Source organism: Polypterus senegalus, chromosome 1, assembly GCF_016835505.1.
Source record: "Polypterus senegalus isolate Bchr_013 chromosome 1, ASM1683550v1, whole genome shotgun sequence".
NCBI classification, from domain to species: Eukaryota; Metazoa; Chordata; class Cladistia; order Polypteriformes; family Polypteridae; genus Polypterus; species Polypterus senegalus.
This window is the reverse complement of record NC_053154.1, coordinates 199,641,738-199,773,969: the sequence shown is the minus strand read 5'-3', so window position 1 is coordinate 199,773,969 and position 132,232 is coordinate 199,641,738. Positions and strand designations below refer to the sequence as shown.

General features: G+C 38.7%; 3 protein-coding genes across 4 annotated transcripts in view; 2 read left to right on the top strand and 1 right to left on the bottom strand.

Annotated features, from left to right (window-relative positions):
- LOC120537723 (transmembrane protein 79-like) overlaps window positions 1-1,338 on the bottom strand; it is a 3,278-nt gene extending 1,940 nt beyond the window's left edge. The window contains exons 1-2 of one of the 2 annotated variants that reach the window (XM_039766883.1): window positions 1,179-1,338; window positions 1-462 (exon numbers count right to left, since the gene is read on the bottom strand). The exon at window positions 1-462 is cut by the window's left edge and continues 333 nt beyond it. In XM_039766883.1, coding sequence (XP_039622817.1) covers window positions 1-412 — 412 coding nt within the window. In that variant the 5' untranslated portion in view covers window positions 413-462; window positions 1,179-1,338. Of the gene's footprint in view, window positions 463-767; window positions 790-1,178 lie in introns of those variants that run through there. The other variant, XM_039766890.1, reaches the window with a different exon arrangement.
- A 14,717-nt stretch (window positions 1,339-16,055) lies between these two features.
- Window positions 16,056-102,102, top strand: msto1 (misato mitochondrial distribution and morphology regulator 1). Its single transcript, XM_039766871.1, has 14 exons — window positions 16,056-16,626; window positions 29,372-29,507; window positions 34,192-34,261; window positions 44,719-44,794; window positions 62,909-62,963; window positions 73,276-73,417; window positions 73,500-73,617; window positions 91,988-92,122; window positions 94,317-94,469; window positions 95,107-95,238; window positions 95,378-95,562; window positions 99,714-99,818; window positions 100,287-100,402; window positions 101,498-102,102. Exons 1-14 carry the CDS (start codon window positions 16,543-16,545, stop codon window positions 101,731-101,733), a joined length of 1,743 nt encoding a protein of 580 aa, XP_039622805.1. The 5' UTR covers window positions 16,056-16,542; the 3' UTR covers window positions 101,734-102,102.
- A 25,753-nt stretch (window positions 102,103-127,855) lies between these two features.
- Window positions 127,856-132,232, top strand: part of LOC120537714 (annexin A2-like) — a 34,298-nt gene continuing 29,921 nt past the window's right edge. Inside the window, exon 1 of the mRNA XM_039766858.1 lies at window positions 127,856-128,039. Coding sequence (XP_039622792.1) covers window positions 128,032-128,039 — 8 coding nt within the window. The 5' untranslated portion in view covers window positions 127,856-128,031. The remainder of the gene's footprint in view (window positions 128,040-132,232) is intronic.

The following is a 132,232-nucleotide window of genomic DNA, read 5'->3' as shown; positions in this document are numbered from 1 at the left end:
TTTTTCTTAGACTCGAATCTGTTGACAGCACAAGCACGCTTGGGTGGAAAACTTGGGCTGCTAATTCTGGCATAATGTTGTGTCCTTCTTGATCACATTCTTCGTCTTCTTCTGCAGGCTCCTCCTCTGCTGGTGATGATGGAGAAAATTCCACAAAGTCGTTATCATGATGGTCGAACGTTTCCAGTTTGATGTTGTTGCACTTTAATTTGGCATCATCACTTAATGCAGCGTCATATTCTGTGTCCTTATCAACGGGCCACTGCAGCGTTGGAGTATGATGAAGAGGTGAACGGTCACTTTCATCCTCAGCTTCATACGGTAGCATCCCATCGTTTAAATTGTGCATTTCAGTAGAATTTAACACAGCATGTACCGCACCGTCAGTCTGTTGAACTGGCAGCATTTCCATTTTTTCAGCAGAGGTCTTCAACAAATTGCGTTATTCTCTCCCGTGTTTACCTGACAGAGAAATAAAAGATAAATTACACTAGATTCCACACTACTAAATCTCATCGATCAAACATCTTGCCACGAAAATATTCCTTTAAAGTTTATTTTAGTAAAGCTGCCTTTTGATCACAAAAAAAGACAAGGTTCTCCGTTCAGCTGTTACATTTCCAAAACTCGGTTACAGAATACGAATATACGGATAAACTGCGCCAACATCAATACCACTTTCTACATAAATCACGGCGCATTGCCATCAAAGTTAGAACTGTGCGTTATTAATAAAGCACTCCTTTACATTACATTCCTAAACTTACAGCAAAGAAAACATTCCACCCTTTCCTGGTGAGCTGCTTTCTAATTGGCTGAAAGGTAACAATTCCTTGCCTTGATTGTCGTGATAAGCTGTCAATCAGAAACGGGCGTGGCCGATTGGGAAACAGGTGTAGTGCCTTTCCGGCCATGGATACCTGGCAGTGGGTCTGTGTATAAAATGGCCGAGGAAGCATACTTTAACACGTTGTCGCAACCTATGCAACTCTCAGTTTTTTTTCCCCCACTGGCGGTACGTTGGCAGTGTAAATTAATTAAAAAAAAAAAAAACTATAAATAAAATAACAAACGCATACGAATCGATTGCTACTCGTAAACGAGACAATCGAAATCTTACTAACGCGGTATCCAAAGTTCTTTTTTTTTGGTTAAATAATAAACTGGTTGGTACTCACCTTCCAGGAAATAGTGTAAGTTTACTTAAAAAGAAGGCGCAAACTTTAAAATTGTGAATACGAACTTTTTCCACACTTTTCCGTCTCGTTGGGCTAAGCGGAGAGGTGGCGTTTCAAGTTTCTGTTTGTGGTGCTGCGCCGAGGTGGGGCCAGGTGGTTTAAAGGGGAAGACGCGAATTAAAGCGACCCTCGAGTATACCACGGAAAGAGGTGGCTGTCAAAACACGCACATTTTACGTATCAAACCAAATAACGTAACCACTTGTTGCACTACCTTTCATAATACATTTTCAAAGGCCAGGTTATAACATTCCAACCCCTACCAGAACAAGTTATTGAAAATTTAGACGTGGTCAAATATTTTGGAAGGACATATTAACCAAAAATTTTAGAAGTTGCAGTTTACAGTAGCCAAGAAAGTTAACCAAGAGACCACCAAAAAACTGTAAAACTAAGTATTACTTCAGTCTTTGTCAACAACCTATCAGCTGATACTTGATCGATTCATTATGAAAATTCCTTTATTAATCCATCTACCCACCTGAACTTGTTTTTCAGTTGCAGATTTGTGCAAGTTGTATGCCTCCACCATTGCACAAAAGACACCAGCCTACTCCATGGCACCCATTCTTTGGTAGACTTTATTAACCCAGAGGGACATTTGCTTGCAGTAAAAAATTACAAAGCATCAGGCATTACACAGATAAAATAAGCAAAGAAAAAACTTAAAAACTAGTGCTATTATAAGTACTCGCACTCAAGATTAGTAAACAGAAGGATAATTACCTTAAAGAGAACAAAAATAATAATTCAGAATTTAACAGCATTCAAAATGCCTTCAGCTCTAGGAATAAAAGAATTCTTAAATCTGTTGCTCTTTTCCCTTGGGAACTTAATTCTGCATCCTGATGGCAACAGCTGAAATAAAAGAATAACAAAATAAAAAAAGGATAGCTGTTGTCTAACAGAATTGTGTTGGCCTGGTTTCTAACCTTTTTGTAATACAGTTCAGTGACAAGAGTTCTGCAGCAAACCAATAGTTTTATTGCTAATTTTTACAATGTTGTAACCAACATATAGAAGGAAGTGTAACCATAGATTCAATAAAGCATTATGTTTTTTTTTTCTATTTTAAAACAATTCAGTTTCCATAGAAATGTGTTTACCCCATCTTACAAATTTGTTTGGTGTTAAGATTAAAGGTTAGCCAGCTATCAATGATTATTTTTAGATATTTGTTGTGTGCAGCTTCAACTACTGTGCCTCCAATAAATATTTGTGGATAAGGTGGAGGAGGGGAGCACCTAAGTTCTACAACCATGTCATTTGTCTTAGACATATTTAGCTGTAAAAAGCCTGAATTACTGTAAGGCACCCTATTTCAAAAGAATTCTACTAAAAATGTAATACGAAATATAATGGTTTACCTCATGAGGGAAAAGTACATAATTAACAAGAATAGGTCCATCAGATATTTGAAATAATAAAATGTGTGCCTCAATTTAAATATTTAAAGGGCAAATATTCTTAATTGTAATACATATCTGTCATTTTTTTCACCCTCTGATAGAGGACCACAGAGGGCTAGATTTATGATAAAGAATCAAAAATCAGAAATAACATATTTGTAATCACTGACCTTGAAAGAGTCTAAAATGATAGCCTACATGCTTAATTTTGAAATTTCTCATTTGCTAATCTTCTAGGAGTGTCTTTTAGAGTGCTAGGAACACCTGTAAAGAATAAAATAGCAAAAATATTGTCATATTTGTGATCAGCAACCTTAAAATAGCATAAAATAACACTCCTCGTGACTACATTAACAATCCTCATTCTTTAAAAGTTTTGTGAAGATGAGTATCTTTGAACCATTGTTTCACATTAGGGGGTAAACCTCTAGGGTAAGATGATGTGGCTTTCACAACTTCAAGACCTTTGGATTATTTTTGCAGAAGACACATACTGATTTACCGTATATACTCACGTATAAGTCTGGTCTTGAAATCTGAAAAATTGATCATAAAATCAGACCCAGACTTATACATCTTCTTGCCTCCTCCAATCTCGCATCAGTTTTTTTTTAGACACATCAAATTTTGTTGCAGAAGAGCAGTTACCAGTTTCTTTCGTTACTTCGACATTTAATATAAAACCATCGTAGATAAGGGATGCTCTTACTATAAAGGTATATGATGGTGTGAGATACAAAAAACACAAATCAATGCAAATGGTGCTTCAAAATAGTTCAGGTATTATTTTTGTGGTCATGTAAGCACTCCGTGGTTACTCTCTCAGATGGGCATTAGCATATCGTAATCTCTTGGACCAATAGCACGAGTTTTCGGTATTCGACTTATACGACCGACATTATGAAATATCAGAAATTATACAGTAAAATCAAGTCCCGACTTATCCACGGGAGAACTTATCTGTGAATATATATATGGTAGTCTTTATCATAAGGATGTAATTTCCTACATAAAAATATTGTCCAAAATGACCTAAAATTGTTTTTTCCAGTGTAGAATATCAAAAATGTTGTTTTGCATAACTACTCATCAAGACGAGTCAAACAGTGTGTCATATATTTTCAATGCGGTGAGTCAGATGGTTCTGGACAAAAAAAGCTGAAGTGATTTCAAAGTATTTATGAGCACAAAAAGGAACTATCACACTATTAAACAATCTCATCAAAAACAGGTCCATGGCTGTCCTTATCTTGTAGAAGACTCATAATGTCAGAGTCATCTTTAAATTTGAAGAAATGTTTGTTCATAAGTGAACTCCTGCAGTCATTTGAGTACAAGATAAACAGAATAGGAGATAGACAGTGAATGAGTTAAAACTATCAGAAAAACAGTCATTAACACTCTTTGTGTCCTGTTAGTTAAAATGTACAGAATCCACCCACCAAGTTAGGATCTAAACAAGTTTGTAAATTGGTTTGTGAACTGAAATGTGACCCTGGATTGTATTACAATCTGACAAGAAATCAATAAAAGCAATCTTGCATGTTTTTTTGAACTTTAAACAAGGTTAGTTTAGAATTACCAGCAAACTTTGTATTTTTGGAATTTTGGAGCAAAACAGTAATGGTATATGGAGAACATCAAGCTCCATAAAGAATTCAACCCAATTCTTTGGAGATGTGCTAACTATTGTGTCACCCTACTACCCTAACATAATTACCAGTCTTTAACAAATTAAAATGAGATTTTTAATATCTCCTCCACATTTCAGTCAGCTTACATTAAATAAAAGTCATAATTTTAAATTATATACTAGCTGCAATACTGATTAGTTCAGAATTTAGGAAAAGGCAGTGGTATTAGACATCATCTGAATTAAAGTACAGAATGCATACTGTTTCACAATGTTATGCAGCAACATTTATTTCTTTTGCACATTTTCATACAAATGATGTACTGTAGTTCAAAGTGCTTTAAAAGATATCAAAGATGTAATTGCATGCAAAGAAAAACAAACTAAAATGAAATAACAGTTATAATGCTTAAATAGTAAATGCAATCTTACATAAGATAGATATACAGTGGTGTGAAAAACTATTTGCCCCCTTCTTGATTTCTTATTCTTTTGCATGTTTGTCACACAAAATGTTTCTGATCATCAAACACATTTAACCATTAGTCAAATATAACACAAGTAAACACAAAATGCAGTTTTTAAATGATGGTTTTTATTATTTAGGGAGAAAAAAAATCCAAACCTACATGGCCCTGTGTGAAAAAGTAATGGCCCCCTTGTTAAAAAATAACCTAACTGTGGTGTATCACACCTGAGTTCAATTTCCGTAGCCACCCCCAGGCCTGATTACTGCCACACCTGTTTCAATCAAGAAATCACTTAAAGGAGCTGCCTGCCACAGAGAAGTAGACCAAAAGCACCTCAAAAGCTAGATATCATGCCAAGATCCAAAGAAATTCAGGAACAAATGAGAACAGAAGTAATTGAGATCTATCAGTCTGGTAAAGGTTATAAAGCCATTTCTAAAGCTTTGGGACTCCAACGAACCACAGTGAGAGCCATTATCCACAAATGGCAAAAACATGGAACAGTGGTGAACCTTCCCAGGAGTGGCCGGCCGGCCAACCAAAATTACCCCAAGAGCGCAGAGACGACTCATCCGAGAGGTCACAAAAGACTCCAGGACAACGTCTAAAGAACTGCAGGCCTCACTTGCCTCAATTAAGGTCAGTGTTCACGACTCCACCATAAGAAAGAGACTGGGCAAAAACGGCCTGCATGGCAGATTTCCAAGACGCAAACCACTGTTAAGCAAAAAGAACATTAGGGCTCATCTCAATTTTGCTAAGAAACATCTCAATGATTGCCAAGACTTTTGGGAAAATACCTTGTGGACTGATGAGACAAAAGTTGAACTTTTGGAAGGCAAATGTCCCGTTACATCTGGCGTAAAAGGAACACAGCATTTCAGAAAAAGAACATCATACCAACAGTAAAATATGGTGGTGGTAGTGTGATGGTCTGGGGTTGTTTTGCTGCTTCAGGACCTGGAAGGCTTGCTGTGATAGATGGAACCATGAATTCTACTGTCTACCAAAAATCCTGAAGGAGAATGTCCGGCCATCTGTTCGTCAACTCAAGCTGAAGCGATCTTGGGTGCTGCAACAGGACAATGACCCAAAACACACCAGCAAATCCACCTCTGAATGGCTGAAGAAAAACAAAATGAAGACTTTGGAGTGGCCTAGTCAAAGTCCTGACCTGAATCCAATTGAGATGCTATGGCATGACCTTAAAAAGGCGGTTCATGCTAGAAAACCCTCAAATAAAGCTGAATTACAACAATTCTGCAAAGATGAGTGGGCCAAAATTCCTCCAGAGCGCTGTAAAAGACTCATTGCTAGTTATCAGAAACGCTTGATTGCAGTTATTGCTGCTACGGGTGGCCCAACCAGTTATTAGGTTCAGGGGGCAATTACTTTTTCACACAGGGCCATGTAGGTTTGGATTTTTTTTCTCCCTAAATAATAAAAAACCATCATTTAAAAACTGCATTTTGTGTTTACTTGTGTTATATTTGACTAATGGTTAAATGTGTTTGATGATCAGAAACATTTTGTGTGACAAACATGAAAAAGAATACGAAATCAGGAAGGGGGCAAATAGTTTTTCACACCACTGTATAATTAAGAGAAATAAAATCCATAATTATAGAATTGTTTTTTAAGTCTCTAAATAACAGTCAGTCAGTTAGGTCAGTTAGCCTGGGTTGACAGAAAATATTTAAAAAAAAAAAAAAAAAAACAGTTTAGCTGGAGAAAAAACAAAATATGTAGGGGTTCCAAGCCACTACATTTAAGTAGCTCTGTGTTGTTTTTTGTTGGTTTTTTTTTTTTGTTTGTTTGTTTGTTTGTTTTGGTTTTTTTTTAAGCTGACCAGGGTATCCGTTTTCATTCAGACACCACAGGCGATTGCACATGACTTTGATCACCACCACAGAAGAATCAGAAAAGAACGCAGAGAAAAGTAAAGGTTAATAAGGATTGCAGGTTGATTGAAGAGTATGATAATTTTAAGTCTAATTCTGTAGTTTATTAAGGTTTGAACTAAAATTTATCCACAAAAAAGACAAATTTAAAAGGTTAGTTTTTTGGAGTTTTTCTTAAATGATCATCAGTGTTAGCTTGGTGCATCTTTATTGGTAAAGTATTGTAGAGTTTTGGTGCATAACTGGAAAAGGTCCCTTTACCACTTATTTTATGCTGGCTCTTGGAATAATAAGCAGACAGATCTAAGGTTATGACTAGGAATTTAGGGGGTTAGGCATGCCAAAATAAAGGAAGGAGCATGTCAATTCTAAAAAATGTATTTAACCAATTTAACAATGCTAAAATTGGTGAGATATGCTCAGATTTTCTTTTTCTGGCTAAGATTTTGGCTGCTACATTCTGGAGTAACTGCAACTGATTTATTTCTTTCTCAGTTAGGAGTGTGTTACAGTAATTTAGCCAACTAAAAACAAAAGTGTTAGTTAACACTAGAATTCCAAAAGCCTACGAAAAAAGTCGTAATGCTGGGCCACCTTAAATTCCTTCTCACTTCTTCATCAGCGTCTTTATTTTGCAAATGTGTCAGTCAGCTCAAGCAGTAAGCAGCCTGATATCCCATCCCCCACCGAGGCAGCTGAATTGAAGTCAGACGCAAAATTCTCAGAGCTCAACTCTGTTTATTTGGGTGTGGGGTGTCTGGAATTGTATAGGGTAAATAGTATATTGTTACTTGAAATACATACATTTCATGTGTGTTCCATGTCTACAACGATCTGGGTAAATGTAAGATGACAGGAAATACAAGGCAAGAAATGTCAAACACATAACTAAAACAGAAACTTTTTTAATGTTATAGTAATAACTAGCAAAATACCTGCTCTTCGCAGCGGCGAAGTGCTGCCTTAAAATTTTTATTAAGAAGAAAATTAAACCTTTTTAAACTGAGGGAAAATATACCAATAATTATTTGTTAAGGATCTCTTTGTATATCACATTGTGAGTTCGGCCCTCCGGTTGTAATATGACCAAGCTGTGCGCTGAGCTTACTCTTGAGCATGCAATGTACAGTTGGCCATGTGAACAGTAATCTTGTTTCAAATCTCACAGCTTGGATTGCTGCTGTCATAATCGGTTTGAGTTTCATGGTTTGTTTCAATTACGACAGTATTTGTAGGACTTGTGTTGAAAAGACATTCGGCATCTGTCAAGCGTTGTAAGCATACAACCGGTTTTATCGATAACTTCACATCCAGCTTTTGAGAGTTTAAACATTCATAAACATCAAAGTGTCCACTACTGAAATCGTCACCTGTGAATCTAAGATGAGGCATTGGCGGTTTCGAAAGGTGTAAAATATTTGGCCATTTCGGTACACTTGAAAGTGACAACTGAACAATTCAGCGGCAGCCATCAACTCACATGCAGAACCATAGGTTAAGGGCTTAAGCATTTCACTCTTATAGTGTTCCTGTGTAGTATAATTATCTCCTGTACCGTCATCAGTCCACACCTTGAACCTGTCCCAGTCATTCAATACATAAGAAAGAATGTTCCTCCGGATATCAAGAGTGAGCCTGATATGGCCGTGCAATTTGTAACAAAGAGAATGGAAAAAGGTAGGTGCCATCTCGATAAGTGACAGTTCTTTGATCGATAGTGATCATCTCGATAGACATGGTAATGGGGGTTGGAATGATAAAAGAAATGGGTACCTGAGCAATGTAAAGTAAGTCTAAAATACCTACACAATAACTATAATCGTAATAAAGAAAAAATAAAACAGCGGAGAAGCCATGGATTAAATAAGAAGGCTGTAGTTATCAGCAGGGAGACGTGAATCCCGTGGCAAAGCAAGGAAGGGAATGTAGAGACTGGAGTGACGGACAGCCTTATATAAGCAGGCAGCCAACAACGTGGTAGGCATTGGGATGGGGGACCCAATGCTGCCTCACACAGTGACCGAGCTGCAGGCTATGGACGTATATATGTACGTAAGTAGGATTCAGTTAGAGTTGGGCACCCGCGTACCAAATTTCTTGAAGATGGGCCCATATGTAACAAAGACCGTTGAAAAGTTCAATATGGCGGCCAACAGTGGCATCATACCACAGAAATAAGTACCAAATTTCAGCCTTCTACCTACATGGGAAGTTGTAGAGTTAGTGATGTTAGAAAGTTCAATATGGCGGCTGACAGTGGCGTCATACCACCGAAATAAGTACGTACATTGGTTTCGGTTAGCGCAGGGAAGCCGCCTACCAAATTTCGTGAAGATGAGGCCATGAATAAGAAAGTTCAACATGGCGGATGTTGTTGACCGTTATGACCGTTACACATAGAATTTCGAAATGAAACCTGCTTAACTTTTGTAAGTAAGCTGTAAGGAATGAGCCTGCCAAATTTCAGCCTTCTACCTACACGGGAAGTTGGAGAATTAGTGACGTTGGAAAGTTCAATATGGCGGCCGACAGTGGCGTCATACCATCGAAATAAGTACGTACATCGGTTTCGGTTAGCGCAGAGAAGCCGCCTACCAAATTTCGTGAAGATGGGGCCATAAATAAGAAAGTTCAACATGGCGGACGTTGTCGACCGTTATGACCGTTACGTGTAGAATTTCGAAATGAAACCTGCTTAACTTTCGTAAGTAAGCTGTAAGGAATAAGCCTGCCAAATTTCAGCCTTCTACCTACACGGTAAGTTGGAGAATTAGTGACGTTGGAAAGTTCAATATGGCGGCTGACAGTGGCGTAATACCACCGAAATAAGTACAGTACGTACATTGGTTTCGGTTAGCGCAGGGAAGCCACCTACCAAATTTCGTGAAGATGGGGCCATGAATAAGAAAGTTCAACATGGCGGACGTTGTTGACCGTTATGACCGTTACGCGTAGAATTTTGAAATGAAACCTGCTTAACTTTTGTAAGAAAGCTGTAAGGAATGAGCCTGCCAAATTTCAGCCTTCTACCTACACGGGAAGTTGGAGAATTAGTGACGTTGGAAAGTTCAATATGGCGGCCGACAGTGGCGTCATACCATCGAAATAAGTACGTACATCGGTTTCGGTTAGCGCAGGGAAGCCGCCTTCCAAATTTCGTGAAGCTGGGGCCATAAATAAGAAAGTTCAACATGGCGGACGTTGTTGACCGCTTTCGACCGTTATGACCGTTACGTGTAGAATTTCGAAATGAAACCTGCTTAACTTTTGTAAGTAAGCTGTAAGGAATAAGCCTGACAAATTTCAGCCTTCTACCTACACGGGAAGTTGGAGAATTAGTGATGAGTCAGTCAGTGAGTCAGTCAGTGAGTGAGTCAGTCAGTCAGTCAGTCAGTCAGTCAGTCAGTGAGGGCTTTGCCTTTTATTAGTATAGATAACAAAATGCAAGGTTATAAGAGGTCTAACTTTTCCAATGTTTCTTAAATGGAAAAATGCAGTCTTAGTAATACAGTTAATATGTGATTTAAAGTTTAGATTTGCTTCCATGATTAGACCTAAATTCTTTCATTTCACCTTCACTTTTATTGTAAATTTTATTTATAAAACCTTTTATTGTTTCCATTTTTACTAATGAATGAGATTTTAGTTTTTACCTTATTTAGGCTGAGTAATTCACTACTCATTCATGTAGAAATACAAGACATACGTTGGGTTAGAGTGCACAGAGCGTCAGAGCTATTGTTATAGATAAGTAAAGATGTGTGTCAGCTGCAAAGCTGTGGTAGTTCACCTTGTGTTCTGGGATACTCTGACCTAATGAGAGCATACAGATTGAAAATAACATCAGACCCTGAATTGTGGTACACTATATACAAAATCATGGATCCCTGAACAACAATCATCACAACTAACAAAGTATTTACCACCTGTTAGATAAAACTGAATCCAATTGAAGATACTATCCAAGTGGCCCACCCATTGACTAAGGTAATTTTTTTAGAATAATGTGGTCTACTGCAGTTATACTACTATCCAATTAAATAACAAATTTAGATTTAACTATAAGAAACACTTTTGCATGCACTCTCTGGTCACATCGAGTCAAAAAAAGAAAGTTTGATTTAAATAATTTTTTTTTTAAATCTGATCACATTGTTAGAATTATAAATTCTGCCGAAATTGTGCTTTGCCAATTATAATGGAATTCTGTAATTATTATAGACTTATATAAAGTTACATTTTTAAAAGGGCATACACATGTAATCACAACGTAAACCTTGGATTTAAATAGAGGGTGTTACGTGAAGCAACAGATGACAGTAAAAAAAACATTTTGAAAAATAAAACTGAAAAAAATGCAATGTGTTGACTTCTGAGTGATCTACCCAAAATGCTGTGTTTCTGAATTTCTTCTTATTCCTATACTGAATCTATTGTAACTTTCACCTTTTTTGCCATCATACATATTTCAGAGAGTATACCATGTAACTGATTTGTTCCTTATGAGAACCCAAATAATGACATTTGCAGTAGTGAAAAACCCTGTGAATCCAAACTTAATACATGACATTTTTTTACAATCATAAGAACTATTCCTTCTTCAAATCTATCCTCTTAACAAGACTGCCATGAACTCATTTAAAATACTACACATCCACAGCAAACAATCTGTTTATCCTATTCAGGGTTGAACAAATAATCTTTATTGTATGTGGAATATTTCATGGTAAGTACTGTCTCATAGCTTTTTAAAAGTTCAGCACAACATATGTAGGATGCATTTTTTGTAAATGAAGCACAAGTCAGGAAGAGTGGCTTACTCGGGATCACATAGACTGCAAAATGTGAACAGAGAACGAGCAAGCAGAATTTTTGCAAAAAGACTTAATTTGTCTCATCTTTCATAAACATCCATTGGTCTGCATGTCTGACAGTGAGAAGATGTTTTTAAAGGCAGTGTAATAAAGTTTAAGGAAACATTCAGTAGGGCATTACTTTCTTGTTAAAAACTTTAATTTCTCATATTGCATTTATCATCTAACAGTAATTTGGCACTTACATTTTATATGTCAGTCCTTTTATTCATACCCATCCTGTGTATGACGTTAAACTGCATCCGGCCCTGCAAGCGGTCCTCTAACTTGCAGGGAAACCATGGGGGTTGGTGGCAGGATTGGCACTCCAGCCACTGTAAAAAAAACTTCACACAGCTGTGAGACGAAAGAAAGGACTCCTTTTTGCTCTCCGTGGGAGTAGCTCTGCTGTGCTGCTTGCATCATGAAGGGGATGGGGGAAAGCCCTCGGTAGCCCCATCCCCGCAAAAGTCGAAACAATCGGAGAGCCAATGGGGTCAGGCCTGTTGGGGATCAGAACTGGTGTGATGCTGAGGTGTTTCCCACTGCACAGCAGCACTCAGGTCCCAATTTGAGGCGGAACATCTGGGTAGGTGCGTGGAATGTCTTGTCTCTCCGGCATGATGATCATCTTCCTCTGCTGTCGGAGGAGCTGTGCCAACTCTGCATTTCAGTGACATCACTCTCTGAGATGTGCAGACCTGGGACTGGCCAGATCTCTTTAGGTGGATACACCTTTTATTGGTCTGGTTGCTCTGATGGCCATCATACTGTAGCTGTGGTTGTAGTGGATCAGCTTCTTCCGATGGTGTTTGATGTCACTCTTTTCAACAAGCATATTATGAGACTCGGATATGGCACTCCCTGGGAGCCTTGTCTGTTGTCTCGGTGTTTGCTCCAACCGCGGTGAGTGATGTCTCAGTGAGGGAGACATTTAATTTGCAGCTTTGCACGGTGGTTGATGGGTGCCCACGAGGTGACACTCCTCTGGTCGTGGGTGACTTCAGTGCAAGCACTGGCACTGACAGGGCTGGCTATGAAGATTATCTCAGTCTCTATAGGTCTGGTGACTGTGGCGAAAGTGGCTTCATGTTCCTTGACTTTGCAAAAGGTCAGGGGCTGCAAATCGCTGGATCCTGGTTCCAGCATCCTGAGCCGCATCGTTCTACTTGGTACTCCGATACTGGTGGTGCAGTGAAGGAGATCGATCACATCCTCGTCGGCTGACACTGGAGGCTCTTGCAAAACTGCAGGGTCTATAAAGTGCCAGGTTTGTGAATTCTGACCACAGGCTTCTTGTTGCTACTTTGGAGATCCAGCTTAGGACCAGAAGGCTACCACCCACTAGGAAAATGAGACTGGGCTTAGCCAGACTCCAAGATCAGGCTGTTTCTAATGAATCTGCACGCAGTTTGTGTGAGGAACTTGCAAATTTGGGTGTGACTGCTGATCCTCATAGCGCACAGCTTGATGACAACTCTGGTCTGTACCAGGAACTGAGAAGGACGGTTTGCGAGAGCTCTGAGGGCAGATAAGAAGATGTTTGTTAGAGGAATCTGTGAGCAAGTGACAGACCATCTGTGGTCTAGGGACCCACATCCTGCTTACAGAGACGCTATCCAGTGACCTGAGACGAAGACTGGACTCCTTTGGTACTGTGTCTCTTCAGAGACTCCTTGGTATCGCTAGTTTGACTTTATGTCGAATGAGCAGTTGCTTATGATGTCCCAAAGGCACATTACCTGCATTGTGAGGGAGCATCAGTTGCAGCACTACAGTAATGTGGTGTGATTCCACAAGGGTGATCCAGCTTGCAGGATCCTCATTGTTGAGGACCCAAGTGGCTGGACCAAGCCAAGGGGATGCCCACATAACACCTGGCTGCGGCATATAGAGGGGCATTTCCAGAGTGTGGGACTGGACTGCATGTCTACCTGAGGGGTTGCAAACCAGAGTCCCGAGCTGTTTTGTTGTGTGGTGGGTGCGGCAATGCTCTGTACCAGTGCATGCTCCCCAGCCTGACCTGATCTGACCTTTTGTTCAGGACAGCATGAGGATCCAGAGTACATTACATGTAGATTGCAAAATCAACTTCCAGCCTGCCTCGTATGACTTTATTGTACTGCACTTGTTGAATTATTTCAATTGGCTTTATTAGGTAAAAGCACACAGCACATATATGCATTAAAACTCAATAAAACAGTGAATGGCACTTGTTGAGAAATCAATTTCCCTGTGGACTCAGATTTATGATTTTGTGCTGATTTGCACAACTGGAGAGCAGACAAATGGATAAATAGAAAAAGAGCATTTTTGACCTGGAGGCTACAGTCACCATTCTGCACTATACAGTTGTAATGTCACAGCATGTCTCACTGCAACAGATATATTTCTAATGTTACAATATGAATTATCTAATTTGTTTGTAATTGGTGTTTTTCCTGCACCCAGTACTCCTGGGACCAGTGATTCTACCGAGGAATAAGGCACAGAATTATTGATGATTGCAAACCACAATGACAATAATGATTGTAAAGCTTCATGACAATCTTTTTTTTTTGGTCTCATTAATGAGGAACAAAGCAATTACAGTTGGAGTTAAAACTGAGTGGAAGTAAATATTTACTAAAGTACAAAGCAGTAAAATTATACAGACAGATGTTGAATTATCAAGTTACTTAAACTGTTTTATATAGCGCCATTTATACTGAATATCATCCTGAAGTTCATTATATGCTCATTTTCATCATTTACATATAAACTGTGAAAAGTGCGACAGGTAACAACCAATATGTTACTGTTTTTACCTTTACTATGCTATAGTACTATAGTATATTGCGGGTTAGATAAGTAGGAGTATTGCAGAGGATAGACAGTCTGCCATTATCAAATTACATTCTGTGCTCTGCGAAGTCTGCAGAGAAACCTGCAGAGTGTCACTAAGGGGAGCTCCTCAAAGGTACCTGCAGACGTCTGAACGTAGGCCTTGTAATCCAGAAACATTTGTAAAGGCTTACCCAGAAGGATTTCCTGATCCAGGCTTAAAAGGCCCCTGTAGTCAGTATACTCGGGGACATGTTGGGAAGATGTCATAGCTAAGTGGCTAGACAAGTAAGGAGGATAGATGTGAACTAGCAAGTGAGAGGTAAATAGGAGTGCCAGAAGGTTTAGGTTTTTTGATATCTTTAAGCTCCCTGTGTGTTTATGGGATAATTGTTTTCACTGTTACTACTATACTATAGTTTGGTAATAAAACCCTTTTGTTTTGATATGTTTGTTGTGTTTGGTCCTCATTTGGATTCAGAGACAAAGCATGAGCACCCTCTACAGTCCTCTCTCAACCAGAATGGAAAATAAACCCTTGATCATTGAGCTGTGAAGCAGCAGCAATTGTTGCTTAGTCCATATGCTACATAGAACTTTACATAAAGGGGGAAAATGGGGTTCATCTGTTATGTATAAATGGCTTGTCATGCCTAAAAACCAAGAAACACAAGCAGCACAATTAAAAAAAAACATTTTTCAGGGCAGAAAAAAAAAACCCAATTCACTCAGTGGGTCTTCCATCCCATTGTTTGCAGGATTTGAGTGTACTCGGCTCTGGGTATTCTGATGACTCAGTTGCAGTCAGAGGATTATTTTAGAAAGAACATTAAATGTAAATAACTAAATATAAAATTCTGATAGCTCAAGTATATCCTATGTTGAAATGTTGAATATATAAGATGAGAATCTCTGCCCTTCTCCCATTCTCAAGGCACGATCAATGGTTTGAACAACATGAAAGCAAAGTAAACCATATACAGCGACCATTGGAATCAGGAGCTCTCAGCCCTTATAACTACTTATGGGGAATTTTTTAACTGCATCGCAAACAGTATTTTTCTCTGCCATCATCAGCACACAACCCAGAGGAAATCTCCTACTGGGCAAAGTGTCTGCATTGTTGATTTAATGGCAGGGTGCATATGATGGCGGTTTTATGCAAGATGTTTTTCATTGTTTTAACAATTGCCTGTCATATTTCTGGCATTCTGTTGTATTAAAATGTTTAGCCATTTATACACAAATATATAGCGTATCCTGATTAGATTGTAAACTATATGTATAACTAAAGGCAGCATGGTGGTACAGCGGTTAGTGTGGTATCCTATCAGTTTCTTATGATAGGTTTTGCATCCTGATCCGGCGCTTTCACGTCTGGTTTTATTACAGTGTAAAACTGATGTTTTTTACAATAACTTGGGGCAGCTCTACAGAAGGACTGCAAGTCAGGGTTAATGTAGTTTATGCGATGAATACTAGCCATCGTCCAGCACCCTGTGTTGCAGTCTCCGTAAACACATTGTAAATTAATTATGCTAGTTTGAAAATGGGTGTTGATGTGTAACCCTAAAGGAAATATGAGGAAAAAAACACCTGTCCGTCTTCATAACCAATGTGTCGTGATGCGGCGTGACGAGTGCTAAAAACTTCATTTCCCAGGTACCTTTGCAGGAACGTTTGGGACGGACTATATTTTCTTCTGCTTGTTTAATCTGTTTTCTTTACTACCAACAACAATTTTCAGCATCGAAGTTTCCTTTCTTGGACTGTTTTCTTCATTGGTCTTTTGCCACTTTTACTTTATAAAGGAAAATATTATTTGAATGTTGTATCCGCGTGGAACTGAAAACATGAAATATCTGTTTCCTCACGAAAACAGTGGAAGAAACGGCAAACAAACGTTTAACTTTGATATTTTTAACTTTCTGAAATCCCATTTCTTTTAAATATTTGGGTACAATTTTTCATCTAACAGCAGTACCCAGAAGCGAATGCACCTAAACAAAATACTGCTATAAGTTTACAGGCCAGTGAAACTCAGCCTGCTGCGGAAACGGAAGTCATAGTGAGAGCGCACGCTTGGATTTAACTGTGGAAACAGTAGCAGAAGCATGTAGTTCATGCTGTCAGTGTAAATATTCAGTTTTCAGTCCTCAATAATGACTTTTGTGCCTAAATCGACTAGGATATTAAGCAACACGTGTATGTAAAAATGAGTAATCCTTGCCGGGAAGTAATTACCTTGCAGCTCGGACATTACGCCAACTTCGTGGGATCTCACTGGTGGAATTTACAGGTAAGAGACAGCAAATATCGAATTATGATGTCTTACATATGACAGGAATCATTCCACGACTGAACTGTTGCTGGTTTGTACCTAACATGTGCCATCAAGTATTCTTGGTGATAGTTTAGCGAGTTATAATGTTTAGTACACTTGAACTGTAGATACATTTATACAATTTGCACAGAATCCGGTGGTTGTATATTTATAAGTATGGAGAAATGGGTGATACACCTGTGTACATTTTTAAAGCTTATTCATATTTCACAAGTCACTTAAAGAGTTATGTTCTTTCACCTCTTTTGTACATTTTGTACACATATAATTGTTAAAGTAAATTTAAAAATAGGTTCGTCTTACATTTTCTGATGACTATGTGATTGTACGTTCAATGAGATTGAAACCAGTGCTGATCCAATGACAGACGCTTTTCTTAACTGGTGTGACCAGTCGTTTATACAACACTAGCAAAATACCCGCGCTTCGCAGCGGAGAAGTAGTGTGTTAAAGAAGTTATGAAAAAGAAAAGGAAACATTTTAAAAATAACGTAACATGATTGTTAATGTAATAGTTTTGTCACTGTTATAAGTGTTGCTGTCATATATATATAAACATACACATCTACATATACATATATACATATACACATCTACATATATATGGAGATATATAAATATACAAATATTAACATATATATACATATACATGCACACACATATACATATATACATATACACATACATACATACAGACACATATCTACATATATATACATATATCTACATATATACACATCTATATACATATCTAAATATCTATATACACATACATACATATATATACATATCTACATATATATAAACATAGCAAAATCCGGCATTTCGCAGCGGCGAAGTACTGCTTTTAAATTTTTATTAAGAAGAAAAGAAAACCTTTTTAAACTGAGGGAAATTATACCAATAAATATTTGTTAAGAATCTCTTTGTATACCACATTGTGAGTTCGGCCCTCCGGTTGTAATATGACCAAGCTGTGCACTGAGCTTACTCTTGAGCATGCAACGTACAGCTGGCCATGTGAACAGTAATCTTGTTTCACATCTCACAGCTTGGATTGCTGCTGTCATACAGTGGGATGCAAAAGTTTGGGCAACCTTGTTAATAGTCATTATTTTCCTGTATAAATCGTTGGTTGTTACGATAAAAAATGTCAGTTAAATATATCATACACTGTGTGCACAATTATTAGGCAAGTTGTATTTTTGAGGATTAATTTTAATATGGAACAAACACAGTGCTATCAGTCAATCCAAAATGTTAATAAACCTGAAACCTGAATGTTTCACAATGGAAATGTGAGTGTGAACATCATCAGGGGAATACATATGTGCGCACAATTATTAGGCAACTATTAGTGTGCAGATTTATTATGCAACTAAAGGAAAAATGAAAATTTTCCCATCTCACTTGTTTATTTTCATCTGTTATAGTGAGAATAATAAACAAACACCTCAAAATTTACAAATAAACATCTCTGACATTTCAAAAAAAATAAATCAATCAATCAATGACCAATATAGCCACCCTTCTTTCCAATAACAGTCATAAGCCTTTCCATTCATGGAGTCTGTCAGTTTCTTGATCTGTTGACGATCAGCTTTTTGTGGAGCAGTGACTACAGCCTCCCAGACACTCTTCAGAGAGGTGTATTGTTTTTCTCCCCCGTAAATCTAGCGTTTAAGAAGTGCCCACAAGTTCTCGATAGGGTTTAGGTCAGATGAGGAAGGGGGGCCATGTCATTATTCCTTCATCTTTAAGGCCTTTACTGGCTGGCCACGCAGTGGAGAACTTCGATGCAAGTGATGGAGCATTGGCCTGCATAAAAATCATGGTCTTCTTCCTGTATCACTGTTTGAAGAAAGTGTCTTGAAAAACTGGCAGTAGGTTTGGGAGTTGATTTTGAGTTCATCTTCAATGCAAAAGGTCCAACTAGCTCATCTTTAAAAATACCAGCTCATACCAGTACCCCACCTCCACGTTGGAGTGGAGCTCTGTGCCCATTACTGATCCACAGGTCCATCCATCTGGTCCATCAAGAGTCACTCTCATCTCATCGGTCCATAAAACCTTTGAAAAAATCTGTCTTCAGATATTTCTTGGCCCAGTTTTGACGTTTCAACTTATGTTTCTTGTTCAGTGGTGGTTGGGTTTCAGCCCTCCTTACCTTGGCCATGTCTTTGAGCACTGAACACCTTGTACTTCTGGGCACTCCAGGTAGGTTGCAGCTCTGGAATATGAAAGTACTGGAGGATAATGGGTTCCTGGTAGCTTCACGTTTGATTCTTCTCAAATCTTTGGCAGCTAATTTGCGTCTTTTGTTCTCAACACGTTTCTTGCGACCCTGTTGACTATTTGCAACAAAATGTTTGATGGTTCTGTGATCACACACCAATATCTTAGCAATTCCAAAAGTGCTGCATCCCTCTGAAAGACTTTTTACAATTTTTGACTTTTCAGAGTCAGTTAAATCTCTTTTTTGGCCCATTTTGCCTGAGGAAAACTAGCTGCCTAATAATTCTGCACACCTTGATATAGGGTGTTGATCTCCTTAGGCCACACCCTCCCTCATTACACAAATACACATCACCTGACGTGCTTAAATCCAATAAGCATTCAAGTTAATACAGCTTGGAGTTGGAATATACGCATTAAAAATGATGATATGGTCAAAATACTCACTTGCCTAATAATTGTGCACACAGTGTATAGGAGACACACACAGTGATATTTGAGAAGTGAAATTAAGTTCAGTGGATTTACAGAAAGTGTACAATAATTGTTCAAACAAAATCAGGCAGGTGCATAAATTTGGGCACCACAAAAAAGAAATGAAATCAATATTTAGTAGATCCGCCTTTTGCAGAAATTACAGCCTCTAAACGCTTCCTGTAGGTTCCAATGAGAGTCTGAATTGTGGTTGAAGGTATTTTGGACCATTCCTCTTTACAAAACATCTCTAGTTCATTCAGGTTTGATGGCTTCCGAGCATGGACAGCTCTCTTTAACTCACACCACAGATTTTCAATTATATTCAGGTCTGGGGACTGAGATGGCCATTCCAGAACGTTGTACTTGTTCCTCTGCATGAATGCCTTAGTGGATTTTGAGCAGTGTTTCGGGTCATTGTCTTGTTGAAAGATCCAGCCCGGCGCAGCTTCAGCTTTGTCACTGATTCCTGGACATTGGTCTCCAGAATCTGCTGATACTGAGTGGAATCCATGCGTCCCTCAACTTTGACAAGATTCCCAGTCCCTGCACTGGCCACACAGCCTCACAGCATGATGGAACCACCACCATATTTTACTGTAGGTAGCAGGTGTTTTTCTTGGAATGCTGTGTTCTTTTTCCTTCATGCATAACGCCCCTTGTTATGCCCAAATAACTCAATTTTAGTTTCATCAGTCCACAGCACCTTATTCCAAAATGAAGCTGGCTTGTCCAAATGTGCTTGAGCATACCTCAAGCGGCTCTGTTTGTGCTGTGGGCGGAGAAAAGGCTTCCTCTGCATCACTCTCGCATACAGCATCTCCTTGTGTAAAGTGCGCGAATGGTTGAACGATGCACAGTGACTCCATCTGCTGCAAGATGATGTTGTAGGTCTTTGGTGCTGGTCTGTGGGTTGACTCTGACTGTTCTCACCATTCGTCGCTTCTGTCTATCTGAAATCTTTCTTGGTCTGCCACTTCGAGCCTTAACTTGAACTGAACCTGTGGTCTTCCATTTCCTCAATATGTTCCTAACTGTGGAAACAGAGAGCTTAAATCTCTGGGACAGCTTTCTGTATCCTTCCCCTAAACCATGATGGTGAACAATCTTTGTCTTCAGGTCATTTGAGAGTTGTTTTGTGACCCCCATGTTGCTACTCTTCAGAGAAAATTAAAGGAGGAGGGAAACTTACAATTTACCCCCTTAAATACTCTTTCTCATTATAGGATTCACCTGTGTATGTAGGTCGGGGTCACTGAGCTTACCAAGCCAATTTGAGTTCCAATAATTAGTTCTAAAAGTTTTGGAATCAATAAAATGACAACGGTGCCCAAATTTATGCACCTGCCTGATTTTGTTTGAACAATTATTGCACACTTTCTGTAAATCCAATAAACTTCATTTCACTTCTCAAATATCACTGTGTGTGTCTCCTATATGATATATTTAACTGACATTTTTTATCGTAACAACCAACGATTTATACAGGAAAATAATGACTATTAACAAGGTTGCCCAAACTTTTGCATCCCACTGTAATCGGTTTGAGTTTCATGGTTTGTTTCAATTACGACAGTATTTGTAGGACTTGTGTTAAAGAGACATTCGGCATCTGTCAAGCGTTGTAAGTATACAACCGGTTTCATCGATAACTTCACATCCAGCTTTTGAGAGTTTAAACATTTATAAACATCAAAGTGTCCACTACTGAAATCATCACCTGTGAATCTAAGATGTTTAAGAGGCATAGGCGGTTGTCGTAAGGTGTAAAATATTTGGCCATTTCGGTACACTTGAAAGCGACAACCGAACAATTCAGCGGCAGCCATCAACTCACATGCAGATCCATAGGTGAAGGGCTTAAGCATTTCACTCTTATAGTGCCCCTGTGTAGCCTGTACCGTCATCAGTCCACACCTTGAACCTGTCCCAGTCATTCAATACATAAGACACAATCTTCCACCGGATATCAAGAGTGAGCCTGATATGGCCGTGCAATATTTAACAAAGAGAATGGAAAAGGTAGGTGCCATCTCCGGGCATGGAAACCACTCGGTAAGTGACAGTTCTTTGATCGATGGTGATCACCTTGATAGACATGTTAATGGGGGTACGGTTGGAATGATAAAGGAAATGGGTACCTGAACAATGTAAAGTAGTCTAAAATACCTACACAATAACAGTAATCGTAATAAATGAATAATAAAACAGCGGAGAAGTCGTGGATTAAATAAAAAGGCTGTAGCTATCAGCAGGGAGATGCGAATCCCGTGACGAATCAAGGAAGGGAATGTAGAGACTGGAGCGATGGACGGCCTTATATAGGCAGGCAGCCATCCCAACGCCGCCACACACGGTGACCGAGCTGCAGGCTATGGATGTGTATATGTACGTAAGTAGAATTTAGTTAGCGTTGGGAACCCGAGTACCAAATTTCTTGAAGATAGACCCATAAGTAACAAAGACCATTAAAAAGTTCAATATGGCGGCCGACAGTGGCATCATACCACTGAAATAAGTACTTACATTGGTTTCGGTTAGCACAGGGAAGCCGCCTACCAAATTTCGAGAAGATGGGGCCGTAAATAAGAAAGGTTAACATGGCGGATGTTGTCGACCGTTATGACCGTTACGTGTAGAATTTTGAAATGAAAACTGCTTAACTTTTGTAAGTAAGCTGTAAGGAATAAGCCTGCCAAATTTCAGCCTTCTACCTACACGGGAAGTTGGAGAATTAGTGATGAGTGAGTCAGTGAGGGCTTTGCCTTTTATTAGTATAGATAGATTACAAATACAAAGAAAGTACTAATCGATTTTAGAAGAAACATCCTTCCACGGGAAAGAATAATCAAAGACCATGCAGTGGAGATTATTGACAGTTATAAATATTGAGCACAATGACAGACTGCACCATTTTTTTTTTATGTATTTTGTAATGCAGGTAGTAATAAAACGCATTACATTTTTTATTCCAAATGATGGCGCATCACAAACAGTAGCACTGCATTTATAAATCGCATGCCAAATGGCATATAAAATTGACATAGCAACTGGACGAATCACACAGATAAACAGACACTTGTCCTTTTATTATTAAGGTAGATTAGCTGGTTTTTGTTTGTCCTCCATTTACACTTTATTGGACACACTCAATGATAATGTTTGTAGTTCACTATCTATTGGAATGTACTTTGTAATGCATTTTTCATTCCAATAAAACACACAAAACAAGAATTAGCACTGCTTTTATAAATCTCGTACCAAATGGCATATAACAGAGCCATAGCAACCACAAGGCTACACAAACACACACAGACACTTGTACAAAGTTGATTCACTCATCAGCAAAAACATTGTCCTGTTTAGTTAAAAAAGCTTACATTTGGCAGTATGGCATAAATCTGTATCCACTAAGAAAGAACATTTTGCTATATCAGTATTTAAAGGGGGTAATCCCACTTGAAAAACTAAATATCCCAAAATCTCCAACATGCCTCAACAGATTGGATTGAAATATGATGATGTTGTATAAAAAAGAAGATGATCCAACACATTTTTTTGGCAACAGATTTTTTATTTATCAATATTGATTAGTATAATGCTAATTTATAAGCTCTGTGATGTGCTTAGAAACGTGCCTTTTGCAAATGAAGGATGCAGCAGAAATGGTTCATGGGCCACGTGAATATTGCTGCTGATATATAGAGTGGATGTAGAACTGAGGACAGGACAGTGTCCTGGGGCCTCATGTATAAACGGTACGTACACACATAAATGTTGTGTACGCCCGTTTCCGTGCTTACATCGTTGCGATGTATAAAAACTAAACTTGGTGTAAAGCCACCCACATTCTCCACCTCAAACCATAGCATACACAATTTTTCGGCTCGGTTGTGCAAACTGGCGGCACCCAGCGTCAAAACAGTGCTACTGTTCCCGTGTGGCTTCCCTTTATTTTTTAGATTCACATCCCTGACACGGCTTTATCAAATACACTGACATTAACCGAAAAATTGTTTTTTAGTTTTAAGGCATCTGATTGTAATCAACCCATAACCATATAATGGTTCACAGAATGGCCAAACAATTCCAAATACCATAGCTGCTTTAGTGTTGTTACTCTCAATGCACCACTGAGTATTTAACCCACTGCAGCTGAGTGCAAAATCACAGCAGCTGATCGGAAAGCTCTACCGCAGATTGTGTCAAGAGTGGAGAGAATTATCGGGGTACGGCTTCTAGCACACACTGCCTCAGCCATGCGCACAGTTTATTTGAACGTCTCCCATTCAGCAAACACTTTAGAGCCTTTCCTGCATGAACATCGCGTTTCAGAAATAATTTCATCCTAAGCTATAAACGCACTCAATCAGTCCAGCAAGTGCTTCCAGTAGAACTGTTTGTACTTATAAGTACAATTACCTCACTGTAAACTTGCATTACAGCTGTAATATTGCACAACCTGAGGCACTTATGCTTTCATATTGCACATTTTTCATATTTTTATTGCATTATTATTATTATTATTGGGTTTTTTTTTGTTATTTTACCATTTTATAGGAAATAAGTTTTTGGAGGATTTGCATATTGAATCTTATTGTACCATGCAATAACAATAAAGGAATTCAATTCAGTAGAAGAGAGCACATATTTACAGATGATGATGACTGGCTTCTAAGTCTATTTAGATTTCCAAGTGCTATATTCTTTGTGCTCTTGATATTATTTTTCGGATGAAATGCAGTAAAGTAAATATATATTACATTATACAGATACATTTTTAACTTCATTTAAATAATGTATACTGTTATTAAATGTGTGGACAGTGGTAATGATGAAGAACTGGTGCCTTTTTCAGGGATTGTTCTTTCCTCGTGCAGTATGTTTGCTGGGAATGGTGCGACCCTGTATGGTGTGACAGATAGGGGGCGCTGTCGTCCCCTTGAACCCTCAGACCACATGCCAGACACCAGGTAAAAAGTCCAATAATGACTTTATTTATTATAATAATGTGCACAAGCACTTCCACCTCCACTATACTCAAATAATCCTCAATAATAACAATAATAAATCAATAATCAACAATACTCCAATTCACCCAGCAGCTCAGTCACCCTTCCTCCCAACTCGGTTCTCTGCTTTGATCTCCCACAGTCCTTTTAAAGTCTTTGACCCGGAAGTGTTTCTGTCCCTCAGTCCATCTGGGGTGAAAACTCATTTTCTTCAGCCCAGAAGTACTTTGTTCTTTCCATCCCCTCGACTGGGAAGTACTTCCGGGCTATAAGGAAAATACATGTCCCTGGGCCTCTCTGCAGCATCCCCTGGCGGCCCCCACGTTATCCAGCAGGGCTGTGATGAAAGACTCCAAGTTCCATGATGCCCTGCTGGAATTCGGGGCCCCATCATGTTGCAGGGATGGCTCCATCTGGCGGCTTGAGGGTATTGGCTGGGATAAGCTGCCGGCCATATTCCACAATGGATAGATGGAGAGAATAATTAAACATGTACTATGGAGATTTTCATTGTTCTTTAAATGTTTTGAAGAATTGCCATTCTAAGCTTACAGATGGCTTGACATTTATTAACAAGCTGATTGTGTGGCGAATGGTTACTTGGAGAAAGAAAAGGAAGGACAGGAATTGGGGGTTTGTATGTTTGAAGGAGACAGTACTTCTGCAATAAATGATTTCAGCGAGGGTCGCACATAGTGCATCAAGCATCTTTCAGGAAGCAGGAACAACCTCTGGATGGGGTGCCAGCTCGTTGCTGCCTTTGCATCACTGTGGCCCCATGTTTAATACCTACTTTAATTCATTTCATCATGAAAATTATATCAAGTATACATCGTAGTATTTAAATTGTTCAGAGAGCTGTAATATCATGAATGCAGTGCTTTCTGTGTTCTGTCGGCATAAGAGAAAGCCCATTTAAGAAACAAGTAGTGATTCACACACACAGTATATATAAGAACACACAGAACAAGACGCATTTAATGTGGTACTTTAGTTACGGTGGGATTTGAGAAACTAGTAAATTAAAAGATTTTAAGATTAAGTTTATAATGTTCTACTTTAATGACAAAATAAACTACATGTTTAAAGTGGAAATTTCAAGATTAAAGTTGACATTTCAATCTTTTTTTTCCCCACATTGTCCCTATTTTTTTTTTCTTTTCTCTATACCCTAATAAGCTTCCATATGACACACAGATGGTGGGCTACAACTCAACTTTTCACAACGACTTTGATATCTGACATAATCTTTGGACACTTTCTGAAGTGCGACTTTCTGAACTTGAACTTTCGATTAACTTCCTTTTGTTGTTTGTATAACTGTTTAAACCAACAAATAGTACGTTTTTCCTTGCCTCTACTTGGCAATTGCTGATATTCTTATTTTTTCCTCATGCTTTTGCCATTGTCTTTTCACAGAACGCTGAACTTAAGGGAATGTTTATATTAATTTGCATATTCAAAGAGACGTAATTCTGGGAGGAGTCTGAGTGGGGCAACAGGCACGTGCATGAGCGTTACATTTTACACAGACTGGGATTAATGTAGCTGAAGTATGTGAAAGTTGGCTTACTCATGGTTTTCTGCATCTAATTTTTTTTGTGTGTGTGCACATTTCGACTTTTGTCTGTACGCGGTTTTTAGTGTAAATTGTATGGCATGGCATTATGCAGAAACCCTGGACAGTAAAAAAAAAAAAAAAGAGACATGATTACATTATGAAACAGAAAGAGAAAGTTCAGCATAGCTCAAGGAAGATACAAAGTTCAATGGTTTGCAGGAGTTTTTTTTTTGTTGACGTTGACTACTGGCACTCTTGGATGCATTCCAACTCTTCTCAGTTATACTCTGTTGACCTCCAAGTCTGAAGTATCAAGCACCACAAAGCAGTCTTACATGACTAAGCAGAACCCAATAAATTGTAGTGTGCCACTAAGCACTCTCACATGAACACAAGCAGAATGGAGGGGGGGATGTTTATGAAGAACCAAATCGTACAGTTGAAGTCAGAAGTTCATATACGTGTAGGGTGAATTCTTTAAAACTCTCTTAATAACCCCTCCAAAGATTTAATACTAACAAACTATGAATTTGGCATATTGTTTAAGACATCTGCTTTGTGCACACAATTTGGAAGAACCATTTGTGGCTGTGCTTCAGGTTCCCTTCTGAGCTCTTGAGATGTTTGTGCAGTCTACATATCTATGCATATCTACATAATTTTCCTTCCTTATGGTATTATCTATTTTGTGAAGTTCACCGATTTTGTGAAACTCAAACCGATTATGACAGCACCAATCCAAGCTGTGAGATTTGAAACAAGATTACTGTTCACATGGCCAACTGTACATTGCATGCCCAAGAGTAAGCTCAGCGCACAGCTTGGTCATATTACAACCGGAGGGCCGAACTCACAATGTGGTATACAAAGAGATCCTTAACAAATAATTATTGGTATATTTTAAAAAGGTTTAATTTTCTTCTTAATAAAACTTTTAAGGCAGTACTTTGCCGCTGTGAAGCGGGGCTATTTTGCTATATATACTGCTCAAAAGAATTAAAGGAATACTTTTTAATCAGAGTATAGCATAAATTCAATGAAACTTATGGGATATTAATCTGGTCAGTTAAGTAGCAGAGGGGGTTGTTAATCAGTTTCAGCTGCTGTGGTGTTAATGAAATTAACAACAGATGCACTAGAGGGGCAACAATGAGATGACCCCCAAAACAGGAATGGTTTAACAGGTGGAGGCCACTGACATTTTTCCCTCCTCATCTTTTCTGACTGTTTCTTCACTAGTTTTGCATTTGGCTACAGTCAGTGTCACTACTGGTAGCATGAGGCGATACCTGGACCCTACAGGGGTTGCACAGGTAGTCCAACTTCTCCAGGATGGCACATCAATACGTGTCATTGCCAGAAGGTTTGCTGTGTCTCCCTGCACAGTCTCAAGGGCATGGAGGAGATTCTAGGAGACAAGCAGTTACTCTAGGAGAGCTGGAGAGGGCCATAGAAGGTCCATAACCCATCAGCAGGACCAGTATCTGCTCCTTTGGGCAAGGAGGAACAGGATGAGCACTGCCAGAGCCCTACAAAATGACCTCCAGCAGGCCACTGGTGTGAATGTCTCTGACCAAACAACCAGAAAAACTTCATGAGGGTGACCCAAGGGCCCCATGTCCTCTAATGGGCCCTGAGCTCACTGCCCAGCAGCATGCAGCTCGATTGGCATTCGCCATAGAATACCAGAATTGGCAGATGCACCACTGGTGCCCTGTGCTTTACAGATGAGAGCAGGTTCACCCTGAGCACGTGACAGAAGTGAAAGGGTCTGGAGAAGCCATGGAGAACATTATGCTGCCTGTAACATCATTCAGCATGAGCAGTTTGGTGGTGGGTTAATGATTGTCTGGGGAGGCATATCCATGGAGGGTCACACAGACCGCTAAAGGCTTGACAAAGGCACCTTGGCTGCCATTAAATCCATGAAATCCTTGGACCCATTGTCAGACCCTATGCTGGTACAGTGGCTCCTGGTGCACGACAATTCCTGGCCTCATGTGGTGAGAGTATGCAGGCAGTTCCTGGAGGATGAAGGAATTGATACCATTGACTGGCCACCACACTTTCCTGACCTAAATCCAATAGAACACCTCTGGGACATTATGTTTTGGTCCATCCAATGCCACCAGGTTGCACCTCAGACTGTCCAGGAGCTAAGTGATGCCCTGGTCCAGATCTGGGAGGAGATCCCCCACAACACCATCTGTCATCTCATTAGAAGCATGCACCGATGTTGTCAGGCATGTATACAAGAACACAGGGGCCATACAAAGTGCTGCGTACAATTTTGAGTTGCTGCAATTAAATTTTGGCAAAATGGACTAGCCTGCCACATAATTTTTTCACTCTGATTTTTGGGCGTCTTTGAATTCAGGGCTCTGTAGGTTGATCATTTTCATTTCCATCAAACGATGTGGCATCCTTTCGTTCCTAACACATTACCCAGTCTATATCAGTATAGATATCCAGGAGGATTTCTTTTTCCCATTGAGATCTGATGTGTTTTCAAAGTGTTCCTTTAATTTTTTTAAATATATATATATATACACAGTGGGTGCGGAAAGTATTCAGACCCCCTTCAATTTTTCACTCTTTGTTATATTGCAGCCATTTGCTAAAATCATTTAAATTAATTTTTTTCTTCATTAATGTACACACAGCACCCCATATTGACAGACAAAAAAAAAAAAATTTTTGAAATTGTTGCAGATTTATTAAAAAAAAAAAATTGAAATATCACATGGTCCTAAGTATTCAGACCCTTTGCTCAGTATTTAGTAGAAGCACCCTTTTGAGCTAATACAGCCATGAGTCTTCTTGGGAAAGATGCAACAAGTTTTTCACACCTGGATTTGGGGATCCTCTGCCATTCCTCCTTGCAGATCCTCTCTTTTTAGGTCTCTCCAGAGATGCTCAATTGGGTTTAAGTCAGGGCTCTGGCTGGGCCATTCAAGAACATTCACAGAGATTGTAATAGATTTGATCTATTTTTTTTTTTTTTACCTTGTGTGCACTGCTTTATTACATTTATTTGTACTAAATTTATTGCTTTTTTTTTTTTAAGGTGTTCTTAATGTTATGTCTTAGTCTCTTTGTAAAATCACCTGACAAATCTAATTTCCCTCTTGGGACAATTGAATTGAATTATCTTAATGTAGTATTATTTTTTATTAATGTAAGGAAATTAATAAATAGATTTTTTTTAACATTTGTATGTTTTAATTAGACGCTTTTTGTTCAAAACCACGTATGTTGTTTGTAGAAGGGATAAATATACATCACCTCTTAAAAAATTATTATTTTGCATTGCAGCCCACAGTTAACATTACTGTTTGCTTCATGATCTTCATATTCAAAGTATAATCAACATTTTTATAAATTGTTTATATTACTGAATTGTCTGTTTGCTGTCTAGGATGCTTCACTTTGCTATGATGCAAGCCCAGAGGAGACACCCAGTGAAATCTTCAGTGATGTTCTCTTCCGAGTGGGACAGACGCACTCCGGCCAAACTACTTACACTCCACGGCTCATTGCATTTGATCTTAAAGGTTGGACTTAATGATTTTTGTTTGTGTTATATGAGAAAACTATTGATTACACCCTATTAATGATATTTCAGCTTTTGTTGGCAAAGGGCTTTTTAAATTCTGTAAGTGCTTGTACTTTTTTTTTGTATCTAAGAACTGGAAGGACATAGCAAACTAGATGCTTTTTGTATTTAGGTGAAAACATAAATTATTTTCATATAACATTTTCATCCTGTTTAATTCATTATTCTTTACAGTTTGGAGTTTACCATCGCTGTATTAGGTATAGTATAAGACAGACATGGGCAGGGTACCAGTCTATTGCAATGCCTACATAACCACTCGCAGCCAATTTACACTCCAATTCCCGTTGCTCTGTTACACATATCTTTGGGAATGTGTGAGAGAAACAGAGTCACAAGGATAATGAGGAAACTTCACACAAACAGTGACTGGTTGTGGCATTTAAGACCAAGAATCTATTATTCACATTCAAGATCTAGAATCCATAATGGAACAGTGTCAGCTATTGTTCTGGTCTGATTATTGTTTGGAAAAAAAAAATGATTTAAAAAAATTGTTACTTTGCACACTTAACTGCAATCACCCTTTATAAGGGATTTTTTGTAAGATGATTCACATTTTACCAATCATGTTACTAATTATGTTCAATGGCAGTTCATCACCTGACATCAAATAGCAAAATTCTGATTATCATTATACTACTCAAACAGTTGGTTACCCATCAGTGTTATTTTCTTTGGGTAATAGGAAACATTTAGTCAACTGAAATTGTTTTAGCTTTTTATAGATTACTTATGATACAGTTCCAATAGGAAAAAATGGTCTTATGGTCATATAGAAAGAAAGCTGTAATCTCCAAATGGCAATGTAAAAGCCTAGTCATGCAGAAAGGTTAACCATTATGTTAAAGATGGTGTCATTAGGAGACAGATTTTTTTATTTTTATTTTTAATAGCATCTATTCCAGTTTAGGCTTATGTCACCAGTTCATAGTATAGTGAAATTCATACTTGCATGTTTAACCAGTGTTCAACATGTTGCCACTCTCCAGTGCCATAATTGACATGTATTATTAGTCATATATGGACCTTACCTTTCAAATGGTATTCTTGCAAAAAAAAAAATAAAAGAAAATTCCTGAAATAGTCCTAACTGTTTATACATCATCAACTGCAAGAAAAATACTTCAGTTTACATCACCTTGTCCCATATTTTCTGAATGAATTTATCCATTTTCTGTAGTTATTTTTAGGGTCACATGGAGCAGGTATACATCTCAGCAGCAGTTGGTGCATGACAGGAGCAAATCCGAGATGAGCCATTTCATTTCAAAGCTAAAAGCAGTCCTCTTTAACAGTGCCCATTGTCACTCATTAATGCAGCTTAGTTAGGTGTGCATGTGCATTATGCAATTTTAGCGTTACCATACCGCAGCTCCATACTGGTTTTTCATATTGCCACAAAACTGTTAGAAAGTCATTGAAGGTCACAAAGATGCAATTCACAAGTAATGAAATATATTCTGACATAATCTATGATGCATTAAGGACTTTTGTACACTATTTCATTTTGTTTCACACTTAAGGACTAATTTGTACTAATAGCTGATTGGAACCAAGCATATACAATGCAATTTTATGGGATCACTAATGGTTGGAAGCATTTTGTACAATCTCACATGATTGCACAGTGAGACTGTACCTCTGCAATTTGATGCTACAAAGAATGATAGAATATTTCACTGTAGTTCAATTTTTACAATGGGCTAACTATGCTTTTTTTAGTTAATTAGCCTTAAAGGATGAGTTTTAATCTGTTCAATACTCTGTGTTGTTTACAGTGATTGTCCAAATAAAAAAAGTTTTAATGTGTTGTTTTCATGGAGAACAGAGTTAACAAAGTTCCTGATACAATGAGCTTCAACAGGGACTACCACTGCAGCAAAACAGTATCAAAATGTCCATGAAAAAGTCTCATGTTACCTGTGTTGTATAATCAACATATCAGGTATCCATTTGTATTCTTTCAATGTCCAAAACACAGGCATGTTTGCTAAAATATTGTTAAATAAACCATTTCTAAAAAAATACGTCTGTTTTGAGAGTGGAGGCATACTCACACAAGAGCAAGCTTTTTGAATTGAGAAATAATGAAAACAACTGACAATATCTTATTATTAAGGGCACAAGGACAAGTAGGTCCACCCTTTTTTCTTTATCCCAATACAAGTCTTAAGTATATGTAGTAGGATAATGCAGCATTCTTCAAGAAAAAAAGCTTTTAGTTATTTCAGGGATGAAGGAGGCTATGACATACTTCACATTAGGTGCTTTTCCACTGCAAGAACTTTTTTCAGGAAACATGGATTTTTAGAAACTCAGTATTTTTTGTATCATTCCCATTGCATGAACTCAGGCAATTTGTAGACTGTGGTACTTCTTTTAGTTACTACTCCAGCATATGTTCTTTTCATTCAATGAGGAACTAATGTGGGTGGGGGTCAGGCAATGAACTGTGCTGATTGGTTGACCAGAAACAATGGCTGCATCTTATAGATCTGTTAATAGTATGAACTTTGGAGAGTTATCAGTGAAGACAGAGCACCAGAACTCACACCTCATCATTCTTGCACTCATGCACTGCATTGAAGCAATAGTCTCTCCTGTGAAGTTTCGATCGCTTTCAAAGCAGTAAGGTGGTGGGAGACCCCAGTGAACTCTTGAACGAACCTTATTCTGTATCATTCTTCATAGCTGCCCCCTTGGTGCGCCACACCATACACTTCATTGAGTTGGGGGCATTTTGTGCAGGTACAGTATGTCCACCGTGAAGTCCAGTGCATATCAAAGCAATAAAGGGATGATTGGGGTTGTGCTCTTCTGAACATCCCAAACTTTGCACCTCTTTTTTGCATAACAACAACAACAACATTTATTTATATATTTATCATTTTATACATTTTCATACCAAAAGTATACAAAAAGTGCATAAAGTTAATAATTCATGTTGTGCAGTGTTGGGAATGCAACACACAAAATTTGTCAGGGACCACAAGTGACCCAGGGTCTACTTTGTACATGAATTCATTGGTTCCTTAAAGCAAAGTTCCTGTGATGGAAAGTGCTTATTGTATGTTCCAGACCTTCCCATAAAATTTTGATGATGTTTAGTTTTAATAAGTTGGAGGCCATGAAAGGCATTCCAATTCATTCTGGTGTTTGGGAAACCACTCTTGAATTTTAAGAATATGTTTGGGCGTATTATCCTGGAGTTCTGGACTTCATGAGAGAATATTGTTTGTACCGTAACAGTGTATCTAGTCCTGAAAAAGTATCCTTATATTTTTTGGATGTTATATGACTATGCAAAACAGTTATTGGACCTACTGACACAGTCCACATGATTATGGATCCTCAATCATGTTTAACAGCTTCCAATAGACAATGTAGTTTGTAGACGTCCTTGGGTTTCCAAAAAAGCATGCAGATACTTTTAAGTGTTTTGGATGTTTTTTTCCTCCTTATTTCAACACTTTTTATAAAGCAACATTATTTACTCTTAATGTATTGTATGCGCTTATTAGCTTTTTTTTTTAAATAAATGGGAAAGGCTGCATTTATGCTACCATTCTGATATGTCATTTTAGGAGTAAACAATGAATTTTCAAGTGTTTACTTCCTGTAAATTTGTACTATTACTAATTTTCATATGGAAAGAGTGTTCTTGAAGCTACAGGGCAGATCGCATGCTGCAGGATGATATTCACTTTAAAAACTTTCATACTTGTCTAGAAACACATGCTAATATTTTTAACTACAGTACTGAAAATAATTGTACAAATGTATGTGTATGTTTATGTCTGTATGTGTGTGTATATATATATATATATATATATATATATATATATATATATATATATATATTGTGAACCCGGCCCGGACACAGACAGGCGGACATCTTGTCAAAACACCACCACACGTTTATTTACACTATATTTACAATTCTGGTCACAAAGACCCTCAGTTCAAAGGTCACTCAGACCCCAGTCACGTACACAAACACCCCAAACACAGTCCTGGCCTCACAATGCCTTGTCTTCGGGCCGCCTCCACACCTCCTCTGTGCTTCGTCCTTACTCCTCCCGACTCCAGCCTCAAATGAATGGAGACGGCCCCTTTTATATGGTACACGGATGAGCACCAGGTGTTTCCGGCGTTCCTCCTCTGGCCACGCCCCAGTGTGGCGGAAGTGCCGGCTGTCCTCCGGCTGCTCTCCGGGCCGTCATAAATCTTCCCCAGCACTTCCTGGTGTGGCGGAAGTGCTGGGGTAACAGGTCCCCAAGGCATTGGGGCGCCTCCTGGCGGTGTCCACGGGCCCCTACAGGGTGGAGCTTCCATGCCCTGTACCCGTGGTCTCCAAAGCAACCCGGAAGGCAACCCCCACGTGATCCAGGGTGGGTGCAGACCCACATCTGGTCCTTCCCATCGTCCCGGCCGGGTCATGGCCCCTGGCATCCCTGACACTATATATAAAATTTTATTTAAATGCTCTGAAGTTTAATATAAGTAGGAGCATATACTGTAAGTTAAAATGAATCGGGGTCTTGAAACAACTTGCTTCAAATTTCTGAGCTGTGAAAACTACATTTGTAATCAAGGGTTTTTTTTTTAAATAATATCAGGGAGTCTGAATACTCTGAGACAGGAAGGCTGCCTCTATGAGACCTCATCTGAGAGCAACTCATTGGCATGGTGAGTAACTTTATATTATTATCTCATTTAGGAATGAAATTGATTATGACATTTTTAAAATATCTAATTAATTTGCTTTGCATTTGAAGCAATATACAGTATACATTTCTTAAACTTCAACAGTCCTGTTTAGTATTAACAGGTTGAAACGAAATGCAAAACAACTAAACTAATTTTTACACTTTTAAGTCCAACAGCCCATGAAAGCATATCTCTTCATCCCTATTATGTTCCAATACTTGTTTTTAACATACACTTTGGCATTTTTGCATGAAAGGTTTTAAACATTTATAAGTACAGTACACATCTACCTTTATTCTTTTGACAAATAATATAAAAATAACACTAGTTCATTGAAATAAGACTGCAATTCTTTTCATGATCTATATATCCAGACAGTAACTATGAAGAAAAACAAAGTAACAAGCCTTTATTTTAACGTAAGGAACCCCAGATGCCTTATCTTGCATCCCTTTGTTCCTCAAAATAGTACAAAGAATGTAAAATATCCTACCATTATGATTTTCACTTTCCACTTCTCTCCCTTCTTTTACTTTAGAGAGCGCTAAAAGGATGCGTTCTGCACAATCTGTTAACTTTTACTCATGTATACAAATCTTTAGGAGTAGCTTTTTTTCTCACAGCTCTGTGGTATGATTGAAGATTATGTCTTCAGAGAAGTAAATTACTTGAGAAAATGCTTTCTTTTTTTGATTTTTTTTTTTAAGTAAAAATTTACCTGCAGTTGCCTGGGTTTTGTGCTATGTGGTGTGTGTTGTATGTCTGTAAAATATATTTTCTTGTCTTCTATGAATTCTATTACTGATTGAGGAAGCCACATTAAACTTTGAATGAAACCCAGTATTTTTAATGTAGACATTTTGTACACTATGCATATTTTCTATTCAGTCTGTTGGCCAGCAAGGATGTCTATTGCCTGTTCTCCTTTTTAGCCAATTTTGTGCAAGTTTATAGAGCAGAATTTATTTCAATGACTATTAGGTCATTATTAGGATATATAAGTTTGAGGGTTTACGTGTATCTCTGTATATGTAGTAGTTCAAATAGTACTGAGTGTATATTTAAACTGGACACTCTTGTGCTGTATTAATTTCTGTTTCTAAAATACAAACAACTTTCTTTATTCTGTATGTCATCATCCTTTACATTTTATGGCTCTGAGGCAGTGCTCTGTGATTTGGTGGTTGTTACCAGTGGCCTAAGAAAGTTTACAAATACAAACAGTGGTATTAAGAACTGAAACATATTTTGAGCCTATTTAATGGAGAAATGGATGTTAGTAAGAGGAACAACAGAGAGTGGAGGATTGAACATTTGCACTAAGCCGATTATAAAATCAGTACGTATCGCCTTATATCCAGTCATGCACTAAGGTTTAAATCCAATGACATGAGCAAAACATCTTTTGTATGTGTCAAAAGCAAGGCTGTTGTAGAAATGAAAATTGGATTTCCTTCTGTATTGTGCAGCAGTCTCCTGTCTTTGAAGGCTAAATGGAATTGTTACTTACTTGTAATTACCAATAGGGATCTTTAATTTCTGTAAACCTGGGGGTCTGTGTTGAATTTTAAAAGCTGAGTAATTGCTGCCTTGTAAACAAAGGAGAGAGTTTGAACTCCTAAATAGCAGAATAAAGAGTTTTGTGATAATGAGTCAGCTAAGTTACCCCGGTAAACTTTTGATAGCAGGTAATCCAGTTTTTTTAAGTTGGGGATGGGGGGACTTACAGTAAGTAATTGCAGTTTATTAGATCTTGTCACCCAGCAGTTATTGTATCATTATTAGTTAAACATGGAAAGTCAAGCTGTGAGAAAGTACTTTTTTCAGCCTTGTCATAGCATGGCAAAAATAAATTAGTCTAAAATTCTACAGTTTCTTCTTCTTCTTTCAGCTTCTCCCATTTAAGGGTTGACACAGTGAATCATCCGTCTCTATCTATCCCTGTCTTTTATGTCATTTTCTGCCACTCCGACTACCTTCATATCCTCCCTCACCACATCCATAAACCTTTTCTTTGGCCTTCCTCTTTTTCTCTTGCCTGGCAGTTCTATCCTCAACATTCTTTTCTTGATGTACCACTCATCTCTGCTCTGCACGTAGCCAAACCATCTAAATTTAGCCCCTCTCACTTGGTCTCCAGACTCTCATTCCTGTTTTGTTCCTCTAATATACTCATTTCTAATCCGGTCTACCCTTGTCACTTTGAGCGAAAATCGTAGCATCAGTGCCAACATCTCCAAACTATATGACATAGCTGGTTGCTGTACCATTTTATAGACCTTCCTTTTCATTCTTTCAGTTACTCTTCTATTACAAATCACTCATGTCACTCTTCTCCACGCAGTCCACCCTGCCTGTACTCTCCATGGCTTTGGATTGTTGAACCCAAGTATTTAAGTTTGTCTACCTTCACCACCTCTGCTCCTTGCAATCACACCCTTCCACCACCTTCCCTCTCATTTACACAAATGTACTCTGTCTTACTGATACTGATTCTCATTCCCCTTCTCTCCAGTGCATACCTCCACCTTTCCAGGTTCACTTCAATCTGCTGTCTACTCTCAATACAGATCACAGTCTCATTAGCAAACATCATAGTCCACAGAGACACCTACCTGACCTTGTATGTGAACCTTACAATCACCATTGCAAACAGGAAAGGGCTCAGAGCTGATCCTTGATGTAATCCCACTCTCACCATGAAGCAGGCTGTCATTCTAACTGCACACCTCACTGCAGTCACAATGTCCCCATACATATCCTGTATGATCCTTCTGACTTGCTCATTCAGTACCATTACTCCTCTGTTGGCACCCTGTCATACGCTTTGTCCACAAACACGGAATGCAATTCACATTCTCTGTACTTCTCCATCGACACTTGTAAAGTAAACATTGCATCTATATTACTCTTTCCTGCTAAAAACCATATTGCTGCTCACAGATTGCTACCTCTTCTCTTTCCCATGTCTTCATTGTGTGGCTGATCAATTTTGTACCCCTGTAATTACTGCAGCTATGCACATCTCTCTTATTCTTGAAAATCTGTTGTGGACGTGGCCCGGACACAGACATGTTGTAAAGTCACCACCACACGTTTATTTACAACTATTTACAAAAGTCAGTGCACACAAACCCCCCAAAGTCCTGGCCACACAACACCTTTCTTCAGGCCACCTACACACTCTCCTCTGCTTGCTTTGTCCTTCTTCCTCCCAACTCCAGCCTTGAATGAAGGGAGGCGGCCCCTTTTATTAGCACCCGGATGTGCTCCAGGTGGATTCCGGCAAAGAAGTGCCGGCTGTACTCCCGGAAGCTCTCCGGGTGTCCCTGCTGCTCTTCCCCCCAGCACTTCCTGGTGTGGTGGAAGTGCTGAGGTTCTGGGTTCCCAAGGCATTGGGGCGCCCCCTGGCGGTGACCACGGGCCCCTACAGGGTTGGGCTTCCAAGCCCTCTACCTGTGGCAACCAAAGCAACCAGGGTGGCGGCCCCCACGTGATCCAGGGTGGGCGTAGACCCTCTTCCGGTCCTTCAGGGCATCCCGGCCGGGTCGTCGCCCCTGGCATCCCTGACACTGTACTAATCTACTTCTTCTCCACTCCTCAGGCATCTTCACGCTTTTTAAGATTTTGCTAGAGGGTGCTCCTGCTGCCCAAACCTGGCACAGACAAATGCAGGACACAAGTTCAAGACCCATGTGTTTATTTTTTTCCTTTTCCCCCATGGGAAACACCTTCCCCCGTTTCCCAACTTTACAGCACAGTTCACAGCAAATACACAGTTCATTCTTTTCTTTCTTTCTTTCTTTCTTTCTTTCTTTCTTTCTTTCTTTCTTTCTTTCTTTCTTTCTTTCTTTCTTTCTCTCAATCCGTCTCCCCTCTTCTCGGCAAGCTTTGTCCACCTCCTCCCGACTCTCGCTTTCCAAGTTGTGGTGGCTGGCTCCTTTTATAGGGCACCTAGAAGTGCTCCAGGTGTTCCCTGACCACCTTCTGGCAGCACTACCGGGTGTGGTGGAAGTGCCACAACCAAGGGCTCAGCAGTCGTCCAGACGCCCACTGTTGCTGTCCACAGGCCCCAGCAGGGTTGAGCTTCCATGCTTCAAACCCATGACCCCACTGGAAGCCTGGGGCTGCCCTCTAGTGTTCCGGGGAGATAATGTCCTGGATAAGTTCTCTCCCCTGGTCCTTCCAGTATGGAGGCAACCCGGCCAGGCAAGGACCACAGCCGTACACCACACTAGTTAGAAACTCTATTGCTATCTCACCTAAACATCTCCATGCCTCCACTGGTATATTGTCCTGCTTTTCCAGTTTTCATCCTCTTCACAACTTCCTTCACTTTAGCCTTGCTGATCCTTTGTGATTTACTATCTCCACTTCATCCAACCTACACACTCTCTCATTTCCTATATTCATAAGTCTTTCAAAGTACTCCTTCCACCTTTTCAACATACTTTCCCCACTTGTTAACAAGTTTCCATCTGTGCTTTTCTATCACCCTGACCTGCAGCACATCCTTCCCTGCTCAGGCCCCTCTGTTTAGCTAATTGGCACAAGTGCTTTTCTCCTACATTTGTGTCCCACTTCTAATATAGCTCAGCATATGCCTTTTCCTTAGCCTTCACCACCTCTCTATTCACCTTTTGGTGCATCTCCTTGTACACCTGTCTACTTTCATCATCTCTCTGGCTATCCCAATTCATTTTCTCTAACCTTTATGCTTTCCTGTACTTCCTCATTCCACCATCATGTCTTTTTGTCTTCCTTCCTCTGTCCAGATGTCACACCAAGCACATTCCTAACTCTCTCCCTTACGACTTCAGCTGTAGTGTTCCAGTTATCTATCATGTCTTCAGCACCACCCAGCATCTGTCTCACTTTCTCTCTGAATTTCTCACAATATCCTTGACTCCATTCTTACTCTCTTCGTCTTTTTTACCTTGAAATTCATCCTTCATACCACCAATTGATGCTGTCTGGCTACACTATCCAATGTCTCACCCATACAGTCTCTAATCTCTTTCACATTGCATCTCTTACATAGGACATACAGTAGACCCCCGCGAAGACGCTGTTCAGGGTTCTCGGCCTCAGTCGTTTGCGGATTTTTCCTTAGAACCTAACTAATAATTGTTAGTGGAAACCACAAATATCCTCTGCAATTTTTTATGGCTTTTTTCGTGGCAATACTACACCGTAGAGAGAACAGGAAGCAACCGCAGAGGAAAACGCGGCTTGGGATGGTGAAAGTAGCCAGTCCGAGAGCGTACTCTACTAGAATTTGAAACTATAACTCCCAGCAGCCCCTGCAGTGGCTCCGATTGGTCTTCTGCTAAGGGTGCAGGGGCTCTTGGGGTCAAAGGACGTCAGCGCGGCTTTTAAAAAGGGGGCCGGTAACCAAAAAAAAGTTTTTTTAATTTATGTTTCAAGTTCCTGTCTCTCTGCCTGCCTTCTGTTGGGTTACCTGTACTTATTCGTTTTGCCCTGGATCGTTTCGTGGTTGGGGTCTGGATTGTCTGCCATCTGCCTGTGTACATGAGGACTGTAGTGGATTTATTGCTATCCTGTGAAAAAAGGAGCGCTCCTGAACCCGTCCACCCGTCTTCACCATTTCAGAAACTACTGGTAGGACTATCTTTACATTTCCATTAAACTTGCGGAACTCTGGACTATCTATCTTCATTATTACATTTCATCCGTTGCCATTTTTCATGGACTTTACTGTATGTGTATTGTTGGTGCTTTATTGTGTTTAATGTATATTCACTGTAAGGGGAACAGGGGTGGTATCGTTTTCATTTGTTTTCATTACATTCTTTATTTTCTGTTTGATTACCGGTTTGCTTTGTTTTTGTCTCTGTTTGTGAGTGTGTGCGGGTCGAGTCAAGGCTGGGTGCGTCCCTGGAATCTCCACCATAAAAATAAATAAATCACCGTCTTCTCGACAATATGAATCTTAGCAGCACTTGACCGCTACAGCGTTATTCATTTCTCCTTGCTGCTGATTGACTGCTACCTTGTGACGCATCTCTAGCTGAGTGTTCTTGTGTTTTCTGTTTTGTTCTTCTTAATCCTTAAACTGCCGCAACCAACTATAGTCGTTTCCCAGTGCCATTTGCCAGCACATAGGAGCCGAGTATATTCGGCGACATACATTCATTGAACTCCGCAACCGGCTATCGTCAGTTCCAAGCGCAGTTTACCAGCATGCCGGAACTGATCAGTCAATGCCGTACATTCATTGAGCAGCCAGCTCATGACCATTGCCGGCTCCCGCAGCACTGCAGCCTCACTGTCTCTGGGATTGAACCGCTGCACTAGACTAGCCTGTCAGCATCAGCATTTACCTCTGTGTGCTTGCGTGCAGCCAGTTCAAGTGCAGTTGGCTCGGTGATTTACTGAATTTCATCAATAGCGTCTGTTGCATCTTGTACATATTGTTCCAGTAGTTTTTTCAAATAGTTTTTACAATTCATTGGCAATGTGTAAAATGATCAGTGTTGCAGTAATTGTGATGCTCTTTGCATGAAAAAAAATGTGTTCCATTAAAATTTCACTTTTTCTTTGTGAATTGTGATGTTTACTTAAAGTGCAGCAAAAAAGTATTTGGCATCCAGGGATGCATTAATCCCCAAATATGTGGCAGTTTAAGGGTTAAAGCCCCAAGATGCTGTTGATACGCCCTGCACCTTCTAATGCTTCTGGCAATGAAAACGCGCTTGCATGAATTGCAGTACATATACAGTAGCGGTAACATCGGTATTTTACATTCTAGCACTGCGGGTGACATATCAGTACAGTACTGTACAGTATACGGGTTTACCTTTAAATTCTTTTTTTTTAGGTAATGTATTAAGCTGAGGTTGAAATGAAATTAAAGTGTTTTGGGGGCATATTTAAACTATAAAAATAGGTATTTTTTTTAACCACATCCATAATTTGCGGTTTTTCATAATTCTCAGGTGCTCTAGGAACGTAACCCCCACGAATTTCAAAGGTGTACTGTAGTCCACCTGTGTGCACCTTCCTCCACTCTTATACATCGCCCTTTGTTCCTTCTTCTTCTTAAAATATGTATTCACCACCACCATGTCCATCCTTTTTGTAAAGTTAACCGCCATCTGCCCTTTAATGTTTCTCTCCTTAATATCATACTAACCCATAACCTCTTCATCACCACTGTTCCCTTTGCCAATGTGCCCATTCAGATCCACTCTGATCACCACTCTTTCTTTTTGGGATATACTCTCCGCCATTTCGTCTAACTCGCTCCAAAAATCTTCTTTCACCCCCATCTCACATCCAACTTGTGGAGCATATGCACTAATAACATTTAACATTACCCATCTGATTTCCAACTTTATTCTCATTACTCTCTCAGACATTCTCTTAACCTCCAAAACACTCCCAATATACTCTTCCTTTACAGTTACTCCTACCCCATTTTTCTTCCTGTCCACACCACCACACCACCGCCGATGCTTCTGGCCTTTGTCTCTTTCCACTTAGTCTCCTGTACACACAGTACATCTACCTTTCTCAGCTGTATCATATCAGGCAGCTGTGTGTCTTTACCAATCATTGTGCCAGCATTCAAAGTTCTGACTCTGAACTCCACACTCTTTCACTTCTTCCTCTCCCATGCCAGTATAAATAAATACATAAATTGGTTGGTTGGTTGCAAAACATCTGAAAACAAAAAACAGCTTAATAAAAAGGAAGGAGGCCTCCTTTTAATACAAACAAAGTGTGGACAGCCACACTGCTGGCAGATGAAGGCCTCAACTTTCTCTGCTTAACAGGAATCCCTTGCTGTTGTGCCCACTCCTCTGCCTCCTGTCTGTTGCGGTTCTGCCAGGCAGTCGTGCATGACACAGAAGGGAGGGTGGGTGGTAATGGTGGTGGTGATGGCGGTGGATGAGGCAGAGGTATGACAGTGCCTGCTTGTGGGGGGAGAAGCCTGGGTGGCAAAGTCCTGCGCAAGCTATCCTGTTGGGGGGGAGGGAGGGAAACTTGTGAGATAATCCATGGCTGTACTCCAACTCCCCAGTCACTCCTCGGAAAAGACTTACCGGCTCATGGCACACCCTGTCAATGGCCTGGTCTTGAGTGGAGGTCCCTTGGTCAGCCAGCCTGGCAGGGTGTGACTGGAATGTCTCCAGATGACAAAGACATCATGGTGGGTCGGGAGGTCGACGGGGCAAAGACCAAACAGGGTATGGTTCAGAGGCTCCTCCTCTACTTCCTTCTCCGGGAAACTTTCATAAACACTTTTCTTCATTGTCAGGAGTGGCTTTGGTCCCATCCGGCAAAGGAGAGACACTCCATGAACAAGGTGTAGAGTTGGTGGTTTTCTATAGTATTGCATCCAGCCGTACCACAAGCTGATTCCACTCGGGAACTTGTCCACCTCCTTGGATTTTCCCCTCAAGGAACATCAGTCACGGTCCACATACGGGACTTGAGATGGGGGCATGCCGGCATCCCTGTAACCCTGCATCAACCCTGTAGCCATGGGGAGCAGGCCCACTTCTGGTGGTGAGTGTGCGGATTAGGATCTGGCCATGCTCATTCGCTATTGTGATGAACCAGGTTGATGTGTTGGTGTCAGTACTGGCAAGTTTCTTAGTCACCTGAGGGAGAGAAGGGCCTTGGTTTCCTCCAGCCACGAGGCCACCTCTCTGGCATAGGCAGACAGCAACCACTTTGCGCCCAGCACTGGGGTCATCAGTGGGGGTGGAGTGGGCTCTGTGGGTGGTGGAATGAACTGTGCCAAGAATTTGGTGCATGTTCACAGGTACTGTGTGGACTATTATGTTCAGGACCTGTTGTGCTCTTCAAGCAGATATCTGTGCCACTTAGTGGCCCTGCCGCCCAGTGTGCGCTTGCTCATCTGCCCAATAAGCTAGTTGTCGCAGGACATCCTGTGTTAGGAAAAAAAAGAGAGAGGGAGGCCTCAGGTTGGCCGTAGCGTGTGGTGATACCCCAGATAGCAGAGACTCACATGCCACCTGCCTTATCTGTATGTTTGGATGGCAGGAAACTGATCCTGGTGGGCAGAGTTAACCTATTCCAAGACATCCTGCGACCAGCCCTCCACCTTCTTATTGCAATTCTGGCACTCGAGGTACTCTGTGACCATGAAGTACCATCCATCCCTGTCCAGAACACTCCAGACAATCCTGTAGAGGCTGGCTCCCATCAACCTGTGGCTGCATGCCTGGCAGGTAAGCTTGTAGGCCCAGAGAAGCAACTCTGCATACTAATTACTGTTATTATCATCATCATCCTGCAAATCAATCTGCACAGAAGAAAAAACCTATTACACCTTATTTCTTTACTAATGTCCAAAAAACAAGACCACTCTATTATTACCATCATCAATCTAAACAATCTCTATTAAATAAATCAACTCTCTTAAATTTTAATTTTTAAATTGTTTTTATTCATTCTTTTTATTATTTGCATCTTTTTTATTCATATCCATTCTTTATTTTTATTTTTATTGTTTTTATTATGTTTTTTATTCTTATTCCCACCGCCATCCTTTACAGAATTTACATGAAATAATGAAAGGTAATGCTGCATCATCTTATCTTCACCATCCAATTCTCCAGGGTACAATTCTGTATTCTTCTTCTTCTATTTCTTCACACCAGAAAAAAATGTTGTGAAATAAAACTTTTGTTTTTACTAAAATAATATGTTCCATTGTACTATTCTGTACATTTCTTAGTTCATTAAATTATGATTGTTATTGAGTCAGGACCATTCATTCATTTTCATCTTATAAACATTGCAAACAGCTTATGGCACGGGGAGGTGCGTGAAACTCTGAGCAAATGAAACAACCACCAATCAAACCTTGCAAGAACTGAGAAAAAAATGAAACCACAGCCATTTGGAAAAACGCCTTTGCACAGCAGCCAATCACAGCCCAGTGGAAAATGATACAAGTTGAAACAAATTGCACGCAAACACTGGGACTCCTCAAGCAGACAATGATATTGTAACATAGTTCCGTTATAGGATAGTAGTTTACCAATGAGCATAATATTAGGTAGCAAAGACAATGATATTGTAACATAGTTCCATTATAGAATAGTAGTTTATCAATGAGCATATTTTCAGGTAGCCTGTCTAGATGGCAGCTAAAATGAGAGTATGACTCTTTGGACTATAATTATTATTATTTTGGGCACGTTTTATCTACTTTGTAATGTATTTTATGGTCAGTGATGTGGCAATGCTTTCTGAAGGCAAACTCTGATAGTCTCACTTGTGCATGTGTGCATGTATAGTGAGCATATGGTGACTTGACATTCTTAGCTAAAATGTACTCTCTTTTCCTTGAAATATGGTAGAAATTGGCTCTTTAGACACTTTTAAGTTTACAAAATTACATTTTTCCTACCAGCAAATGTCTCCTTGTGTTTTAGGGAGGGAGCAGTGATGACACACATGGAAGAACCAGCACAAAAGAACGAGTTTCTTCAAGACCTGGAACTGCTGGATGTAAGTATTACCTTTAATCCAGAATATTTAATGCTTGTTCAGGAACTGATGATTTATCTTCTTCTCACTTCTTTGGTTTTGTTTTTCTATACCTTTTTTCATTTGCACTTGATGTCATTGAGTGATTTTTTTTTATCTGTCAAGGAAACAGATCCCAGAAATGATCATCAGTAGCTAAACTAAAGAAAGAACTGTTAGTGGTTAACCACTGGAAATGTGGGTTTGATATGTAACATCAGCCACTCACTTGTAGGAAGATATATTGCCATTTAACAGATTTAAAGCAAGTTAATTATCACTTCTGAAAGGACTTGAAAGATCTCTTGTCTGAGTCTGTATTGTGCTGGAGGCAGCTATATCCAGGAAGTGTCATTAAAAGTTTACATAGTAAAATTATGATACAGTTGCAAATTCATAACAGAGCAGGGAAAAGCATGCATCTGCATTTACAGCAGAATCCTAATTATCTGCACCCTTATTAGTTGAGCATCTGTATTATCTTAGGTGAACCTGTAAGTGTAATACACTGCTTTGCTTATAATTCATAAAAGCTTTGCAATGAATACTGTACTGAGAGCTTAAATAATATACATTTAACTTTGGTTCTAGTGAGCAAGTGGTCTAGGAGCTGGTGACTCTGGGTATGTGGGCTTTGACTCACCCCTTCACAACTGCACTGTACCCCTCAGCTATTGCCATTGTGTTGCCAGCATTGATCATGTACACATACTCTGTTGTTTTGTTAACTTAAGATTTTTGTGTTTATAAAAAAATGGGGACTGCACAGAAACTCCTCACAAGATTTCTCACATAGATGGTATAAATGCCATCAAAACAACACTTTTATATATTAAACAGTAGGAAACCACTAGACTTGTTAACATTTTGATGCTAAGGTGACTGTTGAACATGGCAAAGAAAATTAATTCGCTAAGATATGAAAAGAGACTTAAAAGTGATGTTGTATTATATACATAGGCAAATCTTTTAATGTATGTAATTTTTACTCTAAAGTGGCTGTGGCACTGCTTTATCCAAGTTTTTAGTTTTCGGAGGTAGGATCATTCCACATTACCTCAGATAACTGGTTTTCTACTGTACCACCATCTGGCCAAATGATAATTTATTGCACAAAGTGAACTTACAACTCCTTTCCTCAAGCAAAGCAAGAGGAGAAGACACAGAAAAGATAGATTCACAGCAGTTCATTTAGGCAGTGGCTATCTATGTTTCCTCAGGACCTATAATCTATCAAGCAGATATAGATATAAACTAATGCTAAATAGATAGAACTGTTTTTTGTCTCCAAGGGGGAATTTGGCTTTTTACAGAATCTCAGTAATTACATTAAAAAGTGCGTATGTGTAGGATATAACTACCTACATTAACCACTTAAGCACAAGGTATATTTCAAAGTTATTTGTAAATGTAATAAACCCGCAAATTAATCAAAAGCAATAATGGTGTTTTTACACATCCATGGATGTCTTCTTTTAAATAAATCATAGGTTTCCATGGTGTCTGTTCTCAATAATAAAAACGCAAGTTGCACATACAGTATACATGGGGAGTGTCACAGCTGAGTGAATTTACTTTTATTAAAGATCCCACCTATGTCATGACGCATACAATGAAAGACTTACTACCATTGGATAGCTGAGTTTCAGACCTTTTCAATAATGTATAGTTACTGTTGTATGTAAAAGATAAGAAATATATTGCGTATGCAACAACTCATAATTATGCATCAGTATGCTTTCTGTGAGAGTGCATGCAGATGGTTTGGTTGATGTACAGTAAGGCTTGAAGTTTGTACTAGGAAAATATCTTCTATTTGAATAAAGAAAATATAAAGTTGAGGAAGTCCTAGAAAAGTTACAGAATGCTAGTAATACAGTATTTGAAGACCTTGAGTCACAGTTTAGACTCTATTGAGTATGACATACTCTGGGCCCCCTGGGGATAGTCGCAAAGAAGAGGATTAAAACGAACCCTAATATCATTATGAACAATGCCACACATTCTCTTTCTGACACATTAACACTTGAGTACATTCAGCTAAAGAATTGTTCAGAAAAAGTGTGTCAAGAAATGCTACTGTAGCTTGTTTATACCAACATCAATATTCTTGACTCTGACTGCCAAGTCAGAACTTTTCTTCCTTTTAAATTTTTTCTTCCTTTTTAGTCATTCTGGTGTGTGTTTTCAGACCAAAGTGTGTGTGTGTGTGTGTGTGTGTATATGTATGTATGTATGTATGTGTGTATATATGTATATTTATTTATTTAAAGAGGCTCGTTATTAAGCCAAATTTTCTCCTAGGGACAAATGTAGTTCTTTCTATCTAACTGTATTTCTAACTGGATTATGTATTTAGATGTTTTAAGTTGTGCATTGCTACCACTAATCTGTCCTAGGTGACTGCAGATGATAAAAGGATAGGCCAATATCCCACCCCAATAAATTTCCCATATACCCTTTATTCTACACGGTTCAGTCCCTTAATGTTGATCATGTATAGCCCATAAAAAAAACTAATAGTCAGTAGCTATCATCACATAATGAATATATTACATAAAATGAAAGAAGAATACCATCCCTTACACATGCGCCACCCCTCCACCCTAAATAACACTTATATTGTAGTGTCACATATATACAAATACAGTGATCCCTCGCTATATCACTTTCCACCCTATTTTTTCTCAATAACACTTTCTGATTTTATCTAAGTCCTCGATGGCTCCTAAGTCAAGCCTTCTGATATATTACTATCCAAGAAGGTGAAACTTTTGGATATGATTAAAGGTGGCAATACCTACAAAAGCCTCCTCACGCATATGAAAAGACAGTGCCAACAACTGCTTGTCAAGATGTTCTTCAGCCGTGCACCCAGACACCCACTGCCTACTCCTAGTACTTCTTCACTGAAGACAACAATGCACCTGCTGAAGATACTGCACCACCTCTGTAGACTCTCCTACTGATATAGGTTAGTGGTTGTGTGCAATTAAATGTACGTACAATAATCTACTATGTCTTATTGTCCTTCCGTCCGTGAAGTGTATTCCGCTTATGGTGAGTAAATGCAATGCGAGCAGAGTTCTGTTGTCATTTCATGCGCTAGAAAAATCAAAATTATGTCTCTGGAAATAATTAATGTTGATGGAGTACAAATCCTCACATAATAAATATCAGGAGATTGCTTGCTTATTCTCATCTATAATTTAGTGCATGAAACTCCGTCTTTAGCGGTTTAGAACTGGTTTGGACAGGCACTTGAGGGGATAAAAACAGGTTTTGTTATGAATGGGCACTTTGATGTTCTCATTCTCTACACTTACATGCCTAATGTACACATGGGCACAAAATTGAGAATTCGTCGATTAGCCTTATTAATATGATAATAAAGAAGTGTAATGGTGAGTAAAGGGTGTTATTTCATGTCTAGAAGGCTCTAATAATGTTACAAAAACGTATTTAGAAGGTCATTTTCTATACTCTAACTGCGAAAATATTGAGAATCCTACTTTGGATAGAGTCTGGAACGGATTAACCGTGATAAACGAGGGTTCACTGTACTAGCAAAATACCCGCGCATCGCAGCGGAGAAGTAGTGTGCTAAAGAAGTAATGAAAAAGAAAAGGAAACATTTTAATAATAACGTAACATGATTGACAATGTAATTGTTTTGTCATTGTCATGAGTGTTGCTGGCATATATATCTATACTAATTAAAGGCAAAGCCCTCACTGACTCACTCACTCACTAACTGACTGACTCACTCACTCACTGACTCATCACTAATTCTCCAACTTCCCGTGTGGGTGGAAGGCTGAAATTTGGCAGGCTCATTTCTTACAGCTTCCTTACAAAAGTTCGGCAGGTTTCATTTCGAAATTCTACGCGTAATGGTCATAACTGGAAGGTATATTTCTCCATATACTGTAATGGAGTTGAGCTCGAAAGCCGTGGGCGGCGGAGGTTCGTGTGACATCATAACGCCTCCCACATAATCACGTGAACTGACTGTCAACGCAGTACATAGAAAACAAGGAAGAGCTCCAAAAAGCGCTGAAGAAAACATGCATTATATAATTGAGAAGGCAGCGAAACATTAAGAAGCGAGCGAGTGACATATACAACCATATTCATGAGTGCTGCTACTTCGGAAACAAAGCACGGTGTAAACCTAAAGTTTAAATTAAGTTCATAGACAGGCTGCTGCTGGCGTTTGTCATGCCCACGGGTAATGCGAGATACAAGTTTAATGAGAGGACGCAGGATATAAATGAGAGTTTTGATCACTTTGTAACTAAGTTAAAATTGCAGGTGAAGGGCTGTGCTTATGCAAATTCCGAGAGACTGTGTTTGTGGGGGATTGACAGTTAAGGCGGGTGGGGGAGTCGCATCATCATCTCCCCTCCCATTCACCTCATTTCGCTCTGAGCTGAGCTCCGCAGTTAACGTAGTCTAACGGAAGCGACTTTGTGACGCTGCCACCAAATACTCACAGAAAAATCCACAAGTTAATACACACGCTGTCTCTATAGTTTCTCCACTCTGAATCCTCCAGGCACTACTTACAAAAGGTTACATTGACAATCGTGTTACGTTATTTTTAAAATGTTTCCTTTTCTTAGCACAAGCACAGCTGAGAAGCTTCGATGCATGGGCTCCATGACGCGTTAAAAATAATGCATTTAATCACACTTTGCATTCCAAGCAAAGGGGAACTTCTGTCAATGCATGATTTCCTGGTACACCGATTACATTGATCAGCACTTCCCGATTCATTTTACCCTCGCACCCCCTTGGTTTGAGAAGAAGTATGAAAAAATATGAGGTTAACACAGAAAAACAGATCACCAATTAAAGCTTTATGAATAATGGATACTTTATTCGCCATCAATAATTGTTTTGGTAAAGCCATACTCAGTGTAATCCTCCTTCCATTTTATAATTTTTCCGCCACTAGCAATGATTAAGTGAACGGTAAAAAAGTAAGTGTGAAGCAAGGGTGACCTATTCAGGCAGGCAGGCGACAGCTCAATAGCTCGAATTTGGATATAAGTAGGTTCTATTTAGTCGCCAGAAATATCTTTGGTAGGAATTGAAGTTGAATTTAGTCTTTAAATTTCTATGGTGAAGAAAAATGTATGCAATGATGACTAAATTTAACTATATAAACTCAAAACTTGTATATATAAAGTCATTCCCGAATATATAAAGTCAAAACTTGATTATATAAAGTCACTATCAGAATAAATAAAGTCAAAACTTAAATATATAAAGTCAGCGTCGGTATATATTAAGTCAAAACTTGTTTCTGAATATTTAAAGTTAAAACTTGAATATATAAAGTCAGCGTCGGAATATATAAAGTCAAATCTTGAATATATAAAGTAAGCGCTGGAATATATAAAGTGAAATCTTGAATATATAAAGTCCGCGTCGGAATATACAAAGTCAGCGCTGGAATATCCATCCATTTCCCAACCCGTTGAATCCGACCACAGGGTCACGGGGGTCTGCTGGAGCAAATCTTAGCCAACACTGGGCGCAAGGCAAGAACCAGTCCTGGGCAGGGCACATGCATCATTTTCAAAACATTAACTGAACAGTGTTTTTTTTAATTTATTTTTCTGAATACGTTTTTGTTAACTTAGTTCAATTCAGAGTCGTTTCAATCAATATATTTTGACTTTGACTTTATATATTCAGGAATGAGTTTATATACTCCGATGATGACTTTATATAATCAGGAATGACTTTATAAATTCCGACAGTGACTTTATATATTCAAGTTTTGACTTTATATATTCTGACGCCGACTTTATATATCCAGAAAATCAATGTATTTGCCTGTTTGGCACCCCATGGTATATGTGTGTGTGTATATACAGTACAGGCCAAAAGTTTGGACACACCTCCTCATTCAATGTGTTTTCTTTATTTTCATGACCATTTACATTGGTAGATTCTCACTGAAGGCATCAAAACTATGAATGAACACATGACTACCTGTTGAAGCTCATTGAGAGAATGCAAGAGTGTGCAAAGCAGTAATCAGAGCAAAGGGTGGCTATTTTGAAGAAACTAGAATATAAAACATGTTTTCAGTTATTTCACCTTTTTTTGTTAAGTACATAACTCCACATGTGTTCATTCATAGTTTTGATGCCTTCAGTGAAAATCTACCAATGTAAATGGTCAAGAAAATAAAGAAAACACATTGAATGAAGAGGTGTGTCCTGTAAACTTTTGGCCTGTACTGTATGTACATATGTATATATATATATATATATATATATATATATATATATATATATATATATATATATATATATATATATATATATATATACACACATACATACAGTGGAACCTCGGTATACATCCTTCATCCGTTACAGACCCTTTGACTTATACCAAACAAATTTCTCCCATAAGAAATAATGGGAAAATGATTAATCCATTCCCATGGAAAAAAAAAATCCTATTGCTATTGGCATATTATACAGTGGTGTGAAAAACTATTTGCCCCCTTCCTGATTTCTTATTCTTTTGCATGTTTGTCACACAAAATGTTTCTAATCATCAAACACATTTAACCATTAGTCAAATATAACACAAGTAAACACAAAATGCAGTTTTTAAATGATGTTTTTTATTATTTAGGGAGAAAAAAAATCCAAACCTACATGGCTCTGTGTGAAAAATAATTGCCCCCTGAACCTAATAAATGGTTGGGCCACCCTTAGCAGCAATAACTGCAATCAAGCGTTTATGATAACTTGCAATGAGTCTTTTACAGCGCTCTGGAGGAATTTTGTCCCACTCATCTTTGCAGAATTGTTGTAATTCAGCTTTATTTGAGGGTTTTCTAGCATTTTCTAGTGCACTTTGGTGAGAAACGCCCACATCGCTAATCGCCCTGACAACCTTCAGCCACATAACCACCATGCCCCCTCACCAAGCTGCGAGCGCGGTGATTATTTATTTTAAAGCTGGACTTTGACAGGAGCTGTGGACCCGCTATATCACACACGTGAAAGTTCACAGAGAGTTATAGCGTGGGTTGTTCACTGAATGCTACCAACTGGTGCACTAACGCTCGTGGGCAGTCGTGGCTTTGTCTCGAGAGAGGTAAACAAGATTAGCACGCGAGTCGTATTCCAAACAAAGGTCGCATACCAAGCAAAATTTTTTGTGCCCAAGCAGGACGTCTACCAAGTTGGACTTATTCCAAAGCAGACATATACTGTGGTACCACTGTGTGTATATATATATATATATATGTGTGTGTATGTGTATATATATATATATGTGTGTATTATATATATATGTGTGTATATATATATATATATATATATATATATATGTGTGTATATATATATATATATATATATATATATGTATACTAGCAGAATACCAAGCCAAGGCGGAGAAGTAGTGTGTTAAAGAAGGTACGAAAAGAAAAGGAAAAATTTTAAAAATAACGTAACATGGTTGTTAATGTAATTGTTTTGTCATTGATATGAGTGTTGTTCTCATATCTATCTATATATATATATATATATATATATATATCTATGTATAAGTGGAGACCAGAGGCGGAAAGGTTTGGGGCAGCCACCCGTTTATTACGGTTTCCCGGCTGCAAAAGTCGTTGAGGCATTGCAATAGTAGTTTACACAACAGAGTCCAAAACAGAACTGCCTGCCTAAGCCAAGGCAGTGAGCTTTATAGCACAGAGGCGGAAATGATGTCGTCCTCTGGGCGGAACTGAAGTGACATCATCCTTGGGGCGGAACCGGAAGTGACCTCATTCTTGGGGCGGAACCGGAAGTGATGTGTCCTTCCTGGAAATGGCGGTTCCTGGTGGGATTTCCGGGTAAGACCTGCAGAGAACTCAGAAAGAGCGTCAGTGCACCCGCCCCCTGGGCAGATGTATAAACAATATTTCCTAAGCCCTTCAGCTGCTTCCCATGCACACTATATATATATATATATTGTTCTCATATCTATCTATATATATATATCTCTATCTATCTATATATATATATATACCCGCGCTTGGCAGCGGAGAAGTAGTGTGTTAAAGAAGAAAAGAGAAAGAAAAGGAAACATTTTGAAAATAACGTAACATGATTGTCAATGTAATTGTTTTGTCACTGTTATGAGTGTCGCTGTGATATATATATATATAACGCAAAATACCAGCTTCACAGCGATGTCATGTGTTAAAGAAGTTATGAAAAGAAAAGGAAACATTTTAAAAATAATGTAACATGATTGTCAAAGTAATTGTTTTGTGTATTTGGCGTCAGCGTCACGAAGTTGTTTTCGGCAGCTGCATCAGAAAATGTACCACAACGTCTGACACGCCTCCTTTTTACTGTTTTCTCACAGCTTGGATTGCTGCTGTCATATATACACACACACACACACACACACACACACACACACACACACACACATATACAGTGGTGTGAAAAACTATTTGCCCCCTTCCTGATTTCTTATTCTTTTGCATGTTTGTCACACAAAATGTTTCTGATCATCAAACACATTTAACCATTAGTCAAATATAACACAAGTAAACACAAAATGCAGTTTTTAAATGATGGTTTTTATTATTTAGAAGGAAAAAAATCCAAACCTACATGGCCCTGTGTGAAAAGTAATTGCCCCCTGAACCTAATAACTGGTTGGGCCACCCTTAGCAGCAATAACTGCAATCAAGCATTTGCGATAACTTGCAATGAGTCTTTTACAGCGCTCTGGAGGAATTTTGGCCCACTCATCTTTGCAGAATTGTTGTAATTCAGCTTTATTTGAGGGTTTTCTAGCATGAACCGCCTTTTTAAGGTCATGCCATAGCATCTCAATTGGATTCAGGTCAGGACTTTGACTAGGCCACTCCAAAGTCTTCATTTTGTTTTTCTTCAGCCATTCAGAGGTGGATTTGCTGGTGTATTTTGGGTCATTGTCCTGTTGCAGCACCCAAGATCGCTTCAGCTTGAGTTGACGAACAGATGGCCGGACATTCTCCTTCAGGATTTTTTGGTAGACAGTAGAATTCATGGTTCCATCTATCACAGCAAGCCTTCCAGGTCCTGAAGCAGCAAAACAACACCAGACCATCACACTACCACCACCATATTTTACTGTTGGTATGATGTTCTTTTTCTGAAATGCTGTGTTCCTTTTTCGCCAGATGTAACGGGACATTTGCCTTCCAAAAAGTTCAACTTTTGTCTCATCAGTCCACAAGGTATTTTCCCAAAAGTCTTGGCAATCATTGAGGTGTTTCTTAGCAAAATTGAGACGAGCCCTAATGTACTTTTTGCTTAACAGTGGTTTGCGTCTTGGAAATCTGCCATGAAGGCCATTTTTGCCCAGTCTCTTTCTTATGGTGGAGTCGTGAACACTGACCTTAATTGAGGCAAGTGAGGCCTGCAGTTCTTTAGACGTTGTCCTGGGGTCTTTTGTGACCTCTCGGATGAGTCATTTCTGTGCTCTTGGGGTAATTTTGGTCGGCCGCCACTCCTGGGAAGGTTCACCACTGTTCCATGTTTTTGCCATTTGTGGATAATGGCTCACACTGTGGTTCGCTGGAGTCCCAAAGCTTTAGAAATGGCTTTATAACCTTTACCAGACTGATATATCTCAATTACTTCTGTTCTCATTTGTTCCTGAATTTCTTTGGATCTTGGCATGATGTCTAGCTTTTGAGGTGCCTTTGGTCTACTTCTCTGTGTCAGGCAGCTCCTATTTAAGTGATTTCTTGATTGAAACAGGTGTGGCAGTAATCAGGCCTGGGGGTGACTACGGAAATTGAACTCAGGTGTGATACACCACAGTTAGGTTATTTTTTAACAAGGGGCAATTACTTTTTCACACAGGGCCATGTAGGTTTGGATTTTTTCTCCCTAAATAATAAAACCATCATTTAAAAACTGCATTTTGTGTTTACTTGTGTTATATTTGACTAATGGTTAAATGTGTTTGATGATCAGAAACATTTTGTGTGACAAACATGCAAAAGAATAAGAAATCAGGAAGGGGCAAATAGTTTTTCACACCACTGTATATATATATATATATATATATATATATATATATATATATATATATATATATATATATATACACACATACATACCTATCTACATCATATATACACACACATACATACATACACACACACAAATTATATATATGTGTGTATGTATGTATGTATGTATGTATGTATGTGTGTGTGTATATATATATATATATATATATACACATACATATACTTGTGTGTATGTTTGTATGTGTCTATATGTGTGTGTATAGGTTTGGTCACTGAGTGCAAGGGAAAAATAATAAATTATAGTCTATAAGTTATTAAACAGTAAAACATTAACGTTTTAAGAAGTACAGGTACATTGAAATTACATTTTCTATGTGAACGTTCAAATTTGTGCTTTACCGGCATTTAAAGAAAATTAGTTTTGTGTCCTCTGCAGTGTTAAGAGAGAAAGGCTTTGGTTTGGGATAAAAGGAAAAAAGGTGTAAAGAAAGGAAAGTTGCCTTTTTCTTTTATATAGTACTAGTAGAATACCAAGCTTACAGCGGAGAAGTAGTGTGTTAAAGAAGTTAAGAAAAAGAAAAGCAAACATTTTAAAAATAACGTAAGATGATTGTTAATGTAATTGTTTTGTCATTGATATGAGTGTTGTTGTCATATCTATCTATTTATATATATATATATATATATATATATATATATATATAAAATAGCTGCGATTGGCGGAGAAGTAAAAAGAAAAGGAAACATTTTAATAATAACGTAACATGATTGACAATGTAATTGTTTTGTAATTGTCATGAGTGTTTCTGGCATATATATATATATATATATATACACATCTATACACATATATATATACAGTTATATATATATACATATACACACATACATATATATACATATACATATATATACACATACTGTATATATACACACACATATATATACATACTGTATATACAACATATACATATCTACATATATACTGTATATACACATATATATACAAATCTACATATATATATCTACATATATATATTAGGGGTGGGACTCGATTAAAAAAATTAATCCAATTAATTAGAGGCTGTGTAAGAATTAATCTTGATTAATCGTATGTAATCGCACGTAAATTTGCCCCAAATCGCGAATGTTTTTTTTTTATTTAAAACGGTTTTAGTGGGCGACAGAATCAAATAATAGACATGGACATGAATATTGTAAACTGAAGCTGTTTTAATTTCTGAAAAAAAGCTTTTAAACTGCATTTGAATTCAAAACAGAAACAAAAATATCATCCCTGGTTAAAATTGGGCAGACTTAAAAATAAAGTGGTAGTTTAAGTACTTTAAGTACATTTTCAGAATAGTATTGTCTTTAAATAATAATAACCAAAATTTCACCATAAAGTGCAGTTTTTCTTCTTAAAAAAATAAGTCAGAAACATAAAAGGTAATTTGACCAGCTTACTCTTTAAACTCTGAGTAACATTAGCCAAAATTATTTTGTACATTAGGCTAAAACAGTGTGATCATTGAACATTTTGTAATTAGATGTATTTAGAATTACTAACGGTCACGGAAGTCCAATGATCCCCAGTAAGAGCCACAAAGTCCGCTTTCTGTAATGCATCTAATTTTGCTTGCTTTTCAGTGTGCACAAAACCATGCTTTTATCAAGGCTTCGCCGGGTAGTCGAAATGATCAGTCGTAGGAACGCTTTATTCCGACTCTAACATTTTTGTAGCTGTGATGTGTGCATCAGTGTAATGGATGTACCAGGAAATCATGCATTGACAAAAGTTCCCGTTTGCTTGGAATTGAAAGTGTGATTAAATCGTTATTTTTAACGCGTTATGGAGTACATGCATCGAAGCTTCTCAACTGTGCTTGTGCTAAGAAAGGGAAAATTTTAAAAATAACGTAACATGATTCTGCGTTAACCTAATATTTTTCATACGTCCCAAACCAAGGAGATGGGAAGGTAAAATGAATCGGTAGCGCATACATAGTCAGTACATCCCTCTCGAATCGAACCTCGAATGTCGGCGTTAGGCGAAGACTCTACAATTGCGCCACCGCTTGTCTATGCTAAAGTATGTATTGTAGATCGGGCTATAGATATACATTTATATATATACCCGTGTATCGCAGTGGAGAAGTAGAAGTTATGAAAAGAAAAGGGAACATTTTAAAAATAACGTAACATGATTGTCAATATACAGTAATTGTTTTGTGAGTGTTATTGAATGTTGCTGTCATCAAGGATTTGATTATCATTATTTCTTTCAATCAGGCTCGTATTTGTGCGATGTGTTCAAGTTACATTCCGTGTTTGTCAATCGTTGTAAAGATAAGAGGTTTCATTCATCGATTAGTTCCTTACTGCATCAATAAACAGCTCGTCTTCCTTTTTATCTGTGATGTGACAAACTGCATGCACGGGTTTTTTTTTCGCTGTCTTCCTTTAGCGGGACATTGACTTTTCCACCGTGTGCTTTGTTTCCACAGTAGCTGCATTTATGAATATGCTTATCAGGCGCTTCATATTTTTGCTGCCTTTTCAATTGTGTAATTCGGTTTTGTTCAGCTCTTTGGAACTGTTGCTTTTTATCTGTGCACTGCATCAGTTCACGTGAGCCACTCGGTGTACTTGCATCGAAGGTTCCCAGCTGTGCTGGTGCCATCTCGTGCTATGTCCATAGCTTTATTTAATGTTACCTTAGTCCTGGCACTTAAAACTTTCTCTGGCAGTTTCGCTGAGTTTGTGTCAAACACCACCCTGACCATCTCATCTTCCTCTCCATAAGCACAGTCCTTCACCCGTGAATATTTACCCGTGGCAGTTTGCTATTGGATTGCCGCTGACGGATGGCCTTATATGGGCAGGCACTAAATTACAAAACGCCAGCGCAGCCTGTCTATGAACTTAATTTAAAGTGTAGGTTTACATCGTGCTTTGTTTCAGTAGCAGAACTCGCTTCTTATTGTTTCACTGCCTTCTCAATTATATAATGCATGTTTTCTTGGCGCTTTTTGAGGTCTTCCTGGTTTTCTATGTACTGCGTGATTACGTGGGAGGCGATGATGATGTCACAAAACTGCGAAACTCCCACCGGGTTGAAGCTCATCTCCATTACAAATAGGAAAAAGAGGCTACAATTTGCACAAGCTCACCAAAATTGGACAGTTGAAGACTGGAAAAATGTTGCCTGGTCTGATGAGTCTCGATTTCTGTTGAGACATTCAAATAGTAGAGTCAGAATTTGGCGTAAACAGAATGAGAACATGGATCCATCATGCCTTGTTACCACTGTGCAGGCTGGTGGTGGTGGTGTAATGGTGTGGGGGATGTTTTCTTGGCACACTTTAGGCCCCTTAGTGCCAATTGGGCATCATTTACTGTAAATGCCACGGGCTACCTGAGCATTGTTTCTGACTATGTCCATCCCTTCATGACCACCATGTACCCATCCTCTGATGGATGAGCATAGAATAGAGCATCTTTGGGATGTGGTGGAACGGGAGCTTCATGCCCTGGATGTGCATCCCACAAATCTCCATCAACTGCAAGATGCAATCCTATCAATATGGGCCAACATTTCTAAAGAATGCTTTCAGCACCTTGTTGAATCAATGCCACGTAGAATTAAGGCAGTTCTGAAGGCGAAAGGGGGTCAAACACCGTATTAGTATGGTGTTCCTAATAATCCTTTAGGTGAGTGTATATATAGATATGACAACAACACTCATATCAATGACAAAACAATTACATTAACAATCATGTTACGTTATTTTTAAAATGTTTCTTTTTTTTCTTCATAACTTCTTTAACACACTACTTCTCTGCTGCGAAGCGCGGGTATTCTGCTAGTATATATATATATACATACATACACATACATATCTACATATATACCTATCTATCTATCTTAAAAGTTTCTGGCTGCGCTCCGGTTGTAATATGACGAAGCTGCGCGAGCTCACTCTTGAGAATGCAACGTATAGTTGTCCAGGAGAAAAGAGATCTTGCCTGAATTCAATGGCATCGTTTTGTAGGGTCTGTGCCTGAAACTTATTACTTGTCATTGCGCAGCAGAGCCTTACTGGAAATTGGAGGCATCTGAATTGAAATGGGAGATCAAAGGGTATAAAGGGGACGCAAGGAATACATTGAGTGTGGAGAAACTCTAGAGACAGCCTGTGTATTAACTTGTGGATTTTTCTGTGAGTATTTGGTGGCAGCGTGACGAAGTTGCTTCCGCAACACCGCATTAGCCGCGGAGCGCAGCTCAGAGCGAAATGAGGTGAATGGGAGGGGAGATGATGACGTCACTCCCCCACCCGCCTTAACTGTCAATCACCCCACAAACACAGTCTCTCGGAATTTGCATAAGCACAGCCCTTCACCAGCAATTTTAACTTCGTTACAAAGTGATCAAAACTCTCGTTTATATCCTGATTCCTCTCATTAAACTTGTATCCCACATTAGCCGTGGGCATGACAAACGCCAGCGGCAGCCTGTCTATGAACTTAATTTAAACTTTAGGTTTACACCGTGCTTTGTTTCCGAAGTAGCTGCACTCATGAATATGCTTGTATGTGTCACTCGCTCGCTTATTGTTTCGCTGCCTTCTTAATTGTATAATGCATGTTTTCTTCAGCGCTTTTTGGAGCTCTTCCTTGTTTTCTACGTACTGCGTTGACAGTCAGTTCACGTGATTACTTTGGAGGCGTGATGATGTCACATGAAACTCCGCCCCCCACAGCCATCGAGCTCAACTCCATTACAGTATATGGAGAAAAATAGATTCCAGTTATGACCATTACGCGTAGAATTTCGAAATGAAACCTGCCCAACTTTTGTAAGTAAGCTGTAAGGAATGAGCCTGCCAAATTTCAGCCTTCTACCTACACGGGAAGTTGGAGAATTAGTGATGAGTGAGTCAGTCAGTCAGTGAGTGAGTGAGGGCTTTGCCTTTTATTAGTATAGATATACACAATAACAATATTCCTTTCCCCAGTTCCCCTTCCTGAGATGGTAAATTGATCCACAGTTGTCCACACTTCTGCCCCGCTGATGCTGACAGGCAAAATGAGGAGTTCTGACAGTTGCGGATGCCAAGTTGTAATCACATCTTCGTCATAAAAGTAATACAGTCAGTCTTGCGTCATGATACAGTACTATAAGTCCTTTTGAAATAGCTCACCCGAGTCCATAGGAATTAGCGGGACATTCAATTCCCTGATCAAAAGAATCACTTCCACCTTCTGACAGGACTGTAGGAGCTCCTGGACTTCTTACATGGCCCGTGCAGTAGCTGATCTGTTTTCTATTCTCCAATTCTCCTTTTTCCTTTTCCCTCCTCTTCTCCTTTCTCTCTTTAAAACAGCATGCTTTATGCAAATCACTCCTTGAAAGAAAACAGTAAAACCGTATTTTCCACCTCTGGGACACCGCTGTCAATCTCTGAATGAGAGTATCATCCCCACAACACCCGATCGACAGCAGAAAACATATTATATTTATATGGCAGCGCTACAATAGAATGTATTATTTATGAAGTATAAAATAAGTAACTATCTTAACTTTGAGCCCAAATTGATGGAAATGTAGTATTAGCATAATCAAGTTATACTGATTATTGCCTAGTTTTATTGGCTACATTATAGTATAGGCCAATGTAGGCTATAGTAGGTAACATAAAATTAATTAAACAACAACAACATACCATGTCTGATTTGAGAAAGTCTAATTAAGGTATATGGAATCGAACGATTCTGCTCTGTGTCATCTAATCTTTAGCTGCTCAGACATTTGCAGTGCCATTCTGTTTCAGGGTAGATATCTCTCCATAGGTGAATGAAAAAGCAAATTTATTAATTGCCAGGGACAGGGCTGACCCACTGAATTCTTTCTCGCACTTCGATCTACAGTATACCTCAACAACCTCTTATCTATACTAATAAAAGGTAAAGCCCTCACTGACTGACTGACTGACTCATCACTAATTCTCCAACTTCCCGTGTAGGTACAAGGCTGAAATATGGCAGGCTCATTTCTTATAGCTTACTTACAAAAGTTAGGCAGGTTTCATTTTAAAATTCTACGCGTAACGGTCATGACTGGAACCTACTTACGTACATATATACGGCCATAGCCTGCAGCTTGGTCACCTTGTGAGGCGGAGTTGCTTCCCTCATCGTCACTTTGAAGTTTATGAATGTTTAAACTCTCAAAAGCTGGATGCAAAGTTATCGATGAAACCAGTTGTATGCTTACAACGCTTGACAGATGCTGAATGTCACTTAACACAACATAAATCCTGCAAATACTGTCGTAATTTAAACAAACCATGACACTTAAACCGATTATGACAGCAGCATTTCAAGCTGTGAGATTTGAGACAAGATTACTTTTCACATGACCAACTGTATGTTGCATGCTCAAGAGTAAGCTCAGCGCACATCTTGGTCATATTACAACCGGAGGGCCGAACTGACAATGTGGTATACAAAGAGATCCTTAACAAATAATTATTGGTATATTTTCCCTCAGTTTAAAAAGGTTTAATTTTCTTCTTAATAAAAATTTTAAGGCAGTACTTCGCCGCTGTGAATCGCGGGTATTTTGCTAGTTATCCAATAAATGAAAAAGAGAAAAATATCCCAAAAAATATGCGAACAGAGATGCAAAAAAGCAACATTTTAGACTGTAGTGTTAGAGGATGAAGTAATTCATAATATTGTTTTTTGACGAGGCATTATTGTAATTTAATTTTTTGTTTACTTTTTTACCCCTGCTTTTACTTTTTTACTTTTACTTTTTACTATGTTTTATTATTCATTGGCATTTAAAATAGACAGTTGTAGAGAAATACTCAAGTAACTGATTTTCTATCAATAATAACTAGGACCAAACTGTCTTCCTCCCTCTTTAACCAGCACCTGGCTTTGGGGGTTGGCGAGCGAAGCGAGCAGGTGATGGAGCCCCCTAATAATATTCAATAAAGATAATGAGGAGGAAATACTTAAAAGAAAATCTCAATGCAGCCTTTAGCATGTTCAGTGATTTCATTTGTAAAGCATATAAATATTCTTGATGTCTCAGTTTTTTAAATAAGCCTTCTTACTGAACTGAACTAATTAGAAGCCAGTTATTGCCAACAACAGTACATCTTTAATTTTAAGGCTTGTTGGTTTTTTCATTCTTAAAACACTGGATTACTCTTGTAATATAGATTTTTCCTTTCCTTTCTGATTACATCTAAATGATTTGTGACATAGAGCATATTTACAGTTCTCAGTCCTTCTCTTTTTTTGTGGTCCATTTCTTTTAAAATATTGTATTAAACTGATACTTCATGATAAACACACAGATGTAAAAGGGTTCAGGTTAGATGGTAAACTGCTAGTTCTTTTGTCATTTGCATCTCACTGCTAATTGGCAGCTAATTAAGAAAACAAGGAGCAATGGAAAAAAAACTGCATGTGGCTATTTTAGGCTAAAAGAAGCAAACAAGTGTTAAGAATCTTAACAAGTAAGTTAATGAGAATGAAGCACAAAATAGCTGTTTGGCCAGTAATTGGCTCATTAGCAAAAATCAGTGTGCCATTAAGAAACTGGGTGGAATCAAAAACTTAAGTCTATAGGTTAGTTCTACTAGAGTAAAAAAAAAAAATTCCATTGCAGTCCTAATTTCAGCCAGTTTGAAGAGATAAAGTAGAGGAAGTACCTACTGTTGGTTCCAACTAAAGAAAAAAAATCTTGTCTTGAACAACACTTTGAGACGTCTACCTACTCAATGCATCTAGGGAGAAATGCACAGCATTTCAGTCATGTTAGGACTTCAGTCTGGCTGTGGGAATAGGTGTTCATTATGCAACGTGGTTCTAACTGTTGCAAATCGACATCTGAAATGAAGGTCAGTTTTGTCATATTAGTCAAAAATGACAATGTTTACTTGATCTGATCTATACTTTGTTTCCATTGGTGCACTGGTTTTTTATCTTCTGTTTTTGCTTCTCCATAGGGTCAAGGTCTGCCACAGGAAAGATTGCAAATAAAGAACCATAAGGAGTCCAGAGGTTAGATTTTGCTTGTTATTTTTTCAATAAGCAGTTTGCTGTTTGAATTTATTTGTTTTTTCTATGGGAGTTCTGGAGTACTATGCTTAACTGAGAATGAAAAGAGAGTCATTGATTGATTTATTTTTATGGAATTTTTCTGAAATTGACCTACTATACCACAGACAACTCAAGTAGCTATTTTTTCTATGAGAAATTTCTACATTAGAGTGATATATTTATTTTTTGAATACAAGTTTAGTCAGTACAACAATATGACAGTTCTATAGTTTAAGAAGTACTTTTAAGGTGGTCATATTTTTTAAACCTTTGTTAAGAAAATAATAGTATGTTAAGCCTTTATCAGATATTTGTGGTTTGTATTAAATTTCAATTAGATCAGTACTTTAGATAGTGGATAGTTATGTTAGTTCAAAGAAAACACGGCAGAATCTTTTTCCAAAATATGATTACACCCTACAATCAGGCATAGTTTAGTTGTAGTGTATGGTGCTCATCACCTGTGCAGCAAAACTAAAGCCAAGTATATCGTCCACTTGGTGTCTGACGTGCTGGAACTAGAAAGACTTAAATTGTGCTGTGCAAGTTTACTCTTTGTACTTTGTTCTTTTTAAAGGGGGGAGACTGGGGAAGAGTAACTACTAGAAAAATGCCAGGTAGATTGTGTTTATCTTCTATCCACAGTATTAGCTCTATACAAAAACCCAACTGGCAGTAGTTTGTTTCCAAATATGGAGTTGCTTCATGAGGGCTTTCAGGAAATTTAGATGCCACCTTTTGAGTTAATGTTTTTGGCACAAGAAAGGCCCTTGCAAACTCTAGTACTACAGAAAAACTTAAGTACTCATAACACAGAGCACAATGGAGATATTATTTTAAGAATTCTCTTACCTGTTCAGAATTCAAATTATAAATTGTTTTAAAATTTCTGTGATAGTTATGGATTTTAAAGGTTTATCTGAAAAAAATAATTTGTTGAACAAAATATTTTATGTATATCTGTTAATAGAGCACCTCCTGACAAGAGTCAGTAATATCTGTCCCCTCTTTTGAGGTTGCAAGTATAGGATAGTTTAATAAAACAAGACTTGTGATCTGATCATCTTTTGTTGGTAAGTTGGCTCAAATAGCTGGATGGTGTTACCTGGGCAGATATGGGAAATCCAAATAGGTCCATTGATATACTGGAGAAGCCTAACTTACATAATTCCATAATGAGGTAAGCTATCAAGGTAAAGTAGGTTTTAACAGAGATGAAGTCAGTCCTCCACTGGGATAATGTTAGAAAATGATGCAAAATTCAAAGACGTGAATGTTAATACATTGAACCTATTAGCAATTTATGATTAGGTTCCCGCAATCACCAAAAACTGTAATCTTTCAGTACACCACAAAGCAGAGGTGAGATGATAACATTGGTAACCTTCATATCTTTAGCCAGCTGATTGCAGCCAAGAGCTGCTGCCAATGTTCCAACATGAAGCTTTACACTCTAGGGGCACAATTGCTAAACAAAAATTGATTTGTTTTAAGCAAAACAATTAAAATATGGAATAAAGGCCTATCTATAACATCTTTACTCTACAATGGTAGGGTGAACGAGACCAGTGAAGCACCTGGTATGACAGTGATATTTTCATAATGAAAATGAGAACAAGAACTAAAAATATTGTTTTTTGTTTTATAATAACGAGAACTGAAATTAAGGCAAACAAAGAAACTAAAACTAAATAAAAATAAAAATTACTGATTTGTGAACAAACTAAAACGAGAACGAAAATTGAGTAAAAATGAAAAAAACAACAGTAGCATTTTCGTTCAAACCGGTCGTACAGAGGGGTTGTTTGTAGGTCGCCCTGAACGTTCACTTACGTTGCACTCTTCACTATGCGGTGATCTTGTAACTTGGGCTTACATAGTAACATGGCACAACTTCCGTAAAGGACCGTTGTTTGTTTGTTGAGTACATTTAGCTCGTTGGGTTGAAATAGTAATAGTGGTTACTTGTGGTTGACGATAGCGTGTTTTGCACAGATGTTTGCAGGTAGAAAGCGAGAAAGTAACGTGTGCAAATTCTTTAATTACAGTGCAGATGATAATAAAAGCAAATGTAGCATATGAGAAGAAGAAAAGAGTCTTGGAGTTTCAGTGCTGAGCCAGCTGGATTAGTGCTTACTGGAAGTCCAGCACTTCTCTGGCACCATGACTGCACTGCATATGGGAACATGCAGTTTCACCTGTCATCATAAAAAGTAAAAAAAAAATAATAATGATAACATAAAATAAATTTGTCCACTGGTCTGTGCTATAATTTTGTTTCCTCTTTGATTCCAATAATTTTGATAATTCTTATAGTCAAAATCATTGAATTTGTGCATTTTCTGTTCAAATACAGGGGAGAAACGCGATGTGCAACAAGACAAGCCCTTACCTCAGACTGCGCTGTCCCTCACACACGGGGTTAATGCCTGCAATTGGAGCATGCCTGTTGCTGTCTCTCTGTATGTTGCCAATGAAATGTGTGCACACGTGTTTATTATACACCCTGACTTTCCACAGTCTGGCTGATATCTTTAATAAATGGGTGTGACATATCTAGTCTAGCTGATCGGACTTATAAAACCGCAGTGAAAAGGTACAAGGTTGTGAGCCCAACATGTGCTTGTTGCTACTGTTCTTATACGCAGAGGTGCCAATACGTTAGCGATATCAGAAAGTAATGTGCACTGCAGCAGTCCGTTTTATTTTTATTTTTTGTTCCGACTGACTGCCCAAAATGGAAGATTAAGAGTTTTTAAACTAAAGGAAAATAAGGAGGGCTTTTATAAGAAAGTGATGAAGATTTTCATGGAGAAGGGTAGGTGCATGGACTTCATTTACAAATAAAGGTAAGACCATTGTAGGGTACAGCCCGGACACAGACAGGAAGACATGATGGTTTCACCACACACACGTTTATTTACACTATATATACACAAGAAAATGAGCACAACCCAGTGCCGCAGCACCAATCACCCCTTTAAGTCCAGGCTTCTCACAATGCCTTTCTCTTCTGTGGTCCGCCTCCACTCCTCTCCTCCGAGCTCTGTCCTCTTCCACCCGACTCCAGCCGGGAGGGAGGCGGCCCCTTATATCCACATCCGGACAAGCTCCAGGTGTTTCCCGACACTCTTCCGCCAACACTCCCCTGTATGGCGGAAGTGCCAGCTGCGCACCCAGAAGCACTCCGGGTCTCCCCGTTCCTCTTCCCCGCTAGCACTTCCGGGTGTGACGGAAGTGCTGAGGTCCAGGGCTCCGAAGGCAGCGGGGCGCCTCCTGGCGGCGACCACGGGCCCCTACAGGGTTGAGCTTCCAAGCTCCCTACCCATGGTCCCCAAAGCAACCAGGGTGGTCGCCCCCACATGGTCTGGGGAAGGCGCAAGCCCTCCTCCGGTCCTCCTGGGCGTCCCGGCCGGTCTCTGACACCATAAACAGTTTTCAGTTTTATAAAAATAGGATCAGACTAAGAAAAAAAATCCAATATTTAAAATCTAAATTTTGACCTTAAATAAAATATCCGTTTGTTAAACAGTCTGTATTAAAATTGATTAAAACATAAGAATTAAAAGATTTTAAAAACAACTAAATATTTCAATTAAGGTCAAAATTGAAATCCATTTTTTTGTACACCACTTTATATTTTCATTTCTATTGAATGAGTATGAATTGTGAAATTACAACAGCAAATTTAGAACGCATGGAGGGTGCAGAGGAGATGCGCTCTCTCCACTCTTTCTTGCCGCTATAAATGTAACGTTCTTTCTTAGCCAATATGTACCTTACCTATCTGTGTGTAAAGAATGCAGATGATATATGAAACATAACCAGCAGAACCTTTTGGGTTCATATATTTGTAAATCTGACAGTGAAGGAGTCAGTGCCTCACCAGCCATGAACCTCAACGCACGTCACTGCTTCAGTACTGGCAGCAGAAATTGTCAGTGTAGAACGCCGAGGACCTCGTCTGTGCACCTGCATTACAGGCGCTCGTCAAGTGAATATTTTCACTGTGCGGCTATCTGTGCAATGGACATCGTTCCAACATGAACAAATCTCTTGAAATACATGTTTGTTTAAAGCTTAACAGCAATGTGCTTGCACAGACTGGTTTCTTAGGTTGAAACATTTGATCTTGCTGACTATGCTCATTAGGCAATTTCTTCTGTTTGATCATTGATATTCAAGCTGTGTTTAATGGCATTATGACCTGTAAGTGTATTTTCTTGACTAAAGCATAACTTGCATTGAAATATGTGTAGGTCAGCATTTGTTGTCTTGCAACAGAGAAAAACTAAAATTGTATTAATATTATGTAAAAAAGACAGAACTAAATAAAATAAAAGCTAAAATTTTAAACACAGAACTAAATAAAAATAAAAATGATTGACTCCACTGAAAACTAGAATGAAATAAAAATAAAAATTAATTTTATAAAATAAATTAAAAACTAAAACTACAATTAATATCAGAACTGAAATATCACTGACTAGCTGCTCCCCAAACTTGCCCACATCGTGCCTCTCTTTTTTTTTTTTTTCCTCTATATTGCATAGCCCACAAAAGTAAAAATGACATTACTAATAAAGTTGTGTGAAAATTAAATTTGTGATTGTTGAGGATCAGCAGGCTATACTCTAGCCGGGAAAGCTACTGATGTGACAGCGGTTGAAGAAAAGATCTGAATGTAGGAAAAGTTTGATGAAGCCAAGTAAAATGGCTTTTGTGTAATCTTGAAGATCTTCTGATAGCAATTTCATGACTAGGACTCCCCTGGGCTTTTGCTTAATTATTATTTCTTGTTGCGAGAGGGAATGTATATGCAGTACATTGTAGGGGTACTGCAGCACAAAAAATCTTGTTTGGTGGGATCAGTTTTTTTTGCAGAGATGTATTAAATTGATCAAGAAACACTGAAGGCACTGGATATTATATATTTTTAGTGATTAACAAAGTTTACCAATAGAAATGGAGGAGAGTACCTTTGTTTTGATTAACATTTGGAAGTGGTTTGTTTTTTTGGAAAAAAAAAAGAAATTAGTGGAAGTGAATTTAAACAATGGATGCATCAAATTCTACCCCTAGCCAAACTGGGGCTTTAGGCAGAATCTTCTTGGGGTATAAATGTGATGTTGCTCTTTGTTACTTCATATAGCCAACAGTATTACTTGTGACTTAATGCAACAACAAAAGCTATTTTAATACTACTACAACAACCACCACTGGTACTACTGCTACTACTACTACTAATAAGATAAAAATATAAAACACAGCGAGTACTACTGCTAATCTTAATGCAGTAAATACAGGGTCAAATGAAGTTGAATATTTTGATATTTAAAAAATGAAGAAGTTAATATATCATTTACAGTTATGAATTAATCTAAACTTAATTTTGTCTTTCCCGTGACAGCAGATATCAATTAGGCATTAACTAAATCAATAATGTTAGCAGCCAATAAAACTAACCAACAACTGAAGTTCATCTAAGCTGATTGGTCTTTTTGTAACTAGTAAGCCAGTATGGGAAGTATTTTCTGGATGCATCAGTACTACTAGTTGGTTCTTGTATTGTTCTGGTTTTGACCCCAAGGCATTCCATCTTAGGCTTTTTACGAATACCAAATGAGTACTAAACTCAAAGATAGAATCTTTAATACAAAAGCTACAAAAGGAGGTGGACAGAAGTAAATTAATAAGTGACAGGAATATGCATCTCAATACTGAAGTGGCATAAAAATCTTAGAGAAGTGTTTTCTCGCCAGAGAAACAAGGACACACTGGCTGTGCAAAGCAATCCTTGTTAATCACATAGTCCTCACTAGAGCTGGATATTAGCACTGATGTCCCAATTCTATTTGATTCTGATTCACAGTGCCCTGATTTATTCTGATAATGATTTTATCTTAACTGAATTAGCGTGCACTGATATATTTGAAGTGGTGTCTTTTTTTTAGATAACCATGCTTAGAGAACATTAATATAATGTGACAAATTTCAGGAGCACTTTGTTTGAAGGACATCTACATAGTGACTTCATATTATATGCATAAGCATGGAATGACATTTAAGAAGAAATACCTGATTAATGAACAATTGACATCAGTATTTGGAAGATGTGGAACAAAATATCATTGCTGTTTAAAAAATGATTATTTTAATACAATGCAACAGCATCTACCTTATAAAACATCAATGTTATCGAATAATATTATTATAATATCAAATATTGCTAATCTTTTTTTTTTTTTTTTTTGGCTGACGCCATGCTTTTCAAGGTATTGCCTAGAGATTAAAATGCAGTATCTTTGGTTTTCATATATAGATCTAAATTGGGGTATCTTTAATATATTGTTATAGTATACTAGACATTAAGCCCGTTACAATAACGGGCGCTAGAACAGTAGTGATTAAACATTAGTAGGAACAGTCTATATTAAATGGCAAGGGACCCTGACCTCATTCTGTTTCTTGTCTTAATTCTTTTTTTTTGTCAAAAATATTTTTTCAAGAAGCCTAAAGTAAAATAATAATAAAAATAAAATAGAAACGTACATGACAATACAGTAAGTGTAATTAATATTGCCTTAGTGTAAAACTTTGTAACAATCTGTAATATCTGAAGAAGATATTTAGGTAAAATTTTCAACTTTTTTTACCTCATGAAATTTTTCTGTACAATTTCATTATAGACAACATTTCTTGTAAATATTCTGTCTGAATTTGGCAACAGTTTGCCTTGTTCAGGAATCTGTACAACCTTGACAACAACATCTGGAAAACTTCTAACTCTTGATAATGCAACATAAAACTGACCATGGCTGAATACTGGTTCTGGCAAGTAAATGTCAACCTTTTCTAAGGTTTGCTCTTCTGAGTCTTTCTCTTTTAGCGTGTTTCTGACAGTCATTTTCTTTTTCTTCAATCGATCTATTTGCTCATATTTTTCTTTGTCTTTTAGCGTTTCTTTTGTTGATGTTTACTTGTTGAGCTGACCGTTCTTCCAGGAGATGTTGCCTATATAGGATTTGATTGTTTGTGTCTTTTGTCCTACTCGATGTGTCCTTTTTTTGGGTGGCATGTTGTTAGTAGATACGTCCGTAATATTTTCTCCTACAGTAATACTGGCTTGTATGTGGCTGTAATATGCATCAGTGTATTGTGTGCCTTTAATTTTCTCTCGCAGTAATACTGGTTTGTATTTCCGTAAAATGCCTGTAATTTTCTCTGACAGTAATACTGGCTTTGATGTCTGTAATATTACTTTCATTTTTATTTTTTTTACATTATAAAGTTAACACATTGCATAGAACAAAAGTAAAGTATAACAAGCTTCGTACTAAAGTTAGTCCCAAGGCTAGACAAGTAACAGTGGTTTAATAAAATTATTTTTGGTTGAGATGGTTGCAGCTGTATATCCAGGAGGATTTTGGAAGAGTAGTAAAGCTTGACTAGTCCAAGATGTTTTGTAAATTGGTGTGTTTTTAACAGATGCGTGTCATTTTTGTCTGAGAGCCTAAGTGTTGACAGCTAGGGCTGTTCGATATAACGATATATATCGGATGACAATATGAAAACGTCTATCGCTGCACATTACGCTATCGTTTGTTTCGTGGTGTCGCAAAATAAACTATTTACGGCAATATTTTTTTCATTGTTTTGATGGCCACCACGTGGATGCAGACACACTAGCATAGCTGATGAAGACGAGGCAACACCAGGTAGCTCCACACAGAAGGACCTTGTTCCTAAACGAGGGGCTACCTCTGTAGTATGGAGATGGTTTGGATTTGAAGAGTCAGACACGGATCAGAAAACGGTACTGTGCAAATTATGCTGCAAACCGATCGCTACCACAGACTCCAACACGACAAACCTCTTCTACTACCTCCGCAAAAAACACGTGAGCGAGCATGCAGAGAGTTTACAACTGAGAGGCAGGCCACGTAGGATATTACAGTTGTAAAGGTACTATTTAAACGAGCATGTTAAAAGCTTGGAAGATTAATTGTTACCAAAACAATTTTCTTAAGGCATAATTTTCCCTGCAGCGTTTGCTGTCAGCGTTAATCTTGTTAAAATTACGTTGACGCAACAACTGCATTAACGCACAAATCTCCGTTAACGAGTTACGCGGATGCCCGTGCTTGGGGCTGGACGGCATCAACACGCTTAGCGCCGCCCAGTCCCACGCACGGGCGATCAGCTGTAACTCATTAACGGAGATTTGCCACACTACGATGTGCAAATTAACATTTTACTAGAATGTAGCCTAAAAAATGATATATTTAATATTATATATTTAATATATTTTTGTCATAAGCCTTATTACTGCTACAGTTTGAAGTACAATGTTTACATTTGGTTTTGACAGTTAATGTTAGACTTGTATTTATTTTGTTTAAAGGGTTTATTGGCCTTATATAGTTTAGTTGTTAGTGCTTTGATCCTTTTATATTTAATATATGTTGTGAGAGTTATTGCTGCTGTAGGTTCACATTTTGTTTATGTCAGGCATTTTATATAGCAGTATTTTATATTGGGCCTTTAGTAATTTGTTTTTGAAAAGTGTTTTATATTTGATACATTAACATTTTATGTTTACATTCTAAGTCAAACATTTGCTCAAATGTTCTAAATAAAAGAACAGAAATAATTACAAGTTGAGTACTTCTCATTTTTGATTTTTTTAATTTAAATGAAAAAAAAGGAGTGGTGATTATATAAACTATTCACTGAATACAAAGAAAATGTACTATATCGTGATATCGGGATATGAAATGAAATATCGGGATATAAGATTTTGGTCATATCGCACAGCCCTACGCCATCATTCAGGTGACTTCACTTGAACTATAAGGACTTCATACTTTGCAGAACATAGAATTATACCCCATTCATGACCAACTACAGTTCACTCCATATAAAATTCAAATCTAGTTTGAGCAGCAAAGAAGCTCTGCCTACAAAAATGTTAATAAAATAAGTATTAAAGGGAAAAGGGGAGAGGGTGGTATTTTTTACCAGTAGTTAACTGGGTTTTTTGTTAACATGGAAAAGTACAAGTAGATTCCAGAATTAATTTGCTTTTGAATATCCAGTATTTAAACCAATATACACTTATTAGCCACAACGTTAAAACCGTCTGCCAAATATTGTGTAGGTCCCACTTGTGCTGTTTTCAAGGCATGGGCACCACCAGACCACTGAAGGTTTCCTGTGGTATCTAGTGACAAGACTTTAGCAGCAGATCCTTGAAGTCCTGTAAATTGCGAGGTGTGGCCCCCATGGATCATCAGACTTGTATTTCCAGCACTTCTCACAGATGCTCATTTGGGGAATTTTGAACACCTTGAACTTTTGTCATATCCCTCACACCATTTCTGAACAATTTTTACAGTTTGGAAAGGCATGTTATCCTTCTGAAAGAGGCTACTGCCTGACATCCACATGAATTCCAGGACCCAAGGTTTCCCAGCAGAACTTTTTCCAGAGCAACGCATTGCCTTTGCCGGCTTGCCATCTTTTCATAGTGCATCCTGCTGCCATCTGTTCCCCAGGTAAATGACACACACGCACCAGGCCAGCCACATGACGTAAATGAAAGCGTCATTCATCATGCCATCACACCTTCTTCTTTCCATCAGTGGTCCAAATCTGACACTCGCATGCCCATTGTAGGTGTTTTTGATTGGGGTGGGATGACAGGGGTCAGCATGGGAAATCTGACCATTATTAACCACTGCATACCGGGAACACCCCATAAGAACTGCCATTTTGGAGATGGTCTGATCTAGTCATATAGCCATCACAATTTGGCCCTTGTCAAAGTCACTCAGATTCTTACGCTTGCCTATTTTTCCTGCTTCCAACACATCACCTTCAAGAACTGACTTTTCTCTTAATGTCTAGTATATACCACCCTTTGACAGGTGCCATTCTAACAACATGATGAGTGTTTATTCACTTCACCGGACAGTGGTTTTAATGTGACTGATAATTGTATTTAACATGAAATACTCATATCTCAATATTCAAATTAGATCACAACTCTAATACAGAGTACCTTGCAAAGTTTAATTGTGTCTGAATATTTTATCAGGACAATGTGTTTGCATTAATATAATAGAAATGTCTGAAGTATGAACTGTCTTAGATAAACTGCTTCTTTTTGTTCACATAGCCACTTCCTATCCGGTGTATTAGTCAATTTGGCACTGGGGTCTGTTTTAGGTCAGAGGAGGGAAGTACATGTTTCCTAATTCATCTCTTTCAGTCCCTAACACGGTGAATGGTCAACTGGAGCATGGTCGTAAAGCATACAATCTTGAGAGCAGTGTTAGAGTCTGGTCCGATTTTCTGAGAGTTCATCTGCATCCTAAAACCATCTCTATTGTGAACCAGTATAGCTACGAGGGGTAAGAATGGAATTGTTCTCAAACTTTTTTACTGCACTAGTATTTTTTTTCTTTGTTTTCACAATGTATCTCTGTGTTTCAGAGAATGTGATCGTTTGGAAGCCTTTGGCCAAGGTGAATCTCTGTTGAAAGAAAACTCATTCCTTGATGATCTTGAAGACAAATTGCACTTCTTTGTTGAAGAGTGTGACTATCTGCAGGTAAATGCTTAATTTTGTTGTGTATGTCTAAATGTAGATTCTAATTCTGCTAAAACAAAGTCTTCACACAATAGAATTTAAATTATTCAAACTACTTATTTTAATTCAACACTGTTTCTTGCATTGTTAAAACCTTTTTTTTTCTGATTTACTGCATTTCATCTTTCTGTCAATACATTTAAAAAGTGGTTAAAACCCTTTTCAAGTTATTATAATTTAACATCTGTATGCACAGCTGACCTTGGGACCTCAACCCTGATCAAATATCAATAGTAAACAAAAAAGGAATTGGAAAAAACTTCTAATATGACATGGCATACCCTGGTCCAATTACCCACCTGCCCATATTAAGTAACAATAAATGAAAGTAAACAATTCTTTATAAAGATGATCAGTAATTTTGGTCAACCTGAATGGATTCTGGCATACTGTTCTTTGAAGAACTTCTTAAACAGTGAAATGTTTGATGGCTGTCCTGTTTGGTGAGTAAGATACTGTTGTTTCTGATGACATTTTCCCATTCTCATTGATTCAGATGGCATGATAAAAGATGTAATTTTGTTCTGAAGAGCACCTTTTGAACAGTTCTGGATTTAAGAATACCATATTAAATAATTTTAATGATGCTGTGACCTTGCATCACCTTGGCAAGATAAACCCCCATTATAAAAGTTGTGTTCAAAATCTAAGATACTATTTTAAGTTCCTTATTTTCATCTATGTATTGACTTAATTGAAATTTAGTTGTTTTCTTGAAACTGTATGGTAAATGCTGCCCGACTTGACTGATAATTGTGTGGGTTCATCATAGTGCATCTCTTCAGGTACATACTTGCCCACTGCGACACATTTTCTATGCACTATGCAGCAGCAATAGAGTGGAAATGTTTTCTATTTACATAAGCAAATTCATTCTTTGAACGTGCCTTTATAGTGTAGCGATGGCATCGAGCACCACAACGGATCAATTCTCTGCTCTTTACTTTGAGATGACTCGCTATCCTTAAAAGGACTGCTTGCCTTTTGCCTCACTAGTTGGAAAAAGCACCTGCAACTGTGCATAGCTGCTGTTTTTATCAGTTCTCCAGCTATATATGATTTAATGCCAGGTCATTCTTTTGATGATTCATCCGTGGCTGATGTAAGTTGTCCTGCACTGTTGCAATAGCAATGTGCATGCAGCTGACCGCTCCAATTACATTTAGAAAACCAGATGTTGCTGCGAATTGCTCTTTTATGATTTCCAGTTCAACCACAGTATAAGGAAATCTTATCTATCGGGATGATAAGTAGATAATACTATCCTATACAGCTAACATCTCGAGACCCTATGATGTTTGTGAAATACCCAATCATTGGTAAGTTCATGTTGAAAAGCTTGAGTGGGCAGAACTTGCAAAGGAGCAGGTTAGCACAGTTCCTTAAAGTCTGCCTTTGTAAAGCTGGTGAGAGTTCAGCACACAGCTTCAAGAAGATAGCTCTTGAAAATCAAAATTGACAAGCCAGTCATCATCATCTGTAAATATGTGCTCTCTTCTAACTCTTCAGTTTGCAATGTCTTCTAACAATGCTGAAGCAGCCATAGTAGTTGGAATAGTTTGGCCATTCCATGCACCACTGTATTGTTACAGAATGATTACAATCAAGTGAATTAAATTGCAATTAGTTTTGGTACATTGATAAAACCCACATCATAGATGTGAACCTAAAAAAGAAAAACAGACCACAGAAACAGTAGCACTGCTTTGATGCAGAGCGCCTCCAGTTTGCAAAACTGAGCAGAAAAATGTGTATGCAAGGGGGGACCCTACTGTGAAAATGTGTATGGCTTTACGCCAAGTTTAGTTTTTGTAAGTTTAGTGAGCATGGAAATGGGCATACACAATATTTTTGTGCGTACGTACCATTTATTCGTGAGGCTTCTGCTCTTTGTTAACAAATTGGGTATTTGTATATCTCATGTCAAGCCAGTCTCCAAGTTCTTATGTTGATAAAGGGAGGAGTTTAGCTGCCTGTATATCTATTACATCCTATTAGTGAGATCAGAACAGTTGAATTCAGCACATCTCAAAAAATCACGCGGTTGTGGCTTATTTAAGCAGTAGCTTAAGTATCAGGAGTTGGTGTATTCTTATCTTTAGTGGATATATCATTTCATAACAAAAAATATTGCAGAATATTTAGAGAGAAATATCAACTTGCTGCCTCCCACAGTGACATGCACGTTAAGTAAATTGGCGCTCCTAAATAGGCCCTAGTGTATGGTTGGGATGCGAGTGTGTATTGTGGTAGAAATCAAAAAATATAGAAGAAACTGACATAATAAAGAAAGACACATTAGGACAAGTTTGATAAAACCGCTTTGAGTCAGGAACCAGAAGGAAGAAACTTGTCCATTGCATCTTTTCTTTGACCTCCGCAAATGATAAACAATTCGTCACTGTAGTCTGTTACAGAATGGTCAAAAAAATAAGGGCAGATATTCATATTTACATAACAGTGCTCAATTAATCCTGACATTTACTCTGATTGGTTTGTTGGCTTACACCCAAATAACTTACCCAGGTGAAAAAAGTATACTGAAGTGTACTAAATATTAGTGTGCTAAAGCATAAAAATATACTTGGTCTAGGAGTAATGATAAGCATATTTTAAATGTGTTAAATTAGAACAACAAATTTTGTGGTAAATTTATTCAAACTCTACAAAATATCAACTTTGTGTTCAATATACTTACATTGAACTAATGAGACTATTTTAAGTATACCTCAGTATACTTGAATTGCATTGCTTTATATGTAATTTTAAAAAAATCTATGCATACTTACAATAGATTTAAAATGTACTTTTATCTATTACAAGTGTACTGTTACATTTTATTTTAATAATGTATTTGAAATAGCTGACAAATACATTTAAAATATTATTAGTATTTGGTCATACTTTTAAGTTTATTTAAATTTGTAAAGTAGTACATTATAATGGAACTTTAATTGTATATTATCAGACAAGTTATATACTTACATTTAAAATATATTCTATTACATGATCACTATAATTATAGTTTTAGTGAATAATAAATGTCTTTGAAATAGTTGAAAAAAATACATTTATAATGTGAATATCAGTACATTACAAATAAACAGTTGTGTCTTAAAAATATAGCTAAATTACACTTTTATTGTGTATCAAACATGCTATAATATATATTGTGTAATCTTTTAATGCAATTATACACTCACAATTATTACGTGATGAAAATACACTTAAAGTATATTACATTATGAAATTAGTACTTATGAAAAAATGCACAAATTTAAATTAAATGCAAGTCAACCTTTATAATAATTACTTCACTTATTTATAATTAACTGAGGACACTTAGCTTCAGCCCCAAAACACAACAAAATAAATGTATTCAAAAGTCAAGATAATTTAAGCTACACTAGCCAACCCGCGGCGTAGCATACACTGCATAATCAGGCCGCTTTTTAAATGATTTTTAAGCACAGAGGAAAAAATAAACATTTGAAAAATCTGTAACTTAATAAACCACCAAGAAAAGTAACATTGCAACAGTGCACGCTACGAACCAACATACAATTGTCCGTGACTGAAAACCGGAGGAGCACCGTCGCGCTTTCTCCTTCCAAAGCGAAGGATTGGGTTGAACGGCGCTCGTTCAGTATGCACTGCCCGCTTATGTGCCCGCCCCCAACTCCCTACCTGTGAGTCACGTTGACTGTTAATTTTCCAAACACCGCCTCAGTCGGTTTCCACGTTGATTTTTCATTGTTCTTTGCGGTTCCGGCTGCTTTTTTTTTATATATAATCCACCAAGTCACCCGACCATGGGGGGCTTTACAAAGGGCAGGGACGTAATCAGTGCGCGCGTATGACCCGCACGTACTGGGAATTTCTCGTTCGTGGGGAACAATTGGTAGCCACGGTCTCCATCACGAATGGGGTTCAACGGCTTGCCCACGCCTCCCCGCGCTGGGTAGACACACGTTGATCCATTCAGTGTAGCGTGCGTGCAGTACCGGGCATACAAGTGCATCACAGACCTGTTAATGCTCAATCTCACGTGGCTGAAAGCCACTTGTCCCTCTAAGAATTTGGACGCCGACCGCTGTTGGGTCGTGTAACTATTTAGCAGGCGGAGTCTCGTTCGTTTTCGGAAGTAACCAGCCAAATCGCTCCACCAACTAAGAACTGCCATGCACCACCACCCACAGAATCGAGAAAGAGCTATCAATCTGTCAATCCTGTCCGTGTCCGGGCCGGGTGAGGTTTCCTGTGTTGAGTCAAATGAAGCGAAAGGCTCCACACTTGGTGGTGCCCTTCCGTCAATTCCTTTAAGTTTCAGCTTTGTAACCATACTCCCCTATGAACCCAAAGACTTAGGTTACCCGGTTGGCTGCCCGGCGGGTCATGGGAATGACGCCGCTGGATCGCCTGTTGCGGGGCCTGCATTGGTGTAGCAGGTCAGACGGTAATGAAACAGAGGCACAGGGCTTATTGGTTTTTAAAGACTGCTTCCTTCATTGGGTTTTAACCAATGCACGGAACGAACTAACACACAATCGTCCGTGCGGCGCTCAGGGTGGAACGGGAGGAGAGGAGAAGGACATCCACTCCGCTCCCTCCGTCATACTAGTCTGCTGATTTCTCGTTCAGTATACACTGCCTGCTCATGTGCCCACCTCCAACTCGTCACTCGAGTCGTTGTCGTCTTTGTACAGTCCAGATGCACCTGTGACTCAGGTAGACTTTTCATTGCTCTGTGCGGTTTTGGCTGCCTTTCTATATATAATCCACCAAGACACCCGACCACGGTGGGAGGGGGGTGTGTACAAAGTGCAGGAGTATCTAAGAAGACGCATGTTTGTCGCGGATGCGAATTGCTGTATGTAGCGTGTAAAACAGTTTGCTATAGTGCACGCTGTCGTGCGTCGTAACCAAAAACTTGTTTTTTAAAGACTGCTCACTTCATTGTGTTTTAACCTCAGTTGTAAAGGAACATTTTAAGTATCCCATGGGATACCCCTCGCAAACAGTTTTACATGCCGCATATGGTGATTCACCTCTGCGAGAAACATGCCTCTATTAACAGTCAACGTGGGTCGGAGCTGCATGTGACCTCTACGACAGACGAATATAAATGACGCCGGTTTTTCTGTGTCGTCTCGTCCGAGTTGGTGGGCGTGGCTCTGTGAGTTGTCGTCGTATCCAATGGTCTTGGAGTTGGTGGGCGTGGCTCCTTCCTGCGTGCGCCATAGGTGTCTCACTTGTCGGCGGCTTAGTGAATCCACGCCCCCTTCCGGCGTGCTTTCCATGGTTGTCTTGCCTTAGTGAATTATATATATAGATGTTTAACCCATTTCTTGAAAAATGTTAATTTATAAAGAAAGCTCAATTAACTAAAAACAATCTCAAATAAAAATGTCACTTCTTTCTAGAAAATTGTTCATTGTTACATTTCTGTCTTATGGTGGCTCGTACACCAGAGGCAGATGAAATAATAACAAATACATTTTTTTTACTTTGCATTTTTTTAAACTTGTACTATTTATTTAAACTGGGTTCAATAAGTTAATCGGTAGCTGTTCCCCAGGTTATGAAGACATTCTTTGTCTTTAAATAAAAACAGAACATAGATTGGAACATATGTATATAGTTTATATTTCATGTTAGTTGGTCATATGTATATCTCCTTCAGTACACTACAAAATCTTAACCAACAACATAGTATAGTACTAAAGAGGGAGAGAAACTCTGTATGCATTTGAGTACACAGTATTCTAAAAACTTTTTGAAACAGTTTAAAAGGAAAAAAGATCACGAATTAAAGTTAACACAGCATTCAATCAGTGTTTAACAGTAACACAATGTTGACCACAATCCTGTCCAACTTGGCCAGAGACAGAGCTGAGCCAGCTGACAATTAAAGCTGCAGGAAGTTTTAATGCAAGTAAAGTCGTATGTTGGTTGGTTATTATCGTATTTAGTTGGAAATTTTAAGACAACAAACACTGTATCTAAATACTTCAATTTGGATATTACAATCAATAACATAACCTTTATAGCTGGAAAATATGACTGAAAAAGATATATGAATACCTGTGATAGCTTGCACCTTCTCTACATCAAGATGTGCTTTTAAATGGGCTCCTTTTAAGTGTTTCCCTGTTAGAGTTGATTCCATCACTATTTCCCTGAAAAACACTAAAACATCCAGCTCCTGCATGAACATTCTCATTCTGGACCTATTAAGCTTCTGTTAGGCCCTCTTTGGGACCATTGTACAGCATTTGTATTGGTCAAAGAATGCTGTTTGAGAAGACAGAAAAAGAGAAAAAACTATTTAGTACACACATGTATAAATGCATACTTTCTAACATAAAACATTAAGATACTACCTACAAAGCACACATTTACAGACATAATGGTATAACCAAAAATAAGTCATTTTCAAATACTAGATCCTTTTAAGCATTTAATTGATTTACTGAGTAATAGTGTGAATTTCCCGTTGGGGATTAATAAAGTATCTATCTATCTATCGATACCAAATTCACAATACCAAATTCTCATACTTTGGTACAATATCAGGAAAAGTATAAAATTTCAAACAATAGATATTTTTTTGTAATAATTGTGCAGTGGTAGGCAAAAAGCTTCAATGGTCAGAGCAAACTGGAAGAGCAGATTGTAGAATCAATACCATGAAAAATGAGTATTGAAAGACTTTTATGTATGATGGAATCGATGCTTTTGATGATCCTTCTGAACAATTCCAAATTGTTAATCATAAGTTGTAGCCTACCATTTCTACATCATGGTTTGCTATAGTAGTAGTTGATGCTCCAGAGGTTGAGAGCACAGAAGATGAGGTTCATTTTTCCAAGTTCATCATGTCAAGAACGACCTTAATGCACTCCTTCATAGATCTGACCAGCTCATGTAGTTCTAAGTTATGATATAGTTCAAGAAATATGTTACTGTTATAACATCACATTATAAAGGGACAATTGCAGTTGTTCATGTTCTCTAGGTTAAAAAAAAACTCAAGCCCATGTTCTACACATGTCATTATAGTTTTATTATTGATTCCTGTGTCTGTCCTTGGCCTATGAGGACAGAGGACCTGGGAGACATTCATCATGACTCAGATCAGGGCTCACATGCAATGTAAGAACAGTTTACATCAGAGTTTGATAAATAGCTGACATTAACTATCACATGGAGTACAACCTGCATGCTGGTTATTTTTAATGAAATAAGGGAGTCGGTTTGCATTTCTGAACATCCATGAACATAGACATGCCCAAAAAAAAACTACTCAAGTGCTGTAGTTATTGTGAAATAACCCAGACATCTGAAAATGCTGAAATATGGAGTCTTGTATCTCCTTTTTTTCTACTCCTTGATTTTATCATGTGATATGCACACAATGTCAGACCAGAACAGAAAGCCCACTCTTGCATGCAATATGCTTGTCATGTTTGCAATCGAGGGTAGGAGCGTAGATCGACTGGTAAATTGAGAGCTTTGCCTTACGGCTCCGCTCCTTTTTCACCACGACAGACCGATGCAGAGCCCGCATCACTGCGGATGCCGCACCGATCCGCCTGTCGATCTCACGCTCCATTCTTCCCTCACTCGTGAACAAGACCCCGAGATACTTGAACTCCTCCACTTGGGGCAGGATCTCTCCCCCAACCCTGAGAGGTCACTCCACCCTTTTCCGGCTGAGGACCATGCTCTCGGATTTGGAGGTGCTGATTCTCATCCCAGCCGCTTCACACTCAGCTGCGAACTGACCCAGAGAGAGCTGAAGATCACGGCCTGATGAAGCAAACAGGACAACATCATCTGCAAAAAGCAGTGACCCAATCCTGAGTCCACCAAACCGACCCCTTCAACACCCTGGCTGCGCCTAGAAATTCTGTCCATAAAAGTTATGAACAGAATCGGTGACAAAGGGCAGCCCTGGCGGAGTCCAACTCTCACTGGAAACGGGCTCGACTTACTGCCGGCAATGCGGACCAAGCTCTGACACCGGTTGTACAGAGACCGAACAGCTCTTATCAGGGGTCCGTACCCCATACTCCCGAGCACCCCCACAGGATTCCCCGAGGGACACGGTCAAATGCCTTTTCCAAGTCCACAAAACACATGTAGACCGGTCGGGCAAACTCCCATGCACCCTCCAGGACTCTGCTAAGGGTGAAGAGCTGGTCCACTGTTCCGCACCAGGACGAAACCACACTGTTCCTCCTGAATCCGAGGTTCACTATCCGACGGACCCTCCTCTCCAGAACCCCGAATAGACTTTTCCAGGGAGGCTGAGGAGTGTGATCCCTCTATAGTTGGAACACACCCTCCGGTCCCCCTTTTTAAAGAGGGGGACCACCCCCCCGGTCTGCCAATCCAGAGGCACTGTCCCGATGTCCATGCGATGTTGCAGAGACGTGTCAACCAAGACAGTCCTACAACATCCAGAGCCTTAAGGAACTCCGGCGATCTCATCCACCCCGGGCCCTGCCACCAAGGAGTTTTTGACCACCTCGGTGACTTCAGTCCCAGAGATGGGAGAGCCCACCTCAGAGTCCCCAGGCTCTGCTTCCTCATTGGAAGGCATGTTAGTGGGATTGAGGAGGTCTTGAAGTACTCCTCCCACCGACCCACAGCGTCGAGTGAGGTCAGCAGCGCACCATCCCACCATATACGGTGTTGACACTGCACTGCTTCCCCTCCTGAGACGCCGGACGGTGGACCAGAATCTCCTCGAAGCCGTCCAAAGTCGTTCTCCATGGCCTCTCCAAACTCCTCCCATGCCCGAGTTTTGCCTCAGCAACAACCGAAGCCGCGTTCGCTTGGCCTGCGGTACCTATCAGCTGCCTCCAGAGACCCACAGGACAAAAAGTCCTATAGGACTCCTTCTTCAGCTTGACGGCATCCCTCACCGCCTGTCCACCAACGGGTTCGGGATATGCCCGCCACGACAGGCACCGACCACCTTGCGGCCACAGCTCCGGTCAGCCGCCTCAACAATAGAGGCACGGAACATGGCCCATTCGACTCAATGTCCCCACCTCCCTCGGGGCGTGGTTGAAGTTCTGCCGGAGGTGGGAGTTGAAGCTCCTTCTGACAGGGGACTCATGCCAGCCGTTCCCAGCAGACCCTCACAACACGCTTGGGCCTACCAGGTCTGACCGCATCTTCCCCACCATCGAAGCCAACTCACCACCAGGTGGTGATCAGTTGACAGCTCGCCCCTCTCTTCACCCGAGTGTCCAAGACATATGGCGCAAAGTCCGGCGACACGACCACAAAGTCGATCATCGACCTGAGGCCTAGGGTGTCCTGGTGCCAAGTGCACATATGAACACCCTTATGCTTGAACATGGTGTTCGTTATGGACAATCCATGACGAGCACAGAAGTCCAATAACAAAACACCGCTCGGGTTCAGATCGGGGGGGCCATTCCTCCCAATCACGCCCTTCCAGGTCTCACTGTCATTGCCCACGTGAGCATTGAAGTCTCCCAGCAAAACGAGGGAATCCCCAGAAGGTATGCCCTCTAGCAACCCCTCCAGAGACTCCAAAAAGGGTGGATACTCCAAACTGCTGTTCGGCGCATATGCACAAACAACAGTCAGGACCCTTCCCCACCCGGCGGAGGGAGGCCACCCTCTCGCCCACGGGGTAAACCCCAATGCACAGGCTCCAAGTCGGGGCAATAAGTATGCTCGGCGCCTCTCACCGGGGGCAACTCCAGAGTGGTAGAGAGTCCAGCCCCTCTCAAGGAGATTGGTTCCAGAGTCCAAGCTGTGCGTCGAGGTGAGTCCGACTATATCTAGCCGGAACCTCTCGACCTCGCGCACTAGCTCAGGCTCCTTCCCCTTCAGAGAGGTGACATTCCACGTCCCAAGAGCCAGTTTCTGTAGCCGAGGATCAGACCGCCAAGGTCCCCCCCGCCTTCGGCCACCACCCAACTCACACTGCACCCAACCTCCTTGGCCCCTCCCATAGGTGGTGAACCTTTGTTACTATCCATATTATTTTACAAATATTAATTTAGGAATTAAAACAAATTTTGGTTCCATTAAAAAAAATGCACACCTCCAAAAAAAAGGACTTTTACTTGCAGTACCAGCAAACAATAGGGGGGGGTGCATTGTGTTCAAATTGGAACGTGACATCAGAGACTCTTTTTACTATCTAGTGGAACCTTGGATTGCGAGCATAATTTGTTCCGGAAACGTGCTTGTAATCCAAAACACTCATATATCAAAGCGAATTTCACCATAAAAAATAATGGAAACTCGGATGATTCGTTCCACAACCTAAAACTATTCATATAAAAATGATTAATACAAAATATAAAGTAAAAATACATAAAATAAATTAACCTGCACTTTATCTTTGAAAAGAATCATGGCTGGTGTGAGGGAGACGAGAGAGAGGAGGGTTATTGTGTAGGACGGCTTTCACTCTAACTAACAGAATCCCTGCTATCTGTTGGCTCACTGGAATCTTCTTCTTTTTTCCTCTCCAATAACAGTTGCTTTTGCCTGAAGAGTCACTACACTTGGACACAAAATTTAAAAATACTTTATGCACTGTAAGGTTTCTAAACTGGATTCCTCCCAAAGGGATGTCACTCGGAAGAACGTCCCGAATCAACCGCATGCTCCCAGCGCTGTAGCAGTTTGGCGTAAAAGCGACTCCGAAAAGATCGCGGACATGCTATAAGCGCCTGCCGTTGATGGGTGATGCAAGGAAAATTATAAATGCGTATTACTTAGCCATTAACCTGGCCATGACGGTGCCTGCCTGCTGTGTCTGTGAATAAGAGAATGGTAGATCCTGTTACGATAAATAATCGTGATGTTCCTGTTTCAAGCTGAATAAAGCTGGTGTTGCTAAAGTACTGAGATTCAGCTTCATGTTTTAGGGTGTAAGACAGGGACTCACATGGGACTGAGCATGGGAGACGATTACCCACAATCCAGAGAGAGAGAGAGAGAGAGAGAGAGAGAGAGAGAAACACCAACAACAGCAGTGAACATCAGAGCATTCATGATACCCAGTCTAATGCTAACAACTAGCTGTTGTTACCCTGCTTCATCTGGGAAATTTTCTAAGTTGGTGGGCCTTAGTTATAGTGCCAGTGGTTAATTGGATGTATTAGAAATGCTGTGTAACTAAGAACTTTTCTGTATACAATATTTGTATATTTTTCTAATCAGGATGTAATATCATTAGTTCACTTGAGCAGCTTACTGTTGAACATGCAACATACAGTTCTTGTTGTAAAAGAGATTGCAGCAGAACTCTGTAATAAAGGACACCACCAATAACAGTGTTCTGTAAAATTATAAAGGTCATTTAAAGTTGTTTGCATTAGCGTCAAAGCCTAAAATTAGTTTTTTTTCAGTATAGCGATGGTTTGAATAAATATCTACCAACAAAGAAACAAGTTACTTAATACTTTTAACTCAGAAACCACTGTCCTGTTCTCTTCTTATCACATTTTTTTTTTAAATAGCATCGCAATCAGGTTGGGGCTCTGTAGTGCATATCACATGGTCTGTCTTGTGTGCTGCTTCTTGCGTGCCCTGGTCGGCTGCTTAGTGAATTATATATCCTTGATTAATGAAAACATTCTTGGCAAATGCTTTCGCTCGAATTGTTGGTGGACGGGGCTCTGTCGTGCGTATCCCATGGTCTGTCTTGCGTGCCATGGTTGGCTGATTAGTGAATTGTTATGCTATGAAAAAAAATCAGGCTTCATTCTGTTCAATTATTGCTTGCCACCAACAGGTAATTTGCATTGCTATGGTTGGTATTGACTTAATGTAGTGTAATCGGTTTATCTCAAATTTATTGTCACTTGTGATGCACACTTTAAAAATGAAGTGTACACTTGTCAAGGGAATTATGCCACCACTGGCTGGCTGCCCGAATCTTGCTTTGTAGATTGTCAGATATAACAATAATAAGTAATTATGAGCAACACAGCGGCATTTCCTTTCGAATACATTCAATTTCACGTGAGAGTTTGCAATAGAAAAGCTTACTAAAAAAGGTATTTTGGCTTGGAAGCTTAAGTTTTTAGGAGGAGGGGTGGTAAAGAAAGGAAGTTTGCTGATTAGGGTTTGACAACACTGCATATTGTTTTGGCACCACATTTCTCTGAAAAGGGACCACATTAAAATAAAAAGGGGGAAAGTGTCTTCAGCGCTACATGATATTTTTCCCCATTTCTAATTTCGCTTGTTTCACCAAAGGGAACCCCTCCTATCCCTACTCTAAAATCATGCTTGATTCACGAAGTTGGAACACACCCCCCAGTTCTTTAGTTACTGTCTGTGGGTCAGCAACCTTTAAAAGGTAAAACTGGGTCCCGGTGCCATAAAGGTTGGGAAACACTGCTCTAAGATAAATGATGTAAAGCAGTGATACAGTGAAATAATTATTGCAAAGTGCTTGAGGAATAAAATGCAGCATTTACTACCTAATGATGACATGTAGCTTTTATAAGTTCTGTGATTTGAACTTTGAGTGCTGATGAAATTGTCTGGAGCATCACACTTGCTGATGGGAATTGTAATTCCCACATTTGCATTTGCATAAGATTGCAGATAAGATTTTGGGGGGGGTTGTGGATAATTTATATTACCAGCCAACCCGCGGCCTAACATACGCCGCATAATTATGTATTGATGGGTGAACACTTCCTGAAAGACACAGTTGTCCAAATGGGGTGGGTTTGAGGATACGACTGTAAGAGAATGAAAAGATTGAACTTTGGAGAGAGCAACATACGATTGTCCGCGACTGAAAACTGGAGGACCGCCTCTGCGCCCCCGCCTCCCAGACCGAGGGACGGGGCTGGACGGTGTCCCTCTAATACATTGGACGCCGACCGCTTAGGGGTCGTGTAACTATTTAGCAGGAGGGAGTCTCGCTTGTTATCGGAATTAACCAGACAAATCGCTCTACCAACTAAGAATGGCCATGCACCAGCACCCACAGAATCGAGATAAAGCTATCAATCTGTCAATCCTCTCCGTGTCTGGACCGGGTGAGGTTTCCCGTGTTGAGTCAAATTAAGCCACAGGCTCCACTCCTGGTGGTGCCCTTCCGTCAATTCCTTTAAGTTCCAGCTTTGCAACCATACTCCCCCCCCGGAACCCACAGACTTTGGTTTCCCGGTTGGCTGCCCGGCGGGTCATGGGAATAACGCCGCCAGATCGCCAGTCGGCAGCGTCTGTGGTTAGAACCACGACGGTATCTGAACGTCTTCGAACCTCTGACTTTCGTTCTTGATTAATGAAAACATTCTTGGCGAATGCTTTCACTCTCGCTCGAATTGTTGGTGGGGGGGCTCTGTCGTGCGTATCCCATGGTCTGTCTTGCGTGCCATGGTTGGCTGATTAGTGAATTGTTGGTGGGTGGGGCTCTGTCTTGTGTGCGTCTTGCTTGCCATGTCTTGCGTGCGTCTTGCTTGCCATGTCTTGCGTGCATCTTGCTTGCCATGGACTTAGTGAATTATATATATATAGATATACCTTTCTTACTGGATCAGTTGTGTTAAATTGACTATGCCTTACAGCCACAGTTCATGGCAAGCAATTGCTAAACACATCTTGTTTGAGCTTAATTGATCTTTTCACTTCACTTGTGCAGGTAGCTGTCATTTGCATTAATTTTCATGCCCCATTTCTCCATGTGATTGCTGTCTGTGTTGTGATGAAATGGGAGACATAGTGTATTAGAACAGGCATGTCAAACACGTGGCGCCTGGGCCGCATGCAGCCCACAACAGAAATCTGTGCGGCCCACATGACAGATCCTAGTTAGCACTGAACTTGCACAAAATGATTACTATCGTTAGTGATTGAATCATTCTGCATCTTCGGCGTTACTTATTGACTTTTCTTACTTCTGCCTTCTGACAAAAGCACGTTTTCCCATGGCATTACGATACCGGAAACGTCATCTGCTAGTATACCCACGAGCCTTTACCAAAGTTAATGAGCCGCAACGTCACAACTGAAGTGCTAGGCTGCAGCAGGGGCGGCCTTAGGCATGTGCAAATTGTGCACCTGCACAGGGCCGACACGCCAATATATATTGAATCTAAAACTGAAAGAGAAAATAACGACACAGCTGACGGCAATGTGGCTGAAAAACATTGTTTCTTATTAATTAATATGTTGTATTTACTAATATCGATAGAGTCGGAGCAGTAAGCTATATGTAGTATTATAACGTTCTGCCGTAATGAGAATATAATGGGCCTCCACTTGGTTTTTAAGTTATGGACATGCGCATATAGACGCGTGTCATAAGCATTAAGGCGGCTATGCAGTATCCGCAACGGACGTGGCCATCCGCCATGCATAAGATACCTTATTTACATTGGCAGGCTTAAGGGGCCACCAATTCTTTCTGTGCCTAGGGCCGCCACGAGCCTAGAGCCGACCCTGCTAGGCTACACTACTGGCTGGGCTGCTGAGACTGGCCACTGGGCAGAACTGACCATCACGAGTAGTAATAGCCCTCATATTTTCACATTTTTTTGCTCTAGTTTTATGTAATTTTGTGCTAGTATTGTAACAAACAGTTAGTGCAGACTACAGCTGAAGATCTGAAGTGGACGCGAGAAGTTGGTGAGTTGTTAACATATTTTTGTGATTTTGAGTTTGTAAAATTATTGTAGCTCAGGTGGCTTTTTGCATATTGGCTTATTTCACAATATAAACTTTGAAGTAAACTTAGTAAAGTAAAATTAGATTTTTGGAGGATTTGTTTTCCAACTTGAATTACTGAGCAATTCAGTGAGCGTTTTCGTGATTTCAGCTCACACGAACAGGACTTTGCCCTGTTCTCTTACAACGTTGAAAATGCACCTGAGAATATCCAAATGGAATTGATTGAACTGCAGTCAGATTCTATTCTGAAGGCAAAATACAACGAAGTTGGTGTGCCAGGCTCGTATGCTTACCTGCCACCCTCGTATATGCAGATCCGTAAGTTGACATCGAGAGTACTGTCTACGTTCGGAAGCACTTTTGTGAGAAATTGTTTTCGTTAATGAAAGCTACCAAAACCCCATATCGCTCAACACTTACTGTGTCATCCCTCATAAAAGCTGCAGCTGCACAAGATTTCAAGCCTGATATTGACGAACTGGCTACTAACAAGACATGCCAAGTGTCGGGACAAAAGAAATAGATCTCACCCTGTAAGACTCCTATATAAGCAATGAATATAATATAATAATATAAGGACCTAGCTAAGAGGCTAAGACTCTAATTGTACGCTGTTGTACAGAGAGTGTGTGGAAATAACTTGCTTTTTTTTAAACTTTAAACTTTACGTGTTACATTTTTTAAAGTTTTCAGTATTAGAAAGAAAGCTACAGTAACTTTGTATAATAGTATAATAGTATTTGTTACAGTGCAGCCCGCTGACGCACGTATGGCAGTCGAAGCGGCCCACCAATGGTAATGAGTTTGACATGCCTGTATTAGAATGTCCTCCTCACTAAAGAATTACTAGCAACAAATACTAACAAAAAAGTGTTGGCTAATTTTCTTTTTTCTATCCATGTATTAAATTTTAGTCAGCATATTTTTTGGTACCCCTAAATATTGATATAAAAAAATGCCCTTCCTTAGTGGATACCTACTGCCCAATATGTACCATGGTGCTACATTTCAGCCTTTTAGCTAAATGGAAAATAGTATTTTTGTTGAGTGAGTTAGAAGGTGGGTCAGTCAGTCAATTTTTACATTAATACTGTATATATGCATATATAATTTATTGATGGCATAAATTTATTTTTTACTGACACATTGTTAAATAGTGCATTTCCAATAAATTTTCTTTTGCACATCATTGAAGCATATATACAGTGGTGTGAAAAACTATTTGACCCCTTCCTGATTTCTTATTCTTTTGCATGTTTGTCACACAAAATGTTTCTGATCATCAAACACATTTAACTATTAGTCAAATATAACACAAGTAAACACAAAATTCAGTTTTTAAATGATGGTTTTTATTATTTAGAGAGAAAAAAAAATCCAAACCTACATGGCCCTGTGTGAAAAAGTAATTTCCCCCTGAACCTAATACAGTAACTGGTTGGGCCACCCTTAGCAGCAATAACTGCAATCAAGCATTTGCGATAACTAGCAATGAGTCTTTTACAGCGCTCTGGAGGAATTTTGGCCCACTCATCTTTGCAGAATTGTTGTAATTCAGCTTTATTTGAGGGTTTTCTAGCATGAACCGCCTTTTTAAGGTCATGCCATAGCATCTCAATTGGATTCAGGTCAGGACTTTGACTAGGCCACTCCAAAGTCTTCATTTTGTTTTTCTTCAGCCATTCAGAGGTGGATTTGCTGGTGTGTTTTGGGTCATTGTCCTGTTGCAGCACCCAAGATCGCTTCAGCTTGAGTTGACGAACAGATGGCCGGACATTCTCCTTCAGGATTTTTTGGTAGACAGTAGAATTCATGGTTCCATCTATCACAGCAAGCCTTCCAGGTCCTGAAGCAGCAAAACAACCCCAGACCATCACACTACCACCACCATATTTTACTATTGGTATGATGTTCTTTTTCTGAAATGCTGTGTTCCTTTTACGCCAGATGTAACGGGACATTTGCCTTCCAAAAAGTTCAACTTTTGTCTCATCAGTCCACAAGGTATTTTCCCAAAAGTCTTGGCAATCATTGTGATGTTTCTTAGCAAAATTAAGACGAGCCCTAATGTTCTTTTGCTTAACAGTGGTTTATGCCTTGGAAATCTGCCATGCAGGCCGTTTTTGCCCAGTCTCTTTCTTATGGTGGAGTTATGAACACTGACCTTAATTGAGGCAAGTGAGGCCTGCAGTTCTTTAGACGTTGTCCTGGGGTCTTTTGTGACCTCTCGGATGATTCGTCTCTGCGCTCTTGGGGTAATTTTGGTCGGCCGGCCACTGATGGGAAGGTTCACCACTATTCCATGTTTTTGCCATTTGTGGATAATGGCTCTCACTGTGGTTTGCTGGCGTCCAAAAGCTTTATAAATGGCTTTATAACCTTTACCAGACTGATAGATCTCAATTACTTCTGTTCTCATTTGTTCCTGAATTTCTTTGGATCTTGGCATGATGTCTAGCTTTTGAGGTGCTTTTAGTCTACTTCTCTGTGTCAGGCAGCTCCTATTTAAGTGATTTCTTGATTGAAACAGGTGTGGCAGTAATCAGGCCTGGGGGTGGCTACGGAAATTGAACTCAGGTGTGATACACCACAGTTAGGTTATTTTTTAACAAGGGGCAATTACTTTTCACACAGGGCCATGTAGGTTTGGATTTTTTCTCCCTAAATAATAAAAACCGTCATTTAAAAGCTGCATTTTGTGTTTACTTGTGTTATATTTGACTAATGGTTAAATGTGTTTGATGATCAGAAACATTTTGTGTGACAAACATGCAAAAGAATAAGAAATCAGGAAGGGGGCAAATAGTTTTTCACACCACTGTAAATGATATTGCGCTTTTGAACTGAACAACTTCTCCCTTCATTTTTTCGTCAGGTTTGTTATAACTACTATTTCATTGGTATTGGTTACCATGTTCATATCCAAAATGCTTCAACCTGCAGGAGGTCATTACATTGGTGCAGTTTTTAATCCGCTAGTGAATGACCTCAAAGTACTGCGGTTGTGTAGCGTGTGAAATGTCCTGGTAGCTAATTAATAAACACAGCTCATGATTAATAAATGGGATTGACAGGCATTTCTTCAGTTCAAAAAGTACAATCTTGTTTGTGTGAGCCTCACTGTCATGCATGAGAGGATTTTCCATATATGGTTTATTTAATGACATTTTAGCAAAAATAAGTCTGTGGGATGTTGTGAGTGTAAAACTAGATACATGACATTGCATTATGCAACATGAGTAGTTTGAATTTTTTTTTTCATGGATGTTTTGATACAGTTTGCTGCTTTTAATGTTTGGCACAAATTAAGTTCATTGTTTCAGGAAATCTTTTATCTCTTCTCCATGAAAATGTGAGCTAAATGTTTCTTAGCTATCATTATAAATTCTGGAAAGTTTGATACAAAATTATTTTTTTAGTGGAGTATTCTTTTAAGATAAATGTTATGAAGCATAAAAGAATCCAACATTTGGTCAAGAGAACTAAAAGTGGTTTTAATATATATACTTATGGAGTCTGTTTGAATCAGTGATATTTGTTTGTTATATTCCAGAACAGGCAAGCACCTATTATGGTGCAACTGCTTTAATAGTGCCCTCTTATAAGCTGACACTTATCCTTTTTTTAATCAAACTAGGGGTTTCAGGTGCTTTGTGACATTCAAGATGGCTTCTCTGGTCTGGGATCAAGTGTAACTGAACTGCTCCATGATGAATATGGTGGGAGGGGGATATTCACATTGGGCCTGGCCCCCGTCTCTCATCCACAAAGTGTGAGTTTTGACCACATTGTTATTTCAATTGTGCTTTACTTATATAATGTTGTTTATTAGTTTGTTTGCTGCATATTTTTGTATGAAATATTGATGATTAAACAAAGCTCTTTAACTGTAGAATTATCCATAGAATAGTTGTTACCAATTTTGATGTTGCTCCATTTTAGCAACAAAATGAGATCTGTAACAGTATGTATGTTTGTAGGTGAACAATGGAAAAAATCCTGGACATTTAGACTGGGCTGTGTAGTGAAGAAACTGTTGGGTTACTGGAGCTGGTAAACATTTGCTGACTCTAATTAAATGTAAATTGTAATGTAATCTGTGAAATTCTTATTTCACATGTATTCAATAGAAACTGTTTTTAATAGCCTTAATAAAAATATAGCCTCTTTTTCTTATAGCCTTTTAATAAAAAATATAGCCTTTTTATCTTATGTTTTGTCTTAAATTTAATGCTTCTCAATATTTTTTAACTTCTTTAATAAATAATATAATAATGCCACAATGGCATTGTTATAGCCTTTAATCCCAAACTTTAACAGCTTTGGTTGCTAAAAAGTAGCCTGATAATTTGCACTGGCAGTAATGGCATACCTTATATCTTGTATGTTGTATACTTTCAATTATCATAGTAAATATATCAGTCTAATTACAAACGGAGGAATAGAAGTCAGTGGTGCCATAAATTGAGGAGACAGAGTTGAAAATTTTTTTTACTAACTCCACAGCCCTGCATTGAGAGACAAATTTCAAATTAGCAGAGAGAGCAAAAATTATCGATACTTTGCTACATTTATTTTATTTGTTACAATAGTTTGTTACCCATCTTGAAGAAATGTACTAGAACTACTTTGTAAAGTACAGGTAAGACTGAGTGAAATGCACAATGGTGACTTGTTCAGTATTATTTTTGTCTACAACATCTGTGTGATTTTTTTTTTAAACAGACATCTTTGTTTTTTTAACATGAACTGTACAAAATTCTTATAATTTCATCAGTTTAACGCACAGCCTTCTGTAGATGAAAGATGATGAAGGCTAATCTTAGTAATATAGTTCGCCCCTTTAGCTGTCCTTGAATCAAATCCTGGATTTCTTTACTGGTTTTATGAACAGGGACAAGTAATAAGAACTAATTGCTGTATTTATTGTAATAATTTGGGAATGTGTTTTAGGTTTATTTTGTTAAGTCAATTAGCTAAACTTTATTAGTTTAGGTGTCATTTAATCCTTGTTAACCAGATGTTGTAAAATTGTTTTGCAAGCCAAATGCTGTACATTTAGCTTCTCATTCTTTACTTTAGATTTTAAAGGGAAAGGGTGTACTGTAATTGCTTAAAAATTGGAAGTGGATTTCAAATGCAATGAGCATTTGTTATTACTCTAGTTAATTGTCATTACTCTTGTTTTTTTTTTTTTTAATTTGAGTCCTTTCCTAATGAAGAAAGCTGTACGCTGTGTTATAGTTTTCACTCTCCATTATTTACAAATGATCTTGAGGCTGGCACTGAAGAAGTTGCAGCTGTTCAGTGTTGTGAAACTGCTAGGAACAAAAACTTAAAGCCACTTGGAGTTGCCAGGACTGAGTTTGAGAACTACTGCCATTTTAAAAAGTAATCCAGCTAAATTATATATAAATACAGTTGATATATAAAAAGGACATTAAAAGGGATCTTTTTTGAGAAAACCAACCCATCATAGCAGACCTTATGTAACATGTTTTGGATATTAGTGACGCAGGCTGCATTAAAACGGTGCACAGGCTGGTGGACCTTGAGTTTTACACCCCTGCTGTAGGGTGAGCAGTAACAGTCTTCACAATGACAACAAAATGTCTGTAGACACTCTGAAAATGTTTCTGATATAATGCCTAATTGTCTAATTTAACTTATGGAATCAAGTATACATTCTTCACAAAATAAATAATTTTCAGTAATGCATGACAGATTTTATTGTGGAGAGGCTATTAAACAGGGGCAAGAAGGAACAATATAAAGCAAATAGTCAGAGTTTAATGCTAAGTTTTGCAGTGCTTTTTAAAGGTGCCAGTAAACAGTGCCCATTGCTATGGCTTTTACAATGAGAACAGGTAGCAAGTGCTAAATATCTGGCTATTCATGACTGATGTACTTTTTTCATTACAATGGATATACCTGTCATCTTATTTTACCTTTTCCTTCTCTTCTAGAGCATTGTAAAGGATGTGTATCATCTTATAAACTCAGTCCTGAGCTTTGTACATTTGTCCAATAACAGTTCTTCCTTTTGTCCACTCTCTTTGAGAGGTGGCCTGGAACGCAGGCCATCACCTCATACAACTTTCCCATATTTGCTGTATGATGTAAGTATTGTAAGTTGTTTTTGTGACTTTATTGACATGTAATTTGACATTTAGGGTTTTGGATTTTTTTGAAATAACATTTGAGCAGTTTTGTTTTGCCCCAATGTTGAATATGTATTAACGTTAGTCCTTCTCTAATTTTAATATTTCTTGCAGTGTGTACGCTTTTAACCTACTGTGATCACAGCATGTCTTATGAGCATAATGTGATGATAATGTTGATTGCATGTTTTAAAATGGTTGTCTTTATTTAGTTAGTAGGATTGTACTGTGTAAGCTTATGATGCTTTTTATATTTGAAAGTTCAAATTGTATACCAAATTTGGGTGGAGGTTAAATTCTGATTTGTTGCTTTTTTTTTTTTAACTTTCTGGTATATATATTTTTCATTTTTATTTTCCTAGTTTTATGAAGTCATTTGTTGTAAACATTTGACTTGATTGTATGCAATGACAATTTCTTTAAATAAAATTATTAAAAATTGTGTGCCAAAATTTAGGTTGAATGATCACTGATGTCAAATTTGACTTGAAGCACTACCAAGCAACCAGTTGACCAAAATTTTGCTTCATCTGGAAGCAAAAATAGTCTGTTTGTTATTAATTTTATTATAATTAAATTGTCTCCATCCTCCTAGGCATCCAGCTGGTACCACAGTAGTGCTGTTTTGGCTACTGTCTTGGACACACTTACATTGCCTTACCGACTCCACAATGGTGGCTGCTCCATGGGTCATCTCATTGATGCTCTTGTTTTCTCTGGAAGAAAAGTATGTATGTGCATACCTGAATTACTGTTGTAAAGCTGTCACTGATGTTGTGGGTAATGTTACGAATTGGGGATTCAAGTAATGCTTCTCCATTGACACTGCTTTGTTTAGTTGTGGATGCTAACTCTTTATTTTGTAGGTTTTATGTGCCTCTGCTTCTGTTCCATTCCCCATGGTGTCGGACAAGTCTTTGCCTGATACACTTGTTGATTTTGGAGAAACATTGCCATGGAGACCTGTATCAGCCTGTGGGGAGCTACGTGAAAATCGCTGTTTTGCACAATCTGTATGCCTACGAGGGATCAGTCCACATAACATGATTTGGTCAGTGTACCATTACTGTTGATGAAGTTATTTGTATAGTAGAAAGTTAAAAAAAAATATTACATCTGTTATCTTGTGCCTGATGCTACAATGATAAAATCAGTTTTAATTTTCCTTCTGGAGGTGGATATATATACAGTGGGTATGGAAAGTATTCAGACCCCCTTCAATTTTTCACTCTTTGTTATATTGCAGCCATTTGCTAAAATCATTTAAATTATTTTTTCACTCATTAATGTACACACAGCACCCCATATTGACAAACAAAAAAAGAATTTTTGAAATTGTTGCAGATTTATTAAATAAGAAAAACTGAAATATCTCATGGCCCTAAGTATTCAGACCCTTTGCTCAGTATTTAGTAGAAGCACCCTTTTGAGCTAATACAGCCATGAGTCTTCTTGGGAGAGATACAACAAGTTTTTCACACCTGTTTTTGGGGATCCTCTGCCATTCCTCCTTGCAGATCCTCTCCAGTTCTGTCAGGTTGGATGGTAAATGTTGGTGGACAGCCATTTTTAGGTCTCTCCAGAAATGCTCAATTGGGTTTAAGTCAGGGCTCTGGCTGGGTCATTCACGAACAGTCACAGAGTTGTTGTGAAGCCACTCCTTCGTTACTTTAGCTGTGTGCTTATGGTCATTGTCTTGTTGGAAGGTAAACCTTCGGCTCAGTCTGAGGTCCTTTGCACTCTGGAGAAGGTTTTTGTCCAGGATATCCCTGTACTTGGCCGCATTCATCTTTTCCTCGATTGCAACCAGTCGTCCTGTCCCTGCAGCTGAAAAACACCCCCACAGCATGATGCTGCCACCGCCATGCTTCACTGTGGGGAGTGTATTGGACAAATGATGAGCAGTGCCTGGTTGTCTCCACACATACCGCTTAGAATTAAGGCCAAAAAGTTCTATCTTGGAGTTTGCTTAAAGACACCTAAATGACTCTGAGATGGTGAGAAATAAGATTCTCTGGTCTATATAATTTTTTTTTCCAATTAAAAGGAGTTTTTCCACCATAGGGACTTTTTAGAAACTAAGGAACATTTGCAGCATTACCACTGCAGTGACACTGGCCATTTGTAGTTCCCGGTAGGTACCTCCTTTTACTTTTTTTAGCTACTACACTAGAGTATGTGTTTTTTGTTCAAACAGGAACTATCATTGATGGGGCTCAGGTAATGAATTCTGCTGATTGGCTGACCTCAAGCACTAGCTCCATTTTACTACAAGTTGCCCAGGCCTACTTCATACAGCAAATTGTTGGTTCCTGAAAACAAAACTACTGTGGTGGGAATGCTCCTTATGTAACTGATTTTGTAAGATTGTGTCAAGACTATCATAATCATAACATCAAATGCACTGATTTCAAAATAGCCATGCAACGTGTATTGCCAGTATAGTTGTGACTACCCTATTTTTGTCTGAATGGATTAACGCAAATTCCATAGCAAAAGTAGAATATTCGTCAGTGTTTTGTGCTATTCAATTCACAGTATGCTTCCAAAATACTTTCGCCATATACCTTTGGACCTGTTGTAACCTCCATTCCATCCTGTCATCCATTTAAGTGAGCAGTGGAATTTTTTCTTAGTATATACAGTATTGTCATTACAAAGAAGAAATCAGAAAACAATGTGCACTTTGCTAAAATGGGAATGTTTAAGACAGCATCAGATGTAACAATACAGATGCAAAAAAGAGATGCAATATCTTATGGGTATATTTACAGCTTGTGTAATTTCATAAAAACTTCTCACTTTGTTTTAGAAGTCCTGATCATTGCTGTTAGCACTGTATAGCCTGTTCTTGATACATTGCTAGTGCTGTACTATTTCAGATACACTACCTCTGACTTTCTGTTTATAAATTAATATCAAGAGTAACATTTGTGGTGGAACTCGCGTGATCTCTGGGAGTTATGGCTGCCTAGTCCTTGCGCAATATCCTCAACTGCTATTTGTGCATGATATTTATGGATTAATCTACATATAAATAGCAGTACCTTTAGCAGAAGTTCTCCAAGAATTCTACAGATTACATTGAAGACATCTTGTTAGTGAATTGGTTATTTCAGTTGTTATGTCATTGAAGAAGGTGTGCGAGGTTTCCAACATTGCAGATTGTCAAGACAAGTCACTGGAATTGCTTAATTCGCTGATTATTAAGGAAGTCTTCCAATTTGAATTCATTTTTAACAGTTTTACCACAGTTTTAGGTTACCATGTCCTTTTTCAAGCCAGTTAAATATGTGTTGTTTTCTCTGTAAAGAAATTTGGACACTAATAAATCTATGTTTAGAGCCCATTGACCTCTAAATCCATCACTGATTCTAATCTGCATTAGGTATATATAGTGTCATGTTTAGCTCTCAACTAAATTGAATTTGACAGCCCTGAGTTAAAAAAAATTAATTTCTTTAGTTTTGAGCAGAGAATTCTTGTCTGGGCCTAATCCAAAGTATTACAAATTCTGAAAGGCTTCAATAAAGTTGATCCATTAGAATTCTTTCAGATAAACATAAAATCACATACTCAACGACATTGTCAGAAGTAAATAAAAAAATACATTTAAGACAGAAGCCATGAAGCACATTTTTATTTACATAAACAGTGATGGGAATCTAAAAAAAAAGTACTGAGTTGCGCAGCTGTAGTGAAAATGTTAATTTTTTAAATGTATCTGGATGAGATTTTGAAACAAATTGGCTATTAGCTAAATAAATGAACTTGATGGACTGATTGGTCACAATGGTCCATTCTGGATAAACTCACTTCTGTCTTTCTGTATGAGCATAATACACAGTTTAAAGTTAGATTTATGGCCCCAGCTGTACAACTTTCATCAGATAGACACATATCTCCCTTTACCTTCTTAACTAGCCATCAATAAGTTTGCAGATACATTCATAGAAGCCAGAGTAACTGATCCTTTCTGTTAATCAAATGATCTGTTAAACAGGCCCGATTAAAAACTCTAATGTTCTGTTTAAGTTTGAAAGTTTTGTCCCAAAACCTTGTCTCTCTTGTTCTGGTTAAATTTCATTCAGGTTTCATATTCTGTTAAAGACCCTAATATAAGTTGTTTATCCTAAACTAACTTGAAATTCACTGACAGGTTTTGTCTTTCAACTCCAGTTGCATTGAGACAGCTTTTGTAAGTATTGTGTGCTGCTGACTAATAATCCTCCTAAATCACCTGAAGAACCTAAAGCGATCCCTCCACCATCAAAGCACCCACAACTGACATAATCATACCACATAATTGCATATAATCTTTTATTCTCCAAATGACTCTCTTGTACAATGCTGTCATTCCTCTTTTGTATACTTTGAGCTCATTTTTACTTTTAGTACAGTGTTTCAAGTTTTTTCCCTTGTAAATTATTTTATACCAGTAACCGCGTACTTCACGATAACGTGCAGTGAATACACTTAACTTCAGCATTCCTAGTTTTCATCCTCTTTCTCTGTCTCTGTCTCTGTTTAGCATTCATTTGCTCAGAGGTTGATGCGCTTGCTGCTTCCTGAGCAGCTCTTCTTTTCTCCACCCTAACGGCCCGCTGCTTCTCTTCTTTCGTCGGCTTCTTTTCGCGTTAAAACTGATGAAGTTAGTTTTTGTGTTGCAATTACTTAGTATGTTTTCTTTAATGTTTCACTTAAGCTAACACTTAAGTCTTCAATCTGCCTCAAGAATGATTAGTGAAGGTGGTAGGGAATGAGAACGGCACCCATATTAATGCACCGCATGGCCGCCCTGCTGCACGCTGCCAAGAGTTGATTATACAATAAAATAAAAAAAAAATAAAAAGAGTAATAAAAATCATCACCCAAAAAGTGGATAGTAGACGTCACGTAGTATATGTGTACCAAATTTCAGGTCAATAGTTCAAACAGTTTGCGAGCTACAGGTGATTTAAAATCCTGGACAGACAATAGCCACGGTAGTGCATTATATATAAAGATTGAAATATCTTGTACTATTACCTTCATTTCCAATGCATTCCAAAAAATGGCATGCTGGATCATTTGGAGACATTAAATTAGCATGTACGATGCTCTGTAAAAAGTCTTGTACTAAATAAAAACTGAAAACTGTATTATTTGGAATTGTAAATACCTTTATGTACCTTTATGACTGCATGTTTACTGTTTTTGTAGCAATTTGGCTCCAGGATCAAAACCTATCTCCCCCCTGCATATGTGCACCTCAGGAGAAGATGTGCTTATCGAGTATATAAAGAGTCAGTATTGTGGCACACTCAGGTCAGTGAAGTCTATGATGTTATAGAATATGCTTTTCTTCCAGCAATGTAACACGGTTTGCATTTTGAGTTTTTACAAATTAAATATTGACCCAGTCTTCTATTTCCCAGTGTATTTAGGCTAACTATAGAGTTCCAATGCATGTCAACATCCTTATTTTTGGTATTTATTTTACATCATCCTATCTGCCGTGCATCTGAATAACATCTGCCCTATATAGAATGTTTCAGCTCATGAATAATACATGAGCTACAAATGTTACTGGCTTTTTACTGAATTTCACAAAATCATGAATTAATTAATGGTGTTCTATAAAAGGTTTGAATAGCAACACTGTCTCTCTGAATTGTCTGACAATATAACATATTTTGTTGGTTAGAATTGTCAATTTTTAATATGTATTTCACAATATAATGTTTTTGTATAAAGCAGGGAAAATAAACGCCTTACTTTTTTTTCTTGTTTTAGTGCTGTGAATCTGATTCAGAGTCCTTGTAAGCTGACAGCTCCATTTCCACAGATATTCAGTCCATCAGTTAACAAGGATGGATTTTTGCAGATAAAGCCAAGACCATTTGGTTCAAGTGAGTGGGAACCTGTTTACAACTTTGCGTTTAACTGAAGGAAATTTCAGGAAAGCAATCCTATATTGAAGATGTTCTGAAAAACTCTGCATTGTTACACTTTTTTATGTGTTATTTCATTTTATTTTCATTTCAAACCACTTTTCCTGGTGAGCACTACAGTGGCAACAGGCCAAACAGGTCCTTCTACACTTCCCTGTCCCCAGCTGTAGATTTTATCTCTTCCTAGGTATTCTCAGTCATTCCCCAGCCAGCCGTGAGATAAATCCCTCCAGCATGTCCTGGGTCTACCACAGGGTCCTCACCTGGCTTGTTTTGATCTGGAGGGACAGCAGTTCTACTCTTGAGATTTTCGTGAACTGCTGAGCTTTCCACTGTATCATAGAGAAGAAACCTCTTATTTGCTACTTGTAGATTGACCTGTAAACAGAGTTTTGTCCTTAGACACAGCTTCCACTTTACCACCATAGACAGGTGCAGCACATGCAGAACAGCTGCCACCACTCCAATCCACTTGTTGGTATCATGTTCCTTTCTGTCACTTATGAGGAAAATCCCAAGATACTTGACCTCCTCCACCAAGGGCAGTTGCCACCCCCTTATCTGGAGAGAGCAGTTCATGGCTGTGGGGCTTGTGCACCTTATGGATGCTCAGAGTTGGGTCAACTGGTAGGGTCTCCTTTGGCAAACAGGGCAGAACAGACCAAGAATGGTTCCCATTGACCGTTATGAGGGTACATTAGAAAACCGTGTTCCCTGCTCAGGATATTGTTACTGAGATATTTCCCTGGAGCCAGGCCTTGGGGGTAGCATTTGTCATCTAATGCCTGGTGATCTTGCAACCCACAAAATCCTGCCAGGCTCACCCTGAAACGGTGATGTGGAGCCATCTTGTCTGTTTACAGCCTGCAAGTTGAAGGGGTAGGAGTTGGATGCAATGCCAGTTTAGAAAACTATGTCTTGTTTTCATGAATGTGAGGAAATTTCCCAACATCACTGTGTGGTGTGAGATATATATATATATATATATATATATATATATATATATATATATATATATATATATATAAAAATGTTGTTTTCTTTTTTCTATAGCTGTGGACAACATCCCAGTGTTAACATCTATGCAGACGTCTCCTCTGCTGCACCATACTTTACTACACCTATATTCTTCAGTAAAATCTTTGGACCTGAGGAGATTTAACAGCTTTTTGTCTACTGGCACTGAATTGGAGAACCTTCATGAAGCCCTACAGGATTTGAGGACCATGGCTCAAAACTACAAAATGAATTTTGACCTTGATATATCCACTGAGGATGATTCAGACTGAGATGGACATAGGTGTATTAGCCACTAAACAAAACTGAGAAACTTTAAAATCGAATCTTAGGCATTTCCATTATTATTGTCCTTGACGCTGCAAATGTCTGAATAATACTGTGTTAAATGCACTTTCAATAAAGAGCTCTTCATTCTTTACATTAAATACAGTGTACAGAAGCAGAAGCACAGAAAATAGCTCAAGCGGTTACAAACATAGACATTGCAGAGATTATGTACACTTCAGGATGATGATCTACAATCTTTTTCTGAGCTAAAGTGTTTTTTTTCCTTATCACTCCAGGATCAACAGTAAAGGGTATACAAACCGGATTCCAAAAAAGTTGGGACACTAAAAAAATTGTGAATAAAAACTGAATGCAATTATGTGGAGATGGCAAATTTCAATATACTTTATTTGTAATAGAACGTAGATGACAGATCAAACGTTTAATCCGAGTAAATGTATCATTTTAAAGGAAAAATATGTTGATTCAAAATTTCACGGTGTCAACAAATCCCAAAAAAGTTGGGACAAGTAGCAATAAGAGGCTGGAAAAAGTAAATTTGAGCATAACGAAGAGCTGGAAGACCAATAAACACTAATTAGGTCAATTGGCAACATGATTGGTATAAAAAGAGCTTCTCAGAGTGGCAGTGTCTCTCAGAAGCCAAGATGGGTAGAGGATCACCAATTCCCACAATGTTGCGCAGAAAGATAGTGGAGCAATATCAGAAAGGTGTTACCCAGCGAAAAATTGCAAAGACTTTGCATCTATCATCATCAGCTGTGCATAACATCATCCGAAGATTCAGAGAATCTGGAACAATCTCTGTGCGTAAGGGTCAAGGCCGTAAAACCATACTGGATGCCCGTGATCTCCGGGCCCTTAAACGACACTGCACCACAAACAGGAATGCTACTGTAAAGGAAATAACAGAATGGGCTCAGGAATACTTCCAGAAACCATTGTCAGTGAACACAATCCACCGTGCCATCCGCCGTTGCCAGCTGAAACTCTACAGTGCAAAGAAGAAGCCATTTCTAAGCAAGATCCACAAGCTCAGGCGTTGTCACTGGGCCAGGGATCATTTAAAATGGAGTGTGGCAAAATGGAAGACTGTTCTGTGGTCAGACGAGTCACGATTCGAAGTTCTTTTGGAGATCTGGGACGCCATGTCATCCGGACCAAAGAGGACAAGGACAACCCAAGTTGTTATCAATGCTCAGTTCAGAAGCCTGCATCTCTGATGGTATGGGGTTGCATGAGTGCGTGTGGCATGGGCAGCTTGCATGTCTGGAAAGGCACCATCAATGCAGAAAAATATATTCAGGTTCTAGAACAACATATGCTCCCATCCAGACGTTATCTCTTTCAGGGAAGACCCTGCATTTTTCAACAAGATAATGCCAGACCACATTCTGCATCAATCACAACATCATGGCTGCATAGGAGAAGGATCTGGGTACTAAATTGGCCAGTCTGCAGTCCAGATCTTTCACCTATAGAGAACATCATAAAGAGGAAGGTGCGACAAAGAAGGCCCAAGACGATTGAACAGTTAGAGGCCTGTATTAGACAAGAATGGGAGAGCATTCCTATTTCTAAACTTGAGAAACTGGTCTCCTCGGTCCCCAGATGTCTGTTGAGTGTTGTAAGAAGAAGGGGAGATGCCACACAGTGGTGAAAATGGCCTTGTCCCAACTTTTTTGGGATTTGTTGACAACATGAAATTCTGAATCAACATATTTTTCCCTTAAAATGATACATTTTCTCAGTTTAAACTTTTGTTCCGTGATTTATGTTCTATTCTGAATAAAATATTAGAAGTTGGCACCTCCACATCATTGCATTCAGTTTTTATTCACGATTTGTATAGTGTCCCAACTTTTTTGGAATCCGGTTTGTAGTTTAGATGTATATAAGGTCAACACTGTATTGAAGCAAAGTGACTGTTCACTTTTCGAAGCAAATGAAGGATATTGAAAATGGTTGGTTGGCTATTTTATGTTTATTATCACCATCAGCCTATTTTACATTTCAACATAAAATCTTTATTCATTGAACTGTTGCAGATATTTTTATTGGAGCTGTGTCTTATTTTGGGTATTCATTTAGTTATGTAAATTTTATGTGTAGTTTGAGTGTGAGCTACATTTTCATACACAAGTCCGTTATTTCTGAAATATTTTACACATTAAACTACAGTTTATTGTAGTCATGAAATCTTTACTGTGTGTTAATAAGATAAAAAGTATAATAATGCAGTCCAGTCATTTCTATTCTGTTAAGAAGGTAACAATCATACAATTTGTAAGAACTTTCACCTTGAAATTCTGAGAAGTTATCAATACCTAAAAAGGTTGTCTTATATTTGAGCAATGTTAGTGTTGATTTACTCCGTTTTCTATTGGATAAAAATGAAAGTTGTTTTAGCTTGGCAAATTTTAGGAACAAAATAGGCTGGTGATAAAAATAAGTATATTATTAATAAATCAATGTAACATTCCTAAATGATAACCAGAAATAAACAATGCTTTTAATCCATCCACCCATCCATCATCCAACCTGCTATATCCTAACTACAGGGTCACGGAGGTCTGCTGGAGCAAATCCCAACCTTCTCCTTATAATTTTTTAACAAGCTTTTACACTGGAGTTTGGGAAAGAACATGCCAGATTGATTGGAAAATTAAGAAATCATAAATGTTTTAAATTACATTATGTTAAAGATTTTGAGAATAACATTGTTTAATCTTGCCATCGTAGTTTAAAGAATACACTCTTCTTCTGCAGTTGCTTTTTTTTTTTTTTTCTTTCTTTTTCTTTCTGACTAGACCTCTCCATTTGGGATTTCAGCATGAATTCTTATGGCCTGGTCCCTTTCCTGAAGAGCACTAATTTATTTTTTCACTGAGCAAAACTTAAGTCAGTTTTTGTTTTTACATTTAGAAAATGTTATTTCTTATTTAGATGAAATACACGCAACATATTTGTGTACTTTTTGTATTTATGTTGACATTATTAAAATAATTAACCTGAAGAGTTATAATTGTTCAGGCATACTAAACAAGATCTATATATCCTTTGCAGCAAAAGTAAGGACATTCCAGGTTGCTTCCTGTTTGCCACACACTAACCTGAGTACACCTTATGTCTTATTTGACTGATGCCTTTATCTAAGGTGACTTACAACATTTGAGAGGTGCAATTGGTCACATTTCTTTTGTTTTTACCCATTTGGAGCACAGGCAGCTGAAGTAACCTGCTTATGGTCACACAGTATCAATAGTAGGATTTGAGCCCACAACCTCAGGGTGTGAAGTCCAAAGCCTTAAATACTGTATAGCTATACAGATAGGCAGTGTGGTCCATTCATCTGATATATAAATTTTCGTGGTACTTAATGGCTTAGAAATCAACAGAAATTATTACTAAAAATCAAAGTCTTCATACAGATTAAATATTTTTCATATTTTGTTCATGCTAGCATAAATGAGTTCACAACCATATACCAAATCAATAGAAAAACATTTGTTTACTATGTCAGCTTTTATTAGTTTAAAGATGTATGGTCTGTATGCTTTTGGTCCACTTATTGAAATTCATTGAATGAATTTGATGTGTACTTGAATATGAATGGTTTTATACAATAATTTATGTAAGTTGTTAGTAATTAAAGACTTAAGAGGGTGATTTACTTTGGAAGCACCTGAATTTCTGTATTAACTACACATAATTATATCACAATAATGGATAAACACTGTCTGCTTAAACAGATAGCACAAAAACAATTGTACTTACAAATAGCTAGTTTTAGTGTGGTGTTTCTATCAATAAGATGAGATTTGAGATGCTCTGTCCCTTAAAAGAGGCATCCAATATTGGGTTACTGACGGAATCTGGTCTGCAAAGATCATGTCTTGTGAACCATGTCCAAGTCAGAAATATCCATGGTCCTTAGAAGAATTAACATTCTTAAAGCAGGAAAGGACAACAAAAACATTTATAAAGGCCTAGGTGTTCACCAGTTGACAGTAAGACATAATATTCTAGGAGTGGAGGAAATTCAGTCCTGCTGTTAATGAATGTCAGCAGCATGGAATGTTGCAGTAGGTGAAAAAGAACCGAAGTGTAATCAGTGGAAATATGTTGAACTTGCTTAAAGTCTCTTCTCATATGTCTACTGTAATAACAGTGAATGAGAATGCTTTCTAAATTGGAAACCAAAAAATGTCCTTAAAGTTGGCAAAAGACATCCAGGATGTTCCACAATGCTTCTGCAACCATATTATGTGGACACAACATTTTAACTCCTTGGTATAAACAGAAAACCACTGCTTTTGGGATAAAAACGCAGTGTGTAACGGCACCAAAGCCCCTGCCAAGGTCTATTATAAAGGGAATGATGATGCTTTGGTGAAAAATGCTACTGCATGAATTCATGTCTCAGCTACTAATTTCTCTCAATCTTAACACTGAAAGCAATCTTTCTATTTTATTTCCACAAAAAAGCAAAACTGATTTCTCCATTGCGCATATACCTCATGCTTTAACTTTTACCATCCCAAGAGCATCCTCCTGGCATGAATCAGATTATGAGTCTTTTGATTTGGATGATGTGGAAACACTATGCAATTTAATCCTGAAAACCACCTCATTGCTGAATATTTCATTTGCTGAAGCCTTCAAAGAAATTAAAGAGAAAATAGAAACTCTTAAAGTGGAGTAGATTAACATGAGAACTGCAGTGGTGGCAGCCTTGAAAGACTCCTCTGCACGCCCTGATGAGAGTTAAACAACACTCAGAAGTGAAGTGCCTACTTTGAGACAAAAAAAAAGTGACTTTCAAAACCATTCCAGAAGGGACAATATCTGTATTGCAGCTTAACAGGAGAGTGTGGAAGGAGATAACCACAGAGACTTCATTGTAAAAGACCTCCTCCAAAAAGATTTCAGAACTAGCTTCTACCCGAATTGAGATCATGAGAACCCACTGGATTTACAGCTCCAAAATGTAATTTTCTTCGAAGCCCTATGTACCCATGTAATCATTGTGAAGCTTCTTTTTTTTATTTTTTTTATTTATTAATTTTATTACAATCAATACATAGCAATCAAGTTTTTACAAAAAAAAAGAATTATGCTAAGAACAGATCGATCCCCACCCTTGAGAGAGAGAGCAAGCCAAACGGTGTAAAATTTAAGGCTTTTAAAAATACCTAAATCAACAAATTCTCTGTGCTTTATAAAATCATTTCAAAATATTACTGATTAGATCCTGCCATGTTTTGAAAAAAGTCTGCACAGATCCTCTAACTGAGTATTTGATTTTTTCCAATTTTAAATAATATAACACATCAGTTTCCCACTGACTTAAAAGAGGAGAGTTTGGGTTCTTCCAGTTTATCAGAATAAGTCTGCGTGCCAACAGTGTAGTGAATGCAATCACAATTTGTTTGTCTTTCTCCACTTTAAGACCCTCTGGAAGAACCCCAAACACAGCTGTTAATGGGTTAGGAGGGATTGTGAGTCCAAGACTGTCTGAGAGGTAATTAAAATTTTTGTCCAGAATAATGTTAATTTGGAGCAGGCCCAGAACATGTGACCTAGTGAGGCTGGGGCTTGGTTGCAACGTTCGCAGGTTGGATCATGCCCTGGAAACATTTTGAGAGTTTTAGTCGAGACAGATGTGCTCGATATATAATTTTGAGTTGTATAATTGTATGCTTTGCATATGGAGCTTGAGTGAATTCTCTGCATTGCTACTTTCCACTCCTTTTCTGATATATTAATTGAGAGGTCATTTTCCCAGTGTCCTCTTGGATCTTTGAAAGGAAGGGATTGTAAAAGGATTTTATATATTGTAGAGATGGAGTCTAACTCCTTGAAATTGAGCAATAATTTTTCCAGCGTGGATGAGGGTGCAAGATGAGGAAAATCTGGAAGGTTCTGTTTAACAAAGTTCCTGATTTGAAGATAGTGAAAGAAATTTGTAGCTGGAATGTTAAATTTGGAATGTAATTGTTCATAGGATGCAAAGACGTTGTCTATATAAAGATCTCTAAGCAAGTTAATTCCAAATTTTTCCAGATATTAAAACTGCATATGTTTGTGAGGGTTGAAAGAGGTGGTTCTTTTGCAGGGTGCCACAGAAAGAAGCTTCTCCGTCTTAAAATGCTTTCTACATTGGTTCCAGATTCTAAGTGAGTGGAGCACAATTGGGTTATTAGTGTATTGCCGATAACGTGTGTTTATTGGAGCACAAAGCAAGGAATACAAAGAAGTACTGCAGGATTTTACTTCTATTGCGGTCCATGCCTGTGTATGTTCTTCTATTTGTGTCCAGGTTCTTATCGACTGTATATTTGCGCCCAGTAATAAAACTGGAAGTTAGGTAGAGCCATGCCGCCTTCTGCCTTTTGTCTTTGTAGGGTCGCTCTTTTGATGCGTGGATGTTTAGAATTCCAAATAAATGAGGTTATTGTTGAATCTAATTGCTTAAAGAACGATTTATTAATGTATATTGGTATGTTTTGAAATAAAAAAAGGAGCTTAGGAAGAATATTCATCTTAACAGTGTTAATTCTTCCAGCTAGTGTGAGATGAAGGGTTGACCATCTATGCAAGTCTTGTTTAATTTTTTCCATGCAGGCGACGAAATTTTGTTGATAAAGAGCTTTATGTTTACTTGTGATGTTTACCCCGAGGTATTTAAACTGTTCTGCAATGATAAAAGGAAGGGTGTCTAATCTAATATTATATGCTTGCGAATTCACGGAAAGAGTACACTTTTATTCAGATTAATTCTGAGACCAGAGAGCTTTTGAAATTCTGTGAGTGCTGCTAAGACTGCAGGCACAGAATTTTCTGGATCCGATATATACAGTACCATGTCATCTGCATATAATGAGATTTTCTGTTCCAGTCCTTCTCTGCTAATCCCCTTTATCTGATCAGTATTTCGACAATGTATTGCCAGTGGTTCAATGGCAATTGCAAACAGCAGTGGTGACAAAGGGCATCCTTGTCTTGTGCCACGTTCTAGTTTAAAGTAGTCTGAGCAAATGTTATTGATGCAAACTGAAGCTTCTGGGTTAGTATACAGTAATTTAATCCATGCACAAATGTTGGGCCAAACCCAAACTTCTCCAAAATAGTAAAAGGTATTTCCATTCAATCATGTCGAATGCTTTTCTGCATCCAATGATAATAATATTTCTGGGGTGTTTGATTTAGTTGGTGAGTATATTACATTAAACAGGCGTCGAAGATTTGAAGATAAGTGTCGGCCCCTAATAAATCCAGTTTGGTCTTGTGATATTACTGAGGGAGCACTTTCTCCATCCTTCTAGCTATGATTTTAGAGAGTATTTTAACGTCGTTATTCAGAAGTGAAATTGGTCTGTATGATGCACATTGTAATAAGTCCTTATTTTGTTTTGGAAAGACAGTGATTAGTGCTTGGCGAAAGGTTTGTGGAAGAGATTGGTTATCTCTGGCTTCTGTAAATGTTGCTAATAGGAGGGGAGCTAGCTGAGCGGAGAATTTCTTGTAAAACTCTGCAGGGTAGCCATCAGGGCCTGCTGCTTTTCCACCTTGGAGTGACTTTATAGCATCCAGTAATTCTGATAATGACAGAGGTTTATCGAGCTCCTCCACACTAATAGCGTCAATTTGTGGTATCTGTAATTTATCCAGAAATGCATTAGATTGTATATTGTCTTCTTTAAACTCAGTAGTATATAGGGATTTATAGTAGTCTCTAAAAGTGTACATTATATTTTTGTGTTCGATGATTTTATCTCCATTCGTGTTAGTAATTACGAGATTGCGTTGCACATCTTGCTTGTGAATTTGTTGCTAAAAGCTTATTAGCTTTCTCTCCATGTTCATAATAATGATGTCTGGATTTGTAAATTAGTTGTTCGGTTTCTTTAGTTGTCAAGAGGTTTAATTCTGAATGTAGAGCCTGCCTCCTCTTATGTAGAGTCTCGCTTGGTAGTCTGGCATGTTCTTCATCTATTTTAGTAATTTCGCTTTTTATCTCTGCTACTTTCTTCGCTCGGATTTATTTCTGTGGGAAAGATATGAGATAATCTGTCCTCTTAAGAAGGCCTTAAGAGTTTCCCAGAGTATTCCTGCAGAGATCTCAGGGGATGTATTTGTCTCTAGAAAGAATTCGATTTGTTTGGATATAAATTCAGTACAATTCTCGTCAGCTAATAGAAGCGGATTGAGGCGCCATCTGCGGGGTGAGTGTATGGGGCTTAGTAATTTCAGCTCCAAGATCATCGGAGCATGGTCTGAAATAACAATAGCATCGTATTTACAAGATTTAATCTTAGGCAAGAAGTTATTATCTATAAAGAAGTAATCAATCCTTGAGTAGCAATGATGTACTGGTGAGTAGAAAGAATATGTTCTTGAATTTGGGTTTAAAACCTCCAGGGATCTGATAAGTTGTGATCAGTTATAAACTTTGTAATTATCTTTGCGGTGTTAGTTGCGTTCCCCTGTGGAGGAAGTCTTATCTAAAAGTGGATTTAGAACACAATTAAAGTCCCCAGCCATTATAAGTTTATGAGTGTTCAGATTGGGAATGGATGCAAATAAATTTTGTATAAATTCCTTATCATCAACATTAGGTGCATAAACATTTATCAAAATCATTTTACAGTTAGATAAGTCTCCCATGACCATCACATATCTCCCTTCAGGATCCAATACTACATCTGATGCTACAAATGGTACTGTTCTATGTATGAGAATTCCCACCCCTCTAGTTTTCTTTGTAAAACTAGAATGGAACATTTGGCCAGTCCAGTCTTTTGCAGCGGAACTGATCCTTACTTAGTAAGTGGGTTTCCTGTAAAAATACTATTTTAGCATTTAGACCTGTTAGGTGAGAAAGTACTTTCTTTCTCTTTAATTCGTGATTCAGGCCTTTAACATTCCAGCTTACGAAGTTAACTGTCCCATCATGGAGACACTGATTCTGAGTTTTTGGTGTCATATTATAGTCTTAACTGGAAGTGAAATAGTTTAGGTCTTAATTTCCTATTCCCCCAAGAGTTGTTGCCATGCAGCTTATTATTACGTTGATAGTTATAATTATAAAGATTGAGATGATAGATTAGATATAGATCAAGCCTGCTCTCTTTCTCTTCCCCTTAACCCCCACCCTCCCTTTTTGCCTCCCCAGGTGAGGCTAAAACCCACTTCATGCAGTCCCAGTCCTCTGACATACCCAGAGACAGAGCACGTCCAAAGCACATCAAGCCCCCATGCAGTGGCGCTTTAAGGTTAAAAGATAGAGATATCTGTTACCAATATAGTCTTTAAAAGAGGAAAAAAAAAAAAAAAGAAAAGAATTTTGCACTTAATATATATATATATATATATATATATATATATATATATATATATATATATATATATATATATATATATATCATATAATCTTCATCAATTTTAGTGCATTAAGATGATATCCCCAGATAATAAACCCAGGTGATGGTGTTAAAGATGTGTCCAAAACAAGCATAACAAGTCTTAATGCAGTAATAGCAATAACAGCAAACCAAGGGTATGATATTGAACAGTCTCATTTAGGGTACACATGAAATAATTAGAAAAGAAAAAAGAGGAGGAAAACGTAATTAAGCACAATAAAACATAAACATTTAGCCCTAGTAATACTAAGTAATGATAAGTAATAAGTAAGTAATAATAATATAAGAATATGAGAATATATGCTGATAAAAACCCGTATTTTAAAACAAATAGATCAGACAGTAGATTATTAATCCTAGCTTTATCATTTACCGCCATGACTCACAATTATGTATCAGAATAGTCCGGGATCAGCTTTCTTAACTCATTTTCTGCCTCCTCCTTGCTAGCGAAAACATAGAAATGACCCTGCCATTCCACTTTCAGTTTTGCGGATACAGGAGGCCGTATTTGACATTGGCTTGCCGTAGCGCTGTTTAATATTATAGAAGGCGCGCGTTTGATAGCTGTTGCTGGAGAGAAGTCAGGGAAGACGCGAATGTGGCAATCTTCATATATAATATCTTCCTTTTTTCCTGAGGAGTTCCATCACCTCTAACTTAAATGATAATCGTTCAAAGCGAACTATAAAAGATCTTGGTCGGGTCTGACGGTGTTTGATCAGCGTGACGTGTAAGCCGCTGCTATCTCAGATTCTGCTTTAAAGTCGCCCCGATTATTTTAGAAAAAGTTCAGTTGCGAATTTCACGGGTTTAAACTTTCTCGATTCTCCGGCAGCCTTCAATTCTGACATTATACCTTCTATTCCCATCTTCTAAAGCAGCCAGTCTGTCTCCAAGTTTTTCTCCGAGTTTTTACATTCAACTGACATTTACTGCTCTTTCCTCGGCACTGGCAGCTAGATGTTCGGCTATTTCGATCCGATTCGTGAATGTCTCACTAAGATGCTCCAATCGATCAGCAAGCGTGCTCAGTTTAGCGAGTTTTTCTCAATGCGCTCTTCAATTTTACCCAGCACCTGTCGAAGTTCAAGTTGTACTTCTTGACGCAGCCTTTCATTTGCCTGTTGGATTTCCTGTCGCAGACATTCATTGGCCTGTTTCATCTCCTGTTTTAATTCCTGTTTCAGTCTCTCAAGTGCCTTTGCCGTTGCTTTCTCATTAGCCTTCTCGCTTTTCTTTATATCTTGCGTGAGCTCAGCGAGCAACACTTTCAGTTCAGATAGCTCAAATGTGCCTTCTTGTACCGTAGATGAAGCAGCAGACTCTGCTGAAGCGGTGTCCCGCTGCTCCAGTCCCGCGTAATTGCGTAACTGAAGCCGCGGACCTCCCGGCCTTTTCCAGTTTCAGGTAATCCTCTCCAATCGGCGAGCTATCCACATCTGCACTCACGATCGCACCTTCGCTCCCCTTTTCGCTCTCAGCCGGCGACGATGTAGCAGACCGTGGTCCCGAGGAGTCTGTACTTTCGCCCATCTGATCCAGGTCTGTCTCTGAGAGGCCGTATCTCGAACTAGGGCTTGCTGATCGCAGCTTGGATGTAGCTTTAGTCTTCGATTCTTTCGGACCCCCCTTCTTGTTGGCCATGTTTATATGTGTTTACATATACTGTAGCGGTCCCTCTCGGGTTGAATAAATACAGGATATCTCAGAATAATAAGCAAATAATATGAAAAATAGCACCACTGCTAGCGGAGCTCCACTTCAGACATCCATCTCTCGCATCGGACAAGACCAACTCCATTGTGAAGCTTCTAAGATATACCAATAGAGTCTGAATTTTAAGAGCTTTTCCAAATTCGGCTAGAGTGTTCTATAATGGACGCTTTTCCCAGATTTCACACCAGGCTCCATTTAAAGAAGAACAGATGTTATTCTAACTATTCAGAAGGTAAAGCAGTTCGGGTTAAGTCTTTTTCTCACGTTTTAAACTTTTCTGAAGTTTTCAGCAAAGTCTGCTCACTGTATTTTTGAGTTGTGGTAGGATTCTAGTATTGGTTATGAGGGGAGGTGGTCGCAATTACCCTCATACCACTTTAGTTTTTCCTGCTATATTGTTTCAGTCTTATGTACTTATATTGCTTTCCTTTCACCTAAATGTTATTGATCCTACAGGAATGAATTATAGATTGTGTCCTGGAACAGACACTGCCTCATTCCAACTCATCCCAGAGCATGTTTTTCAGGCATTTAACAATTAAAACAATGATTGTGCACTTGAAACAGGTAAGCGATTTTCAAAAATTAGAAATGGGGAAATGCACAAAGAAGCACTATTGCATATTCGCATCCTCATCTCCTTCCAATAACACAGATGCCATGGCCATTTTGATTATTCATAAACTCAATTTTAAAATACTTGAAGCTGGCAAAGACAAACTAGTCAGTTTTGCTTTTGTTTTCTGGTGAATTTAGGCTGCTTATTTTAACTCTAACTTTTTTTTTTGCTCTTCTTTAGTAGGGATGCAAATAAAAAAAGTTTAAAATGTTGGACCGATGTGATGAAGCAGCAGTTAGGTTATACTCAAGAAGCAAGCAAGCCAAGAAATGACGAGTACTTGAATAAGCCTGAAATACTGGCATGTGTGCTATGGATGTTCACACTAGGGAAAGAAGTGCCAGAACTTTGTTGGATTCAGAGCACAATTTGGTGAGTACAATAGATGATGTTTAGTACCATGTACCTATGTAACAGCTGCTGATGTTGGTGGGCTGTTGCTTTAACCATTAGAAACATTGATGGTGGGACTTGCAGCTAGGCTGCTTACAGTTCAATTCTTTAATTTTTTGTAAAAGAATGTGACTTTGTAACATGTTGTGATTAAAACTGGTTTGTGGTTTCAGTTTACTTTCTCCTTGTTCTTACTGAAGCAGCAACACTCTGTTGGCTTTATGACAGTAAAAGTTCAGCAGCCCATGAGTGCTTTTTATTGCTGTTTCAGTACTTTAGTTTTCTTTTGTAGAAAAACTCTTTCATTTTATTGTCCCCTTTCATATTTTAGTGACTTAATGTGACCACCTTTCAATGGCGCACATGTCTGTCCATCCATTAGAATCCCTCAGCAAACGAATGAGCATTATTTGTAAATATAGTCCTTCTTTACATGTGTCACTTACTTCTTTGTGTTTGCTGTATGAAAAGTGAGCGCAACTTTGTGTTATCTAAGAACTGTCATACTCCGCATTTCATTAAAAAGTAATTTCTAGCTGAATAAAGTTAACCCCATTCACCATTCAAATTCCTTTTCACTTTATTCTCCTTTTCACACTTTAAATTGAAATAGTTAAAAATCATAAATAGGCATAATCTGTTTGTGGCAAGTTGCTTTATATGCCACTTTGTATTTCATATACCGAGAGAGAAAGAGAGTGCTGAGCGAGGTAGTAAGATCAGGAAAAAGAGAAAGTCATCATAATACTAAACAGGAGAGTACATGCTACACATCTGAAACCCCAGCTCACAACATTAAAGTAGAAACTACCTACATTAGCATAAAACATGGAATAACTAACATACATTTTGACTGCGAGCTAACATGCTGACTGGAAGTCCCAGGGCTTTTGTAGGGTTGGTGAGTTTGGCCACAGTTTACACCCACTTCATTTTTTCATTATGCTATAGTACATCAAACAATAAGACATTTCACAAACTTGCCTCTCTTCTATTTTTGCAGTCCAAGGCACTCTTAGAGCTGGTTTGTACTACTTGCTCAGAATGCATACGCACACGCATCATAGCTTCCATGTGTTCCCAGTTTTCTGTATGGGTGGTGTGTGTGTGTTGTGTGTGTGTGTGCGCAAGTTGTGGTACGTGACATCAGCATTGTTGTTTACCATCAACATGTGACGGCAACAGGATTAGTCTACATGCTTCGATGCTAGATAAATAGTTCAAAGTGGTGTAGCAAATCATAAAACTTAAATGTTGAAATGCAAATGTCTTCATGGTGCTTTTCTTCATCCATTATTAAGCATAGGCAATAGAAGTGTTGCATATTCTCCATCGTAATGATACGATGCATTTAAAGGTATCACATACTGTCTTGACATTCTCTGTCGCTGTTGCCGTCTTTTTTTTGGACTTCCATAACAGCATCAGAATGCAAATAATCTTTATTTTTAACATTTTTCTTTCCTTAACTTACAACACATCAGCAGCATCCTCAAGTGTGTGTGTAGAGTTAAGTATTGCATTGTATGCATTGTAACTACACAATTTTGTGACGACTTTCCAGAACAGTTTCACATTTCTAAATTATTGTGAGTTCCTTTTTCTGACACCCAATAATGTACTGCTTGTCAAAGCTGGTGCTGTTCAAATGCTTTTCATGAACAGCAAGTTCAGCTGCAATTGTTTTTAAATTCTGCCATGATATGTAATTCATGATAAATCAAACAGCCGAGCTTCGCTTTTGCTTGTTACATGCACTTCCCCTGTTTGTTATAATGCATGCAATGCAGGTACATTTCCAACTGGGCATTCATTGCCTGTCTTCTTATATATAAACATAGCCTGTCAGGGTGTAACACAGGACATGCCAGACAGCATGACTGAAAGTCACAGCCCGTGAGTGTGCCATGACTCCCTCCAACTCTCTGTCTTATCTGAATAAAGTCTGCAGCTGACAATTTGCTGGAAAGGTTGTGTAATTTGACAATCCTTTAGTCCTATCTTACAAAAGCTGAATTTTATTGGTCTCTGGAACTTTATTTCTAATTCCTCCTGATGCACTTTGCAGCTCCATTGCTAGGCTATACAGCATGTACTGTATTTTTTTTCCTCACTACTAAATTTTCTATTTTTTTTTTTTTTTATTGTTATATGGACATCTTGTTTAGGGTAGAAGCTGCTGTGTAATGTTGCCGAAGACGTCAGGAAATTCCTTCGTACATCTGGCAATTCTTGCTTTCTGCAAGTAAGTCAGAGCTAATACACTGTATGAAATAAGTGACCTTACTGATCTGCAGTATTGTCAGTTGCATTGACTCCTCTGTTCTTTCCTTTTTTTTACCCTTACTTCTACTGCTTATGCTGTCTCCTATTCCAAGGTAGTAAGTGAGTCTGTTTTTTGTTTTTTTTTGTTTTGTTTTGCTGGTGTTCGATTCAACAGACTTTATCTCCATGTCTGAGCCATTAATTGCAGTTAATTATACTTACAGTCTGTTCCGTAGCAATAGTTGAGTGCACAAAAGTGCTCTGCTCCACCACTTAGATTAAAAAAACAAAGAAACTATTGTTATTAATGGACTTTACAAACTAAATACTAACTCTTTAAATATTCGTTAGTAAAGGAACAAGATGAAACACAGTTTAAAAAAATCACATCACCGTACCCTGCCTTTTCCCAACATGTGCAATATAAGTGTCTTTCTTTATCAAGCTTCATTTTTGCCATACAGTTAGAGCTAATTTAAAATATTCAGTTAAATAAAACCAACCACCATGTGACCAGGCACGCAACAATGATGGAAACCTTTTTCATAACTAATTTGAATCTTTAATTATTATGCTATAATCTTCAATTATTATGCTCAACTGAGCAGGGTTAGATAGAAAGATAGATAGATACTTTATTAATCCCAAGGGGAAATTCACATAATCCAGCAGCAGTATACTGATACAAAGAAACAATATTAAATTAAATAGTAATAAAAATGAAAATAAAATTAATGTTAGCATTTACTCCCCCGGGTGGAATTGAAGAGTCTCATAGTGTGGGGGAGGAACGATCTCCTCAGTCTGTCAGTGGAGCAGGACAGTGACAAAAGTCTGTCACTGAAGCTACTCCTCTGTCTGGAGATGACACTGTTAAGTGGATGCAGTGGATTATTCATGATTGACAGGAGTTTGCTTAGTGCCCGTCTCTCTGCCACAGATGTTAAACTGTCCAACTTTAATCCTACAATAGAGCCTGCCTTCTTAACAAGTTTGTCCAGGCGTGAGGCGTCTTTCATCTTTATGCTGCCACCCCAGCACACCACCACGTATAAGAGGGCACTCGCCACAACCGTCTGGTAGAACATCTGCAGCATCTTACTGCAGATGTTGAAGGATGCCAACCTTCTCAGAAAGTAAAGTCTGCTCTGACCTTTCTTACATAGAGCATCAGTATTGGCAGTCCAGTCCAATTTGTCATCCAGCTGCACTCCCAGATATTTATAGGTCTGCACACAGTCACCTCTGATGATCACAGGGTCCATGAGGGGCCTAGGCCTCCTAAAATCCACCACCAGCTCCTTGATCTTGTTGGTGTTAAGGTGTAAGTGGTTTGAGTCGCACCATTTAACAAAGTCTTTGATTAACTTTCTGTACTTCTCCTCCTGCCCACACCTGATGCAGCCCACAATAGCAGTGTCATCAGCGAACTTTTGCACGTGGCAGGACTCAGTCATATTGGAAGTCTGATGTATATAGATGAACAGGACCAGAGAAAGTACAGTCCCCTGCGGTGCCCCTGTATTGCTGAACACAGTGTCAGACCTGCAGTTCCCAAGACGCACATATTGAGGTCTGTCTGTTCAAAACCTTCAGTCAAATAAAGCATGTTCATCCTTTTTGGACTTATATGTTTTTTATAACACAAAGACCAGAACTACACATAATCATCCACATCAGACCTCTCTAGTGCATTGTATATCATAAGAATATCTTCTCTTAACTTCTACTTCACTCAGCACATCATTCAATGTAAACTAGCATTCTGTCCTGTTTCTTCATTTCTTCTGTACATTGTCTGAATGCAGACATTCATGAATCCACTGACACTCCCAGGACCGTCTCCTAAGGTGTGCTTAGAAGTTTCAGAGTACTCCCCACCACGTGTGTTACCTCTTATGTAGAACAGTTTAATTTACATTTATTTTCAACAGACATATTTTTTCGACAACATCTTCTTTCGGTTGCTGCCATTAAGGGTTGCCACAGCGAATCATTTTTTTTCCATATCTTCCTGTCCTCTGCATCTTTTTTTTTTTTTTTTTTTATTTATTTATTAATTTTATTACAATCAATACATAGCAATCAAGTTTTTACAAAAAAAAAAAAGAATTATGCTAAGAACAGATCGATCCCCACCCTTGAGAGAGAGAGCAAGCCAAGCGTGTAAAATTTAAGGCTTTTAAAATACCTAAATCAACAAATTCTCTGTGCTTTATAAAATCATTTCAAAATATTACTGATTAGATCCTGCCATGTTTTGAAAAAAGTCTGCACAGATCCTCTAACTGAGTATTTGATTTTTTCCAATTTTAAATAATATAACACATCAGTTTCCCACTGACTTAAAAGAGGAGAGTTTGGGTTCTTCCAGTTTATCAGAATAAGTCTGCGTGCCAACAGTGTAGTGAATGCAATCACAGTTTGTTTGTCTTTCTCCACTTTAAGACCCTCTGGAAGAACCCCAAACACAGCTGTTAATGGGTTAGGAGGGATTGTGAGTCCAAGACTGTCTGAGAGGTAATTAAAATTTTTGTCCAGAATAATGTTAATTTGGAGCAGGCCCAGAACATGTGACCTAGTGAGGCTGGGGCTTGGTTGCAACGTTCGCAGGTTGGATCATGCCCTGGAAACATTTTGGAGAGTTTTAGTCGAGACAGATGTGCTCGATATATAATTTTGAGTTGTATAATTGTATGCTTTGCATATGGAGCTTGAGTGAATTCTCTGCATTGCTACTTTCCACTCCTTTTCTGATATATTAATTGAGAGGTCATTTTCCCAGTGTCCTCTTGGATCTTTGAAAGGAAGGGATTGTAAAAGGATTTTATATATTGTAGAGATGGAGTCTAACTCCTTGAAATTGAGCAATAATTTTTCCAGCGTGGATGAGGGTGCAAGATGAGGAAAATCTGGAAGGTTCTGTTTAACAAAGTTCCTGATTTGAAGATAGTGAAAGAAATTTGTAGCTGGAATGTTAAATTTGGAACGTAATTGTTCATAGGATGCAAAGGCGTTGTCTATATAAAGGTCTCTAAGCAAGTTAATTCCAAATTTTTTCCAGATATTAAAAACTGCATATGTTTGTGAGGGTTGAAAGAGGTGGTTCTTTTGCAGGGTGCCACAGAAAGAAGCTTCTCCGTCTTAAAATGCTTTCTACATTGGTTCCAGATTCTAAGTGAGTGGAGCACAATTGGGTTATTAGTGTATTGCCGATAACGTGTGTTTATTGGAGCACAAAGCAAGGAATACAAAGAAGTACTGCAGGATTTTACTTCTATTGCGGTCCATGCCTGTGTATGTTCTTCTATTTGTGTCCAGGTTCTTATCGACTGTATATTTGCCGCCCAGTAATAAAACTGGAAGTTAGGTAGAGCCATGCCGCCTTCTGCCTTTTGTCTTTGTAGGGTCGCTCTTTTGATGCGTGGATGTTTAGAATTCCAAATAAATGAGGTTATTGTTGAATCTAATTGCTTAAAGAACGATTTATTAATGTATATTGGTATGTTTTGAAATAAAAAAGGAGCTTAGGAAGAATATTCATCTTAACAGTGTTAATTCTTCCAGCTAGTGTGAGATGAAGGGTTGACCATCTATGCAAGTCTTGTTTAATTTTTTCCATACAGTCTGTCCTCTGCATCTTGCTCTGTTACACCCATCACCTGCATGTCCTCTCTCATCACATCCATAAACCTTCTCTTAGGCCTTCCTCTTTTCCTGTTACCCATGGCAGCTCTATCCTTAGCATCCTTTTCCCAATATACCTAGCATCTCTCCTCTGCACATGCCCAAACCAATGCAAACCCGCCTCTCTAACTTTGCCTCTATAAACTGTACAACCAAATCTTAGCAACTTTAACTCTGACACCTCCATCTCTGTCTTCTGTTTTTTGGTCAGTGCCATCGTCTCCAGCCCATATAACATAGCTGGTCTCACTACCGTCCTGTATACCTTCCCTTTCACTCTTGCTGATACCTGTCTGTCACAAATTACTCCTGACACTCTTCTCCTCCCATTCCATCCTGCCTGAACTCTTTTTTTTCACCTCTTCCACAATCCCTGTTACTCTACACTGTTGATCTCAAGTATTTAAAATCATCCACCTTCTCAAACTCTTCTCACTGCATCCTCACCTTTCCACTGAACTCCCTCTCATTTAAATGTATTCTGTCTCGTTCCTACTGACCTTTATTCCTCCTGTCTAATCTCGTCTGTCAACCTGTCCATCACCATTGCAAATAACAAAAAGGTCCAGAGCCGATGCCTGATGTAAACCCAACTCCGCGTTGAATGCATCTGTCACTCCTACCGCAGACTTGATCACTGCACACTTCCCTCATATATATCCTTTACAACTCTTACATACTTTTCTGCAACTTCCGACTTCCTCATACAGTATCACAACTCATCTCAAGGCACCCTGTTATATGCTTTCTCCAGGTCCACAAAAATGCAATGCATCTCCTTCTGGCCTTCTCTACACTTCTCCATCAAAACCCTCACATCAAACATCGTGTCTGTGGTGCTCTTTCCTGGCCTGAAACCATACTACTGCTCACTAATCATCATCTCCTGTCTTAACCTAACTTCCACTACTCTTTTCCATAACTTCATGCTGTGGCTCATCAATTTTATCCCCCTGTAGCTACTACAGCTCTGCACATCCTCCTTATTCTTAAAAATCGGTACCAGTACACTTCTTCTCCACTCCTCAGGCATCCTCTCACTTTCCAAGATTCCAATAAACAATCTGATTAAAACTTCACTGACATCTCTCCTAAACACCTCCATGCGTCCACTGGAATGTCACCTGGACCAACAGCCATTCCATTCTTCATCCTTTTCATAGCTGTCCTTATTTCCTCCTTACTAATCTGCTGTACTTCCTGATTCACTATCGCCATATAATTTAACCTTCTCTCTCTCTCTCTCTCATTCTCTTCATTCATCAGCCTCTCAAAATACTCTTTCCATCTGCTCAACACACTCTCCTCGCTTGTGAGTATGTTTCCATCTTTTTCCTTTGTCATCCTAACCTGCTGCACATCTTTCCCAGCTTGGTCTCTCTGTCTAGCCAATCGGTACAGGTCTTTTTCTCCCACCTTAGTGTCCAACCTCTCATACAACTCATCATATGCCTTTTCTTTAGCCTTCCCCACCTGTCTCTTCACCTTACACCTTATCTCCTTGTACTCTTGTCTACTTTCTGCATCTCTCTGACTACCCCACTTCTTCTTCGCCAACCCTCTCCTCTGTTTACTCTCCTGTACTTCCCCATTCCACCACCAGGTTTCCTTTTCCTTCTTCCTTCGTCCAGATGTCACACCAAGCAGTCACCCTTACTATTTCTGCTGTAGTTGCCCAGTTGTCTGGTAACTCTTTACTGCCACCCAGTGCCTGTCTTACCTCCTTCCTGAACTCAACCTTACAGTCTTCATTTTCCAACTTCCACCATTTGATCCTTGGCTCTACCCTCATTCTCCTTCTGTTCTTGATCTCCACCGTTATCCTACAGACCACCATCCTATACTGCTTAACTATAGTTTCCCCTACCACCATTTTGCAGTCTTCAGTCTCCTACAGATTGACCGTCCTGCACAGGACTTTATCTACCTATGTGCATTTTCCTCCACTCTTGTACATCACCCTGTCTAATTCCCTATTTTTAAAATGCATATTCATCACTACCATGTCCATTCTTTTTGCAAAATCCACTATCATCTGACCTTCTTCATTCATCTCCTTAACACCATACCTACCCATCACCTCCTCATCTCCTCTTTTCCCTTCACCAACATGTCCATTGAAACCCGCTCAGATCACCACTCTCTGTCCCTTGAGTACACTATCCATCACTTCATCTAAAACACTCCAGAAATCTTTTTTCCCCATCCATTGCACACCCAGCTTGTAGGCATATGCACTAACAACATTCATCATCACACCTCCAATTTCCAGCTTCATAATCATCACTCTGCCTGACACTTTTTTTCACATACTTGTCATAGTGCTCCTTCAGAATAACCCAAACCTCATTTCTCCTCCCATCCACACCATAATGGAACAATTTGAATCCACCTGGCCTTACTCCCCTTCCATTTAGTCTCTTGCATGCACAATATATCGACCTTCCTTCTTTCGATCATATCTGCTAACTCTCTCCCCTTACCAGTCATACTGCCAAAATTCAAAGTTCCTACTCTCAGTTCCACTCTCTTTACCTTCCTCTTCTCCACCTGCCTCCGGACACATCTACATCCCCCCCCTTCTTCACCTTCTTCAGCCAACAGTAGTCCAATTTCCGCAAGCACCCTGTTGACTAACAGTACTGGTGGTAGCCGCTGTTAACCCAGGCCTCAACAAGTCCTGTATGGAAATCTGTATTGTGCGCATATTGATCTGTCAAAATTTTACACTGGATGCCCTTCCTGACGTAACCCTCCCCATTTATTCTGGCTTGTGACCGGCACGAAAAACACACTGGTTTGTGCATCCCCTGTTGCTGGGTTATATTTTTTGACAAGATCGTTTTTGTAAATTAAAATGAGCTGCTCAGTGCTACTTCTTGATGGACACTGCTTTATTTGGATGAGTTACTGAAAAAAAATGATTCGCTATCCAAACAACCTACCTTAATGGAGTGAATGATATCCTCTGCACTGCTCGTGTAATAATGAACACCTTCTTGCTAGCCCAGTGCTGGAATATTCCCTTTAGTGTGTTGTAATACTACAGCCAGACTAAAGTTCTACCAATTATAAAGGTGTGGTGTTTCCTAATAGCCGTCACCTCGAGTGCTAGGCCTACTGCCTGGGTAGTACGAAAATGGTACATAGGCTGATGTTTCAACACTTCAGCCCCAAAAAACATGTCTGCCACTTAAGGAACCAGGCCTCACACACTTTGAATAAGGTCAGGCGGACAGCTTATAAGAACATAAGTGGACATTTTAGCCAATGTAGGTTCCATTATGACTAGGGAAAAGCTATCGGTACTTCACATATTCGCTTTTTAGTTTGTTTTTTTTTTTTACTTTTTTCTTTCATTTTCTCACTTTTTTTCAGATTCATTATTTGACCAAGTGTGACAGGGACTTCAGTAGCTTGTAGAAGGAAGCCAAAGGTAATGCAGATTTATCATAATTTAAAAAAAAAAAAAACTATTACTAGAAAACAGGCATCTCAATACTTGAGAATGCAACATATTTCAGTTTCTAAAATTAAGTTTCAGGATATTTTAGTTTTTATTTTCTAAAACGTATTAAAAATCCATACTAGAACAAGACTTATATTGTTTATAATATAGCAATATTTGAAAAGTTTATGCAAGGAGCTAGATAGCAAAAATGTTTGTTACAAAAAAAACAATCAAAATATTTTCAACACTGTGAAATTCTTGATGTGGAATTACACCTCACACCTCAGAAGGAGACTAAGAAACAAGATAGTAAAAGGTATCTGACAGTGAGACTTACATGATTCACTTTAAGTATTAGAGATGGTATCAGGAAACTTAACAACCTTGAACATACTTAAACGTTCTCCTCTTGGACCCCATAACCCCCTCACCAGTACAGTGAGTTCAGCCACAGCCTGTGATCCTTTTATCTTTCCTTTTTTCCATTGTGTTTAAGTATCCACAACAGGCACATAAGCTTCTCTTCTGTTTGCAAGGTTTATGCATACATGAAAAGAGGTGGATTTTGGAGAATTGCTGAGAAAATGGCAATTGCTGTCAAGGGCACCATTTTGCATGCTTGTTCATACTTTAGAGGCCCAAGTTCAATTCCTGTACCCTTAAGTTAATTTATGACTGTAAGTCAGAGCAGTGTAAATCTGTGAGCCATTTGATGGACAAACATTCATCCCATCTGAGGTTGGTTTGTACCTTGGATTTCATTTTATAAGCTAAAACTTCCTTTCCATAATAACCCTGTAATGGGAAAATGAGGTTCCGAAAATGGATGGATTGTAATTTTCAGCACACATCACTTATTTTTTTTGCACCTATCCAAAGTTTAGGAATTGTAGTATCTACAAAACTCCCACAAGGTCTATAGCCAGATACCTTAACAGTGTATGTTGTCAAAACATTTTATTTGAAGAAAATAACATACAATTAATTTAAATTTGTTCATCAAAGAAAAAAACATTACACACAATCAAGTTGAACTTAACACAAAAGTGAATTCATCCCCCGCATGAGGGAAAAAAGAGAAGAACCAACAGCATGGGCAAAAATTAAAAAAAAACAAAGAAGCAAAAATGGCCATTTCCCAAATATAAATGCTTATTCTTAAATGTTATTTATTAGATCTTGCGATATTTTAAAAACGTTTTGAACAGATCCTCTAAGTGGGAATTTATTTGTTATAAATTTCATATAGTAGAACATCATTTAATACCTGACTTATAAATGGTAGATTGGGATTTTTCCAGTTGAGCAAGTTAAGTCTTAAGTGCTAGTAGTGTGGTAAAGGCAATTACGATCAATTTGTCCTTCACCACTTTAAGCCCATCTGGAAGAACGCCAAATACATTGGATTTGGAGTGATTTTTATATCAAGGCTGTTTGATAAATGTTCAAAGATTTTTGTCCATTATAATGCTAATCTGGTTCACTTCCAAAACATTTGCCTCAGAGACACTGGAACTTGATGGCAAGGCTCACAGGTTGGCTCTTGCCCTGAATATATTTTGGACAATTTTAAACAAAATAAATGTGATCAATGAAAGATTTTAAGTTGAATGATTTAATTATTATTATTAATAATAATGATTATTATTATTATGTTGCATATTGAGCTAGAGTGTATTCCATGCTTGGCTGCTTTCCATTTCTTTTCTGAGATATTAAGTGAAAGATCCTTTCTGCACCATACCCTGGGATATATATATCGTAAAGTTTCTTCCTTTCATAGATCCCAGGGTATATATAACTAGAAGCCCTTTGTTGCTGTTGAACCAATTATTACTCAAGCAACATTTTCATCTTCATTTCTGCTAACTCACTTAAGATTCCCCAAATTGCTCTTTTTTTATCTTAAACAGTTGCGTTCTTTTGTTTTTTTTTTTTTCTTAACCAGCTGCCAGTTAACAATGAAATGCAAAGGATAGAGTAGTCAGTAACTCACCATCAAACCTGGTCAGATTTACACCACTGTGTGCGTTCATCATGAAGCATTCGATACAAAAAATTATTTGAAAAGAAATGATGAAGGGGAAAAATGGATGACTCAGAATTACTGACCCTCTCATAAGAATATATATGAATATATACTGTTATCCATATATAACAATGATCTGATGATATATCTTATAATAAGAATATTGTGTTCTGATAATATAGCCATTATATTTTAAGCAAAACAGATGCAACTAATTACTTTTATGTGACTCGCGGGTCGTCATGTCTTGAACTTTGCCATTATGGACCTAAGCGACCTAAGTAATGGAGACAGTAAATGTGTAAAATGGATGGATAATTATGTATTTATGTAAGTTTTAATCGTATTAATATTAAAGGATTATTAGTGGTATCCTTTATTTGTTACCTTCTTTTACATATTCATTATTGTTATGTTTGCATCGTGTACATTTTATGATAGAGTGCGCTTGTTTGCTGTAAAGTGTTTGGGTTTAGAGGTAGAGTTTTGGCAGGAATGGGGATTCCAGGATAAAAGCCTCTCTGCGACAAATTGCACCTGTCTGTCCCCTTATTATTTACAATAATTATATTGTAATGTTGTGACTTGTCGAATATTTGTTTTGTTATACTGTGTGTGAAATGACGCACAGTCACATTCAGCAGCCTACATCTTACATCTTAAGATGTATATCTTTCCAGCAGATGGCGCACTTTCACCGTGGATGAGTTTAAACAGTAACCCTGTGGCGGCTAGTCCGGCCCAAGTGGTTTTTGAAGGCAGCAGTCCTAGACGACGAGCTACAAAAAAAAAAAAAATAAAAAAATTAAAACGCACCTCATATTTGTTAAGCTCGTGGTTTCTTCGTGTAAACACTGTACTCATTCTTTTCAATGCAGTGTCTTTTCGCTGTTTTCTATTACAAACCGAAAGAGGTGTCTGCGGATCTTCTGTCCTTAGCTGCTTAATAAAATTAATATGGAGATGCGGTATGGAAGAGGTCAACCCCGTTGGGATTCTTCTTGCGGTCGGTGCCCAGATCTGTATGATTGCTGACCAAGTCTGCCAATTCATCTGGGTTCCTAATGACATACAGTACTACGTAATGGGGTAGTCGTTGTGTTTGCCCTGCAAATAGACCGGCATCGATCTCTAGTTCAGTTAGGATTCATTCTGGCCAACTGCGATTCCTAGCTTTAATCCAAATTCGTTATGTGGTGCACACTTTACGTATATCCAATTTAATCCTGTGCCGCAATTGAGCATTTGGGCCACTTATTGGCCCATCATAGTGAAAAGCTTGTGAAGTGTTTGTGATTAAATCCACAGAAGGTCTGAATTCGGAAAGTAGAAACGTTTTGCAGACCTGATGGACGGCTGTTTCTTGGAAATTTCCTCTACTGTATTCTCATCTCCGTAACTATGATGCTTTATGAATCTTTATATTGACATGCTTTTAAATAAAGTAACAGCATCTAGACCTTTAAAAAAAGGAACACAAAGAAAAGACATGAGCGTTAGTCTAATTTGCGCCCCTAAAAACCACCCTGTTGTGTAGTGAGATATGGACGTGAATCCCGTTCAGGACTAGTTCTTAATTTAGAAAATATGGTCATTTGTTTTGATGTAATGTCATTACTAAATCACTTGCTTCCCCTCTGAGAAATATCTGCATGGTTTATATCTTAGCATCGGATAAATGGACATCATTCACTGTGACAATGCTACCTGTTTGAATTTGACTCCTAAAAAACTGAGATGAGCGTCGTTATTGCGTGTATCAGATACAATATTTTTAATTTAACTGAATGTAATCGCGTCATAGTTTAAATGCATTGTCATATAAGTGTTTATATAAGAACATTCAAGAATAATTGCTGACGTATGCGTAAATCAGTATATAAGTAGCTCTGGAATTTTTTTTATAGCGTGATGATTTTTTTTAGTGAATGATGTGTACAAGGCGTTTTATATACATTGATTGTATTAATACATGTATCAGAAACAGAAGATATCGACGTGTTGGACAATGATGTCCATTTAAAACTTGACCTGACTGCTCCAGAACGAAGCTTTAGCCAGTTTATCGGACGTCAACTTATATATAACAGAATATGTGCTGGATGTAATTCACTTGGTTTCAAGCGCCGCGCCGTCGTATCTATCTATCTATCTATCTATCTATCTATCTATCTATCTATCTATCTATCTATCTATCTATCTATCTATCTATCTATCTATCTATCAGCATAAACAGATCAGCGCAACAAAAAGCATTAGGTCCATGTTGGGTCCAGAATTACGACACGGATTTGTTGGATGGGCTCGTCCCACTTTAAAGACGGCTATGGTGATGAATCCCCTCGCTTCCCTAATTCGTCTGCCATTCTTGCTACTCATTTTGCACCAGCGCCTCACCATAATCAAGTCTTCCCATCCTCCTCCATACTCCAGGGCTCTCTTTAATACCGCACAGTTTCGCCCCGCCCCGCATTTCGCCACACTGTGCCCTGCCGTGAAGTTACCAGCTGCTCCTCCCGTTCCCTTGGCAGACACCCCCTCACCCCCCCTTTCCCACCCACTAAGTAAGTGGTAGTTCGCTGAGTGGGCTTCATTGCAAGAAGTCTCATTCTTGGCACGGCGGACCCACCTGCAGAAGCATTTCAAACAGGTAGAAGGCAGGAGCTGCTGCGCGCCGCCGGAGAGTTCATGATGAGGTAGGCGACGTCCCTTCGTGGCTTCACTTTTGAGAGTTCTGGGCTTTAGTTGTGCTAACTTCCCCTGCCTGTCGAGCGCGATTCGGACCAAAGCCAAGCTGACCAATACTTACTCGGTAGTACCCGGCAGTGCAGCATAATGGTTAATGCAACTCGAAACAAGTTTGGGCTCTTCAACGTTTTTGAATGTTTCCTTTACTGAGCTTACGGTCCTGGGACTTGAAATGACCGTGTGGCGTTTATACAGAATACCCGCGGACGTTTTGTTCTTCGTATTCCACTTGTGCTGATAGGCGAAACGTCTTAGCGCCCACGTTCCAGTGCCCAATTGAATGTCAAGCAAGCCTGAATGTGTCCACCGAGAGCGGGGTGCAGGCGTCCCGTCCAGGCTGACCTCGGCATAGACACCGCATTTAATCATGGTTGCATAGTAGTGTGTCCAACCGCCGCGCTAATTTATGAGTCGGGTGAGACTAGTGATTCAGGGACTGTAGACATGAAGGAGAAAAAATTAGCATGACAGTGGTTCAATTAACAGAGTGACTCCACAATGGCACATTTGTGGCATACATTCAATTCCCTGCAGGCAACTGATTTTATTTCTCTTGCACACTGCAAGTGAATAATTGGAGATGAATCTGACATGCAAGCTGTTGGAGACAGAGCTGTCTCTCATACCAGCTATCCAGTGTGAAGTTTGCTAAATTACTGATGAAACACTGAAACCATTTGTAGGTGTCAGCCCCTGCAGGTCCTATAGCAGCCGTAACACTCAATGCTGCTTAGTTTAAGGCCATTGTTAGTATAATATATAATGTATATATAATATAACCTGTAGCTGTAACTGTGGTTAAAATAAAGAGCAGTAATTAGCAACAAGAACAATTACTGTACATGTTGACCAGGAATTACATCCTGTGAAGTCTATATAAGTTGTGCACTCAGTAAAATAAAAATGAAGCTGGCATCCCATCCAGGGGAAAGTGTCTTGCCTTAAATTGATTGATGTTGAGTGGCTCCTCACATCCTTGTGGGGTCACCAAATATTAACAGAATGACACTCGATCCTGCCTTCTCATGAGCCCGCAGCACAGCCTGCGGTCGTCAGTCATCTACTGCATACATATGGCAGGAGGTCCTCTGAGCACCTGTTAGACAGGCTTTGTGACATCTGTGTGATCGTGCTCAATAGTGTCACAGGCTCTGAGCCGCTCTGTTGGGTTTTGCCTCAGTGCATTGTGTGGAAGGCAAAGCATGAACTACTGTCCAACATTAGAAACAGCAAATGCCAACATCTGTGTCAAGTGACCATGACATTCCCAGTATAGTTTTTTAATGTAAGAAGTAGCATAACTCTTTAGGGATTGGCAAATGACAGACAAAGACCCAAAAAAACTTTGTCTATTTCATGCCCCATTAGATAAACAGTCACCGACTGGGCTTCCAGTTAATGTTAGTAGTGATATTAATGATCAGGTAGGCTGTCTGCCAATTTCCAGGCTGATAAGAATGGTCTAGAAGAGGCTGTTTCTGAGCACTGGTTTGTCTAGTTCCATGTAACTCATTAAAAACAGGATGAGGCAGGATTTGAAAGGATTCCTGTCCGCATTCCACTTGTACCCACAGAGCATTGTCAACCTAATGTTGTGACTAATGAGGCACACTTTGTCATTTTAGTTTAAGCATACACTCCATAATGCTTCTTCTTTCTGCTCCCTTTGGTATTTTCTGACCTTCCTTTATATGTGTTGCTTAATGCCAGCCTGAGCAGAAGGGTTTACAGCCTAGAAAGGCAGCATCTTGAATGGTTCCAGGTCCTTAATCTCACACACACACACAAACACAAACACAAACACAAACACACACACACACACACACACACACAGAGGTATCACTGATGTCTGCTGGACCAGTAGACTTACAGCCTTTACAAGATGGACTACAACATTAACCGGCTCTCCTGCTGATCTTTCCCCTCCTTTAGTAAATTTACATTTTCTGTTTTCTTAAAAACCAGCCTAGTGACCTCTGTGCCAGTTTTCCTGAGGCCCTGACTTATAGTTTTGCTTTCCGGGTCTGTGTTTAAGGAATGCTTCAAACAGTTCCAGCTGGCATTGCATTGTTACTTTTCATAACCTGCGTCCCACCCTTCAAGACACTGGAGTAGGGCTAATGTGACATCCAGTATATAATGAGAAGGGTCACTTGGAGAGTGCTGGATTGCACCCATCCAACCATTATCCATCTTGCTTATTCCATTTTAGTCTCATGGGGAGGTACACGTGCTGATTTTGTTTAGTGACCTGTTTTCTAGGCCCACACATTTCATTCTATTGGTTCCGGGTCCTTAAAGTTTCTCTCAGACACACAGTATTCCATATTCCAGGCAGTGTGTTGTACAGTAGTGGTTAAGGCTTTGGATTTCAAACCCTAAGCATGTGGGTTCAAACCCTGCTTCTGACACTGTGAGACCATGTACAAGTCATTTCACCTGCCTGTGCTCCAATTTGAAAACAAAAGAAATGGAACCAGTTGTATCTCAGATGTGGTACATTGCCAAATACCAAATAATAGTAATTATAGGGTTGAAGTGTATTAAGCTCAAGAAAAAGGACCCAGCTCAGGATGAGAGGCCAACCCATTACAGAAAGCAGAAAAATTGTTATGGCCCCGTCTTTGGGATGCTGAAGTAAACTGGAATGTCCAGAGAACATGCAAATTCCACACTTGCAATGATTGAAACTCAAATCCATGGAGCTTATTGTCCATAGTTTGCTATTTTAAACTTATTAAAAAAAGCATTATGCTGAAATGTACTGTTTGAAAATTTGCCAATACATGAGTACAATGAATTGCATAAATTGTCAGGAACCATGTCTATTTATAAATACAGTGTGTGGGGTGGAAAAAAACAGTTGTGCCCAGAAGCAGGTCCAATTTGGATAAAAATTGGCATGCAGAACAGATTGTACACAAAGGGGATTTGAGTTCAAAGGCCAGAAAAAGGGATGTGCATGGGAGAAGGCTGGAGTTGGGTAAGTGTCCCATGGTGGATCATGCTGGTGTTGTTGCATGGAATTGTACTGATACCAAATGAAGTCCAGTGATGCATTCAACCAAGGTTTGTACATGTGCTGTTAAAGGATGGACTGTGCTTGGTGTCAAGGAATATTCCACTATGGTCTGGGAACTTCTATTTGCAACATGAGGATCATCAAAGAGGGTGTAATTGGCCTCAGTACCCCTGCATGATGGAAAACGTAAAGAAGCTTGTGTGGTGTGTTCAAAAATATATTGAATGTTTTGTTGGCAGCATAGGGGTCCCAAACAAGTAGCAGAGGTAACGGTCACCATAAATGGTTGTGTCCCTGTAACCAGAGGTGAAAACTAACTGGCGATTGACCACTTTGGTCTGGAAGTCTCATTGCCATTAAAGTACTTACAGTATGTTGAGCGTCTACATTCTGAAGCAAATGACAGAAGTGCAATGTGCTCTATGCTAGAAACCTTCTTGAAATGCAAAAAAGGTTCTTGATGTTTTAAAGGAATATTCCACCCAAAATCTTATATTTTCTTAATATGTAAGTTACCCCATGTACTTTGTAGTGGTGGCTAAAAAAAAAGTTTTTGACATAGTAGAAGTCTATAGTGATCTGTGCTGTGCAATGGCAAACAAGAAAGAAACAAAACTCTCACATACTGTTGTTGCATAATCTATATGTCCATCATCCTGTCGCTTTGCTCAAAACATGCAAAACTGATTCTTTTTTTGCTAAAATATTATTAAATAGTTACATAAAGAATTATTTGCCTAGATATACTGTAAGCATTAAACCTGAAGATTCAGGGAGAGCTTTTTTAAATTCTTCTGTGGTGATCCATAAATGGTGGAATGCATTGGTTTAGCATTGAAATCTGCTGGTCTTCCTCTGGTGTCACTCCTCTAGCTTCATAGATAATTCATGACAAGTGTGATGTCTCTCCTGCAAACCCCTCCACCGTAGCCCCCCACTGCAAAGCTGATGTCCACAGCTATGTCTGGCTGTTGTCACAAAGACCAAGAAATTGGACCCTTATGAAACGCCCCAAAATTGAAAATCCCTTCAGTTATCGCCATTACCCAGCCCTGCCAAGTTCTCACCTGATGCATAGCCATCTGATTATAACAGATGGTCAAAATTCATCATTTGCGT

What these genes read in the sequence shown, in the direction of transcription:
- msto1 (XM_039766871.1), top strand. Translation starts at nt 16,543, where the DNA reads ATGAGTAATCCTTGCCGGGAAGTAATTACCTTGCAGCTCGGACATTAC. An exon ending in CTCACTGGTGGAATTTACAG is followed by an intron (nt 16,627 to 29,371) that starts GTAAGAGACAGC and finishes TTTGCTGTCTAG; the next exon opens with GATGCTTCACTTTGCTATGA. An exon ending in AAGAGTGTGACTATCTGCAG is followed by an intron (nt 73,618 to 91,987) that starts GTAAATGCTTAA and finishes TAATCAAACTAG; the next exon opens with GGGTTTCAGGTGCTTTGTGA.